Consider the following 115,634-nt stretch of genomic DNA (forward strand, 5'->3'; position numbering starts at 1 on the left):
TCTGTGTACATGAGCTGCAAATCTATGTGTCGTGATTCCTCCACCCTGGCAGCAGGGCCAGCTGACATGTTGTATCTGGAGGTGAAGGTTGGCCATTTTGGACACATGTTGTGCTACAACAGCCAGTCCCTGCCTGTTTCAGCACACATAAAACAGATAGATAGCTTGTGCATAGATCAGCTCTTATTTCAGAATATTTAGATGCCTTATGAAGAGTGTTGCCTATGCAGTGCTCTCTCTGCTTTCTCCTTGCATAAAGCCAGTCCTGGGCCACCTCTTTGTTCTACTTCCTCCTTTTTCTGCTTCCCACAAACTCCTGCCTGTCTTCCATTTTCAGTCTTCCATACATATGCTGTCTATTTACGACTCTCTGGGCCAGGAGGAGTACGTAGAGGCCATAGTTTTAGTTTTAGTGCCCAGTGAGGACCAGCATTATGTCCATTTCAAATATTCCCTTTAAGCCTGGAGTACAGTGTGTTGCATTATAGAAGTGGTGCGCACGCATCACTTCATGCAGAATACCTGTGAATGACTGACAAATGGTTGGAGCACATGGATCCACATGCAGAAAGGATTTGTACCCTGCTCCTGGGAAGCCAACTGCTCTGTAGAAGCACACAGATGTTTTAAAAATATTGTGATCTTCTGAAATGCATTTTGATAGGATTGAAGCAAAAGTTTTATTGTTTACAGTTGCATGTTAAAATTTTATTGCATGAAATACAGTATTAACTAAAATGCATAACAGGTATATCAGTACTTTGAATAGTATTGAATCCAAAAGGCTGAACTACAATAAAACACTGCTAGTATACGACAATAGTATTTTACTGACACCAAAACTATATATATACCTCAGAACTTGTTAGGAGAAAATGTCATATTTTGGGGGAGGAGGGATTTGTACACATTTGGAATGGAATCAGGTATTTAAACCACACAATTTCCAACTTTAGAGCCAACTTGTTCCAGGTTCTAAAGAACTCAAGCCAGCTGCATGCAATTATCTTTACTGTGGTGACAGGTGCTCCTTTGTGGAAATCCTGTACTTAGCTCTCAGATATTCTACTTTTGTCTCTTGAGTTTCTTTCATAATTATGGTTATTATTGTTGGTTTTAAATACAAGCCAAGCTGTAACATTTTGGTGTTTCCCTGGCTTACTACAACAAGGATGTGTGCCATCTCACAGAATCACAGAATCATTAAGGTTGGAAAAGACGTTCAAGATCATGAAGTCCAACCATTAACCCAACACCACCATGTCCACTAAACCATGTCTCAAAGTGCCACATCCACACTTTTTTGAACAATTCCAGTGATGGTGACTCCACCACCTCACTGGACAGCTTGTTCCAATGTTTGACCACTCAGTAAAGAAACTTTTCCTAATATAAAGTCTAAACCTCCCCTGGTCAACTTGAGGCCATTTCCTCTCGTCCTATTGCTGGTTACTTAGGAGAAGAGACCAACAAACACCCTCGTCACCACAACCCCCTTTCAGGTAGTTGTAGAGAGCAATAAGGTCTCCCCTCAGCCTCCTCTTCTCCAGACTGAACAACCCCAGTTCCCTCAGCCACTCCCCATAAGACTTGTGCTCCAGACCCCTCACCAGCTTCGTTGCCCTTCTCTGGACATGCTTGAGCACCTCAACGTCCTTCTCTCGGAAGGATTCTTGCAATCTCTTCTGCCCCAGCAGTGCGGTTTGGGCCTGCTCCCGCTTCCTTTTTCCATGTGTGTGGGACTTGGCATTCTGCTATTAGGGAAGATGGACTAATGCTACAACTACCTAAGCATATAAAGTTACCTTATACATTGCAAGTGCAGTCAGATATTGATTTAATCCTATTTTGTGTTCCCTGTCTTTCTGATGTGTATCAAGCTGGAGCTATGCTGTTGATAATGCCAGCTATGGCTATTTAAAATGATGGACCAGAACTCAAAATGGTATAAGATTTTAAAGTAAATTTAACTTCAATTTATGTTTCATTTTCATTCTGTTGCTTACAGTATTATGTTGTAAGAAATTTTTTAGAATTATCATTAAACACAAAATACAGTAGAGCATCAATTCCTTTTGTTGTTTTTGCAAACGTTAAACTTCTCACTTGTTTTCAAAAGCTGAGCTATCTTAGGAAACAAGATAATACAATGCAGGACAAAAAATGGACCAGTTGACAATACTGCCTCACTAACATTCCAGTACTATCTATGCTCAGTGATACCTTTTCTAAGATTTCTGAAGTGGTAGTTACCCATCAGTTTCAAATGCTTGTAAACAAATACCAATAAACACTAAGAAGGGAGAGAGAAAATTCACAAGTCTGCCCTCTGACCTGCTTCCAGAGTGTGGTGGAAACTATGAAGGGCTTCTAAGATGAGCATGGTCTTCTATTAGATAGTGGACCCAGAGGGTCTGAGACTGTTGGAAGAGTGACAGACTACTGCCTTTCAGAGAAAGTCTTCCTCAGTCTCACATGGTCTGCAAGGGTGTGTATTGTAGTCAGGTTGAGGACACTTTCCAGTTTGGTGTCCTCTAAGGCTTGCTCCTGCCATGTGTTGTCTGTTCAGACCATTTGTCTTGCTGACTGTGTCCTAGAAGCCTCTGTGTCCTGAAGCTTCTTCTCTGACCTTGGCATAGTTAATCTCACTGCTCCCCCTGGTTTTAGCATTTAGGCAAACCAAGCACAGAAAAAAAAGGTCTTAGCAAGTCAGACATTTGTCCCTTTAAATGTTTGAGTTCTATACCCCTCTACCATTATTCTTTCATCCTTCCCACTGGGGACTCGCTCACTTATTTGAAAATCCTGTGCAGTTAAAGTTGCATCCAACTAGCAAATAATTATTGCCACCAGAACTGCCAAGAGCAGACAACTTCTCCTATTTCTACTTTCAGCACAATTTCTACTTTCAGCCCAATTTCTACTTTCAGCCCTAAACAACACAGTCAGTTTTCCTTCCTGCAGCTAGTGAGGCATTCATATTCTTCCTCCCAGTCTCTCTGCATCTGGAGTTCCTCCCAGACGTCTTTCACATCCTTCATTTTTTAACCGAAGTGCCACAATAGGCCTTTTGATTTTCTCTTTAAGCCACTGCTGGTTTTTTTCCGAAGTCCCTGTGTTGCCCCCTTTTGCCTCCTCCTCCTGCTTCGCCAGCCAGGAAACCACTTATAAAAGACTAAGCAGAACGCAGCCTCCTGTGTGTCAGCCAGGCTTGCTGCTTCTGCCACTGCAAATGTCTGGAGGGGAATCATGATATCACACTCCTCTACTCCCCCCATGCCTTCTTGTTCAGTAAAAAGATCTGCATCCCAGAGCTCAGTTGCATCTGCCTTACTCTCCTTTTTGCTTGCCCTGAAGTTCTGGCTCATTCTCTCTAAAGGAGTGGGGAGTGTTTGAGGTCTTAGAGAGAGTGATGCTGTGCACCGTTCAGTTTGCGTAAGTGCTTATCTACTCAGTCCTGAAAGGGTGCTAGAAGGTAGCAGTGATGCTGCAAATGGTCCAATGAGGCAGAGGAAAGATGCTGAGATGGAACGTACTGGGTGCAAGTGGTTGGAGACTTGCAAGACACGGGCCTTCTGCAGAGACCCCTAAGAACAGAGGCTTGCGCTGGTGAATAATGAACACAGGAAGGTCACAGAATCACAGAATCACAGAATCACAGAATCACAGAATCACAGAACGGTTGCGGTTGGAAGGGACCTCTGGTCCAACCCCCCTGCCAAGGCAGGATCACCTAGGGCAGGTTGCACAAGAATATGTCCAGTCAGGTTTTGAAGTTCTCCAGAGAAGGAAACTCTACAGCCTCTCTGGGCAGCCTGTTCCAGCGCTCCATCACCCTCACAGTAAAGAAGTTTTTCCTCACATTGAGGTGGAACTTCCTGTGCTGCAGTTTATGCCCATTGCCCCTCGTCCTACCACTGGGCACTACTGAATAGAGACTGGCTCCATCCTCCTGACAGCCACCCTTCAGGTATTTATAGACGTCGATAAGGTCCCCTCTCAGCCTTCTCTTCTCCAGACTAAACAGCCCCAGGTCTCTCAGCCTTTCCTCATACAAGAGATGTTCCAGTCCCTTAGTCATTCAGGGCCATAAGGGCCAAGCCTAGTCCCTGGTTTCTAACAGATGTCACTAGATGGGTTGCTGAGCCATCACAGAGGGGAGGACAAACCAATCCCAGAGAGGGACCCAACCATCCCAAAGGTGGGAGGACAAACAAAACCAACCCCAGAAAGTGGGCCCAGAGGGGAACTGATGAAGTAGCAGAGTCAAAGATTATCATGTCACAGAGTCTGGAGTCAGCCAGGGTCCAAGATCTCATAGAAGGTACATGCAGAGATTTCAAACTGTTTAGGAAATGGAAAAGTACATGCAGCATGGAAAATTCCCAGAGACAAATGCTCCATTTTGGAGAAAAAATAAGTCATTTTTATATCATAGAGACATAAGAGGGCATAGGACTCTACCACCTCAAGCAGTCAATATGAAAAAAAGCTTGTTTTTTACTGAAAAGATGTAGGCAGGCTAAGATCAAAAGAAAACTGCCATGATGCAGATGAGAAAGAGAATTTACAGCAGCACATTGTTGTAGCTATACAAAGCATCTTAGGAATCTTTAAAAAAAATCCTGTGAAATGGAAAAAAGAATAAATAAGGAGGGATTAAAAAAAAAGGAACTTCATGGACTTGTAGGATTAACACCAAAAATGATTTAGGCATAAAATAAGTTAAAATTATCAATAGACAAAAAAAGCCACAAGAAAAAATTCTAATTATCTTACAAACGAGCAATTAAACACAGTAGAGGGAAGGGAAATCACTGTGATAGAAAAGCCAAAGCACTGAATATGTTTTACATCACTGAAAAGTGTTGATAATAATGGCATGGTTAACAGAATAAAAGAGTGGGTAAAGGCACAAACGAAAAGACAAAACCAAAAACATTTAAAAGTTACAAATACTCACAAAAATACAGCTGCATGAAGTTTGTCACTACAATGTGGAAAATTCAGCCAGGAACTTGGGAGGGTAGGGGAGCAGCAAACATAGCATTCCCATCTGGCTATCATAGGATTTTAGGTTAGTCAGCCAAATTTTGGCTCCAGAAACACCAATTAGTCAATACATAAAGCATTCAATATGAAAAATAGTCTGTGTGAATTGAACAAGACCAAGTCACAAACAAAGCTAAACAGTCAGCCCCGTTAAATAATCATGAACCTTAGCTACTGATATACATCAAGTTTGGAAATGCCCTGGAAATATTCCACACTGACGCTCAAATGTTTTGCTAGTACATACTTGCACTAATCTTAACAAGAACAGGAAAACTCTAGCAATTTGTTCAAATATAAAAAAAAGTTATTCATTTTCCCCCACGTTATTTTAACCTTGCAAGGGAACCCTGCTGTAGAGAAGCTAACATAGAACGCAGTTATAAAAGCTTTTGACTAGTCAGAACCTGATCAGACGCCCTGGCCAAGAAATACTACTTTCAGATTTTTCACAGAACGTCTTGCCTGGCCAAAGTCCCTACCTCTCTCTCCCTTTCGTTCTTTGATAGCTGCATCTGCTTTAGCATCTGAGATCGCTGTTCCATCATAAGTGTCTTCTCATATGTGAATACAGAAATATCATTTTCAAACTGCAAAAGAGATTAGCATTAGAAATATCAGAAGAAAAGCACTACTCAGAAGAACAATGTTTAGACGTTCATTCTGTCCATTGCACTGTTAATAGAATCAATTTAGCTTTACCTAAGTAATTTTCTGTGAGGAATTCCTTCTTATAGCATTTTGTGTTTAACAATACTCCTTATTCATGAAATAAATATAAAGCACTACTCAGAGACTTGTACTGATGGAGCATAAATAACAAAAGTACTGCCAGAACAGAGTCATCAAATGTTCTTATCAAATGATCAGGATGTAAAAACTACAAAGTATACCCCATAAGACAAATATGTTGAGCTGATAGCTTAAAAAGTGTAGTTTAGAATTTAAAATGAAGCTTTGAAATGTTATTTCAGCAGTTACAAGTGTAACTGCTTTTTACATCCTTGGAGATTTCAAGGTGAAGAAAGGTTCAACTGGAATCCATTATTGTCTCAAAAGAGCTGCTGTGAGAATAATGCCTTACAACATAGTGGTAGATGGTAGTGTTTTACTTCAAAATGCTTTAAAATATTTAGGCAAAAGACTAAATTAACTATATCATAGATTTCCTAGTTTAACACGCTTGACCTAACACCTATTACTATGCCTTCTCATTTCCTGCATAGCTTTGTGAGTTGTCATTATCTTAAAAAGCCCATGACAAGTTAATGAACTAATGAAATTGTAGTAACTGATAACAACAGTTACTAGGGCTCAAAGTTTGACCGGTCACCAGTGGTGTTCCTCAGAGCTCAATTCTAGGGCCAGCTCTGTTCAATCTTTTTATCAATGATCTGGATGCAGGTGTTGAGTGCACCATTAGGAAGTTTGCTGATGATACTAAACTGGGAGGTGTTGCTGACTCTCTTGAGGGACAAGAGGCCTTGCAGAGGGATCTAGATGAATTGGAGCATTGGGCAATCACCAATGGCATGAAACTGAATAAGAACAGATGCTGGCTTCTGCACCTGGGGCAGAGCAATGCTGGACACAAGTCCCAACTGGGAGAGGAGTGGCTGGAGAGCAGCCCTGCAGGAGGGGTCTGGGGGTGCTGGCTGACAGCAGGCTCAACAAGAGTCAGCAGTGTGCCCCGGCAGCCAAGAGGGCAAACCGCATCCTGGGGTGCATCAAACACAGCATAACCAGCTGGTCCAAAGAGGTGATTGTCCCACTGCATTTAGTATTGGTGTGGCCTCACCTGGGTATTGTGTGCAGCTCTGGGCCTCACCATTTAAGAAGGATGTTAAGGCACTTGATTTTGTCCCAAGAACCGCAACAACGCTGGGAAAGGGGCTGAAAGGCATGTCCTCTGAGGATTGTCTAGTTTGGCAAAAAGGACACCTCCCTGCTTTCTCCAGCTTCCTGAGGAGGGGAAGTGGAGAGGGAGGTGCTGATCTCTTCTCCCTGGTACCCAGTGCCAGGACATGTGGGAATGGCTCAAAGCTGCATCCATCAGAGGAAATTTGACATGAGGAAACATTTCTTTACAGAGAGGGTGCTCAAACCCTGGAACAGTCTTCCTAGAGAGGTGGTTGATACCTCATGCCTGTCAGTGTTGAGAAGGCATTTGGACTTCTGGTCAGCCCTGAAGTGGTCAGGCAGTTGGACTAGATGATCATTATAGGTCCTTTCTAATGGAACTATTCTGGTTTATTGTAGTCTGGTTTATTGCATTCTGTTCTTACATATGACTGAGACAAAAAAGTATGCATTTGCACTACAAATACCTTACCCATGCAGTGCATCTGTACGTTAATTAAGCTTTGCAGTAAGGCTCTTAACAAAACTGCATAAATAACCCAGGGGCTTGTTACCTTGTGCAGCTGTTGTGGTTTAACCCAGCAGGCAGCTAAAACAACTACACAGCCATTGGCTCACCCCACACACCCTGCTCCCAGCAGGATGGGGGAGAGAATCATAAAAATAAGGTATAACTCGTGGGTTGAGCTAAAGACAGTTTAATAGCACAGGGGGGAAAAAAATGATAAAAGAATATACAAAACAAGTGAGGCACAGCACAATTGCTCACCACCCGCTGACCGATGCTCGCTCAGTTCCCAAGCTGTGGCGGCTCCCCGGCCAACTCCCCCAGTTTATATACTGACTGTGACGTCGTATGGTATGGAATGTCCCTTTGGCCAGTTTGGGTCAGCTGTCCTGGCCGTGCCCCCTCCCAGCCTCCTGTGCACCCCTCGCCTGCTCGCTGTCAGGCCAGAGCTGGGAAGCTGAACAGTCCTGGACTGCTTAGCAACAGCTGAAAACATCAGTGTGTTATCAACATTATTTCCATTCCAAATCCAAACCACTGCACTGTACCAGCTATCGGGAAGATAAATAACTCTATCCCACATGAAACCAGGATAGCAGCAGTGGCAGAAAATATGTTCTACCCTTGTTGTATTTCTTAAAGAAAAGACAGCAAGAGAAAACATACCATGAAGCACTGAATCCTTAAGGTTTACAATGACTACATGAGAATCCTCAATTCATATATTGAGCTGCTATGCCAGTTTGCAAAAGAGAAAAAAGAAAACTTTCAAACCTGAGAAGAACAAAGCTCTGTCCTGATCCAATGTTGCGGGAGGTTTCAATACGATCCCATACTGAAGAGCAAGAGTAAGACACAGATGAGGACAAATGCCATATACCCAAGACAGCTTTTATTATCAAAAGTGAAAAATTAGTATTTTTTTAATGTCTCAATAATAATAATTTTAATTTTTTAATGTCTCGATCTTTGAGACAAACATTTTACGGTTCAGTCTCTCACACCACCTCGTGGCTCAAAGGTTGCTTCAGGACCCATGGTGATTTTGAGAAAAGATAGTTACATAGAAAAGGCCAGAAAAGAGCATTTCATAAAATCCGTACGACTGACACACAGTGTGAATTTGTTTAATGCCGTCAGGTGGAACGGTGGTTACAAATTGCATATTGGTTACAACACATTGAATTCATTGAATGAAACACAGAACAATACAGGGTAAAAATAACAACATGGCAAAACCACATAACAAATAAAATAAGACTCGCTTTACCCACAGGCTGCCTGGGAGCCGAGAAAACAAGTCAATGTCCCAGCCTTTCCGTGTCTGGACAGGAACATGGGCCAGTTTTTGCATTCCTGTGGTAATGTGTTTTACAATTTTACCACTGTCATCAATTTTTAAGCAACAGTTGGAATCATTCAGTTTACCACAAACACCCCCTTCTCTGGCTAGCAGGTAATCGAGAACCATGCGGTGGTGGAATATCGCTGTTCGCATTTGTGTGGCCTGGGCTGCTAATAGATCCAGGGCACGGGCCGTCTCGTTAGTACTAATCTCCAGAACGGCTTGCAACCGAATAATGCGACTCAAATTATAGATAGGTTCTCAAGCACCGCTAACCCACTCGTTGGGGTTCCATGTGGCAGGTCCATAACGTTGTATGATACGTTGAGGGGTCCACTCTTCTTTACCCCAGGTAAAGACTTTCACCCACTACAGAGGTATCAATGGACTGCCGATATCGACTGAGATCATCATATAACTTAACACCCAATCCGTCACCTTCATCCTCTGGGACCATAAAGAACAATGGGCAAATTAGCCCCACATAACACACCTCAGTCCAATTTTTTGGCAATTGCTTGTATGCGTAATGTCCACAGATCCAATAATGACCTTTTAATGCCCCGGCGCCATTTTCAAATGGTCCCCCGGGAAAAGATAACACTTGATAATATGTAGAGTTGTTTATTCCCAGAGGGCTAAACAGATCACTTGTTCTGTTATGCCTGTCTTTATAAAACACGCACCTGTGTCATTTTCCCAGGTACAATCATATTTAGAATTTAGGGGCCCGCTGTTGCCAGTGGCGTTACAACCAGCCATGTTAGGTGACTAAAAAGACTTAAACAATAATTCTGCTCCTGTGGCACTGGACCACCCCCATGTGCTGTGTTTTTTTTTCACCACCACCTGTAGGACAATGGAAGCAACAATAATTTCCACACCCATAAGTACATTCACACTGGCTCTCACCCATAAATTGACCTCTTTTGAGTGTACAGTTTAGGCAATACTGGCCCTTGCTCAGATAATGAATCGGCCAGGTCATTATATCATCTTCTTCCCAAAAGGTGTCATTAGTGACTTCACTATAATTACTCACCAGCCCTTCAGGAGACAGGGGGATGGAAGTCCATGGCCAACTATCTAAACCCAAGGGTCTAAACCCAACTATCTAAACCACATACCCAACAACCAGTAAGGTTGAAAGCATCGGCCCCTTGTTGGCCTAAACCAATAAATTTATTTTGCCACGATGAGTCAGAGAAGGGGGAGCAAGAGCTTCCCCAGATACTAAAAATAGTGATAATGGTCAACCAAAACATTGTTTACAATGGTATATCAGACACCCTATGAATATTAGCAAAGCAATCACCGACAAAACCATGCAGGATTTCTTCTGGCTGGCTTCAGAGTCTCCACCTGAAAAAGAAAAGAAAAAAGCAAACTCTGTTTGTTTTAAGGAACCAGAAGCAGGTTATTATTAGAAGGATGGAATAATCCATCTTGTGTTCTTTTGTTTTAATAGCTGAAATTTGAGCCCCAGTTTCTACCAAAAATGTGACCGGGACTTGTTTCGGCCCTACAACGCCTGTAATTAGCAAATCACCCCGGCCGTTTTCGGTGAGCTGCCTGATACATATCCAACCTTCACACACACTCCCCCCACCCCCACTCACCATTGGAGGGTGAAGAATCTAGTTCCCTGTCGAATTTTGGAAGGCATTTGTCTCTGATAAGTCCATTAAGGGGGTGCACTAGGAGTGGATTTTTTAAAGCCCGTCTCCGTATCTGCCGGTTTATCAGGCCATCCTGACACCAGTTTTTCTAACTTGTCTGTTGACAATCCATCCATCAAATCACGTGGAATTCCTTTTTGCCATCCCTTTGCCCACAGGCTATTGCGCTTATTTGGGATGTCCCTCCTTCCGGGTGGATTAGTGAGGGGTGTTCTTCCACCACCCCCAGGGTGTGGAACCATTTTCACTTCAGCTCTCCTCAGGCCCCCAGAGTCTGTTTTAGTGGATGGAAGGTTAACGGGGACCACCTCCCCCACATCCAGTTTTTCCTATCCAGGGGCCAGCAGCGCCGATTGGGCGTAAGTCCTTCTAAAGCAGCCGCAACCCTTTCACCCTGAGGCAGAGCTTGTATTTTCCCCTGTAATTGTATACCGATCAGCTCTAAGGGATTGGGGAGTCCTCTCATGAGGGGAGTCGCTCGTTTGGGGTCTACCGGCATCGTCATCGGGGACTCCTGCCTAGGCTCCAATTTTCGATCATACATCATCTGCAAACAAGCCGCCTTCTGCACACTTTCCACCAATTGATCGACAGTTCCCGTAATTGCGAGGGGATCCCCCCTCTCCAAGGAGTTCAAACCCCCCGCCCAATAGACTGCCCGCTGGGTTAAGGACCAAGGGGCACGGTGATTCCCAGTAGTTAAAAATACTCCTGGTCCCCAATACCCCTCCGCCTCCTTTTCACTCAGCAAAATCTGATCCCCCCCAGACAGCGATACTCTCCACACATACTCCATCTCTGACTCCCCAGGGGTTCGACCAAAATCCTTTTTTAATTTCGCCAACTCGGTGGCGGTATAGGGGACCTCCTTGGTTGTGACTTGGGGGGACTGATCCTGATCATCATTGTAAATATACTCGGTCTTAACCAAGGGTCGCAGCAAGGATGGTTCTAATTTCTCTACTCCTCCTCTCGCTGCCTGCCAGTCGTCAAAAGGGTAACCAGGTCCTGACCTTGGGGATATTTTCTCGTGGGCAGTGCCCGCAAGGAGTTGCTCCTTAAGAGCAGTCTGCAGATGTTTCATCTGGTCTCTCTCTCCTTCAAGCTGTTCCTTTAAATCCACCACTTGCCCCTGAAGGGACCGAATGAGGTTTTGGAGCAGTTCAACAATTTGGGATTCCTCAGCGTGGCAGCGTTCCCTCGCCTCTACAGCAGCGGCCAAACTGGCACTGAGAACAGCACAAATAATCAATTTTTCCCTTCCCGATCTCACTCGCGCATCCTTTCACAAAGCGCTCATTCAAGCAACCACACTCTGCAAATTACACCAATTTCCCCGAGTCCAGTCCATCCCGGGTACAGAGGGTCATGCATTATATTTTTCTAAAAATTCAAACAAAACTTCTCTCCCCAAAGTGGCAGTTTTAATGTCACTCATCCTGTTTAAAGTGGGGAAGTGGTCGTCTCAGGAAGGCAGCACATAAGCTTCAGACACAGACCTGCCCCCCCACTTTCCTGAGAGGTCTCACGTATTTGGGAAATATTGCTGCACTCTCGTCTCAAGGGATCCTGTCCGTGACGCCAATTTAAACGTCCCAACCCAATGTTGGGGGAGGTTTCGATACGATCCCAAGAGCGAGAGTAAGACACAGACGAGGTCAAACGCCGCATACCCAAGACAGCTTCTATTATCAAAAGTAAAAATTTAGTAGCAATATGACAGAATGGAATAAAAAGACAGAAATCAAGCAAGCATTCGGGATAGTTACAAGGATAGTCACCACCATAGATCCACGGCATCCGGGGTACAATCACCACCATGGATCCACAGCATCCAGGGTACAAGTCTCTTGGTGTTTCGGTTGTGGGCGACAGCACAAAGGGCTTGTCTTGGCAGTCCTTTTCATTCTCAGTCAAGGGCTGCAATTTAGCACATCTTCGCATTCCTGCATATGCACATACACTTCCCGGGGCTCCAGCCCCGCTCCTCACCGACTAGCCATGCCTTGTAGCCGTTATCTTGGCAGGGTGCTTTTCGTCAGCCGGAGGTCTCTGTGGCCTTGTAGCCTTATCAGCCAAAGGAATTTTCACTTAGACAAACAATCTTTGAGACAAACGTTTTACGGTTCAGTCTCTCACAAGCTCATAGACTACTTTTTTTTTCCCCTCAATGATATTGCTATAGCATGCAAGGAAGAATGTGTCAGACTACAAAATTCACAACATCAATACTTGATTCTCTTCTAAAATAAAATCTGCAACAGTGACATGCGGAAAGACAATTTTTTTGTTTTGTTACAGAATGTACAGCAGGTTCTTTAGTTTTGAAATAGAAACAACAGCCTTCAAAGTCAACACAACTTGGACAAAAAAAAAAATCAATTGGCATATAGGGAAGTATCATTTTTAAAATAGGTGAAAGTAAAAGTGGTTGGTAACCATGTATTGAATGTGCAAGCTGAGAGGAGGGTGTTTCTTGGTGCAGGAGTTATGCATGAGAAGTAATTTACAGTTTGTGCAAAAAGGGAATGTTAACAAGGGTAAAAGGGAGCATACTGTGTCATGCCACCAATATTATACTGGTGTCTATAATTTTTGATGTCTGGTACAGCGATGATTTTTTAGCTCCCCCCTTTATCTTTGAAAGAGGTTTTTTAGGACTTTCTAGAGAATTAGGAGACAGACGAGATAGAAAAAAAGTGCACTGAAAAATGTAATAGGTGGATGTTTTTATCCATTGATTATACAAATTATGTTGAATGGTGGTTGTGTTTCAGCTACAAGTGTGATGCACTGGTGTAAGTACATAAAGTAAAATCAGAGGTGCAGGATTCAAGGCTATCCATATTGATCGGTAAGTTACTGCTGAGAGGGAAGGGGAGGTGGATTTGTGGGTGGCCAGCAGCAAGGTTCACATTTCCTTATAGTCTAGATTCATCTTCAGTATATTAGAATTGTAGAATGGTTGCGGGTGGAAAGGACCTCCAATCTCAGCCAAAAAGGAGTGTTTTGATGCACTAGGCAGAATCTGTTTCTTATGGTTAGATAATGTTTGGAGTTTGAGGACTGCAAATAATTCAGCATAGGCTATAATTTCTTACCAACTTCCTACAAAAATGGTCACCTTTCTGTACAAATAGGGTTCTGATATGCACAGTCAGTGAGTGTTGTTTTGTTTCATCCTGAAGTAATTGTATTTTGATTGGTATTTTAAAAACGCAGCTCACACACTTTGTTGAAAACATTTGGTACATAATAGCTTTCCTTAGCTTACTGAGATGGATGTTAGAAATCTTTTCACAAAGCAAGTTTCCTGATGCCTAATGGCCTGTCTGTAGAGTGTTTTAGGTATGAGGGGAGAATCGCTTTTAGAGAAGTAGGTGTATTGTCCATGAATTTTTCCATTAAATATAAGGGTTTGGTGGTACTTGGGGTTTGTTTGATACTGGCCCTAGACTCTGGGAAAATACTGCTTTAGGAATAGAAACTGAAGCACTTAGACAAGAGACATTTATTGAATTAATGCAGAAAATCCAGAAGGGAATGGATGTCTTGAATTTCATCTCTTACCTCTTCTTCCAACTCACAAAAACATGTTTTTCAATAACAGTTACTCCAGACTATGGGCAGAGATATGCCAACTTTTCAGAATATAGTTTAAGTTCCTTGAAGAGGAAATTAAATATGCATTTTTTTTTAAAATCCCACAAGCCTATGCTATACCCATGACACAAATGACATCTCTATTATAAAACTGACCTTATTTATTGACTTCATCCTGAAATGCAATAAGCTAAACCAGACTCCCTGTTCAAAATTCAGGTGCTTAAGGAATACTGAGGGAACTGATCCTCCTCTTGTAGCAGGGGTGTATGGGTTAGTTTCTAATATTTTTACCACACAGTTCAGTACTTTCCATCTTTGTAAGAACATTAACTTACCAGAAAACTTTCAAACTCTTCTTTAGATTATTCATTATCATGTCAAATTGAAGTTTCATATCACTGCCGTCTTTGGTGGAATACAATTTTCATTAAGTTAAACTTCATTATTACCTTCAGCTTTACAGTTTAAAATGTAACAAAAAGTAGGACTACCTCACAATATAATGTACACTATATAGAATGCTCCAAAAATTCTTTAGATCATAATCTCATGCAGCTTAACAGGACTTTTGCTATTTCCCTGCTGTCTCCATTAGATGATACAGACTGGAGAAGGTCAAAATTATTGACAATGTATTTGGCTAGAGCAATACTTCTCAAGTGGGTGCTTGTGAGAGAAACAAAAGTAGGTTGATTAACTTTTACATAAATTGACAGGGAACCGCCAAAAATAAACTCCCATAGACCTCAGAGCAAAAAAAAAATGCCTCATAGTCAAATTTAGCCCCAAGAATGAAGCAGTTCTCCAAACACACTCATCTTGTGATTGTTAGAGTGTATTTGTCAATGGTCATGTGCTGCTTTAGCATCATGTAGCACAGGTATTTTTAGCACTTTACTGTCTGAGATCAGTTTTTACAGAATTACTACTTTTTCATCCATTTTCAGTGCCCAGTGTAGTACTAAAATGTTCAAGGCAAGGAAACTTGCTATTTCTCAAAAGTTTCTGTTCATTCCTTATGAAATCTTTCTAACATTTAGTAATCTTTGTATTTGAATGGAGCAGTAGCCACAGCAGGAACACTGACAGATACAGCACTCACTATTTTCCAGCATTTTTATCCACAGGTCAAGCCTTCTCTGAGCAGCTGACATGATAGCTATGACTCCCAAGTACAGGTATCTTACAACCGTTGATGTTACAATTTATATCAGAAAATTCTGCTACGACAGAAAACCTAGGGAAGATCAGCAAGCTTTTGGAATTGCACTTTTCCATTCTACATTTGTACTGCTTAAAGATTACCCAAAGTGAATGTTTACATTCAGAATAGGTTATAACTTCATGAAAATTTTTCCTTTTCCTGTTTGAGTAGTGGTTGACAACACCAGTGTTTTAAGTTAATACTTGATTCCTGTGCTGATGTGAAAACTGAGCATTCTGTACTTCAGAAGCACCATGCCCAGGTAAAAACAAAAATATATTACTAAAGTAGTTACACGTCAGCTACACATTTCTGTTTTGTTTTGGGTTCTTTTTGAGGGGGGGAAATTTTGCAACGCTAATGTTTTTGAGGTCCACATCTCTATCTATAATTCTAGAGACACCTAACCAGCCTATTTAGCTCCTCTCTCTTTTCAACACACAGTGCAAACTGTTGGTACCTGATGTAATGCTGTTCCCGTGCATGGTCATGAAAATCGAAGGGACAGCACCACACTGCTATTCACTTCCGTAGCTGTTGATTTGGCCTTCCTTCACGAACCATTTCACACAGTATTCCATTCACCATCAAATGTGTCACAGAGGAAGTGGTCAAGTGGTATGAGCAGCCATAAGACAGACCGCATTAGAAAGCGAAAATTACTGAAGAGAAGAAATTGCCTGCCGGCCCGGGAACTACGCCTGTGAACCAGAAGCATCTTTGAAAAGTGCAGCTGGAATCTTTGAAGTACAGCCGCATACCTAGAAACCAAAGACAGCCCAAGATCGATGTGTGCAACAAACATGAACTGTATAAGCAACCTACCTTCTGAAAAGGTAAAAAACAGTCTGGAAAAAGGAGAAAACATCCTGAGAAAGAAAGAATCAGAATAACTGCTGTTCTAACTGCAAGAACAGGAAAACAGTGTTTAAAACATAAAAATTAGGCTGAAAGAAGAGAAAACACCATCATGAATTCTCCCTGAACTTTGTTACTCATCCCCAGGAATGAGAGGGTCCTAAAAGAAACCATTTTTTTCCATTTTTTTAAATAGGCATGCAAATGTTCCACAAAGTCAATTTCTTATTTCAGTTAACTTCCAGAAAGGCCCTTCTTCAAGGGCCATTTTATAGCCACCATGCAAATAAAAATACATTGTCCCAATTTTACTTTATAAAAAAAAATTACCTTCTGAACCTTTGCGTGACAGAAATAACACAATTGAACTAGATATAACAATAAATTTACTACATTGGTCAGTTCTGAAATACTATCAGTACCTCCACGTAAGGTCAGTTTCAAAACACATGGCTATCACTTACTGTCGATTTGAATAAGCTAAAAACCATTTTAGAAAATTCTCAAACAATTCTAAATAACTATAATACATTACTTCCAGCAAAAACAGTTGACAAGTTCAAATTAAATTGGGCTCATCCATTTTACTCTCCATTTCCACTGTGGCCTGTCTCTTAGGCAAGAACACAGGACAGCAGAAGACAATACAGAAAACAATCTTTCAATGGCTATGACTGGGAGCTGAAAAAGCTACAGAAGCATTTCCACGTTAAAATTTATACGCCTGATTTGCCCACGCTTTCCTCAAGATGGGAGTCATCTCAGAACTGGACAGTTTTGTGAGTACTTTTGGCCACATACGATGCCCCAGATTTCTTTTCACCCCGTTTCCCATTAGAGCTAGCTTTCACTGTATTGACAGAGTGTCAGCAGACCCAGCTTTGCTTTGGTGCCTTTAAGTTTGCTTCTTTAGCACCATACAAGCATCGAGTCCACATGAATCCTGTTTTAAACCAAAGAAAAGCTTTCTACCTGTTCTGAGGAGATCAACCTACAGGTAGCTTGTCTAAAAGAAAAACAGCTGCTCTTTCATGCTTGACATGGCCAATCTAAGGCTCTACTTTCACTCAAAAAACATAGTCCCATCCCAATTCTGGGCACACATTCCAACACCTGCTTTGGCTAGAAGTGGTTATGTAGCCACACAGCAAGTTACTTGGCTCACTGATCTCTCAGGGAAAAAACAGAAAAAAGAATTGTTAGCAAATGGTTACAAACTCTGCTGCTGCTGCCATGTCACAACCCTGCACCACTGCTATCCCAGTCTGAGCAACAGAGATGTTGAATGTATTATAAAAAGAATAGTTCATATATGTTTAAATAAAACCATTCTTTTTAGAGTAAAACAATCTTCACTACCCAACAAACACTTTAGGTCTTAAACAACATTTACAAAATTAAACTGTGTCCAAAAAGGGGCAGAATTCTGACAGAAGCAAAAAGTTGCAATTGAGCATCTAAACTAAGTTGTTCAAGAATTTCAAATTAAAAACACTTAAGAACTTGTTCATTTCAGAAAAGCAGATTTTATTTTAAACAGCAGCACATACATACAACTTTTTTGAAATATACATATTTGAAAACAAGAGACTTCACTTCATTAACCAACTTGCTGTGGTTTATCAATTGTTACAACTATATTTGCATCCAGCTGCATCATAGCCTTCCTCTGAGTTGGATGCTCTCAGATTTCAATGGTATAATTGTGCAATATACTATAACTGCTAGTAGCTCATGTAAAAACCCACACAACTTGTCAGTTTACTATTACTGTCACCTGGAGGCTTCAGCTACCTGACTAAGTATTTAAATAGAGAAATGTTATTTAAAACATATGTGGCAAATCATGAACTTCAGGGAAACACTTTATGCACATAATATACAAATTTGAGTAGTTGTATACATTTCTGAAAGAAGTTTCCTGAACCAGGACTAATCCTAACAGAAGCAACATAGCAGCATTTTGGTAAGGATGGAAACCAACATTTTCCAAAACCTTTCCCTTTTATTTAGATGCAGAACAAAGATTAAAATCATCAAAAAAGTTGGTTACATTTCTGTATGTTTAAAAATACCATTGCATTACCATTTCTTTTCTTGTGTTTTACCACAGTTTAACAAGTATCAGAATATGCTACATATAAATAGCCTAACCCATCTACCACTTATTAATTCACTACAGAAATATTTTCTACAGAAATCTATCTTCGTAAAATATAATTTAAATATAACTTTTTAATAGAAAAAACAGAACGCATCATCAGAAGATTCAGCTTGCAAGTAATCTTCGATATACTAGAACTCTTAATGAAGCTGCTCAAATTATGGCAAATAACTTTTTCTCTTTTTTTTTGGGGGGGGTGGGGGGTGGGATGGGGGGGGGGGGCAGTGTGTAGGGTGGGTGTGTTTTGAACAAAATATGCAAACAGGTTAAGAATAAATGGTGATCACTTCACGTCCACTGCCTCGGACCAGGAGAACTCTATCCAGACCTTCTGTCAGAACTTCCAAAAACTCCATGTCTGAAATATCATTAAGTCAAGGAATTTATTCAGAAAAGAAACAAAATAGCCACTAATCTCTCAAAAAGTCTGACATATAATGCAAAAACCAAGTGCAACAATTTCATCAAGTTCTCCTGTGTCACCCTTTACTGTCCCATTATGTAATCGACCTACCTGCTCAAGTGAAAGCAAGGCCTAATTTGGGGAAAATTTCTAGTTCTGCCCTACTATAAAAATAAAGATTTTAAAATAAGTTCAGAATTGGGGAATGCTTTACATAAATTCAATTAAAAAAACACACTATCAACATTTCTTTAAAACTCTGTGGAATCAAAAGTCGTCGTCTTAAAGGTACACACTTTTGCTTACCACAGTTACTAATGGTTTTCCCAAAAGTAGACAACGGCACAACCACAAAAATCAAAATCCCAATTTCAAGAAATATGGAAGCAATGTAGTAGAGGATACAGTTTTCATCCCCTTTTCTGTTTTTAGGAGGTCCAGGCATATTCAGGAGAACTAGCTGCGCATGCTGTGATTTATTAAGCACTACTCCATTGAGCTTCACAGCGGTGTGCATTCTTCTCACATTTGACTGATTCCTAGCGTGCAAAGAAACATTTTAAATTATTGTCACAATACTTAAGTATTTGATTTATATGTTATGTATCTGAATTTATAAATTTAATCTATATGCACATAGAATAAGCTATTTTCATGGACACCAGTATTTGTACACACTCAAACTAAATTTGAGAAAATGCAATACCTAGGTTTAAAAGATTTTTTTTTCCTTTGAAAAGAACATTTAACTCTGAAATTCAAGCAATTCTAAACAGATTGCCAAGATGCATAAGTCTTCCAATTTTCAATTATCTTTTACAAAGATGAAGCAAAAACTTAATTTCAATAGAAAACACTGAGAATCCAGTTTATGGAATTATATAAAAAGTAACTGTGTTTGTACAAAAAATTCCAAACAAAGGAATTACAGAAATGCAATGGAAAGATTACAGTATTCATGCTGTACGGTACAAGATTTCCCTCATGTTCCTTCAGAAACATTACAAGATTATTATAAGCCTGGTGAAGAAAATTTAGAAACAGCATAGAATTTATGAAGATACAGTTTTTTCACATCATAGGAGTAAAGCAGTAAGCAATGAACTGAAATTGAGCTTCTCCCTTTACATTGTCAATATTAACAAATGTTTTACTTGTTGCCTCCACAAATACAACTGTTGTAAAATTGTGCGAAGGAAGAAGAAACTGCGAGGACTTCAGAGATTTCCTTATTTTACGATCTGCCTTGGATGATTTAGTTGCACTTCAGAACAAAAGAACAGTTTCCTTATAGTTTCTGAGATGCTACCATCCGTGTAAAATTAGCCAAGACTGGAAATGAGTCATAGCTATAGCACAACAGAAATATCCAGACTCTACCTAAGCCCATTTATCCAAAAGATCTGCTGCACAAGAGTAAATTCTTTACAAGTGAAGTGAGTCACTTCAAAGGGAACCTCAGAAACACAGGGTGACAGCACATCTCAAGAACAGAGATTCTGATATACTGATGCAAGACATTTGTATTACTCTACCCTGTGCAATTTTCTTAGCACTAATGGTCTCATGGTAGAAGCACAACTGTACGTGGGCTGACATACTGTCCTGTGGCAGAGAGAGGACTGGCAGGTTAGTAGCAGCAGGACATAAGACATCCTCTGAAGAGCCTGATCAAGTCTGGCATCTTTTGAATTCCACTAACAGCAATCAAAATCAGAGCACAAACCTCAGCACTGCTTCAGCTCAAGTAAAAAATAGAAATTAATGAGATCTCTTTTCCCAAGAGAAAAACATTTAGGAGACCAAAATTTACAAGAGGAAACACACAACTTTGTTCTACTACCAGAAGCCATCTCAGGGGACTACAGCAACACTTAATTCTAGAATATTCTAGCAACATGAGGCCACCTTCAGATTATTTAAGTGTGCAGTTGAGAACAGCAGCCGAATACTGGTTCATTCAAACACAGGGGACCAAGAAAGATGAAAAATGCTGGGAGCGTACATACTTGTGTTCTACTAAGTCCTGTTTTTGGTGTTTGGGGTTTTTTTGTTTGTGGGTTTGTTTTTTTTTTTTTACTATGAAGGAAAAAGCCCTTAACAGGGTACTATTAGAAGTAGCATTTCTCATGTTGTATTTTCATCCTTCATTTTGCAGAGGCAATTAGGAAGAAAAATTTGGCCTGCAGTTTAGTGGCCAATGGAGACCAGCTCCATCAATTTCAATTGATTTTCTTCCCCCCCGCCCCTGCATTTTCCCCCAAGACAATGACATTTCCAAAACTGAGTTTTTCAGTCTTTCCTGGGGGATTTTCTGTCAGAGTGGACATCTGCCCTAAGAACCAACTGTACAAAACCATATATGGAACAACAGAATATTTGAAGCTCAGTTTTCCAGAAGCAGAACAGCAGCTTGAAAAGACCAAAGACCAACTATGAAAAGAGAGGCAAAGTATATAACTGAAGAGGTGTATGAATATTGAAGTAGAAACATTGTTAAAGTAAAGATAAAATGCAGGGGAAATATGGAAGGTGTAAATTTGAGATGGAGTGGGCAAGAATTCAGCACTGAAATAAAGGCTCAAACTGACTACAGGTACGTTGTGTACAATCTGATCTGAGGCTGACTTCATTTAGACTTCAAGAACTAGTAGAACTGAAATCATACATAGAACACAAAGTAAGCTTTCATAAGTTTTCGTAAGAAGCTCTATTTGTTAAATGGACAAAATGAAGACAATACTGGGCTCTGAAAAAAATGCAGACTCAGAAGTCCGTTCTACCCAACAACAGAGATGTAGTGTCCCATTTTTATATGCTGTCATACCCAATGTATATCTGAACTTATGTTATTTCTACACAAGCACGGGTTGATAGAAGGGAGGCAAGAATTGGCATTTGATGAAACATGAAAGTTCCCTTTGTGATCAAATTCATCCTTATTGTTCAAGTAGTTATAGCACAGTAAGGGCTATTTTTCCAGAACAAAAATATATTCACTCTTTAATGTAGTTAATTAGAAAAATAAGTATTACACTAATGCAGAAGAGTACCGTCAAGTTTTACATACTTACAGAAACTAAACCACATGTTCTGTGATTATCAACTTCCCATTCACGGTAAATATTTAGAAGAAAATGTTAACAAGTCATGATGAAGAATATTTTTCAGTGATAACTGCTATATCACAGTATATAAAACAAGGCACAAAAGAATACACACACTGGAAATCATGATTTAGGAAACATGCATACAATGTACACGACCACAAGAACCAGGGAACACAACCTACGTTGCTTAAGTGAAATGAAATTCAGACTTACAGATTTCCCCATTCTCTACATGGAAGGGAAGCAAAAGCACAGAAAAAAAATATTTATGCCATCAGGTACATTTTTAATTCAACAATATTAGTATATTGTACAAGCACACCAAGTTTGAACTGTAATTTCCACCCCAACCGCATATAGTAATTTTAAAATAGTATCTGAAGTCTGTATCTTACACAATTCTAAAGCAATAGGAAATATTTCTAAGATATTAATAAAAAACATCCCTAAGAATTAGGGTATAATGCAGCCCAGAGCAAAAAACAGTGCTTTAGAGCATGAGCCAGATGATGCTTGGAATTTGCAGATGGCAAACTGTGTTGTAAACTGCTCAGGGCAAATCCACAAAACAACTCAGGCTTTTAAGGTGCTGATTCTAAGTGTACCTTTTAACTCTACTGTTCACAAGTCCTAGAGTTAAGATATGTTTCCTTTACATATTGAAGTTCCCCTTGACATCCATGGTTTCGCTCTGGGCATGTGCAGAAAAATAGCCTAGGCCATGCTTATAAATGCATTTTTCCAGAACTCGGAAAAGATGCATGTGTACGCTTGAATCACAACATGAGGAAGCGAACAAGCTGATGTCTTTTTGTCATTCTTGTGAATGACTCTTTACAGTCATTGTTCCCTCCAAGTCCGTACTAGTTTCACAAGGATGGCATTTAAGTGAAGTGTGTGGAAAGATCATGTTTGTACTCAACTTCAAATAATAAACCAGAATCTCTTAAAACATGAAACCCAGAACAACAATAACCCCAAAAAACACACACTAAAATACACACAATCAAATACAAAACTCCAAACACCACATGTATACTTACGGCTTCATGTTGAAAATATCTTTAAAGCCAGACACATTCGAATCTTTGGTTTTATGCTTTTCAGCTACAAACTTCTCTTTAGTCCAGGTCATCTGCACTTTTTCTGGCACAGCAGCAGCCACACTTGCTTTTACTGCTGGAGCTGAGTGAGAGGCAGTGTTTCTGTCATGGATCAGCTGAGCCTGGGACACAAAACAAACATCCCAAGATTCAGCCAAAAAGAACATTTGCAGATTACACATTATTAAAATTTTGAAAAATAATTTCACAGCAGTGGAACAAAAGAAGATGTGGAACAAAAGAAGATGTGGAACAATGCACCTTACTTTGTGAACAAATACCAGACTCTCTTTACTTCGGCATGAAGATAAACTGCTTGTAAAAATGTAGTTAGTTATTTATATTTGCAGGATTACATGTGGGCTGGGATGTTATTTTTGTAATGCACTAAACTGAGGCTGAATGCAGCCTGAGGGTACTTTACTAACACCAAGGTGTTCTGCCAGTGAAAAAACTTGAAAGCCAGTGCCCCCATTCTTCACCAGCGACATTATTTCAGCTACAGGCATGTGAAATGGACAGACGGTACCTGAGAAAACAATAAATACCAGCATGACCATCGTTGAATTGAAGGCTAGCTACGTTCCATTAATTATTTATGCATGCAAGTGCATATTACATAACAAAAGCCAATCATGGAGGGGCCTTCTCTTCCTTTATAAAAGCAGAAACTCAAATCACAACTTTAAGAACACAATATTGTTGTTCCCGCATGTATATACACATTTCCGTGTTCTCCGTTTCCCATTCCCCTTGCTCCTCTTGAGGAAAGTGGGAAGACTTATTTAACACATGTTATTTACTTACTTACCCTCATAATACTTTGTCCATAGGCTTCTGTATTTTTATCAAAAGCAACACAAATACAGTACCTTGGACTCTTAAAATCATAAGTGAATTGGTATAGGGGGAGGATTGTTTTTGTGCTTTTGAGTGTTCTGTTTGGGGGGGCGGGGTTTGCGGTGGTGGTAGGGGTTGATGGGTTGGGTTTTTTCTCTTCAGAGACTTGTTAAATCATGAGTTGAAGCTCCTGTTCTATTTGGGAACCTTAATTATTCACATGTTAGTGATGGTCATGTCCCTCCATATATGTGATGATTCAGTAGAATCAATTTCATTCAGGTCACAATCAAAATCATTAATAAAATCCAAGTAGATGAGAAAAAAAACTTTCTATCTCTGAACAGTAATTGCCCTACTGGTTCACAAACTGTAATTGCAGCTGTTTTTAAATCCTTAAGAGCTTCTGTATTTTTCCTAAATTATTTCCCCAGTCCATATCCTTGAGGATTCCCAAATCCTAGAGTTCAATTCTGAGGTTCACGTAAATATCTACATGTTTGACAGTCTTCATATCTCCCCAGAAGATTAAATCATGAGTCAAGACTACGAATCAGAAGTTACTGTGAATACAGTTCTACCATGGGAGTGGAAAAAGCTAACAAATACATGCAGATACTATACATGCTATATAGCAGTATCTAGTGAACTAAAATTTCAAACTAAAAACTGTAAGATGAGTTCGGTACAACTATGCTTCAATGGAAGAAAGTTCACCATTTTTAGAAAGACCATGAGGCCAAGAGAAATTTTGGACCTATAGCACACATTCATAAAAATGCACAGACAACAAAACCACGTTTTTGTTAGTGCTATTTTGATACTAAATTAGTTACATTCCATGTAACAAGTTCTTCTCATACTTCATGAAGAAAGGGAAACACAAAGGTATACATCATTTCCACAAACTAGGCTACATACCTTTAGATATCAGCAACACTTCAAGTGCACACTAAAACCATTCATTACATGAGTCCACTTCCTTTAAAACTCACCATGCAGAAAGTAGTAATGACATTTATGGGTTAATATTGCCTTGTCAATCAATATAGAAATCTCCTTAAAAAGCCCTAGTATATCTATATAGGCTCCGAGAAGCTTCAGTGCTTCAATATAGGAAGTATAAAGGAAGGCATATAAAGTATATTGTATAAAGTATAAATTTCATGCTTCGTGAAAGCATGAAATATGCTTATTAATGAAACACCCACTGTTAAGACTTTAAGAGACAGAAGGCAGAGAAATATCTTTGCTTCTGGCTCTGAAAAACAGGCACTCTCAGAAACGTAACTGTTTCTCTCGTGGGAAATAAGTGTGAGAAAAATAGGATGTAGTTCATCTCACAGAAGCACCACCTAGAGAAAAAATATAGGGTAAATTAATGAATTTAGAAAAACAGTAGAACTAAAATTTATGAAGAACCGTTCCATGACAATGAATGATCAAGTTGTTCATTTGTAGTTCAGTTTGCAATAGTGGCACTTCAAGTGTTGCAATGGGAAAATATATCTAGCCAGTACTATGTCCAGCTACCTCCTCCTCTTGATAATCATTAGTCAGCAGTGCCTGTACATCTTGGCCAAGGGATTGTGGACTGGAGTAGCTTTTTCTTCTGATTGAGCCTCGAGACTCATCAGTGATGCTCTGAATCTGGGACAAAAAAGTTACCAATGACAAAAAAAAACCCAGTCTATAGAAAAAAGCAGATTGTCATTATTCAAAATAAAAATTGTCTTTATTTTTAAACAGATGAGATTCAGTATTGTAGCTTGTTATAAACTTGTTTTCACAAACACGCCATTTGTTTATGTATAGTATGGGGCTCTTTTTGAAATGTTTAGCAGTTAGTTATGAACTCTCTTTACAGAGATTTGTGAAAACATGAAGTGAATTGAATCCTTTAGTCTATAAGGGAACCTAAAACGTTCACTTGTTTGTGAGGGTCACATCCCTTCATATATGTGATGATTTAGGTGAATTTATTTTATTCAGTTGCAATCAAAGTATGAAAAAAGTTAAGCAGATGAGAAAGCTGCTTTGACTCTCAACACTGATTTATTTCCCAGTGATTCAGGAACTATAATTGTGCTCCTCGTGTATATGCACCCACACTTCTGCCAATCTCCCCTAGCAGCAGCAATCTGCACAACAGCACTTGCACTGTGCAACCCAACACAAAGTAGTGGTGGGACGGATGACACCTTCTCACAGCTCCAACATCACCACTGCCTGGCCCAACAGTCATTCAACCACCAGGAAGGGCGGCAAGGAAGTGAACAAGGCTCCACATCTTTATAGTGCTACTGTCAAAGTCAAATAAATAAATGTTTGGCAGTTGCGCCTAAGTCCGCAGATCCTACACTTTACAGGCACGTGTTGTAGTTACAAGCAAATTAACCAAGTTTCTCAAAAAAGGAAACAAAAATTCAGTCAGTCCCCACGCCCCAGTTCCACAAGAAAACCCAGGGGCAAGATCAAAGTTTCATTTAAAAAAAAAGTGACAGAAGAGGGGAGGGTGAGGGTGATTCCCCAGGGATAAGAGCAGGCCTATGAGGGAAACAGCAGAAGAATGTTATACAAAACCGAATTCTCTTCTCCACAAAGATTTGAATCTCATTTGAAGAGGTACAAACACAAAAGTGAGGTTAAAATATTAATCTTGGTGATAACAGGAAACAAAACTATAAGCACCATCCAGAGCTGGAATATCAGGGTTATATTTCAATGTCTGGAGACAAATAATGAAAACAAAAGCAATGCTAATTTGAACTAGTGATACTAATGACAGAAATGTTTTGGAGGTTATCAGAAAACTGAAGGGGATGGCACAGCTCATTTAAGAGAGGAGTGATAAGAAGAGATGATCAGGTTCAGAAAGGGCCTGGCACACTACTCAATTTGTAGCTCCAGAAGCGAAGGCATAACTGAACAGCATTTTCTAATGAAAATAAAAAAGAACAAGGTAGATTAAGATACCCTAATGAGAAACAACAGATGGATATGGCTTTTATTCTTGGACAAGTCAGGAAATAACTACTAGATGTTCTTGGAATTATCAGGATTTTACTGATAAATCCAATGGTATTTTGAACATCTCCGATTTTACACTGTCTGATATGACAGAACAAACTGGACCTATAATGGTGATGATTACATTCAGATAAAAGTGAGTAAAAAAAATTAAATGTGGGGGTAAGAGAAAATTGAAACTTCCAGGAAAACAACACTTTGAAGTAGTGCAGATTCCAACCAACTCACAGAGCTTAGAAGAAATTATTTGTCTCCACTACAACTTATATGCTATAGACTGCAGGGCTTACATCCTTGGACTACTTGTAAAGCATTCAAGAGGAAGTTAAATCCTTAAAAGCCTACTCTAGATTGATTAATCACTCAAACTCCCATGGAAAAATATTAGTGTTCAATAAAGAAATAAGAAAAATGTAAACACACTAAGTAGGCAACACAGGAGAGTGTGGTTTTTTTTCCTGAAAAGATGTTAGGCAGGCTCAGATCAAAAGAAAACTGCCATGATGCAGATGAGAAGAAAGAGAATTTACAGCAGCACATTGTTGTAGCTATACAAGGCATCTTTAGGAATCTTAAAAAAAATCCTGCGAAATAAGCATTCAAAATAATGCAGAAACTGAAAAACAGTCTGTGTGAATTTAACAAGACCAAGTCACAAACAAAGCTAATCAGTCAGCCCCATTAAATAATCATGAACCTTAGCTACTGATATACATCAAGTTTGGAAATGCCCTGGAAATATTCCACACTGACGCTCAAATGTTTTGCTAGTACATACTTGCACTAATCTTAACAAGAACAGGAAAACTCTAGCCATTTGTTCAAATATAAAAAACAGTTATTCATTTTCCCCCACATTATTTTAACCTTGCAAGCGGAGCCCGCTGTAGAGAAGCTAACATAGAACGCAGTTATAAAAGCTTTGGACTAATCAGAACCTGATCAGACGCCCTGGCCAAGAAATACTACTTTCAGATTTTTCACAGAACGTCTTGCCAGGCCAAAGTCCCTACCTCTCTCTCCCTTTCGTTCTTTGATAGCTGCATCTGCTTTAGCATCTGAGATCGCTGTTCCATCATAAGTGTCTTCTCATATGTGAATGCAGAAATATCATTTTCAAACTGCAAAAGAGATTAGCATTAGAAATGCATTAGAAATATCAGAAAAAAAGCACTACTCAGAAGAACAATGTTAGACATTCATTCAGTCCTGGATGTATTTATGGCACTAGAGTAATCCCAAGCACGTAATTGCTCAAACATTTCTGTCCTCATTCTTAAAACTTCATCTTCAAACAGGAATCTCGCACATTCAGCTGTATCAATCGGTATTATACCAATACCAATGTGATCTTTTCCTCCATTCGAGGTACTTGGGACAGACTCCCCATTGTCCTGTTCCAACTACACTGCAGAAATGAGGAAGGATTGAAAGCGCTTCTTTAAACCAGGTCTGCATTGCTGCCTCCTGAGCATGTGTGCACGCTTGTTTCCTTAAAAACTGTCTAGAGCCCCAAAATAATACATTGTTCTTTCTCCAGTGAAAAATGTTCACAAATAGGAGCATTTATGAAGAAACCCCAGCATATAGTCTCACATCAGCTCAAAGCCAAAATACAATGTAAAAATCTACAGCAGTCATCTGCGTTGTCACTAACTCCTAAGGTGTCTCATCTTTTGGAATATTCTCAGGGTTAAATATGACCCACATGAAAGAAGAAAAAACTGTGTTTCCTATACTATCTTCTGCTCAAAATCCAACCAAGGCTGAGCTTTTTTCACAGCACACTGTTCATCTTCTTTCACCTGCACATGCCACTGCATTTTAGTCTTTCATTTCAGTACTCTAAAACAAAATAAATAAAAGGATTTATCTTACTTCCTAGTTCAAAATACAGGCCAAATTTTTAAAAGTAATTTTTTCCCCATAAGTAATTTAAACAATTCTTAAAATTTGCTTTATGGTTGATTAGAATGATAAATCTTTTTGATAGGTTTTGTTCATTCCAGGAACTGGTGGTAGTAGAAGTTTGAACCAGTTGACTCATCTTTTTCATCCCACTTCAGAATGAGTTTAAAAGGTTTTTGGTTTGGGGTTTTTTTTTGTGTGTCTTACTTTGGACGGTATGCTAGTCACCTTTGAGTGCTGGAAATTAAGTTTTTCCTTAGGTGCCAAAAAAGCAGGTCCAGACAGACTACAGCTTTAGTCCTTTCTCTTTAGCAGGTTACGGCCATTATTTAAAAAGGGGAAAAAAGTGACAAAATGAATTTTGTCACTATTTGACTTGTGAATCTGTAGCTATATTGTCTTGCTGTTCAATGGCAAAGAGGTTGGCAATGCTAAAAACAACTGACACACTCTCACGGGGGACTAGGGATTCCTTATTCCAGAGATACTCATACAGCAGCTAGAGACACAGACATGTTCATCCTCTCTCATGCTGGACCCCATGATTAAACACATTCAGCCTCCCATTTCACTGCCTGCTAACAGCTCAAGCTTTTTCCTTCCTGAAGGAGCTATTTCTACAGACTAGTCCTCATAAATAAAGTAGGTGCATATCAAAATGGCTCAACTTGACAAAAATATCAAACTCGCTACCACATACACTAGCATTGTGACATGGTAAGATAATGTTGCTTTAAAAAAATTTCTAGTTCTCAGTGGGACTGCAATCTTTCCCTTTTTATATTTGGGCTAACAGTTTCAAAAATGCTAAATCCATTTGCACAAGTTAGTCTCAATTGCACCGAAAAAAAAATATGCAGTAACATACCATTTCAACAACTTCCACTTCAGCATTCAGTCTAAGATGATATAAGAACATCTGAAGATCCTTCTTCATTTGAATGCTATTATCATCCATTTGAGCAACAGTGAAGATACGCATTTTACATTTTCTCCAAACCTATCCAAAAAATACATTATAAGAATTTGTGATTGCTATCACCATGCATAACTATCAAGGTGAAAGAGGATTTCATTAGAAACCCTTAGAACCACTCATTGCTAGAAAATGAAGTCCCAGCCATTTTCTGTTGTCCTTGCCTTGTGCTGTCGAAGGAGAAAAGGCAGTAACATCAGCATACCACCATCGTGAACAATCCACCACACATCTATGTTTCCTTCAGTAAAACGTTCTTGGTTTGTTGGAAACAAGTCAATGTTTTTAGCTACCAACAGTGCTTGTTGAGCTGCTGTTGTTTCTCGTACAGTGTCTGCAAGGGAAAACAAGACACATGATCAAGAACAACTAGTTTTCATTCACAGCTTTTGGTTTTGTTTTAAACTCAAAAGCTTAAGTCCTCCCAAATTCTGCTGAGGCAAAAGAGGAACATACCAACAAAGTTTTTCCATGAGAAACGGTTTTCTGTCTGCTTCCATGACTGTGGCCATGCCATCAGGACTGTGTTGTGCTTCATCCCTCCTAGACCAGCTGACTGAATCAAATAGGATATTCCATCTCTGAAATTAGGAGACACCACAATCTGGCAAAATCCTTTAGTCTTTTCCACTCCCATTAGGGCCTTAACGTTCTGCAAAAGGAAGATTACACATGGGGAAATAAGAGTCATCAACACCAGTAATAAACACCATAAGGAGTAACAGCACTACTTAAGGGCAAAACATTAGCTACACTGTACAACCAACAACAAGAGACCACTAATTCCAAAAGAGTGAACATGGTTCTATGACAACTAAAACCCAAAACACCCACCATTTCCAAAGAAGAATGAACATGGTATGAGTAAAGCCTCATTGACGAAGATAAATAAAGTAACACTGTTTCAGGTAAAATCAAAACTGGTGACTGACAAAACACTGTATCTTTGGAATGACAAGTCCTTTCTTTTGGAATTGGAAGGGTTTAAAAAAACATGATGCCAAGGACTTTAGAAGAAGTGGCCACCAAAGATCTTTAAATAACTTTGACATTAAGAGGCTGATTATTTATTGGCTCTTAACATTGAAAAATAGATGTGCAGGAGACAACTGGAATCACTGGCTGCATAATGAGAAGATACACTGACTAGATTAAATCTCCCACAACCCTTGAATTTCAGCATGGCTCCCCTTCATTTAACACACCGACAAACATACAGACACAAAACCAAGTAATTTAAAAGTAGCACTGAAAATGGTATCAGGTTTGACTAGGGAACATCAGCTTTGGCATTTACTATGTTTTGATGGCACAACTTCAAAAATCGCATCATCATCAATGACTTGCGTGGGTGACCAGCATGGTTTCAGAAAGAAGAACCAGGACAATGTTTGGAATTTTGGAAACACCAAAATACCTATCAAAAAACTATCCATAACAGACGTGATCATAGAATGCCTGGCATTGGCTCAGTGTGACTTCACATCAGAAATTCTGTTTAGTAGAGAAAAAAGTCTTCAGAGAATTTGGTAGCAAAGCTAAAGAGTCTGTGCAAACAATATCTGTGGGGGCATACCAGTTTAAATAGATGCTTTTTTCTTTTTAAAAGACAGGGAGAAATCTTGATTGCCTACAAATCTTCTGTAAAGATTTTCTAGTTGAAATTTTCCAAAACCAGTAAGGCCTCCAGACATTCAAACTTTTACAATTCTTCTTCATTTCCATTTTAAAAGCAATAGTTTCCTCAACCTTAACACCAGGTCTGACTTCCTAGAGAACCTGGGGATTAGGTCTCCCTTAAATTCATTCCTGTTACATCTCTCAAAATGTAGTTGACTTCAAGCTAAGCCAACTATAGGTAACATTTTAAATCCTTATGGGTAAAGAGTTTCTGTGTAAAGTTTTTGTTTGTTTTATTTCAGAGGCCTGACTGTACTCTTGGTCTTGTTTTCTACTCATACATGTCGATAACAACAGCTTAACAACAATTACTTTCAGAATATATCATTGCTAGACTTTACCCACCACGTTTTCAGGCTAATTGCTCTCTTGGGGCCTTTTCATGTGATATCAGCTAGGCCATCTGGCTTCATACTTTGTTATTTTAAAAACCACTAGGGACAAGTCTGAATACCATGATGGAGAAAAAAAGAAAGCTGGGAGAAAAACAGCAGTTAGCTTTCTTCGATCCATTTCAGTATCTCAAACACACACCTGTTTTACAGATACCAGGTCTGAATAAATTACAGGCATTTTTTACACAGCTTTGAAGACCACTTGGATAAAATAGTAGACATTTCAACTGATACTCTTTTCAACAACACTGAAAATATTGATCATTTTTGGAAGATATAATGGCAATCAAAGCCTACTTTTGGAGTAGGCTTTGTAGCAGTTTTCTAAAGGCAACAGTTTTTTCAATAGTATTCAATAAAATATACAAAACACAGTATTTTCTAAAGATGTTTCCCCATTCTATAGAGTTAGGAGTAGGAGAGTTTGCATAGGTAAGCAAATATAATTCTCTATATGGAGTTGCCCCAATACAGCATTAAACAGAGTACACAAGTTGTTTAAGACCGAACAAAAAGGGAAACTTGCTTTGCATTGAAAGTCCAAGCTGTATGAACAATGGATCTTCAGAGACTCAGTCTATTAACTTCCTCTTTCTGTCAGGGGACAATTTAAAATTAAATTTGGGTATTTTCAAGGGCTTCCCACAAAAATGTCTATGTATTTCAAATCAGGTAGCACAGTCAGATACCAACAAGTTGTCAGGAAAAAAAGAGAAACATTCAAATTAAATTTACTTGTGTACAGTTAGATGTCATCTTAAATTACATGACAACTTACTATTTTTTCCTACCCCATCCTACCTTCTCTGGAGAGATAGGGTAGATAAGAAATTAAAAAAAAAAAAAAAAGAGAAAGAAAGTAAAGCATCTCAAGAAGGATGCTGTTTACAATTAGGCAACAGAGTAGGATTCCAGCAAAGACTGCTTCTAATCCTGGCTCTGCTATGTCCTTCTAGGACAACGGTGAAAATAATATCAAGTGTACATCCAGAGATTGAAATTATGACAAACACATCTGCATTTGTTAGATTTTTTTTGTTGTTGTTAAAACTGTTTTCTTTATAAGGTAATTTGCTAAAAAAAAAAAAAAATCTATCACTTGGCTTTTTCAGGAATGTGGTTTGACTGTGAGCCCAGGGCTATCAATATTAAAGAAAACAAAAATCGAAGAAGTAGCTGCATTGTCTCATCCTACTGGGAAATTTTGTAAAACATTTTGCTACACACACAAACCTATATAATCGTTGATTGTGCTGACAGTAAAAAAAAAAATGTGACGTTTTATTCAATACTTTACAGTCTGTTCTAATCAGATCAATTCAGATGTCAGATTCAACATTTAAATATTAATGGAAATTACAAGTGTTTGTAAGCTTTTACATACCTCTTCAGCTTTCTGAGTTTCTGTACATTTATCCAAGTAGATTCCCTGAAGCACAGATCCCACGATAGTCAGCCCTTTACCAGCCTTCAACTGAGAGGTGAAAGAAAGTAACCTAGGGTGCTTTACCAGCTGCTCACGATCCAAGTTTAACAAGACCAAAAGCTGAGGTCTGCCGAAAAAAAAAAAATGTTAAACACACACATATACATAGAGAAAAGCAAGAAAGAATTGGAAAATTAAAAGTAACAATTACTAAAATGCAGATTCAGTGCTTAATTCAATGGAAAACATTCAACTATCAAGCAAGGAAGGCATAATTTGTAATAGCAACAACACTTCAGGTACAGAATAGCTATATGAGCCATCATATGAGCCAGTGACTTTGCACTTGTCCTTCTGGATTTTCATGATGTTCTTGTCAACTCATTCCTCTGCCTCCACAGGTACTTCCAAAAGGAGTCATATCCTTACTGATAGCACTCCCAGTTCAGTTTCAACTGCATACTTGATGAGGATGCATTCTGTTTCCTTTAATCAATACCCAATCTGCTTACTTTTCCCAAACCAACATTTTGGCTTGGGAAAATTTATAATTTTCCCATCGTTACTACAAATTCAAAAGAACAACTAAGAGTTGGAGGGTACTTCCTGCTCCAAAACTATCACAGTTCAAGACAAGAAGGTTCAGCTCTAGCAATTACATTGAAACAATAGAAGGATAACGCATCTGGAACCGATATCAGACATTTAACAGGAATACTCTTATTCAACACTACATTACATTGGTGCCTCCAAGATGCGAAGTCCAGACACAGATAAAGGCAGTGGCTCATGTATTCCACAGTAACTGCTTATGTGCCTTAGTCCCATGACAAATGGTAAAATAATGCCATTACACTGAAGGGCAATAGCACATTGCATGTGCATGCACCCAGGGATACTATCACTAAGCAGTGACTATAATTAAAGTATCACTGATCAGAGTTCTTCTGATTTGCGTTACGCTTATCAGAAGTGACAATATGTAAACGTCCTTTTGTTTTTAAACTGTAAGTGTTGGCTTTGAGAAAATTGACAGTTTAACAAATAAAAAGAATAGATTGCAAAAATAGCAGTGGACATCTTTCCTGCTTTCAGCTGGGATAGAGTTAATTTTCTTCACAGAAGCTAGCATGAGACTATGTTTTGGATTTGGGATGAGAAAGTGTTGATAACGTGCTGATGTTTTGAGCTGTTGCTAAGTACTCAAGGACTGTCCGGCTTCTCACGCTGCCCTGCCAGCGAGCAGGCTGGGGGTGCACGGGGAGCTGGGAGGGGACACAGCCAGCACAGCTGACCCAGGCTGGCCAAAGAGATATTCCATACCATATAACGTCATGCTCAGTATATAATGCTAGGGGGAAAAAGGAGGACGGGGTGAGAGGACTTTTGAAGTTATGGTGTCTCTCTTCCCAGGTAACCATTATGCGTGATGGAGCCCTGCTTTCCCGGAGATGGCTGAACACCTGCCTGCCAAGGGGAAGCAGTGAATGAATTCCTTGTTTTGCTTTACCTATTAAACTGTGTTTATCTCAACCCATGAGTTTTTTCCACTTCTATCCTTCCAATTCTCTCCCCTGCCCCACCATGGCGGGGCGAGCAAGTGGTGCTTAGCTGCTGGATGAGGTTAAACCACAACATCTAACCCCAATACATACAAATGGACAGCAAACATGAGATTTTGTTTTAATGATTTCTAAGCAATTTAAAAAGTTCTGCTATTAAATGAAACTTTATAAAAAAAAGACTGCCACAAAAAATTATTTAAACAAACAATGGATGCTCTGTATATTTATACAGTGTATTTCAGAGAGAACATATATAGAAGCGAAGGAAAAAAACAACCAAAAGGCTTATGGAATTGCAGCATTTCTTCTATAGAGATAGAGGGATTCAATGATAACTGGTCCTTTAAGTTTGAAAAACTGTAAATAATCAAACATTAAAATTCTTCTGCACTTTGGAAAATTATGTCAACACCATATTTGTTGGATTTCAGTTCAAGGTAGTTTGCCTTAATTCCCCACAAAGCTGATTACGTGCTGACCATAAGTTGCATTCTATTGCAGTAAAATATTACTATTGTAATGACATTGCCATCCCCAAGTTAAATCTTTATTTTAATGGTGAATTTCACATTGGCCACTACCTTTACCAGCAGTACTCCCAATAGAGTTACATATTTCAAGAATTATGTGACCTTGGAAGGCGTAGAACTTACCTCCAGTTCTTGGTGTGAGGAGGACCATCTTCAACACGAAGCAAAGCATAGCGAGCTGCATTCAGAGACAGTCCTCGGATTCCATCACCCCATTCTTTTTCCGCTCTTAAGGGTGCAGAAGAGATTCAATTAACAGGGTCCCATTCATTTATACAAACTAAGTACATTTTCTCACAAGGGGTAATGGGCATAAAATAGAATACTTTTTTGCATGAATGCATTAAAAAAGCCTCATCTTGCAGATCTGTGAAGACTAACCAAGATGAAGCAGTCTCAGATCCCTTTCAGAGAACTATTTATTATGTATTTATTAATATTAATTATGGTCTGTTTTACTCATACTTCAAAAGCTTTTCTGTAATCATGAGAGCTACTTAAGTTGCTTTTAAGCACTAGAAGAAGTAAGTGAGGGCTACTTAAAAGGAACTGTTTTCAAGCAGCAGAGTGAATAAGTGAAATGATTTTGTATGGATTAGTGTTGTATCTTCCCCCGACACCACCACTACAGCTTTCTCCACTTCCTTTCCTTCCCAGCTTCTCTCCCAGATGAGCCTAAAGCTTCATCCACCCCTCCTGAACACTTCCAATTTCCCTACATTTTCCACTCCTCTTTCTCCCAACACAAAAACCATATTAGATGCCAGGTAGCCAACCAAATAAGAACGAACTGTTAGGCTAACACATTTTCCTTTGTGGCGATTCTACTATGGCAAAGCGTCCATCTCCCCTGCCCACCCCCCCTCTTAGTTCCATTTACGAATGCTCACTGGACTTTGTTACCTCTAACCTTCTTTCGAAATTTAGATGAAGCAAGCCAAACTGAATTCAAAAACTATTAGAAAAACATGGCAATTAAAATGTACTCCCATGGACAGCACAATCATGTAAGTTGCTTTTACTTCGTTGTCCTAAAAACTGCTGCCTGGAGAAAACCTCAGTCTTTTTTAATTTTTGGTTATTTCAGACACAGTTTCTCCCCACTACCAAATCAGCCCCTGAATTTGTAAAGGCAGGGAGAAAAGAAGTTAAGTTTCTGCAAAGAAGTCTTTCTACAGGGCAGATGTGCTGGCTATGTGACATTTGTAGAGTCTGTATACAAATTTGGATGTACATATAATATTCTGTATGTGCATACCTACACGCACACACAAGCAGAACTGTTATCATCTGATCTGACTTTCTGGCTAAAATAGGAAAATTAATTTCCTTCTAATTAACCCAGTAAATGGATCTGTTACAACCCAGGAAAGCATCTAATCTGGAAAGGGAGATAGAAGATGGAGAACCCACAAGGTGGAGCAGTTTATACCAGCTGATCCACTTAAGACCTGTGCTTAATCACTAATCAAAACAACTCGCCTCACTTCAATTTCCGGCTCCAAGATATTATTATCTTTTTTGATTAGGATCTTTCAGCACTGGGTATCTTTCCTTAGAAAAAGAAAGCTCACACATTACTGATCATAATCACTTCCAGTGTTTGGATATGTTCTTTAGTTTGGGTTGATTTTTTTTGTTTGTTTAGGGTTTTTTTGGTTTGGGGTTTTTTTTGGGGGGGGGTGGTGTTTGCTTGGTTTTGGTGGGTTTTTCTGTTGCTTGTTTATGAACTCAGCATGCTCCTTAAGTCTCCTACTTGCACAGCTTTTCTTACAGGTGTGGCTCTGTATGTGTCCCTCCTTCAAATATATACAATGCAAAGTATGCTGCAATTTAAAGATCATCTAAGCCTTCAGAAAATAGATAATTTTCAGTGGGTGCCCTGGATTGTGATTAATTCTAAAAAATGCTAAACTCCACACAAAACAGTAGAGTTTTTAGGCTTTACTGTAAGTTAATAACGTGGTAACTATTTTGTAATAGCTGCTGCTTGATATTAAAATGTGAGGTTCCTGAAGTACTGAAACTTTATACCATAATTCTGCTCACATATAAAGTTTCCCAGCCTTATTAATTCTTAAAGTGATTAGTTCTGGCTGTCAAGAAGTTTGGAACAGGACTTCCAGAGCAATTAGAACCTGAAAACTTACACTCCTTAATAGAAATGGGATCTTACCTTGTTTCAAGGAACACTTAATTCTATTACTTCAGTTGTAGCTGTTTTACAGAAAAGTGCTTTTTGCTGAATGTTAAAGTTATTAAATAGAGAATAAATAAGATATATGGTCTTACCCTCTATATTCTATGTATTTGTATATACATCCTGCGATTAGCATGGCAACCAAAGCATAGTACCAAGAGCAAATGAACATCAAGGCAAGACATAAACTCATCCCCAGGAATGAGAGGGTCCTAAAAGAAACCATTTTTTTCCATTTTTTTAAATAGGCATGCAAATGTTCCACAAAGTCAATTTCTTATTTCAGTTAACTTCCAGAAAGGCCCTTCTTCAAGGGCCATTTTATAGCTACCATGCAAATAAAAATACATTGTCCCAATTTTACTTTATAAAAAAAAATTACCTTCTGAACCTTTGTGTGACAGAAATAACACAATTGAACTAGATATAACAATAAATTTACTACATTGGTCAGTTCTGAAATACTATCAGTACCTCCACGTAAGGTCAGTTTCAAAACACATGGCTATCACTTATTGTCGATTTGAATAAGCTAAAAACCATTTTAGAAAATTCTCAAACAATTCTAAATAACTATAATACATTACTTCCAGCAAAAACAGTTGACAAGTTCAAATTAAATTGGGCTCATCCATTTTACTCTCCATTTCCACTGTGGCCTGTCTCTTAGGCAAGAACACAGGACAGCAGAAGACAATACAGAAAACAATCTTTCAATGGCTATGACTGGGAGCTGAAAAAGCTACAGAAGCATTTCCACGTTAAAATTTATACGCCTGATTTGCCCACGCTTTCCTCAAGATGGGAGTCATCTCAGAACTGGACAGTTTTGTGAGTACTTTTGGCCACATACGATGCCCCAGATTTCTTTTCACCCCGTTTCCCATTAGAGCTAGCTTTCACTGTATTGACAGAGTGTCAGCAGACCCAGCTTTGCTTTGGTGCCTTTAAGTTTGCTTCTTTAGCACCATACAAGCATCAAGTCCACATGAATCCTGTTTTAAACCAAAGAAAAGCTTTCTACCTGTTCTGAGGAGATCAACCTACAGGTAGCTTGTCTAAAAGAAAAACAGCTGCTCTTTCATGCTTGACATGGCCAATCTAAGGCTCTACTTTCACTCAAAAAACATAGTCCCATCCCAATTCTGGGCACACATTCCAACACCTGCTTTGGCTAGAAGTGGTTATGTAGCCACACAGCGAGTTACTTGGCTCACTGATCTCTCAGGGAAAAAACAGAAAAAAGAATTGTTAGCAAATGGTTACAAACTCTGCTGCTGCTGCCATGTCACAACCCTTTGCTTTTTCTCCCTCACCATGGTCCACCGTGTACCTCTTGCAACCTTCCATCTTACCTACCTGCCTTAGCTTTTAAGCTGCTTTGTACCCTCTACTACACTTCCACAATCAGATTATTCAAGGGAGGTAAGAAAAAAACCAAAAAACAAACCAAAAAGACAGCAATCCCCCATTTTCCTTCTTGATGTTGCAAATAGGTGTTTGCGGCAATAGACTGGAAGACAGGCACTGATGTATTTGGAGGTTTAGGTGACAAACTAGTAAGTGCCTACTGAATATATTCAAAACATTTTTTCATTCAGCGTTAAAACTGTGACATTTCATTTTCACTCAATTCTTTACAAGCCAAAATAATAAGCAACTCCTACATCGTAGAATCAGGCCAGCTTATCTCCTAAAGGCTCTAGTCTTCAAGGCATTTCAGCACTACAATATTTAATTAACAGTAATTCTGTTGAAAAAAATATATGTATTTTTAGCATTCGGTAAAAAAATCAAAAGGTTTCCCAATCTTAGTTTGAAATGTTTGAACTCTTAAGCTCTTATTCCATTGGGGCACAAATGATGCTACTGGGGGGGAAGTGGACAGTATCAAAAGGGATTACAGAGCTTGGGGCAGGGGTGGTGAGGGCAGTAGTCAAGGGCATGGGGGTGCCCAGCTGTTGTTCTCAATCCTGCTGGTGAGGGAAAAGGCAATTGTAAAGCACCTAAAAGCAAGCAGTATAATTACTTTTACTTTCTTTGTCAAGTATCCAATGGTCTACTTCAGTTATCAAATGCAGTGTCCAAAGCATGACATATAAGAACCGCGATCATATTGGTAAAAAACCCACTGATGCATATTAAAAGAGGTTTTTTTCCATAGAAGTTTTGGGTTTGTATTTTTTTTTTTTTGCATAACTAAAATGAAAATCATATCAACCTTCTTGAACATTTTTACCAGTTCGCCTTATCTATATGTAAAGACAGATTATATTTTTTAATCTTAATTCTTACATATTCAGAAGATCTCTTGGAAATAAGCACTATTAAATGTCATCCCATATCCCTTCACAAGCCCTCTACCATTAGCCACATTTTTTTGTGATCACAGCTATTACTAGCTCTATTCCAAACATATTAAAACAAATGTTGCTGTTATTCAGTGCATGAATAATCTTATAACTCATTTAAATCAGAAAGGAGATTTTGTTTCATTATTGCAAATCAACAAGAAAAGTCAACAATTTAGGGCTGCATAATTATTAGGTTTAACTCTTCTGAATGAAGGAATATACCCTACCAATGGTAATACTTGAAACGAGGTCTCCAGTTGGGAGTCCGTAAAAGTGTTTGAACTGCACAAGCCAGGTTTACAAACATATAGCACATAAGGAAAAACCTGTTGAGAAAAAAAAAATCATTTTCCAATAGGAAATTAACTAGATAGACTTGCATTAAAAGGCTGAACACAATCCAAAAAAAGCATAGGAACTTGTACACTGTGTTCACAGTGGCAAATAGAACATAAACCAGATTAAATTAACACTCGTAGTATATTAGACCTCAAAACATGGTATTAGCATAATATAGAGCCTCAAACAAAGATTTCAGAGAAAACATAGCAAACAACTGGCAATCATAGTGTACTGGTTTTGGCCAGGATAGAGTTAATTTTCTTCATAGTAGCTCATATGGTGTTATGTTCTGGATTTGTAACCAGTGTTGATAACACAGGGATGTTTTAGCTGTCGCTGAGCAGTGCTTACACAGCATCAAGGCCTTTTCTGTTTTTCAGCTGACCAAAGGGATATTCAATACTGTATGACATTATACTCAGCAGTAAGAGCTCAGTTCACACCCTAAAACATTAAATTGTTTTGTCTGTCTATTAGATGCACTTGAGCTAAAATAGCAGGAGTTTTTAAAAACCTGGATTTAAAAATAAAACTTGAACGTATTTTTACTAGCATTTAAGAACTCTGTTACCGAAAATGTTTTTCATGCCTAGAAATTAGTTCCAGCCAAAACATTTTGTTGTTTCATATTATCTCTGGGATCAAATAGGAATATAACTTGCTAGAAGACAAATTCTAGTATGTATTATTTAAAAAAGAAAAATCATTACCTAGTTAATTTAAAAAGAAAATACTATTTAACTTAAGAACACAGGACACCACATTTTGTTCATACTTACATTGAAAGAATAGGTGCTACACTGTCCAATGAGGCTATCAAAATTCCTATCTCACAAATACCAGCAGTGAGGAGCAGAGCCCAAGTTGGTTCTCCGTTTGCTTTTCCATGACCAAATACCTAGTTTAATTCAAGTAAACAGTAAGATTAGGGACAGCTGTTCATTATACAGTTACAAAATGCAGTGTAGATTGCAAACTAACTTTAACTGGAACCATAAAATGTAATTTCTTACAAAGGAAAATGAAGCAACCTATACCACAAAAAGCCACAAACCAAATTGCAAAAACACGCATTTCCAATATGAAAAACGTTTACCAAAATAAGCAGTAACTACAAAACATTGAAGTACTATTGCAGTTGAAACGCATCAGAGATTTATGCTGAGTCTATAAAAAGCTAATATAATTGAGGGCAGTATTTTTTTAACACACAGAATAGGCATCAACTTAGTACTTACAAACATAAATATTGATCTTTAAACAGGATTTAGGTAAGCCTATGATCATGAACACAGCCCTACCAAAAATCATTTTGCATGTGAATTTCCTTTGGGGAGAATTCTATCCAGCTATACTGGTGATAATGGCAAAATGCCTCACCTGAAGTTCCAGACATATTTATTCTCCTCCATATAATTCTAAAGACTCACTCATATTTTCCTTAATGGCTTCCTTTCCAAATGTCTAGGTTCTTCACCTCACCCATTCTCCATGCTGTCTTCCTCCCTTCACTTCCTGTCATTCATCAATCTTCTTTCCATTAGAATGTCATTTTTTCTGCTCACATTTCAAGGCTTTTGTTTTTTTCTTAAATATATCATACTCTTGCCCCTATAATAATCTCCTTGCATTCATTTCCTTGCTTGTCCATGCAGCAGCTATATCACTCCAAAAATGCAAGCACTTTTCAAGTCTGAAATCCCTCTTCAAACATCCTGCCTCTCCTAGATTCCCTTTCCCTCACTTCCCAAACCACATAAAGCTTTTTCCTTCCGATTCTTCACTCCTTTCAAATCTAACCCTAGTAAGTCAGAATCATGCTGTCACTCTCTCACCAAGTACCAAATTTTCGCTTCAGACAAAAGTGAAATTTTTCAATTTGTCTCTCTCAATACAACCCAGCATTTATAATCTATTCGATTACAACACCTTCCCACTCAAGTCAAACTCTGTCATGATTCTGTCCCCCCTACCCCAGCATGCTTAGTATATTCACTTCCAGTTACAAATACAGGTCTTGCAAATCATGGAACATGCCACAGCTCTCAACTGTGAAATAAAGCACAAGTATGTCTGATATTCTTGCATGTCCTCATCATCTTCCTCCACCTCTGGTACAAAAAGACGCTCCTGAGCCAAGGGAATGGTGATATAGCTTTCTCAATGAACAAGTTGCCAATACTGCAGGTGCAAAGCAGCTCAAGCCAGCAGAATCAGAGACAGAGCAGCTGAATTTCCTGCTGGCAGTAGCACTGCTACAAGTGCTGCTGGACAAACATTCAGGCAGCAGGGGCTGCCGTCTTTTTAACTTGGTTACTTCTTGATTCATTACCTCTTCTGGCTCCTACTCCCAGCAGCAAATACCAGTATACATTTCCAGTGAGGATTCTCCCCTCCAGCCCAAGAGAAGGAAAGGACCTAATAGAAAATATTAAGGATACAGCCCTACTGAGACGAGGCACTAACAGACAGACCAGGGAAGCAGCAGCAGTGGAACAGAACCAACTGATTAAAGACTGAGAAAAGAGTTGGCAACAGCAGTATGATCTGCCTTTGAAAAAAAACACCAAACCCAAACCAAACAAAAAACCCACAGCACACAAAAGACAACCCACCCCCCCAAAGCCACTAGCATTACCTCTTCCATTTTGCTTTGCTTCTCAGCTTTTCCAACCATCTCCTCTAACCTACTCCCTGTGCACTCCTTCCCCCTCTTCACACAAGTCCTTCCCTCTCATTTTCCCATTCACACACATTCTGCATGTCTCCCTCCTCAGATGTCCCCCACCCTCTGCCAACCCCACTCAAATTCTCCTGCTAACCCATCATTCATAACAGTCCTAAGCACATCCTAGCTGAAGAATTTTTTCCTCAAGTCACACATCAATGTGTTGACTCATCGTACCGTTCCCCTGAACTCATGAACCAAAGCAAGCTGCTGCTGCTATTCTATACCTAGTCCTCACTGAACATAGATTATAGATGTCTCCGAATAGACTATTAAGTTATTCACCAAGAGGAATAATCCATGTTTAAAATAACATACTAAACCAACCTCAGACATGAGACAGTAACCTAGAGCACACATCTGATCAGGACTCCAGAGGTAAGTGTGGGTAAAGTAAGGAATACTCAAACACAAGTTTGATCACATACTTGGGTATCAAAATAATGATATGTAAACCTCCCAAAGAGACATATAAAAACAAACAAGTGCTCCAAATCATCCTCAGGTCTCTCTCCATACAGAGTAGCCTATTCTCCTAAATTCAGCACTAGCTACCTTCAGTGTCTATGTTATCTGCAATTTCTTTCTGTGTGCCAAATTTGACACCTGTCCCCTAACTCTGCTCCCAAAGTATTCACAGTCACTCAGACATAATCCTGTTTTTTATACTTGAACCTGTTCTTGGTAGGTTATCATTTGTGCTGTGCAACTATTGGCTATTCTTGGCAATTTGAGGTAAGCTTTCAAACTCCAAACTTCACCACAGAAATTACAGGTTTGCTCTCTAGACATTATCTCTTGGAATTTTATTTATTCATTTTTAACTCAAGTCTAGTTGTCTAGTTTTTGCAGATGCATCCCAGCAATTGTGATAATTATCTTCCAGCACAATTTCTCTTATGTTCTTCTGTTTGCCAGCTCCTTTACTCAATTCCTTTGAGAAAAATCCAATTTCTTTCTAAAACATGCACAAGGATATCAGAACAATCTTCATGTTCAAAATCACAAGACATAATTCTATTGTTACATATTTGTTGACTTCATTTAGCTTACAAAAATGAAGAAAAATTAGAATTGTATCTCTACGATATGAGAAGTATCATGCAGTTCCACAGTAAGATTAAGTCAACTCTGTTCAATAATAGAACTTGTAAACATAGTCTGGAGTCAAGAAGTTCAGTTGTTAGTTGCTTCTTAGTTCATTTACTACCATTTACAGAAGACTTATATTCTCAGTTTTAAACTATTAACTTCAATTATTTTTGTTCTTACATATAAAACTGCATTGCACAGAAATATCCATGTTCAAACTTTATCCTACAATGGCTCGATTTATTATTGTACACAATTAGAACTGAGCTCCAAATCTTTTCCTCACAGTTCTATAACAAGAGCAGAAATAATGCCTCGTTTTTCCCATATAAGCCATATTTGAAGAAAAAAAAATGCTCACTTGAATAAACGGTACAATGCCATCTCTTGCAATGGCCTGCAACAGACGAGGTGCACCAGTGAGACTCTGGAGACCAGCACCACATGTGGAAAAGAATGAACCAATCACAATAACCCATGGAGAAGGCCAGGCCAGTGTACCAACCACTAGATTTCTATTAACTGCATCTCCAAACCTTAGGGAAGGGGAAAAAAAAAGAAAAAAACAGTAATAATTAAAATAACAGTTCCTACAGCTTCAACACCCACATTTCAATCTTTTTGCACAACAGCACTTTTCAACAATAAACACCAAGTCCCAGTATGCACTATAGGATTTCCCAACCAACCAATTTCTCTTTATTCTGCTGTTTTAAAGAAAACAGGTAATTGATTCATGCTGCCTCAAAGCAAAGATGTAACAATTATCAGGTATTTTGGAAAACTTTACAGAATTAACAGCAAAAGCAGAAGTATTTACACATGCATCCTTTAGATCCTTATGACTGCTAGGAGATAGACTGCAGAATTCCATTCTACAAGTAATACAGGTACACCCTGAGGCACAGGGGGATGACATGGCTAACAGCCCAGCTGAAAAGACTTTACACAAATGCATATGGCATGGGCAACAATCGGGAGGAGTTGGAAGACACCACACTGCTAGAAAGCTACAACCTGGTTGCTGTTACTGAAACTTGTTCAGACAAATGCCGTGATTGGAGTGAGACTATTTAAGCCTACAGGCTGTTCAGAAGGGACTAGGGAGGAAGGAGAGGCAGAGGTGTTGCCCTCTACGTCACCAAGAAATGCATAGAGTGCAAAGAGCTGTCTCTGAGGAATAGCCATGAGCAGGTCAAAAGCTTATGGGTAAGAATCAGGGACAGAGGCAACAAAGGGAACATTGTGGTTAGTGTCTACTACAGGCTGCCCAACCAAGGTGAATCTATTGACGAAGCCTTCTCACTCCAGCTACAGGAGGCATTGAGCTCGCAGGCTCTCGTCCTGCTGGGGGACTTCACCCACACTGACATCTGCAAGAAAAGTAGTGCAGTGAGCTGTAGGCAATCCACAAGACTCCTGGAGTGCATGGAGGATAAACTTCCTATACCAGGTAATAGGCAGCCCTACCAGAAGGGATGTCGTACTGGACCTGTTGGTCACCAAGCTAATCAGAGATGTCAAGATTGGGGGCAGCCTGGGCTGCAGTGATCATGCTCTGGTGGAGTTCACAGTCCTGAGGAATAGAGGAAAGAAGAAGGGTAAAGTCAGGACCCTGAATTTTAGGAAAGCAAACTCAGCTCTTCAAGCAGTTAGTCAATACAACCCCCTGGGAAACTGCCCTCAGGGACAAGGGAGCAGAACAGAGCTGGCAGAACTTTAAGGATGCTTTGCATAGAACACAAGAGCTCTCAATCCCCAGGTGTAAGAAATCAGGACAGGAAGGCAAGAGACCAGCATGGCTGAGGGGAGACCTGCTTGTCAAACTAAAGGGCAAGAAGGAGATGCACAGGCAGTGGAAGCAGGGACAGGTATGCTGAGGTGAGTACAGGGACACTGCCTGGTTGTGTTGGGATGAGGTCAGGAGGGCCAAGGCATGGCTGGAGCTGAAGTTGGAAAGGGATGCAAAGAATAACAAGAAGGGCTTCTATAGCTATGTCTGCTAGAAAAGGAAAGTCAAAGAAAGCATACGCTTGCTGATGAGCAAGACTGGCAGACTGGTAACAATAGACAAGGATAATGCTGAGGTACTCAATGACATCTTTGCCTCAGCCTTCACTAGCAGTGTCTCTTTCCACACCTCTTGAGGGGATGAACTACAAGACAGGGACTGGAGGAGCAAAGTGCCTCCCATGTAAGAGGACGACCTCCCACCTGAATAACCTGAACATAGACAAGTCTATGGGACCTGATGAGATGCATCCCAGAGTCCTGAAGGAATTGGCTGATGTAGTTGCCAAGCCACTCTCCACAAGATTGGAAAAGTCATGGCAGTCAGGTGAAGTCCCCAGGGACTGGAAAAAGAGAATCATTGCACCCATTTTTAAAAAAGGTAGCAAAGAGAACTGGGAACTACCAACCTGTCAGCCTCACCTCTGTGCCTGGGAAGATCATGGAACAGACCCTCCTAGAAGCTACGCTACGGTACATGGAAGACAGGGAGGTGATTCAAAACAGCCAGCATGGCTTCACCAAGGGCAAGTCTTGTCTAACCTACATAGGTGCCTTCTGTGATGGAATGACTACATAACAGGACAAGGGAAGAGCATCAGATGTCATCTATTTGGACTTCTGTCAGGCCTTTCACATAGTCCCCCATAACATCCTTCTCTAAATTGGAGAGGTATGGATTTGATGGGTAGACTGTCGGGTGGATATGAAATTGTCCGGATGCTCACATCCAGAGGGTGGTGGTCAGTGGCTCAATGTCCAGATGGAGATCAGTGATGAGTGGTGTCCCTCAGGGGTCTCCATATACTGGGACCAGTACTGTTTAGTATCTTCAATGACATAGTGGGATCAAGTGCACCTTCAGCAAGTTTGCAGATGACACCAAGTTGAGTGGTGCTGTTGACATGCTTGAGGGACGGGATGCCATCCAGAGGGACCTGGACAAACTTGAGAACTGGGCCCAAGCAAACCTCATGAGGTTCAACAAGGCCAAGTATAGGGTCCTGCACCTGGGTCGGGGCAACCCCTGGTATCAATATAGGCTGTGGGATGAAGGGCTTGAAAGCAGCCCTGCCAAGAAGGACTTGGGCGTACTGGTGGATGAAAAGCTGGACATGAGCTGGCAGCGTGTGCTCGCAGCCCAGGCGGCCAAACATATCCTGGGCTGCATCCAAAGCAGCGTGGCCAGCAGGTCGAGGGAGGTGATTCTGCCCCTCTACTCCACCCTGGTGAGACCCCTCCTGGAGTCCTGCATCCAGTTCTGGGGCCCTCAGCACTGGTAAGACTTGTTGGAGAGGGTCCAGAGGAAGGCCACAAAAATGATCAGAGGGATGGAACACCTTTCCTACGAGGACAGGCTTGGGGTTGTTCAGCCTGCAGAAGGCTCCAGGGAGACCCAGTTGCAGCCTTCCAGTACTTAAAGGGAACCTGTAAGAAAGATGGGGACAGACTTTTTAGCAGGGCCTGTTGTGATAGGACAAGGGGTAATGGTTTTAAACTAAAAGAGGGCAGATTTAGACTAGATATAAGGAATATTCTTTTTTTTTTTTTAATGAGGGTGGTGAAACAGTGGAATATGTTGCCCAGAGAGGTGGTAGATGCCCCATGCCTGGAAACACTCAAGGTGAGGTTGGAGGGGGCTCTGAGAAACCTGATCTAGTTGAAGATGTCCCTGTTCATTGCAGGGTGGTTGGACTAGATGACCTTTAAAGGTCCCTTCCAACCAGAACTATTCTATCATAAGCAGAAGATTCAGAAAACAAAGTATTAGCCTTTGCTTTTAATAGTGTGACATCAACATATAGACAAGTAAATAGAGAAACCACTAGACACAACCACCTCAAGTTACCCACATGCCTTCTGTCATGCTACTTGATCCATTTTTTAAATAACCATAGCAAACAAGCAGGCGGAAGTCACAAAGAGATGCTTTCACTACAGTCTTGAGTGTCCCATCCAATGCCACTGCTTTTTTTTTTGATAATTAACTTTATGTTCATTTATGAACATCTTGGGTAAACTACAAAAAGGTTCTTTAACCCCTGCCTCCCCAAAGTGATGTTTTTCTTTTAAAAGCAAGTAAATTCATCTTAGTTTTGCTATTAAGCAGCCAAAATAAATTTTAAGACTATCTACATTGTGGTAGCATAATTTTTTTTAAAGGTTTTTAGGTTTTTCAAAAGAAACACTAGAGAAAAGACAAGGCTAGAGACTAAAAAAAAAAATTGCTTCATCTCTTTTGAGAGCTGCTCTCAAACAGGGTAAAGAAACATAGTAATCAAGTTAATATAATAAGCCAGTGTTCAAATTCTTGCACAATGCCCAAGCTTATATGCATGGCTCCATATTATTTTCAGCAGATGGAAAAAGGGAAACCACACTCTTTAAAGTTATAGGAGAAAACCATATTATGCTTCTATGACAACATTTATACAGGCGCACATTCATTTTACATTCAAATTCCAATGCCTGTGTTTTAATTAAATACGGGATAGGAACAACTTGAAAAGATGAAAGACAAACACTGAAAGATGTAGAATCTACTTTTCCCCATTGCAGGTATGATAATCCATAATGGAAAGAAAGCACAAAACAAAGTCTTTAAACAAGACCAAAATCTGTAGAGTTTACTGTTATGCTGGATTTCAGCCAAACAAGAACTGGCAGCAGTATAAGTGAAAGAATATGGATTCAATGCTCTTGCTACGATGCATCCTGCTCTAGTGACAGATCACCTGCACTCACAGCTTGCAAAATCCCCGCCCCCAGTAAATTTCAGCTATGTTACTTTCAAAAATCTGCATTAACTTACAATTCAGAATTAATTTACTATTTCTTAAGCATCAGCTTGATTTGGTGTGCATATTTACTTTGAAGAAGAAGAAATCTGAGATTTTCACTGAGGCAGCAATACCATTTTAAAGTAAAAATGATCCCCTGCTGCTTCTTGTATTAGCTTTGATTAGAATCCAGCTTTTAACTCATAGTTTTCCTTCTAGACTGAAAGACTGTGTTCTGAAGTAAGTTGTCTCAGCATCACCTCCATCACCTTCCAAACAATGCCACTGCTTCATCACCAAAACCAGACTTGGGCCTTAGTAGAAAAGAGAACCAGACACCATCAAGGAAACAAATGTGAAACCTGCCAATAGATTCATCTTAGTCAACTCAACCTCTCCTATAGGAGAAATTTATCAAAATCTGGAGATTCTGCTCACGCTTATCTCCATTATGTTTAGTTCCTTCATACTTCATATTGTGCTTCAAATATCCCCAGGCAATTACATGGGTGAAATCTGACACGACTCCTGATCTACAACTGACATTTTAAAACAAAAGATAGTCATACATCCAGTGGAAATTATAGGCCTGATGGTGCATTGCAGTCTCTCATGAATTCTCTTTGTCATGTAACTACAAAAATCTTTTTCTGTCTTTGTTCCTCAGGACCATATTGCTTATTCCAATTATATATATATAATTATTATTAATATTATTACTATATATTATATTACTATACCACTCCCATTACCCTCACCCATCAGCTCTGCAAATACTACGACTTTCTTCCTCAAGAACATTTTATTAGGAATAGTTCCACTGCAAACATTTATCTTTGATTCTACTTCTACTTCTTGAAGGGATACAGACTAATACCCTGACCAGTTTTTGCAGCCATCTCAGTTCAACAGATAAGACTTTTCCTCCAGTTCTAATCTAGGCAGAAGAAAAACATATCACAGATCTTTCCCAGAATAGCCATTAATAAGTCCTATTAAATTAACCCATGATCATACATACTCCCTGTAAAAATTAGAAGTTGAACATGACTTACTTATCTCTTAATATCACACCTTCTATACAGGCACCAAACAACACTATACAGGAGAGATCTATTACTGAGACTGAAGGAAGATTGCACTATAAATAGTGATATACATAGAGAGAAAAACACCATATTTCACTTAGGGATGAAATGAAAAGTGTCCATGATAATGAAGTGGGGTTTTTTTGTTATTGTTTTATTTGTTCTGTTGGGGGCTTTGGGGGGTTTTGTTTGTTTTTGTTTTTTTAATTATTCCCTGGTACAACTTTCTAGTTCATGTTCTCTATGACTGCATTTGATGCACAGTTGATTTGTGAGGTACTGAAAGTAGCCAGGTCATTCATCATGCAAAGAACAGGTTACTTTCTCATACAAATAAGCATTTGTGTCTTAACGAGTATCGAAGGACTAACAATTCCTATTGCTGGTAGTTTGCTTTCAGATTTTCACTGGTTATATCAAGTATAAGAAAGCAATCTGCCAACTGAAGCATGATGCTGAAAACCTCTACATCATTTAACTAAAAACATTAAGTATATCTTGGAATTTGAAGCACTAGTAGAATATAGTGTATATATATAAATATTAATGTACACAAAGTTTAAGATATTTTAGATAATATTTATATTTTAGACTAATAGAAAATAGTTCTTTTCAGGTTAGGTTTCATTCATTTTAAACTCAGGTAACTCTAACGACTTCTTCATTAAAAAACTATACTGTTATACCTAAATAATGCGCACTAGGAAAAAAAAGTCACAGCATAAAGGATACAAATAAAAGACGTAGTTGAAATAGCCAAAATCGTTCCAGTAGGAATAGATTTCTGAGCATCCTTAAGATCTCCAGATCTGTTTGAACCTGCCATAATACCTTAAAAAAAGATCATATTTATATGTCAAAACCAATTAATACTAATTCCATGTAAATAACTAAGAGAATAGGAACATTTAACTTGAAGGCTGATTTAACACATCATTACCAATGGAGCAGGCTACAGACATGTCTTCTAATCCTGCACAAATCCTCAATCTATACCTTAATTTTACTCAGAAATTTGTGTTACCAACCATTGTTGACTGAACAAATTCCAGAAAGCTCAGGAAAGAGATTTTTTTTTTTAAATTGCTTTTTCAAATATAGCTTCAAAATTGTTTTTAAAATGGGGAAATACACAGGAGTAGCAAAAAGTTGGGGGTGGATGTTATAAACTAACAAGGATTTAGCAATTTTAGCCAGCGTGACCAAATCCACTCACTTTCTGCTAAACAGACCATACCTAATAAGATACACAAGCAAATCAATAAACAAAATAATAAAAATACAGAAACAAAAAAGAAAGGAGCAGGCAGAGAGTACAAGGAGAATGGTTAGGAAATCACACATACACATCCTTGTTTGTATCCAAGAGAACAAAAATATTTTCTAGCACATAACTGTGACAGGAGAGGGGGGAGGAAAAAAAAAAAACATACAATAACTAATTCTGCCACCTCTCCCAGAATTGCCCTGACCACTGTTGGAAACAAAAACATGGAAGTTAATGTCAAGACATTCCAGTGCAAAAGCATTGTGAAACTCCATGCAATGAAACCCTAACAACAGACTCAGATATGATGAGATGGTGATAAAAGAGCCTGAAGTAGAGAAATGGGAACGGTGGGGGACAAGAATATGAACGGACACCACCGCCTGGTATTCTACTGGCAAACACTGCTGCCACTTCATACCAGAGTTCTGCTTTGTTACTTGATAGTACAATTGCTTGAGCTGGGACCTTTGGAAAAAAATGTCTCAGGTTATTTCAGTCAAATGTGACCTGAGGAAAGTTGTATGCAACTAATCTAACCTTTAAACTTGACTAAAGTAGTCTCTACTAGTCAGTTAAAAAAAAAAAAAAAGACATTTAAACAAATCACAAGTGGTTCACAGCTTGAATACTGGAAACAATCATCTTAATACTCAACTGTTCTCTCATGCATTTGAAGATTAAAATATTATAAAGGTATGCATCTTATTTTAAATAAGCATTTAGTAACACATGGAGCTTTTGTTTTCTTTCCAGACATAGAAAATAGCACTTAAACTGACTCCTTGCTTAAGTCCCTTAACCCCCTAAAATAACCAGCCACCAGCTATGTCTCTCTAGCTAGAAAATTTTAGGTACATAGAATTTGGATACACATATCAGCAATATCATGTGTCATCAATAAACATTCACACACACGAAAAAATAATTTTTCAGCTATAGGTACATATCCTCACTCAAGACAAAAAAAAAAAGTTGTATCTACCTGTCACAGATGGGAAATAAATCCCTACAAGCATTGTGAAGTAAGTCATGATGTCTGTAAAAACGTAAGGAAGTCCACCCACTTTTGTCTCTTCTGATCCAGCAACTGATGGCTGATCTTTTTTCTCAACTATTGATCCTTTTTCTGAATAGGTACTCCACAGATTATCTACAAGGGGGAAGAAACAATATCCAATGTGATCTCTCTATTTCAGGCTATTAAGTAATGAGAAGGCAATAATCTTATGATTCAGATAGCTCTTGTTACACAAAAATAGTGACGTTTGCCAACATTTCCTTTTAAAGCCAAGAATGCAGCAGCAATACGATCAATACCAATTGTAACTGGTGGACATTCCTATTATATGCCAGTAGAAATGCAGTAGTGTATGGGATGCGTCATACAAGATTTTTTTATCTATTAAAGAAAGATTTAGTTACAGAATTAAATTATAATATATTTGTAGAATGTCCAGTTACATTGCAGACAACATATGAACATATTATCAGGATGTACTGTGAAAAAATAAGGAAAATACTATCTCTTGGTTCAGGCAATCTTAGCTTATATTCATATTTCTTGTTCTTACATTTTGAAAAGCAGGTCAAAAAAAGAAATGATACTTAGCAAATAACTTGAGTTATTTGAGACCTGATGTACAGGATAACCCTGGAAAACAGTTCAGGGCTCAGCTGTTTGTGGTGAAGTTACTCCACATGGTGACAAAAGCAGAGTAATCAGACTCCAGAAGAGAACTGATAAAGCAAAAAAAAAAAACCAAAAAAAAACCACACCACACAAACAAGCAAAAACCAGCAGAATGTGGCTCAAATTCCTCAACAAACTAAGGATGCTTGTTCAACGAAGATTGACAGGTCAAAGAACCCATAGCTTTTGAGAGCTTACATTTGTGGAAACACTAGTTGTGCCCCTTCACAAGGCAACAAGAACATCCAACATTGATTCTTATTTTAAAGCGAGACAAGTTGTCCCATCACATGCAAAGAAACTAAGTAGATCCCACTCTCCCACCCTGTCAAAGAGCCAAAGGATTTTACACCACAGAAAAACAATTCCCATGGACTGCCAGGATGATGGATCTGATAGTCAATTTTCAACCATTCAGTACAACTTAAGGGAATTAAGTACAGTATTCTAAGCCTTCACAATAACAAAATGTTACCTTGAGTACAATAGATTGACTCTGAATCTCCGTAAGTGGCCAAAGATAAGGTACTCCTATCCAGATTTGAAACAGAAATCCTACAATTGGTAAGCATATAAGGAAGCATGCATAAGAAACACAAGAGAGCAGAACAAAGATTAAAAAGGAAAGTAAGTATTAATTGCTACAGAATGCTATGTGTTAGTTCATTCAAATGAAGAGGAATAATAAACTGACCTAGAGATAAGACCAAAGCCATAAAAAGAAGAGTTAAGGAAACAAGAGAACTGTAAGTTTCAGGAATTTTAGCAAAGATTTGAGGAATGACAAGATGTCATTCAAACAAGACAAGATGTCCAAATTAGCACCCACCTACGGAGCATAAAAAGAAAGTCCAAAAATCAGTTTGTCATTGCCAACCAGAAACACTAAATACTTAATGAGGACTCAACAGCCTGTGTTCTTTATGTATGCAGTATGACACAGAAGTGGCAATGCGTACCACTAATTATGGAAGTGTGCATGCCAGCATGAGTGGGTAAAGTCATCTTAGAGATTTTTGTAAAATAGAAATCACTTTCCCCTTTCATAAAATGTAACAAAGCTCTGTGCGGCACTAATTTCCTATGCTCATTTTCCCAAAAGTGATAATCCAAGTGGACTTTAAGAGTTAAGAAAAATCCTTCTTGAGAAATCTTTGCCAGTCAAATTCAAGCTTACATGAGGTATCAGAATGTGTGCTCACATTCACAAGCAGGACAGGCAAATCTGCTTAATTTAGTCTTAGCACTATGTGATACTAGGATAGTGAAATGCGCTTTTACACAGTAGTGCTAGTTCAAAGAAATGTTAATCACTGAATAGAACCAGAGCACATTTTTCCAAGAGTAGAAAAATTAGTACTCGGCCTGAAACCTCCAAGAATACTGAAAGATCTGAGGTGCTAACTATGAGTTTACGTTAAATCACATTGCTACCCAAGGATTGAAACGTGACAAATAAGGCCAACTTTAAGAGAGTTTCAGAGAGATCAGGAAACTAAAGGCTCACAAGTAGCATCTGTACATGAACAGCTGATAGCAACAACAGCAATGGATAGAAGCAATAAACACATGGGTGTTGTCATAACTCAAAGATAAAACCAGGATCTATTCACAGTTTTTTCTCGGGTTTTGAAGAATTGGGGAAGCGTCAGCATAGCTGCTGTAAAAAGAAAGTTGTCAGAAGTATTCCAGTTCCTCAACGGAAACAAATGAAGGCGATCCACTTAATTCAGTGCACCTTTATTTCCCACATTTTTGAAAGATTCCTTACCCAAGGAAACTATAGTAGCCATGCAGTAAGTGGAAAACTCCTCACATGGATAAAAAAAATGTTTCAAAGGTAGAAAACAACAGATAAGAGTAAATGTAAATACAGTTTTATAACGCAGGAAAGCCATGAGTAAGCTTCCACAAGGATCAATAGCAGGATGTAACCAGTGCTTTCCAGTACACTCAGTCTGGAAAAAGGAGCTAGCAGCAAGATGAGAAAGCTTACTGATAATACTCAGCTACTCGAAGTTGCAGAAGCAAAGCCAACTGCAAAGAACTAGAGAAAAACCATCTAACTCAGTGACTGAACAGAATGCAACTGTTGAAATTCACTGTAGGTACGCATCAAGCAATGAACACTGGAAGGCCTATACATCACACTGAGCTTTCAGCAGGCTCTCAATGGTTGTTAGAGAGATCTTAGTATTTTGTGACAGTAGAAAGGTGAAATGCACTTTTATACGCTAGCACTAGTTCAAAGAAAATGTTTATCAGTGAACAGAAGCCAAGCACATTTTTCCAAAAGAAGAAAAATTAGTACTCAACCTAAAACCTCCAAAAGAAAAACAGTTTAATGCTCACACTGTAGCAAAAAATTAGAACATACAGTGGTCTTCCGAGCTGGAATAGGAAATGTAAAAATATTCAAGAAAAATTGTAGATATACATGTGCTAAATTATAAAATGCACAGAACAAACCTTAAGTAACATTTCTTCTAACAAACATTTCAATCAAAAAATAATTTCGTTTTTCATTGAGGAAATTGAGTCTTTTTTTTAAACATACAAATTTATATTCAGAGAAGGCTATGCTACACTTAATATCTTTTTATGTATTCCTACACTTTAATATTGTAAACTGAATTACTATGTAATCAGTATCAGTATAATCAGTAGTGATTGCCTAGTGTCCCTATGTAGAGTTGCATGTTTATATAAATCAAACCTTTTAAGGGAAAGCGGGGAGAGATATCAGGACATCCATTTCATCCCCAGAAACATTCGTTCTTTGTATACAATACAATCCATTACAAGTTCACAATGAATCTTATGACCCAGCGCAATTGGAATCCCAAGCTGCCACAACCATACAGGAATGTAACCAGAAAAAAAAAAAAAAAATCTATAAACTTTGTAGAACATCTCCTGTACGAATGCGAGACGGGAAGCTAGAAAGACTGCTTTTCTCCAAACCCATCACTAACATGCTGTTATCACATCGGACAAGCCACAGGACTTCATTCCTCAATGCACCACCTATAAATTGGAAACAAGTTCTCCCTCAGGAGAGTTTGAGAACGTATTAATGAACAGCTTACTGAAATAAGTGTATTTGGCATACAAAACAGCTAAACACTTTAAAAAAAATTAGCTGTGATAAACACTTTGCTACTTTTTTTTCCCCCGATAGAACAATGGCTTTTGAAAGAGTGCCTATAAAACTCCAATGGCCCCTAAATTAAAGCATTTGATACTATTATTTTAAAAAACAGATGGAAACTTTATAGGAGGAAACATGCTCCAGGTGGCAATCTTTCAAGCAAACAGATTAGAGCTGAAGAAATAGTGACAGGCTAAACCACTACATTACCGAAAAGCTACAGGCCAAATTACAAGTGTTCAAAAAATTCTTAAATAACCGTGCTTTCCAACTTACCAGCTAGAACTCCACTCATTATTCCTGGAATCCCTTGAATTTCTGTTACATTATTGAGACTAAAGTAGTTATCACATGTAGCATTAAGCAAAGGACTATCACAGAACAGGTTCCACAAAGCTGTAGTCTTTGTTTCATTATTGCTTTCAGTAAATTTGGCACAGACATCAAAGTTGCGTTTTGACAATGTACGGTTTCCAAGGAGACAGATACTATAAACAAAAATAAAAACAGTGATCCTTAATATAGTGTTGTGCATTAAACAATCTTTTGTCCATTAGAGTTCTTCAGAAACCTCTTATTGATAATACCTATCTTATGGTCTACACTATACCTATTCAAACAGTTTATATTCTCTGCATACAAAACTATCCTCAATAATCTTTAAAACACTGATCAAACATTTCTACTTTGAGGTATTAATAGCCATTTTGCCTTCTGATTTATTCTTTGGAAAATACAATCAACTCAAGCAGCTTGGCCACTAAATAACAGAGATGATGATTCTTTCAGTCCTACAAGAATAAAAAGAAATGAAGTAATACTTAATATAATGATGAGCCTGACCAAGAAAACACAAAAGTAACATAAGCAAGTATGTCATGCCCTTTTCTAGCAAATAAATATTTGAGATGTCCATCAGCTTTACCATAATATAAAACCACACATGAGTTTTTCATTTTGAGGCAGACTGGCCAAAATGTGAACAATTATGTTTATTGGAGGTAACTTTCCCTCCCCCAAACAACAGTATATCCCAGTAGCAGCCAAAGATAAGGTTTCTAGGAACTCTGTAATAAGTCTTACCTATGCTACGTATCCTGATAAACCCTCTTTTACATATATAGGTAACTAAGAGATTTAAGTATTTCCCTACTAGAACTTACAGTTCCTAAGAAATTCAGGTTTTCTTCAGAAAAAAATCAGTTCTGAACACAATTTTCAATTCAATTTTCAATTTCAATAGAAGACTATCATTTTACAGTACTGTCCACAAATACTGCTTTAATGCTCAACTCTTACTGCAACCAGGAACACTTCAAAGTACTATGCAATCTGTAAAAATCATACAGCAAAGGATAACTTCAGTCCTGCATAACAGATGGCACTTCATAATAAAAGTTACCAGGCTATTCTGCTAATGTGTTAAGCAGTATAATTTTGTCTTCTCTCCAAACAGAAAAAGATGCACAAAAATGCAGCTCACATACTGATAACCGGACAAAAGAAATAATTCTTAGTGAGCTAAGAGAGGTACAAGCTAAAGGTATCGAGAAGCAATGCGCTGTGTGTGACAACAATAAAATTTGATTTTATTAACAAAGTAGAAAGCCTTCAAACAAGTGAATTTAACACTGCAATGTCTCAGTTTCAAAAGTTTCCTCATGACAAAGAAAGCTTGAAAGTATGTTTCTTTCGTAACTACAGTCCATAGCTACAACTTTTTCTTGAAGTTTTTACTTTATTCTATAGGGTTTTAGTTTAATTCTTTAGATAAAGCAGCTATATTTACTGACAGCAAAACCCACCTTCCTGTTCTTTACATGTGCATAGAATAACGGCCAGTAACTTTAAGTACCAAAGAACATATTTCAGAGTATCTTGTCTTACGAAGAATGAGAGAAAGATTCAGATAGGTAATTCAGAATAACAAACGAGCACATAATTGCCTAAAACACAAAGCCCGGCATTGAAGCCAACGTGCTTGTATTTTGAAGTTTAGCTTAAAACATGAAACAGTTACAGTAGCTATGCCTTCCCACCCAATAACCCATGCTACTTAAAGATACTGCACTTACGGAAAGTCAGGCGGGTCAAAAGCAGTCTTAATAACTCCAGCATATATGGCAATGATGGAAAGAATCACACAGGCAAGAAAGACCAGTGCAAGTTTGTTGACATACTTTACTCCCACAAAAACTACTATGGCCATCAGAATGATAATACACGTTCCATAAACTCTCATGTTGTTCAGCATAGCCTCTGTTTCTTCACCAACCTTTTGTGCTTTAAATATAGCAGCACTCGGAGAAATGTAGGTCTGCAAGAGATATGGAAAACCATCATACATTTAATAACAAATACTTTATTAAGAAATCCTTTACTTGAACTGCAAAAAATCTAGACTTCTATTACAATATCAGCTTTATTCTTTCACAAACCAGTTCAACAAGATGACATAGGCATTTAAAAAGCACAGAGGTAAAAGGAAGGGGGAGGCAGGGATGAAGAAAAATGAGTTTTGAGAATGAGGTACTACTATTGATCCAGCTTCTCTCCCCTTTAAGAGTTTCCACTCCTCAAATTCATGTCTGCCAGACAGGAAAAACTACTAAGGACCTATGGCGGGGAGGACTATTGACAAAAATTAAAAGAAAAAAATAAAACCAAAGCTAGCTCAAACCAGATCTAGACTTAGATTAATTTGAAGCCTTTGCTGACTAATAATTCCATTGATTGAAACAAAATAGGAAGAGTCAAAACAAAGCATAGTAAAAACCTAAAAATGTTTTCAGTACTATAGACTCTGCATTGTATTTCATAAAACTCAACCAAAGATACCTTAAACATTGTACCTTGAAAGATTTTTCATGGTGAGTCTACCTTAATTTTTAATTTGAAGTTACAACAGCACAAGATTAGTGTGACAAAGCTTAGTCCTATGCTAAAAATGAAATTACAGTAGTTGAAAATGTCTAACAAGACTTTCTTACAGATCTCCATTTCACATAATTTTGTTCTGGTTTCTACCTGAAAAGAAGTTGGAAGCACATCTAATAACACTGGTACTGATAAATGCAAATGAAAAAAAACCCTCTGACTTATAGTTCCGAGACATTTGCATACTACACTACATGATAAAGATGTCTTTATTCCTTCTTCTAACACCTTTCCAAAAAAAAAAAAAAATCATCTCTGCTCAGCTACTAGGAGAGCACTGAGGCTTGAGGCAACTCCACTCCTTCAAAACAGCTGCTAAACTGACTATCCTTAAATAATCTAACTTCTAAAGGTAGGAAGAAACTTTGAGCAGGAGGCTATCCTGATATGTTCAGAACCAAAATAAAAAAAATAGACATAGGCAATTCTTTACTAGAATTTTCTTTAAGTTAAATTTAAATTATTTAAATTTAATTTAAATTAAATTTAAATATACTAAATTAGTATTTACTAGAATGCTAGAAGAGATTAAAATTGTCACACATCACCATGAAAGAAAACAAAAAAGCAAAATGAAAAAATGATTACAGATAGAATATTTATACATAGTTACTAGAAAATCCTACATTGTGATGTTGCAGAAATATCAGGCTCTGTACAGAGGTACTCTAAAGGGTTTTCTCGTGTGCTTCGTTGCCCTGCTGTTCACAGCCTTTGCTAGGGAAAGCCACAGGCAGATGACTGACTTCTGCCCCTCCAAATAATCCATGTCCCAGTGGAGAAAAAAAAAAAAAAGAAAAGATACTTGTGCCTTGTGGGCATGACAGGGGTGAGGAGTCTGTCCTGAGGTCTTCTGCCAGATATGTCATCCTGAGAGGCTTTATTACTCTGAATTCCATAGCTGAACCCCATACATGTTTATTAGCAAGACATAAAACCAGGATGACTTAAGTAGGGAGAACAGTGCATCAAATCCAACCCACAGCGTGATATGATGCTAGTGTTGTTTATATAGGTCAGATCTCACAGCTATCAGCAGTGAGTGAGGACTATCCCTAATTTCAAATCCAGGCTTTTTTTAGTTTATGACATGGGTCATAGTAACAAGAAGGAGGAATTCTGAAGTACCTGTGCGTACCTGCAGAGTCTCTGATACAATGACCAATAACTCTGGCCCCTCCTGGACGAGGCAAAGCCACAGTAGCCAGGCCATTGCTATACAGGCAGTCTTCCACAGTATTTCTACAGGAATATGAAATTTCAAAGACAGTAGTTTCAAAAGAAGAAAGTGGGACAGATTCTTAACTCCTGCCGCATAGGAGATACACTCTTCATGTTCTCCATAACCTTTCATTGGGCAGCAGCTTTCCCCAGTGCACATGGCAGTGCCAAGCATTGTAGAAGCTGGAAAGTTTCTGTGAGTTATCCTTGGAATGCCTGTCTGATGCCAAGCCCACAAACTTCCATTTGGAAAGTGAGGAGTCCTCCTAGACCTTAAGAAAACATGACTTAAAAAGGACTTATGCCATACCTACCTAGAGTAAGCAGCTCTTCAACAGAAATACAGTCACCTAGGTGTGTTGACTGCTTATTATAAAGTAGTGGCCAGATATTTTAAATCTGATGGTCACGATCTCAAAACTAGAACCATAAAATGGAAATTAATTCCGGTAGACACAAAGTAAGTGGAAGCTCCCGTAAAGAGCTCACTAAAGGGTTCAGGGCTCAAAGGCATACAGCCCGGGAAAAATAAAATGAGATATGTATTGAGAGGTTACAGCAAGACGACAAAAAGAGAAAAAAAGGTGTTGAAAAGACAAAGGATAGGTAATACAATGAAATCGACATCCTTGTGAAAACTTGGAGTCACAAGGAAAGGAACCAAAACCTTCTTGTGTTAGAGGAAAGAAGAAAATTAGTATGACTTCATTCAGACTTGAAGAAAAGGGAGACTGCAAAACAAAAAAGATAAACTGACTGTCAAGATGGAATATTTAGCTTTTCAATTCCAAGTCTAAGGTGACCTAAAGGAAGTGCTACATGCATCTGTGCATTTTTGTTTGGAAAAGGAGAAGAGGACATACAACACAAAAGCAGCATAATATATGGATCAAATTTTTGTAAGGTTGCTGTGGTGCACCATGAACATGTGCAGACTTTTAAAGAAGAAATTAATTCCTTCACATTTGTAAACAAATTATGTTTTTAAAACTAAAACAACTCACTTAGCATCATTAAATCCAAATGACATTTCAGAGACCCTGAAAATAAGCACTGCAGATTAAATCATAGTTGACAATCTAATGTGACATTTCACTAAGGACTGCACTATTTCCTGTGATATTTTTAGTCATCTTTTACACAAAAATTGTAGTTCTAAGTTGGTAGAAAATCACTGAATTAAATCTTAACATGTCTCCAAAGTCTACCCATTGATCTGATGTTCTTTTCTGCAAAATCCACTGAAATATTTCCTATTTATATTTCATCACCAGCTTGGTGCTATACCTTTAGTTTTGGAATTCCAGGTATGTCTTACTAAAATTAATATAGTCTTCCTGGCACCTCTGTAGGTAGCAGGCCTGTAGTAGCACAGGCACAATATATGGGACATTTAGTATTCAGAACATGGTATGAAAAGGTGACAGATATATTGCACCTGGTAAAAATCAGTGTCAGTTACCCAATTCTGTTTGGTTCCTACTTTAAGTAGAGTAAGCTTACATCAAACAGCTTTAATTTATTTTTGTATTGCTGATCAGAATTTTAACTGTTTCATAGTCACAAGTAGAACAAGATTAAATATTGACATACTGGAAATATGGTATCAAAATATTAAAAAAAAAAATCACTAAATTAGAATGCATTTTAGGCCAAGTGCATTCCTCAGCAGTCTCCCAAAACAGCTCAAATACATTCAATCTTAAGAAAAACTAGTACTTACCAATAAAATTTCAATGGTACCAAGAATATACATTGCTCCTGCAAAAGTTGTTCCCAAGTAGAAACAAAGTCCCACTGCTCCACCAAACTCTGGTCCTAAAGATCTTGAAATCATGTAGTAAGAGCCTCCAGCTGTGAATTTAATGAAAAAAGAAGACTCCAGGCCTTTAGATTAAGGACAGCAGTAGAGAACAAAAATCTGAATCAATCAATCAACGTAATCAAGATAACTACTGCATGCACCTCCACTGACACATTCATACCAAAACTGTATTCCATGTCTATACTAACTAGGCAGTTAGAATGTACAAAGTGAATATGCCCATGTGCATTTTCTGTGGGACAGAAAACAAATACCAAGGAAAAACAGGAAAAAATCCACAAGCTAAACAATCTAAAAGTAAATTAAGGAAAGGATATATAGGTATGAATAGATGTGAATCAATCTTTATTTTCTAACCTCAAGCTGTTCACAAACAAATAAACGTCCAGAATAATTTCTTTACGAGATGGGGACAAAACAGAATTTGTCTCACTAGTATGCATTCTTCTTTTTTTCTGTAGATGAAACCATGACCACTTGCACTACAGGCATTTTTTCATTGCCATTTAAAAGCATTAGGTAGGGATTGCTTTTTCTTGTCTGCTCATACACTACTCACTTTGCCTCTGAACTTTTCAATTCTTCTCACTCATATTTCCCATATACAGGCATCATCTTTCTTTAGTCATAAGCTACCCCCCTCCCATTTCCACTATACCAATTCCCTTTCAATAAGGTTCTAAGTTTCAAGCTCTTTATCTCTTTATCTAGACTTCCCTCCAACCCCCTCAAGGTTTGCTCCTCTCTGGTTCCCTCTCCATCTTCTCTTAAATTCATGATGTTTGTCCCACTCATGACAACTGAGGAAGAAAGAGGAGACAGAGAAAGGATGTGATTTATTTTAAATAAACATATACCAGCCTTGTATAAAATTAGTCTGCAAATAAAGAAATACAATTCTACTCAAAGGGCAGAATCTTAAGCTGCTTTTCAATACGAACAAATGAGAAACTAACAAAAAATTTATGATGTATCACTAATCCTTTTACTCAATATAATGCCATTACATATAACAGCAAGAGACAAGATCCTGCTACTCAGAAGGTCTCTTTCAATCCTAGGTTCCTATCTGTGCTTCCTGCCTCCTCCATACATTCCAGCAGAAGCAGCATTTCTCTAAGAAACTGGCACCAACAAAAAAAAAAAAGTTAAAATGAAGGCCTGTCCAGTGTAAGAAATGACAACTTCAAAGATTTCTGTGACACTCAGATGTTAAGCAAAACCTTTACAATGAACTTTAAAAATATGAGGGGGCAAAGAGCAGAACATTTTAGTTATCTGAACAACAATTAGAATAATTACATTTCACTATAAAGTATTTGAAACAAAATTTTCTATTGTATTTATATTTCATATATGGTACTGTAGCCATGAAATACAATTATTCCACACCCTGCACAAATGTGGTGTTTACTTTTACACAACAACTTATTCATCAGTTCTGGAACCTCTTACTAAGCTGAAGAAGCGCTGCAAGTGAGGAATTATTTTAACTTCATTAGGCAAACTCTTCAGAGTTCATAATAATGTCTGAACACCAGTATTATCCTTTTCAGTTTCTCAACACATTAATTGATAAGAGCTTCAAAAATAAATCAGCTTCATAACTGAAGAGGAACAAGTTCATCTATTTATTCTGAAAATTTAAGGAGATGAGCATAACCTAAAGTCCTTATATAGAAAAAGACTTCTGACAGTAAACTGGTGGTTATTCTTCCAGAAAAGAACATAACTAGCTCCAGTATTTAGAAATGGAGTCTAGCCAACTTCAGGTAACAAACAAACAAAAATACATTAAAAAAGCAGTCTTATTTGTAAAGAAACCTGCTTTGCATGAAGACAAGTCTTCATTAGTTCAAGTTGTAACATCTTATCTTTCATTCAAACAGAATCAAATGATTGATGACAAAAATGTGCTACCGTTCATAAATCCCCAAAGGTCCAGTTAAAAGATTGCATCTTACCTTAAAAAGTCATTTATAAATCAGTTAAAAGCAAATATGCACATGACAAAAGCATTACTTCTGATATCTGAGACTACAGTAATTTCTTATCCCAGCTTTAAACTTCCATCATTTGACCAGTCACCATTTAAGATAAAATTCTTCATTACCTGGAACTACACCATTTGTGGCTATTGCACTCATTGAAATTGCAGTTAGCATAGTCTGTGGAAAGACAAAATAGAGGAAATTCAAAATGCTGAAAGTTTTTTGAAAGGTGGGGCAAGACAGAGTGATCAAATGAAACCAGGAATTTGTAATATATTTTTTTTTGAAGTAAGATGTTAGAGCAACAAAAAATTATGGTATCTTTGGTTAGAGATATCCATGTAAATTAAGTACTAAATTTTTCAGTAGAAGATTCAGTTAATTTAGATGTTTGAGACCATCTTTAAAAAGAACTGGAAGAATACAGACCACTGAATAATCTTAAGATGTTCGTTATTCCAATTAACTAGTAGTGACAAACTGATCAAGTGTCATTGTTATGACAATATCATGTACTAGTGGTCTCACATTCCAAAATATTAATTTATGGACATAATGCTATGGAAGGATTTGTAGCTTATCTTTCAGTTTGTTCTGAAGTTGTGAGAAGCAGAACAGTTCAGATCTCAAAGTCAGTCATGAAATACTTGATAAAAACTAGTTTAATAAAATCCATATAATACTTCAAACAAAAGCTTACTGTGATCAACTTAAAAGAAACTCCATGCAGGCTAGAATGACATGTGACACTCACTGCATAAATATATTCCATGTCTCTCAACTGCGCTGATGTATAACCATTATGGAGGAATCCTTCCCTGCTACCATTATATTAGAAAGCAGCAATATTCTTGTAACAGAGAATTTAGCCAATAGTAAAGAAAAACGTTAACTTACACAAGCACAACACATGAACACAATGATGAAAGACTCCAGAACTCCAGCTGTTCCCACAATCCATGTTAAACGTAGGAAAAGGATGACTCCCAAGATGTTTTGCAAGCAGGGCAGGTACACACCAATAAAAGTGCCCATACGTGGAACCTGGAAACGAAGTCAGAACATTAATTCCTCTGCACTAAATCTAAGTCCGTAAGCACTTTCTTCCACAAACGCTCATCACAAATGCTCCATGAACAAATGCGAAGTGAAACTGAATGGCAGCTTCAGAAGGTCCAGCTTTGCCAATATTCATAGGCTATTATTTATGCAGAAAGATTCCTGAAAAGACAGAAAACTACTTGTGATAGCAAACCTATTGTTCCATAGGAATTAGGATGAAACCTTGAGAGAGGTAGGATGCCCCTGTATCTACAAAGGTTTAAAAACTTTCTTCTGAAATACCAGTTACAGACTACTGTTGAAAAGAAGTTACTTTCATAATCAAAATACCAAATATATTCTGCAAAAAAGTTGATCACCAATTGCCCTGCAGCTGGCACACAAAGTTATATTCAACAGTAAGTGCTTTCAATTTTTAAAAACAGACAGACAAGGTATTATGACAAGGCCAGAAGAAATGCAGAGCTGACAACAATTTGGTATTGCAAAAGTTGTAAAACCTGTCACAACAGAGTATATTTGTACTTTTTTTTTTTTTTGCTTGTGATCTTCATGGGTCAAAACACACACAAAACCATTCAGGCTTCATCATTAAAGTTCCAGCGTTCTACACTTAGGAAGAAATCAGGCCTTAAAATACTCAGCTTAGAAGCAATAGTTATACACAGTAGGTTTCCAGATAAACAATCTCTTCTTAAAATCACAATTCGGGCTATGAAAAAAGGCAATCAATTTAATTAAACAAGCAAGCATTGGTGCTTTATAAGTTAAAAAAAATAAGAAAACACTAAGTTTCGAAGTACTTACAAGGAATCATGGAATGCCACTTAGACTATAGTGTTTACTTTTAGCATCTTGGGCAATATCCACATGCAACATCAACTCTATGCCATTAAAGATGCTACTCTGCCAGGCTACTACTTAACCATTTCTGAAACCTTCATTTCAGACATGGAACTGAAAGAGACACATGCATAGGAATCGTGTTTTCAGGCCACAAGGTGGTGCTCAAAGGAGATTAAGTGCAAGTGAGGTCATGGTGCTCCTTTGGCTAGTCAGTGCCAGAGGGACTAACACTGTGCTGCATTAACAAAAACCTCTTCACAGCAGGTGGATGGAGGATAGGCATCACACTAAGGAAAGTGCAAGTTGACCAGTGTTGGTTTTCTCAAGCTGTATCTTCAGATGAGAAGAAACAAATACAGAACAAGCACAATAAGACAAACACAAAGAAACCCCCCACATAAACAAATGCAGGATAAGGAAAAAGCTAAAACAAACAGCTGGACTTTATTCCTCACTCTTGCAATTGTCCTGGTACCAACTTCCTATACTAGTCAAGTTCTAATGCAAACAGTTCTACTGCAAACAGTCAATTACCGTACCGTAAGTCTCTTTTCCAGTCAAAGGAGCTCCAGTTCTAATTTTACTTTCAAGCACCTTTTCATACGTGTTTCTTCTTCTATGCGCTCATTTCCTTTTATTTATTCTTATGTGCTTCTCCTCCTTTCTCCATAGCTCAACATACAAACTCAGCAGCAGCATCCTTTCTCCTACACAAGGGCAAGTGACTCCCATTATCTACCCTAAATTTCTTAGTTTCAGCCTCCACGCTCAACCAGTTTCAGCTCACCATCCCTCCTTGCCTGGGAGTTTTTATACTGTCAGGTCACATGTTTTTGATCCAAGCTTTCTTCTTCTGAAAGAGCTCCCTGCTCACAGAGGGATCAATCCAACAATGACTGCAGACTCTGACTGTTGCAATACGTTCCACTTCTACAGAGGCCTAGACAGACACGTTGGGTATCCAGTAGACAACCCTTGAATAATTCCATTCCTGTCTTGCAAGTGTGTTTAGGGATATGCCAAACAGAGCCTTTGTCTTTCCTTTCTACGCACCCTTGATAAATATAATATTTTTTATGAATGCAACAAAATGTTTCCTTGGAATGTGTGCATTAAGTTTTAAAAATACTTCAATACACAGAAACAAGAGAGCTACTCAGAAAAACTGCTACCATGTTAACAGGAGCAAATATGCTTATGGATTTAAAAGACTGACCTGTTTAATCTAAAGTTTTCCTTAAATTTCAACTTAAGGTAAAAACCCAGCCAATTAAATTGTATTAATATACCAGCTAAAAAAAATAACCTCTTTGTGGCTAGCTTTGTCTCAATAACTTATTAGAAGTTTAAATACCTTGACTTCCTTTCGTTTGCTGTCTTCATCTGCTTCATGTTCCACCACACCCTGAGTCAGATTAGTGTAGTTCGCTAGTTTATTAAGAAGAGATGACACCATGGGATTACTATCCATTTCTTCCTGTGGGGATTTTAAGAATACTGCATTTATTACATAGATTTTTTTTAAAGTCATGATTTTACGATACTACTTCAAACACATACTCAACAGATCAGCCCCGATTCACGCAAATCCAAAAATTATCATGACAAAATACCAGTCAGCTTTCAACCAACAAGAGCTCTAAATCTTTCTATAAGTTTAATACTATATGGCTATCTTGCAATATTTCTTTCACTTTTTTACACTATGTTACAATATGCAGCTTGTACAGCTGGAGTATAAGGGAAAGCTAGAGAAGGGCCATTATTAATTATAAAAATCTATTCCTATCACAGTACGGTTTTTAGGGGATTGTACTGGCAAGGTGAAGTCATTGGGGTGTTTTTCCAGCATCCTGCTTGTGTCTAGAGAGTGACAAAGGCCTCAAATGATTCTCTCAAGCACGAAGATACTTGAGGATCACTCTCAAGCCTGCTGTTGCAGGCTTACATATTTTATCTTAAACTACACATAGTACTTCTGAAGTATTCATTTGTTGAAAATACATGCACATATATATATAATATGTAATTGTACATAGGTAATATTACTTGTAAAAATACTTTATTTGGGTCATGCAGAAAGAAGGAACTGAAAGTTCATGTCCTCTGTAAAAAGATATTTGAAAGGAAAAAGAGAAGAGCATAAGAGGACAACAAGAGAATAGCGTAAGGACAACAAGAGAAGAGTGGGTAGAATGCAACAGCAAGATAGCTAAGCAATGTTGGAAGAACCTTGTTTATTGTTAACAGCAAACATCAAAGCAAGACCAGCTGATACCGCTAGAACAGAAGAACCTAGGTTAAACTTTACTAAGAGTACTATTTCATTGCAAAAGTGGCACTTAAATGTACCACATCAATATACTCCCCCCCGCCCCCAATTACTGCAATCATTCAGTGCATTAAACAGCTATTAAACTTGCATTATAAAGTAGATGTTTATATTATAAAGTAGAAAAGAGCTATGGTATGGTCTACACTGTAACTGGACAATATAACTAAGTCATGGCCTATCACAGTTTGTTTTATCGTTTTGCTGCTTTAAAAGAAGTCTGTCTCTCCCCTGTTCAACATAATATATTTGCTAATCCTTTTAAGACAGGACACTGTTTTGTTAAAACCACTAATAAAGCTTTCAGCAGCTTTGTCTAACAACAATTTCTAGATCCTAGTCCAAAAATTTTAAATGCAAGAAGGCTTATTTCATGTGTTCACATCAATGCATACCAAAATTTACTGTTCTTGCCTATACAGAGAAACCAAAATATAGAAGGGAAAAAATTTTTCACTTTTTTTTACTACATCATTCAAATCCACTGAAATAGAACATTAGCAGGAACGAAACTACTGAGAAGTTATTAAAACTTATTTTTCCCCCCCGCTAAATTTCAAGAGAGAAAGAAAACAGGGGTTTGGTTTTGTGTTACTACCAGAGCCTCAATAGAAGGTGAAATGTTTTAGGGGTATTTAACTTACCTCAAAGAGAGCCATATTCTTTCCTTCATACATGTTTCCTCTGTCCATCTCTGCACTGTTAATAAATGGACTACTTTCCCTGGCGATCCCATCCCCTGGTGGAAAAGTGCAACAATTAGAAACAAAAGGGCAAAAAAGACAAGGTATACCATAAAAGGAATAGTCAGAAGATGCTGGGTTAAGAAGTCATTCTAGATAACACTGGAGGCTGCCCAACACTGTGTCTTTGTCCCAGACAAGTGGGCTAAACATCCACATTTAAGGAAATTAAGTTTACTTTAACAGCCTAATCTTTGTATAGTGTTCTGCATCTTAACTATCACTTACTATTCTTCAATACATATACTGATCTCTCCCTTCTCCCCCACCCCATCTTCCTAGTTTACTTAAAAGGACTTAATAACAGAACTTCACATAAACCTTCTGGGCAAGAACAAAAATAACCCCAACCTACCTTTCCACTACTTTACTGACTGCCTCAAAAAAAACTCCAGTAGTTGAGGCAGGACTTTATGAAAAAACAATGTAAAAGTTATTATTTTACAAAAGTTGTGGGGTCTCTTCCATGACATGCTATATTTATTCTATTCCTTATTGAAATAACAATCTCATAAAGCTGTAGCTCCCCGACATGCTCTGGCACACCTCTCAGAAAACATAACATCACTTTCACTGCCTTCCAGCCCACGCAATACAAAAGCTACCACATGCCGATACTGTCACAACATTGGCATTTCCAAGTAGTCCTCGCCTATGCCACTTTGCCTGTCTGCACTTTTGCCCTCATATTCACAAGTTACAGAAATAGCACCCACACAGTCTCTCCACTACAGAATTAAGGAACAGCTAGAGAACAAGCTAACTCTTTCCCCGGTGTCCTCCACTCTGCCACCTCCAGGACACTTCTTCCCACATGAAGTCCCAGAACAAAGCCCTTGCAACCATGGACACCAGTCTCAGCACAAAGTAGCATTTCGTTCTAATCAAGACAGAAATAGATCTCAGTCCCTCAAGCAGATGAGCGACTACATCCCTGAAGGATTTCCCACCTCTCTCTATAGCTCCCTTGTCCAATAGGCTCTCCATAGTACCACTATACCTACTGGTACCATGACATAGAAGCCACACACTATCATAAGAGCCTCAAAAGATAGCTATTGTCCATTAGGGCTCTAGAATTAATTCCACAATCCAGAGAAGCACTGTTGATGAATTCACCCACAACTACTGTTGTTATCCAATGTATCTCCTTCTATCCATATTCTCCAGCTTTAATTTTTCTGTTCCTCTACTGTTTATAATTGGTCCCCCATTGCTTCAAGTCCTATAGCCCAGCTAGGTCCCCTTCCTGCAACAATGCTTAATGCAAGGCCAGCAGAAGGAACACTGTGAACACAAAAGAATCTCGAGGTGCTGGTCCACGAGGGAGATGTTTCACACAGCATGGAACATGCTGGTTTGGCACAAGATTTTCCAAGAAATTAGCGTTTATCCTTTAATCGGCTCCATCATACTTAAAGGTTCAGTTAGCTCTTCCATGGGCAACAAAAAGCAATTCTGTCCCCAAGCAAATACATGCTGCTTCCTCTCATCATCTTGTTAAAGCATACAAGCACTAGAACTTCTTAGTTAAGATGTTGCACTTTCTTCACAAGATTTTTGAAACATTGTTTTCCTTTTAGCTCCGCTCCTTGAAATGACCATGTTATTTTTGCTAATGTTTTTACAAAACATTCATTACAAGGCACATTCCCAAGTTAAAATAAAAATAAGGCTGCTTGACATTTGTCTTGCTAAGACCACACTTCCACTGACTTTCTCACCTATTGACAGCTGGTAGCTGTTCTTAGCTTAATATTAGCACTCTCTTCAGGGGACCGTCAACACCTTCGGAGAGGATTACTCTTCAAGAAGTGAACTGGGGAATTTCAAGTATTGTTCTGTGTTCATACAGAGCATAATGCCACTGGAGTTACTACTTCAGTGGGTATCATTAGACTAATCAAAACAGTAGCCAAACAAATAGTGTCTATCAGTATTCACAATTCTGGGGTTAAAGAATACAGTTTTGCCTTACCAGTTCTGGAGGTAAAAGTCAGCATCTCACTGTACATTAAGTATCTTAAATTGTAGGCAGGAGAATAGTGAAGTCTTCCTTTATAGACTTGTATTTCTAAACAAACAGTTACTTGGCTTTGCTCCAACTGGAAAAGCTCAGAGCACAATGTCTCTCACAAAAAAAGTCTTGTCAAATGCACCTAACAGACTTGAAATGGAAGACCACAGAACTTAGGTTTCCTATTCTTCAAATCCTTTTCCAGTGTTTCTAAACAATATTCTACCTATTTTAAAGCCCTCTAATGCTAGTCTTCAAAATAGTCTGTCACTACCAGACTTTATAGAAGTCTCCCGTTTCTTTAGTACAGTTGTCTCTTTTCATATTTTGTGAATGTTTGGTACAGCATTTTTTTAGTATTTAACACTATCAGCATTATCTATTCCAACTCTATTTGAAAGAAGATCAATGCTGAAAAAGTGACCACAAAAATATACTCACAAGTACTCTCATCTGCAGTTTGTTGACTAATCCTACAATTATGAACACTTTTGAACAAGCACCTTTGAGTTTTCAGCACTGCTGCCAACAAAATCATATAGCCTATCAGTTAAAAACCACCACCTTCGGGAGTATGCTTATTTAGTATGTGTAGAAATACAGTGAGCCTTACAAACATGTAACTCAACTTGAGATGTAGTTGCCATCACAGAAACATGGTGGGATGCTTCTCATGATTGGAGTGCTGCAATGGATGGCTGTAAGCTCTTCCAAAGGGATAGGCATGGAAGGAGAGGCGGTGGGGTGGCTCTGTATGTTAGGGAGTGTTTTGATTGTATAGAAATCAATGATTGTGAAGACCAAGTTGAGCGCTTATGGGTAAGGATGAGGGGGAAGGCCAACGAGGCAGATATCCTGCTGGGAGTCTGTTATAGACCACCCAAACAGGATGAAGAAGCAGATGAAACATCCTATGCAACTGGCAGAAGTCTTGCATTTGCTGGCTCTTGTTCTTGTAGGTGACCTCAATCTACAGGACATCTGCTGGAAGTCTAACACAGCAGAGAGGAAACAATCTGGGAGGTTCCTGGAGTGTGTGGAGGATAACTTCCTGACACAGCTGGTGAGCAAGCCCAGCAGGGGAAGTGCCTTGCTTGACCTGCGGTTTACAGAGAAGGACTGGTGGGAGATGTGATAGTCGGAGGCCGTCTTGGGCTTAGCGACCATGACATGACAGAATTCTTGATTCTGAGAGAAGTAAGGAGGGGGGGTCAGCAAAACTGCTACCATGGACTTCTGGAAGGTGGACTTCAGCCTGTTCAGGTCAGTGGTTGAGAGAATCCCTTGGGAGACCATCCTGAAGGGCAAAGGGGACCAGGAAGGCTGGACAGTCTTTAAGAAAGAAATCTTAAAGGCGCAGGAGCAGGCAGTCTCCATGTGCCGTAAGACAAGCTGACAGGGACGACAACAGGCCTGGCTGAACAGGGAGCTTTTGCTAGGACTCAGGGAAAAGAGGAGAGTTGATCACCTTTAGAAGAAGGGAAAGGCAACTCACGAACAGTACAAGGGTCTTGTTAGGTCAAGCAGAGCCAAAATTAGAAAGGCAAAAGCCCAGCTAGAACTCAATCTGGCCACAGTCGTAAAGGATAAGAGAGGCAAGGAGAATCTCCATCCCTTACTGGATATAGTGGGGAACACTGTCACCAAGGATAAGAACAAGGCTGAGGTACTTACTGCCTTCTTCGCCTCAGTCTTTAATAGCCAGACCAGGTATCCACAGGCTATTGAGCTCCTTGAGCTGGAAGGCAGGGATGGAGAGCAGAATAAACGCCTCATAATCCAGCATGAAACAGTTAAGGACCTGCTAAGCCACCTGGACACCCACAAGTCTATGGAGCCTGATGGGATCCACCCAAGAGTACTGAGGGAGCTGGTGGAGGAGCTTGCCAAGCCACTCTCCATCATTTATCAGCAGTTCTGGTTAACAGGGGAGGTCCCAGATGACTGGAGGCTTGCCAGTGTGATGCCCATCTACAAGAAGGGCCAGAAGGAGGATCCCGGGAACTACAAGCCTGTCAGCCTGACCTCCGTACCAGGGAAGATCATGGAGCGGTTCATCTTGAGGGTGCTCACAGGGCATGTGCAGGACAATCAAGGGATCAGGCCCAGCCAGCATGGGTTCATGAAAGGCAGGTCCTGCTTGACCAACCTGATCTCCTTCTATGACCAGGTGACCCGCCTAGTGGACGAGGGAAAGGCTGTGGATGGTGTCTACCTGGACTTTAGTAAAGCCTTTGACAGCGTCTCCCACAGCATTCTCCTGGAGAAACTGACGGCTCGTGGCTTAGACAGGTGTACTCTTCACTGGGTAGAGAACTGGCTCGATGGCTGAGCCCAGAGTTGTGGTGAATGCCATTAAATCCGGCTGGCAGCTGGTCACAAGCGGTGTTCCCCAGGGCTCATTTCTGGGGCCTGTCTTGTTCAATATCTTTATCGATGACCTGGATGAAGGGATCCAGTGCTCCCTCAGTAAGTTTGCAGACAACACCAAGTTGGGTGGGAGGGTTGATCTGCTGGAGGGTAGGAGGGCTCTGCAGAGGGACCTGGATAGGCTGGATCGATGGACAGAGGTCAACTGCATGAGGCTTAATAAGGCCAAGTGCCGGGTCCTGCACTTCGGCCACCACAACCCCATGCAACGCTACAGGCTTGGGAAGGAGTGGCTGGAGAGCTGCCCGGCAGAAAAGGACCTGGGGGTGCTGGTTGACAGCTGGCTGAACATGAGCCAGCAGTGTGCCCAGGTGGCCAAGAAGGCCAATAGCTTCCTGGCCTGTATCAGAAATAGTGTGGCCAGCAGGAGTAGGGAAGTGATGGTGCCCCTGTACTCGGCGCTGGTGAGGCCACACCTTGAATCCTGTGTCCAGTTTTGGGCCCCTCACTACAAGAAGGATGCTGAGGTGCTGGAGCGTGTCCAAAGAAGGGCAATGAAGCTGGAGAGGGGTCTGGAGCACAAGTCTTATGAGGAGCGGGTGAGGGAACTGGGGTTGTTCAGTCTGGAGAAGAGGAGGCTGAGGGGAGACCTTATTGCGCTCTACAACTACCTGAAAGGGGGTTGTGGTGACGTGGGTGTTGGTCTCTTCTCCCAAGGGAGAAATGGCCTCAAGTTGCGCGAGGGGAGGTTTAGATTGGATATTAGGAAAAATTTCTTCACCAAGAGAGCGGTCAAGCATTGGAACAGGCTGCCCAGGGAGGTGGTGGAGTCACCATCTCTGGAAGTGTTCAAAAAACGTGTGGATGTGGCGCTTCAGGACATGGTTTAGGGGACATGGTGGTGTTGGGTTAATGGTTGGACTTGATGATCTCGAAGGTCCCTTCCAACCTTAATGATTCTGTGAGAGGTATTACACCATCCAGTAGAAAGAACTACTTTTAGGATCTCAACAAACAGTCAACAACTATGGTGAGGTTAATGAAATGAGCTACTATCCCAATCTTTAGCTCATCCCTTCTTCAAAAGAAAGGATTACTTTGGAAACCAGAACTAAGAAAAGACAGACAGAATTTACACTTTTCACAAATGCTGTAGGCATCACCTCTGGTGCATCAAGTGGAATAGAGCAAATAGAAAAGAAACTAATTTCAGTTGCTTCCACTGAGGTAACATGGAATATATAGAAACAGGTACCTCATTCCACTAGTAAGTCTCAAGCCATTTACTTTAGCTTTATGTTTTAAACCTATTCCCTTGAATTCTATGGGGGAAGCTTAAAATAATCAAATCATAGAATCATTTTGGTTGGAAAAGATCCTTAAGATCAGAGTCCAACTGTTAACCTAACACTACCAAGTCCACCACTAAACCATGTCACTAAGTGCCACATCTACAGATCTTTTAAATGCCTCCAGGGATGGTGACTCAACCACTTCCCTGGGCAGCCTGTTGCAATTCTCGACAAGCAAATCACCTTTCTCTCAAGCTTCTTTGAAATTGTGTCAACTCAAATGTTTATCAGGAGAGTTAAACATACAATAAAAATTATAGCTTCCAATGTAGTTTTAGACATTACCCTAAGCCGCACATGTCTTCTGGAATCCAATTAAAGCTTCTGCAAGTAAAGCACTCAAAAGATATATACACTGTTGCTTGATTTCTGAAAGTAATTCAAGTTATGAGGGCTTATAGGCAAAAACCTTAAATCTGGACTAGATTATTTATCTATCTGAGCCAGTGTTTCATCTTGGACCACTAGTGGTATTAAAAGATCTATAAGAAAGGCAAAAATAAAACAACAAAAAAAAACTTCTGTGGGCTTGATTATGGTATACATCGTAATGTTTCCTCTGTCTTATAACACACACAAAACACCCACCTGTTGATGTGGCACACCGTTCCACCCAACATACGGTGATCAAAGTCCTAGCCCTAGAAATAAATCTGTTCCCCCCACAAATACATTCTTAAAAAATTAGTATTACTATTTTTAGTCTGTTATAGAATGTTCATATAGCACAGTTCTGTGCTTACTGGTGGACTAATAGGTAGACTAAAACCATAACTAAAGTACCTTTCCTAGAAGTCCGTCTAGTGTTTTCTGTGTTGATGGGACATGCAAAAATGCCTACTCTTGGTTTCTACAGATACTGAAGCACTGTGATGGGTGTAGCTATATTTACATGGAAATTATCTGCAAAAAATTACATTTTCTCTTCTACATGAGATATACAGCTGCAAGCAGAGAAAGTAGAAGACATGTCTCAAGTTTGGGAGGTAATATTCAGAGCGTTCATGCAGATGACCACAATATGCACTCCCATACACCCCAGCCCTCCAGTCGCCAATGCAGCGTAACCCACACAAGTCATCACAAACAATCCCAGAGTTGTGCTAGCCTCAATTTTAGAACTGCCAATGCCATCAGATGATTTCTCATTAACATTCCCATACACCAAACAAAACTGACGTCAGAAATATATCTGCATATCGCAATTCAGAGTGTTGGTCAGAGGCAAAAGATGGCGCTTTGTTCAAATTCATATCTCTCAGAAGTTTCAGAGCAGCGATCCTCACAAACATTGACAGGTAGAATACTCTAAGATATGTTACCAGTTAAAAATTTCTAAGCTGATCCAAACTGGTCTATTTTATACACTGTAAGACAGAATCCAACAGTATACCTTAAACAGACAAAAGCCACCTTTGCCAAAGAGTTAGCCCTCTCATTCTCCTCTCACTTACTACTCACCCATTTGTGTTCCGGTATCACACTGTTCCTCATGTAAACAGAACTATTTATTACAATGCAACAGTGGTGTGTGCTTAATGCTGAGTTGGGAGACTGGTTTTGCTTTTGTTTTTATTCTTGCTGATACTTTTAATCCAGGTAAGTTTGTGTGTTCACTACACAACTGCTTGTGCTGTCACTAGAGACACCAGTGTAGGACTGAGCAATCAGTGTAAGCAAAATCACTTCCTCAGCATTAATGCCAATATTACTAAATCATAGAACTACAGTGGTTGGTTTCCCCCCTTCCCCCACCCCAAATCAAGAGGTAGAGTATGAAAAAAAGTGTTACAGGGATCTTCTCTTAAGGAAAGTGGATGAGCAATGCTTGGGGTAGAAGGAAATGATCATTTAAGTGGTCTTAAAATTTCACTAGGATACCTGTTCAAGAGATTAAAGATAAAAATATTAGACCATCTAATCTGATTTCTTGTCTTTCCCCAGGTTGCAGAACTTCATTTCTGCATTAGGCTCTATAACTTTGAAAAAAACACTGGTCAAATCTCAGTATCTATCTTGATGTTTTCAAAACTGAAATATAAAGATAAGTTGATAAGATTTTTCTAGAAATTAAAAAAAAAACTTTAAGAAAAATCCTAAACAAATTGTTCCTTATTTCTATTTAAGTTTGGCTGTTTTCAAACTTCTACCTGTAACATCCTAGTACACCTTCCAAATTTAACCACTCACACAGTATTTTCTATCAGTGAAGGTAACTACACTTTTCAAATCATCTCAAGCTTCCTTTTAAAAAACGGAAACAGTTAAAGTTCATAAAACATTTTCCTAACTTTAATCACTTTTGAGGCAACATTTTCTCCAGTTTAAGTTATAAAAAAAAATTTCAAGCTTCAAAAAATGAAATACAGCCTTCTAATAGCAGTCTCAATCATGCTATTTACAGAAGTATAATCATCACCTCTACTCCAAGGATCAGGCTAGCCCTCTTTAACCACAGCATTAAGCCAAGCTCATGCTATTCTATTCCTGCCTGACCCCTAAATCCTTTCAAGATTCACTGCTTCCTTGCTGTCCCACACTATGTCTGTCATTATTGTTCACATTCAAGAAGTGTTCCTACTTGCCTTTGTATTCAAATACATTTTGTCCAAAAAAGCAAGCATCTATGTCTCCTGTCATGGTGTAAGAGTTTAACATCTACCTGAAAAATAAAAGCAGATTCTTTTTATATGGCAAAAGAATACAGGTAGTGTTCAAAGAAGTGAGAATGATCTAAAACCTTTGAACCACATGGCCTCAAATAAATTAGCTTGGCTATGGTAACATATTATAGCTGCTCTCTAGATAAGTAGAAGTATAAAACTAAAAAGTCTGTTTCCCACTAGAAATTTCTAACTTTATATGCTGCTGTCTACAGCAGAATGCAGTTGAAGAATAATACTTCCCAGAAGTCCTAACCTTTCATAGTTTTCAAAGGGCAACTCTTAATCATAGTCCATGTACCTTGAAGTAGGTTCTGGTCAGCCAGATAACAGGTGAAAAATAACAGTTTTTAATGAAAACTATGATAACATTTTCATTAAGTTAGCATTCGGTCACAGTAAAAACAAACCGCTACGAACTGAGAACATGAAGATCCTGTTTGCACAAGGGTAAACAAGCATTCACTGTTAATTTTTAAGGTAAAAATACATAACATTTACAAGTCACTAACACTGATGTATAGAAGTATCATGTCCAAACAAGCTGCCTGTGGTGAAAACTGTAATTCTATCTTCTCTATCATGCATATTTACTTCCTGTGTGTCCACATTTTTTATTGCAAGGCAACTAAAGAGAACCCAGACAACCTTAAAAATTTCTTACCACTCCTAATAGAAAAAAAAAAATATAGAAGTATTCTTTAGAGCTCTAACATAAGCTCAAGTTTTCAAAAACCACTACCTTGCTTTAATTAAATGCCTAAAAAAAGGCATCAATAACCTTGTTTGAACACTTCTTGCCTCTTAATTTTTGCATAAGACAGGTTTAAGAATTCAGTGCAACCTACTTCAAAGTTGCAGGTTATTTTTTTTAGTACATAAATGTCTAAATATATTTACTATCTCACCAATTTCTTGCATTATTTTTATCAATGACTAGCACAATTTATAGCACAATTTATATAAGTTATATTGAAAAGCAGAACAATGTGTACTTAAGCCCCGTGTAAACCTCTTTACATAATGAAGGATTCTAATACTACATCCATCAGTTACCTTATCAACATCACTAAATTTTAGTTTTTCTTTACTCAGGCTACTATTATAATCAAGCAGAGTCTACTTCCAATGAAAACACACTGCAAAAGCTCTTTATAAGTTCTTCGTAATATAGCTGGAAGTATAGAACCTGCTATTTCAGTAAAAGAGTCATTAGAACCTTGGTATTGTTTTTTGAAAGAGACTCACTTGGATTTGGCCCACTTTCTTCATAGTCTTGGTCACTCATGATTAAGAAAAATCAAGTCATTCCTCTCTGCTGATTCTTCACGTATCAAGAATTGAAAGAGGAAACTGACAGTTGCTTCATCCCAGCTTTGTGTAAGACCTCAAATCCTGTTTCTTACTAGTATTGGATTAATCCTGAAACAAGTCATTAAGGCTTCAGGCAGAGTGAAGCATGCACATGACACAGCCCAACTACATGACAGTCACAGAACCCTCTTTAGAGAATTAAGCTGGAGGATTTCCGTCAGCAATAAACACCACGCTTAGTGAAATGGGCAGGATCAAGTAACTAAAACATCCCACATCTTCACCTAATTTTTGAAGTTTTCTTTCCATCAAATAAATTCATTTTAGAATACTTCCACTGAACAGATCAGTATGCATTAGCAACAAGTAGTATTAGCCTATTCCAAAGATCTGTCTGCTATTAAAGAAGCCAATTTTATGCATCAAGTACATATTAGCAGGTCTTTAGCAACTACATTTATGGCTAACTTGCTTAACATTGCTTTTAAGTAGAAAGAACTTGTATTAACTGTACTTAAGATACAGAAAATAAAAAAAAACTTTAAAATATAGTTCTAGTAACTTCACAAGCACTCTTTAAAAAAGAGAAGTGTTTTGAAATTATAAAGGAGTTCTCTTTAAGACTGGCTGCATAATTTGTTAATTCTCTTTCAGATTAGATTAATGTATAAACTAGAAAACAGCAATATAGCTATTTCACACATTCTATATCAGTCTTAAACAACATCATACAAACTGTTTCAATTCTATTAAGTGGATGTTATTGCTTAGAACAGACCAGTTCCTGTGGTCAAATCTTTGAATCACATCCAAAAATCTACTTTTCTGTGTGATCCTAATACCTATGCCACAAGCATGGTCAACTGTGGAAAGGCTGAAAGGGTTGAAGGCCCCTTCCAAGCCCATTTCGCAAAGTTCCTCCTTCCTAGAACCACCTCTGGTGCTTACCAGACTTGCAAAAGACCCAACTCTTGTACCTTCCCATTTTCCTTTTTTTGCCCAGGGACTACTTCTTGTTCCTCGCTAGCACAATAAAGCAGCTTGTACAAGTCCTCAGCAGATGTTCCACAAAGCCAGATGTTCTACTAGCCTTTGCCAGTAAAAGGCTAGAGACAGGATCGGTCACTAGTCAATGGCAGCAAGCTACTAGGTTGTTTATGTCCCAGTAAGCTACTATTGGGACAGATCTACAGGTAACAAAGTGAAGTTCTGACATATTTTCAATGATGTTCTAAACTTTTGTTTCTGAAGCTAGAAGAAAAATACGCAAGCTTCCCATTTTTCAAGATTGGGATTAATCTGCTAAAGTTTTTATTCTTTTCAAAAAGTAAGCTTATAGGAAGATGCTTTTAATCTTCTGAAGTTTCAAGCTTGTGTGCCCCTTGTCAGAAGGCACAAAACAGAACAAGTTTTTAATTTCTGGAAAAAAAAAATTTCTCTCTTTCTGGAAGATAGGCATGAGTTTAAAAAAAACAAAACAATTTTTGCAAAGCAGTTACCACTCAATCTCACCTCCCAAAGGCTCCCAGAATGATTTCCTAACCAGGTTGAATGCTGCTTATTTTTGGTTGCTATGAGTTAGCTAACACATACAGCTAATTAAGGTATCTAATTAAGAATGCTAGCTGTTGAAATCAGGAAGCAGATAATAAATGCTGTCCAACTGACACAGACATTATTAAGCCATGCTTTCCTATAGCTGTGATTCAAGAGCAAAGTTACTCAGGGACCATCTTTAAGTTTCTATACAGCTAACTGCTCATGAATCCATTTGTGAAGATTACCATCAGACCTTTAAAAATAAGTAGGTAACACTTTTGATGCCCTAAAACTTACAGATGGCAATTTTGAGGGTTGAGAAGCTGCCAAAGAAACAGTTGTACCTCTTGTAAAGCAGGGTCAGAGCAGCATAGCAAAAACCTAGTGTTGCACACAACCTAGTACATCAGAGAGACCGCAGTTTTCATAGACTTCATGTGGGGCACTGACCTTGGCTAGCCGCCAGGTGCCCACCAAGTGACTCTATCACTCCCCCTCCTCAACAGCACAGAGGGAGAAAATAAGATTAAAAAGCTTGTGGGTCGAGAAAAGAACCGGGAGATCACTCCGCAATTACCATCATGGGCAAAACAGACTTGACTTGGGGAAGTTAATTTAATTTATTGTCAATTAATAAGACAGTAGGATAATGAGAAACAAGAACAAAGCTAGAAACACCTTCCATCCCCCTCCCTTCTTCCCAGGATCAACTTCACTCCCAACTTCACCTCCTCCCTGTGAGCAGCACAGGGGGTTGGGTAATGGGGGTTGCGGTCAGTTCGTCACATGTTGTCTCTGCCGCTCCTTCCTCCTCACACTCTTCCCCTGCTCCAGTGTGGGGTCCCACCCACAGGAGACAGTCCTTCATGACCTTCTCCAATATAAGGTCCTTCAAGTACTGCTCCAGCATGAGTTCCTTCCATGGGGTACAGTCCTTCTGGAACAGACTGCTCCAGCACGAGTCTCCTTGTGGGGTCACAGGTACTGCCAGAAAACCTGCTCCAGCATGAATTCCTCTCCACAGGCAACAGGTTCCTGCCAGGAGCCTGCTCCAGCATGGGGTCCTCCACAAGCTGCAGAGTAGGCATCTGCTCCACAGGCTGCAGGGGGACCCCTTGCATCCTATGGTCTTCACCACCAGCTGCAGTGGAATCTCTGCTGCAGTGCCTGGAGCACCTCCTCTGTTTCCTTCTTCACTGACCTTGATGTCTGCAAAGTTGTTTCTTTCACATATTCCCACTCCTCTCTCATAGCTGCTGTTGCACAGATTTTTTTTTTTTTTTTTTTTTTACCCTTTCTTACCAACATCACCAATGGGGTCAGCATTGGCCAGTAGCAGGTCAGTCTCAGAGCTGGCCCATCTTGTAGCCAGCTGGAATTGGCTCTCTGACACAGGGGCAGTTTCTCACATCTCACAGAAGCCATCCCTGCAAGCCCCCTTGCTACCAAAACCTTGCTACAAAAACCCAATGCACTTCACCATGCGTTTTTCTTTCAGCAAGGAAGGCAAAAAATGTTCATAACCACCGCCAAGAGTGATGACACCTTTTCCACTGAATTTGTCTTTCTTGTCAGCACTGTGTCAAAGGTGGAAAGAGCCAAGGAAAACATATTCCAAACCTGAACTACCCTCATTTTCTTGGGGTAGGGGAAGGCAAATAGACACCTGATAGAATAAGCTACACTATCAACAGAATTAAAATTCTGCTAGCTACCATCTGGATAGTTCACAAAATCATGGCATACAAATAATTGCAGTTATACAAATTATAGTGTGTACCAGAAACGCTCCTTATTCAACTGGTACATCAAATCAAGTAGGAAAAGAAATACTATCTTATAATGCAAAAAAAACCCCACATAAGCCACAAAAGGTTTGTGTGAAAAAAAATAATTGGTAGTTCAATTAATTTAAACCAAGCAACACATTTTCTTAAGGGGGGCAACCCTCCACCTTTAATATCTCTATTCAGATTCAGAAAGTAAGTCCTCTGTGATAACATTATATAGTTCATTAGTCTAGGGAGCAAATAAAAAGTGTTAATTGTTTTATTCCCCATGCTTTAATATCTATTTTTATGTAAAACAACAGCATAGGTCAAAGATGCAGGAAAAATTAATCAGGTCAGTGCTGCCAAAAGGGGTGGGAGTGGAACAACTGTTGCTCTGCAATGAGTTGATTCAAGGAAATAAAGCCTCTTAAAACAACTTTTTAAAAACAATTGTTTTTGTCATAGCTAGTTTCCTGCCTGTTTGACTCCCTAAAACAGTTCACAAGTGGCAGCACTGGAGAGAATAGAAATACTTTTTTTCCCCAGCAGCAGCTAATACGATCTGCTATGCAGTAACAAACTATATCCCTTACCAAAGGCAGCCTTTACAACGCTTACCCTTGAAATTATAAGATAACTGCTATTGTGTTAAAAGCTCAAGATGACAACACTTTACAAGCAAAGTCCCATTATGAAAAACAGTAAAGAACACCAGAAGACCTTTACTCACCATATTCTGATGGCTGCAAAAGTATTATCACCAAAAGAAAAGTCAGCGATAAGAGATAAAAAAAAATCTCAATAATAATATTTTCATTACAGGATCAGAAAAGTTAAAGTGATGAGGGTTGATGTCACTATATTTCATGTTACTTTCTCCTGGAATATTCTACTTAAAGTTGTTTTATGACTAGAATTATTTACTTTTAGCTCTTAGACAATAAGTACAGTAAGAGAATGTTAGCATTTCATTCACATGAAATTAACACAGTGGAGTAAAAATAATGATTTGCTGTCCTTTTCAAGCATTAGGATCCTCTCCTTCAGAAAAAAGGTCAAAACTGTAATGGTCTAAAAGAAACGGTTACAAAACGCTAAGTGACCACTTACTCCACAGCAAAGTTACTTCGTTGATTATCCTTAACTCTGCCTCCTTTATTTGTCCCCATTTCCCTTGGGGCTATCAACAGCTAACAGACACACTTACAGTCACAATGATACACGTAGCTGTATTAAACAGCGAGAGGATCAATTATAGCACCTTGGCAGAGCTAGGCATACATCATGAGTTGACCCGGACAGCCAATGCCCCTCAGAGCAAAGAAAATCCCTGCGTACAACTCCCATGCCTGTCATCAAATGTCAGATACACATTTATCTGCAACAGAAGTAATACTTTCCATTCCAACATTGTATTATAAAATGGGGGGGGGGGGGGGGGGGGAAGGAGAGGGTGGGCAACCAATATGGCTCCTGTAAAGGGAGATGCTGTCTCACATGTCTAAAGGAGTTCTTTAAAAGAATCAACAAGTAATAATGGAAACCTAATTTATACAGTCTGCCAAGATCTCCAAAAGACTTCTGACAAAGTCCTTCTCTGAACATACCTAAGGAAATAAAGCAGCCATAGAATAAAAGAGAAGATATTGGATAAGCCATAGGTAAATAACTGAGTAAGAAAATAAAAGACAAATATGGTCTACCCTCAGAGATGGAGACAGCCACTGAAGTTCTTCCGGGACACATGCTGTTCCACACATTAATAAAAAACAGCAACAAAACCAAAAAACCCATGATGTGACCAGAGATGTTGTAGTTCAAAAATATTTCAAGTTATTTAGGATAGTCAAAGCACAGGCCAACTATGGAGAGCTGTAGATCTCCAAGGCTAAATGAATGTTAAACCAACAGGCACAATTCGATGTAGAAATTTAAGAGTAGATATATACACACACAAAGGAAAAAATCGTAAACCAGCTGGGCTCCAACTGATTGCTATCTCTCATGAATGAGGTACTTTCATGATATTGTTTCATGAAAACACCAGTTCAATAATTGCTTTTCAAACCACAGCCTAAACATCAGGAATGAAAAAGGGAAAAAAATGTCCATGTTAGGTATGAAAAAAAGATTACTGTTTGTTCACAACTTCATTATCATGCGCAATTCTAGAACTTCCCCCGTTTCAAAAGGAACAGAAGTGGAAAAAGTTCAGAGAAAGACAGGAAGTAGAACAATAAGGAGGAAATAACTTCCATGTGAAGAATGACTAAATAAGAGCCTTCAGTTTGGAAAAACAGTGACAGGGTTAAGATGGGACAAGTTTTATAAAAATCTTGAGTGATCCCGAGAGGAACTTGACAAGTATTATCATGATTTGATCCCTTTAATCTGATGACTGGCTCAGAAAACAAGAGTAATTTGCCTTTGAACAGCGGATCTTACTGCCACAGTTTCTGAGGTGCCAAAAACATACATTAAATCCAGACTGCATAGAAGAATGGAAGAGAAACTCACTGAGTGTATTTAGAATACAAAAAAGTATTAGAACGTAATCTAAAACACTAAACTCACCAAAAAATGAGAAACTAATCCAGTTTCATAGAAGGCTAACGTTTTCCTGGACCACAGGTTTTCAGAGCCTGGAAGAGCATGTGGAAAACAGCACCATATTTGCCAACCCATGCTCCCATGCACAACCCTAGACCTGAACCTTCAGCCAGCACTGGAAACGCTGCACGCACTACTGGCTAAGCACATGAACGGGGCAGAGAGGGATAGCTAACCTGTGGAGATTAAAAAAAGTGAAGACATCAGCTTGCACTTTTTCAGGGTACAGAAAACTGGACAAACTGCAATGGGATGAAGGGAAACACATAATACAGTATCTTTCTGTACAGTAAGTTCTGAACTACAGACTGGGTCTGTGTTTGAGCAGAAGCTGACTGAAAATATACTAGACCTCTCAGTGAGATTAACCCATCTTCCTTCCATTGCATATATATACACACACCTGCCTCAACTATTTCCTGGTTTTCCAGGAATTAGCATTCTACAGAAATTCACAGCATTTGTGCTTCATTAGTTACGTGATGACTTCTCAGTAAATGACCAGGTTTGCCATTGATATTCCTTGTATTTGAGGATCTTCAATTTAAAAAGATTTTTTAGGAGTTAGTTCTCATATTGTTTTTTAAATAAGACACTGCTGTGGCTAGGTAAACAATACTATGGGATGCTAAAAACACTAGTTATGCTTTGAAACACCTGACATGCAAAGCTGCTAATGACATAGAAATTTGATCAATTTTACAAAGTTTTGACAGGTCTAACAGACAGTCACTACCAGTATGTGTGAACAAAACAAACAAAAAAACCCCAACACAAACCAAAGCCCCAATTTCTCAGAAAACTTCATCCACTACTGCCTTCTGTTTCGTTCTCTTCTTCACGCAGTTACTATTTCCTGACTACCCTTCCCGTGTAGTGCATTATAAACACATTAAAAGACACGGGTACATATGCTTTCTGCTACTTTGTGCATATTTGAGGCAGCAGGCTCAGACCCTCAACTACATTGTTCAATCTAAGCATTAATTTCCACTCTGCCTCCCTACTCCTCCCAAGTTCTACTTTGGCCAGAGCTATAATCCAGCCAAACAGCCACTCCCCAAAGTCTTCCCCTCCTTCACACATGCGGGGGTGTCACATAACCAGAAAATACGAGGCTATAGAATTTCAGATGATTATGAAGAGTGAAGAGCAGAGAGCAAGAACATCCCAGCTTATTCCATTATCACATAGATGAGTATCAGATAAGGATGTGTGAAAAGGAATAAATGCACAGACTAATTGGTAAGTGCCTTGCTAATAAGATACCAGGACTACTTTACTGGTGCTCTAACAGCTAAACAGCGTACAGCCTCCTTCCCTCCAAAAAACAGTGTTGTGGGTTTGGTGGGGCTTTTTTGCTGCTTTTGTTTGATTGGGGTTTTTTTTTGTTTGGGAGGGGTGGGGGGGTGATGGTGTTTGTCTTTTTTTTTTTTTTTTTTAAACACTGTACTAATGAAGTCAAGGAAATTCCAGAACACCTAGTTGTTTTTTAAGACAGACAATTCAATCAAAGCTGATAAAATTCTAGATTACTGAACAATTGGAACAAAATTATATGCTCAGCTATATAAGCAAAGAGTGAGCCAAAGACGAAGTTCCCATTCTCCCTTTTTTACTTCCATCTCTGCTCTCAGCTTTAGCCCCCTCCCACCTTGACACAACTCTAGCCATTCTCAGACTTCTTGCAGCACTCACTCACCTCAACTCCAAAACAGGGGAAGCATGTTTTCCCCTCTGCAGGACTTCAGTTTTCTGCCAGTTTAGCACACTGAACCAGCCCAGTGAAGCATCTGATGAGCACCAAGGTCAAGTGCAGGAAAAAGGAAGAGAACACAGGGATGTGGAGGAGGGCAGAGAAGGAAATGTGTTGCTCCCTAGCCTTTTTCTCAAGGCTGGAGTGGGGAGAAAGGCAAGCACTCCTTCCCTGAGCAGCAGGCGTTTAGATGGATGTAAGTACAACAGCTTTTAGCTGTACTAATATTTTAGAATTCTTGAAAGTTTTCAGAAGAATGAGTCAAGGAGAATTATTTTATTACACAGCATTAACTTAACCATTTTACGCATTACAGATTTGCATACCACAAACATCCATCTAATACCTGAGGCAATGTTATGTCATTCACTTCCCAAACCTCTGTATCCAAGTACAACATTTAATCTGTGAATGGAGTTAGAGCCCTCTGACTGTATCTTGCTTACAAGTCAATGCCTTCTCTTTTCAGTGTTTGCCTCTCTACTCCCTATTTTACAGGCACATTAACAGGAAAAGTCATACATAAATTCGCACACTCAAGTGATACAGATCCAGAACAGTAGATAATTTAAACATATTTTGCAAATGTAACTGCTAGACCACACAAATTCTACTTAATTACATTTTTTTTTTTTTAAATCGCAACCCTAAAGGTTAGAAACAGGCCACTGCAAGAGTGCCAGTGCCACTCTTCCCCTCGTCCTTCCAAGATTTCCAAGTGTTCCAAGCCTTCCAGATCCTTCACATATATGCATGGTCTAACAACTCCTAACTATGCCCGTATGTATGTTCAGTAGTTTGAGATGCCACCTGACCAAACACCAGAGTCCATGCTTTTCTGACTAGCTCTTCTACCATTAGGTAAGCTGCCCAAACAGATTAATGCTGTACTGCTGCCATCCATCCAGTACAGAAAACAAGCTGTTGTCATAGTTTATACTATTGTGGTTTTTCCCATTCCATTTGGTTTGGAAAAAAAGTGGCAGTCATTGCAACACTTGCTCATCGCTTGAATATACCAAAGGAAATGCAACTACATATAGTATGTATTTTCTATGGGTAGGTAGGGGGCTGAGGGGAGAAAGCAACCCAACTTTGACAGCTTGGTGTTTTACTGGATCACCTCCCTAAAGAATCTTTATGCAAAAGGAAATTAAAATAATGTAAATATACCAAGTTTGTCAAATATCTGTTTTCATCTCTACATTCATGTCCCACATCACATGGCAGTAGGCTTATTCATCTGTGATCTACACCACAAAAAAAGGAGAAACCACTATTAGGAGGAACTGTCTGTTACAAAAGTCCATCTCTTCACCTGTGAGCATCTAACATCTTTAACAAAAGAAAACAAAAAAAAAGTATGTAACAGCGTCCAAAATAACGTGCGGGACCCAGCTAGCTCTCATAGCGCCAACAGCGACCCAAGCACCATACTTGGTGCTGCCGCCGCGGCACGCTTCAGAAAGAGGAAGCGTTAAGGGCTTCCGAGCCAGAGGCAGCATGAGCCACTGCTCCCCGGCCGCGCCCCACCACCCCAGCCACAAAAGCGCTCGCTCCCCCACCGCCGCTTGCGGACGAGCGGTCGTCCCGCTGCGGCGGGGGCTGCCGCGACCAGACCCTCACTCGCGGTGCCCGAGCTCCGCCTCGGGCGTGACCGCGCTCCGCGGGGCGCGGCCTAGCAGGAGGCTCCTGGCGCCGCGCCGCCAGCCCGCGACCGCCCGCGTAACCCGCGACACCGCCGCCGGTGCAAAAGCACATGGCCGGCCAAACACCGAGGCCGGCCAGGTGAGGCTGTGCTCTTCTCCGCAGCCCGGATCTCCCCTCCTACCTCCCCCTCCCGCGAGCCCCGGCAGGGTTTCCCTTCCGAGCAGAGCCGTTACACCTCTGCCTGCTGGGCCGCCAGCGGCGGGGCTACGCCCGCTGCCCCTCGCCAGCGGGAGGCAGACTGACCACCCCACGCCACCCCGGGCGGGCGCCGCGCCCGCCGGCCCCCGGGCTGCCCCGTTCCGCCGGCCGGCGCCGCCCGGGAGCACTTCCTCCTTTCGGCCAGCGGCGCCGGCTCACAGAAACAAAGAAAAAACGAGCGCGCAGCCACCCCAGGCGCCGGACTTTCGCCCGCTCCCGGGGAGTGCCGCTCCACCTGGGCAGGTAGCGCCGGCACCGCCCGCTGCGGAGCGGCGACGCGCCTCCCCGCACGCTCGGGGGGCGCGTCCCACGCGGCAGCCTCGCTCCCCCGCGCACAGAACGCCGGCCGCAGGCGCTACCCCCCGGCACCTCCCCGCTTCCCCCCGTCTCTCACCGGAGCCCCGGTCTCTCTCGTCGTCATTGTCGTCCTCCTCCTCCTGCCGCTGCCCATGCCGCTCTCCCGGCCCCCGCTCCTCGCCTTGCGCCTCCACCGGCACCACCGTGAAGCTGGTCGGCATGGCGCCGGCGGCCCCGGGACCCGCTGGCGCCTCCTCCCCGGGCAGCGGGCAGGGTGAACCCGGCGCTGCCGCCTCCCTCACGTGAGAGCCATTTCCTCACGCAGCAGGGGGCGGTGGCCGGCACCGCGCCCCCGCCCCGCCCCGCCCCCGCCCCTCCCCGCCTGGCTGCCGGCGCTGCGGCCGCGGCTCCCGAGTGAGCGGCCGGGGCACGGGGGCGCGGCGGCCGCCTCCCCGCGGGCGAGGAGGAGGAAGGCGAAGGGGGTGCTATGACTAGCTCTGATTTGCATACACGCAACTTCCCAGCTCGGAACAGAGGCAGGTGGGAGGGAGGTGTTGCTCCCCGCGGAGCGGAGCGCCGGCGCGTTGGCGGGGGGCAGAGTCTGCCGTGAGGCGGGCGAGTGCCGCTGGTGTGTGAGCGCCGCCCCCGGGCCGTTCCGCTGGGCTTCAGCCATGGCTGTTGGGCACAAAAAGCTGCCTCTCTTCCTCAAACCGTGCGGCTACCCTTGCAGCGCCAGTGCGTCCACCGCGCCGCGGCTCCCCGCACCCCAGCGGGCAGAAGCCGCCTTCCAAAGGAAACCAGAGCCAGACGGCAGGGCCCTGATCCTCCAGGTCTCTAGAGGGGTGGCAGCATCCAGAAGGCCCAAGCGGGAAGTTTGCAGGTCACCTTTTGGACAAGTGGAGGAGAAAGTCTGCTGTGTGCCTCGGGACTATGAAGATGGTTCCCAGAAACCTGCTCTCCTACACAGCAGTCAGGGGTTGCAGGGGACAGCTGAAGGCCCCGTGATTCAGGTTGGAGTCATCATGTAAGCTCTGACCTGAAGTGAAGCAGATTCAATGAATCAGTGGATGGGCAGTGTATCAAAGTAAATATTAATGATGTAGTACTAGTGATGAGCTGTAGCTATTGGTTACCTTAAACTTCCCAGGGGAGGTTGTACTCCAAAAGTAGAGAAAACAGACTTGGAAGCCAAGGGCGTTTTTCTTGTCTCCTGCTATTTTACCTTCCCAGCAAAGTGCTAGAATAGAGCAGAAAGACTCTATTCATGTCGGTCTGTATCTATGCCTTTTGGAAGGCAATCTGGTAGATTTGTGAGTCCCATACCTCAGTGGGATGGAAGATGTCTACTTAACAATGCAGTCTCTCCCACAGCATAGAGGCCTTCAAAGAAGGGGGTAGGGAAAGTGATTCTGGCCATCAAAGATGGCAGATGTGGAGGTGGTAGGGCAGCAAGAAAAGGGGCGGGGGAGGCATGGTGACATTTTGATACGCGGTATGGGCTTCCAGTTCCACCCTCATCCAAACTATGGTGTAACTACAGTAATGAGAACGGTTGCTGCATGAAAAAGGAGTTTCTGTGTTGAGGAAACAACTCCTTCATCCTCCTTTTGAGCCTTTTTCAAAGCTCAAGGAAGTGACCGGAATGGTGTCTTTGCTAGTGATAGTGGATTTCCAATATGTTAATGAAGTTACCTGCAGAGGCAAAGGTATTTTGGGGCACTTCTAATGTTAAAGTTCATTTTGACATGGTACAGAAAATTATTATCAAAATTAATGGTACTAAGGAACTAGATACAGTGATAAGTTAGAATAGTAAATGTAATTTTAAAACATACACAATATATAACAATTCCCTTTTCATAAAAAGGACTGAACAGCATGCAATGCGTAAGGCATGGATTACATATGAGCATTGAGAAGAAAATCTTAAGTAGCTGGTAATTTTTTAAATGTCATCCATCTGGTGCCTTGAGAAGTCTAGTGAAAGAAACCCGTGTATGATAAAGATGAAAACGGTATCATACGGTATCATACACTATCATACTGCATGCACAAAAGGTTGAGTGGGGAGAAATTAAGGCTGCAGCCTGCAATTTTACTTCAACCTAATACAACTCTTTTGTCTAAAACAGCTAAGAGCCAAAGAAAGAGAAGCTTTGGACCAAACAACTTTCGAATAAACAGGAACAGCACTTCCTCTTCCAACTCTCTTCTGTTTCGTCTGTCGTAACCATGGAGAGCCATCTGATGAAAAATAGGTGCAGCTCCATGGAGCAAGGATGGTAAGTTCATAGAGTGTTGTGGGTTGAGCCCCGTTACAGGGACCTCCTGCAATCTGAGAACTATGATTTGTGAGGCTCTTAAAAGGTTTTGCACAATGAGGACCTGGGACTGTGAAAAGTAACTCACTTCTTAAGTTGTCATTTCCCTTCAAATAGCGTGAGGTAAGTAGTGTTGTGATACATGCCAGGTTTAACAACAGACTACTATGATGGTGCCCTTCTAGGAATAAGAAACAAAAAAAGAGTGAAAGTAGAATAAGGTTAAGCCATTACAGAGATCTGTGTCTGTAAAGTACATGAGTGTTTTGCTAAAAAAAAAAGAAAAAGGAAAAAGCTTTCCGCTTGTGACGTTCACTGAAAACACAGAGCTCTTGATCGTCACCATCTTTCTGTTTGGCAAGATAGGAATGCAGCAGGCACACCACCTATTCAACCAGATGCATCCAGGTGGACCTTTAGAAGGCATTCCTTGTTAACAAAAATGGATTTGGCAGGTGAATATGCTACTGAGTGCCCAACAACTAACTCCCCCAACAAAAAAAAAAAAAGAACACATGAAGAGATGTGAAAGTATAATGAAGCTAGTTTACATATGGAGAATAGAAAAAGGATTAAATTAACGCTAATGATGAATATGTTATGATTTAAAACAAGACCTATGCCTAAGGAAATTAATGATGTCACTAAGGCAGCGATACCTTAAAAACTTTTGTCTTTGATGTTATTGAGATATTAGAAATATATCACTAGACATAAAAAAAAAATACAGTTATAAGTAAAATCAGAAATAGCAAAGAAGGAAAGAAAAATGCTTAATACATACAGATCATAGTTTATGTGACTGACAATAAAAATCTTACTAGAATTACACAATTTCAAGTCATTGGGAATAATGCAGTTTATGTACATGAAAATTAAAATAAGCTAGCCAGTGACTTCTTGGACTCAGGAATGTTACATTTTTAGAAATCTTGAAAAATTGGGAAAATTCCAGAAGAGTGAATGATTATCCTTATCAATATTGAGTCACCAATATGTAAAAAGAGGGAAAAGAGTGACTCAGGAAAGTTGAGCTGACAGGCTCAATGATAATTTTGTTTTGAGGAAAGATGATTGTGATAATGTAAGTTTTGGGGGACAAGATAACATGAACAGTTAAAGTTGTTCTAGTGCTACAAACCACATGAAAGTAGCCAAGGCATTTGATTTGGTACCAGCTGAAATTTCGTTGGAAATTTCTGTGGCATTAACACTGTATACCTTCCATATATTTCAAAACCACTTCCTGACAGACCTCAATGTGTTAGCAGAGGCAGAAAGATAATGAAACCTAAGACAGGGAGCAGGGAAGATTAGGATTTGCTCTGACACTTTTTTCATCAACCATTTAGATTTTCTAGTAAAGTCTGTGGGTGACAATGATTGCAATAACAAGTAATGGGGGGAATTTCTGTAATCTGAATCAAACAGATAAAGGCATTATAATGCAGCCGTAAATACAGCCGAGGATCAGGACTGCAGGAAGTGAACATTTATCTTGGGAAGTGATAACTCCAAAAGAGATACAGTGTAACCCAAGTTGAGTGTGACACCTTCCCAGTTTGACCTTTGCCAGACCTTCCTGACTCCTCAAATATTTCTGTCTCATACTGTGACCAAAATGCAAGCCAGCTACACTGTGCTTTTTTTATTTCCTGGGTACAAACAAGTGTTTCCTGGAGTCCCGTGTACCACGCCAAGTGGTACTGTGCTAAGACTTGGGTTTGTTGACTACTTGTCTCTCCTCAATGAGGAGAGAGGGGCATCACAATCTGCCATCACCTGATGCCTTACAGTCTGTTATCACTGTCATCTGGAACACAGTGCAGGTTAGCACATCACAATGGACTCTAATTTTGTGAGAGCCAGAGAATTTCCATTGCCCAAGTGCTCATGACTAGGGCATTTCTGCAGAGACGCTGCAGTAGCTTTTCATCTCTATGGTGGTCATTAAGACACACCTGAAGCAAAGTGTCAGCTGGTGTGTCTTATCTTGCATTCAGAGCACATGGAGATGGAAGCCTATGAAAATCTGATTAAATTAGCTATTGCCAACATAGTCAATGCAACTAGTGAACTGGTGCTTTTTAGTCGGGCTGAACAAGACCACAGTGGTGTAATTGCCCTGTTTGGTGGATATGGAATACCCATCAGCAGCTCCAGAAATGCTGTGTGACCTCTCTGTTATAAAAGAAGTTGGCTACAGTCTTCCAGGGTCAGAGCATGCTGATAGAAGAGCATGTACTGGCATGAAGGTGGAATGCTACTGAAATACGTCATCTGGCGGCACAGTTGATTCCTCATTCTTTCTAAATAACCAAAATCATTGATAGAGAACATTCTGGAGGACCCTTTCCAGGAATTATTTAGGATGCTGTATCCACCACAGTATGAAACATTTTAGGATACCATCACAAAAAGATGGGTATGTATAATTATTGAACAGTATTTGCAAAACTAGTGGCAAGTATTTTTACTTTAAAAAGGCTCAGAACACAACTGTATTCAACAACTATTCCTCCTTTCAAGGAGGTATATGAACCTTGCCTGACCGAAGGCTGGGGAAATTAGAGATATCACTTATGGTTACAATGCCAGCATGCTTACTGAGTAATGATATGCCACAGCATGTGCTCATATCACAGCACAGGTTTCTAATAAGACTGAGATTTGCTTTGTAATCCTTTAATAAGTCTCTTTGCATTAAATGTACATACATATCTTGATCCTGAGTTGTTAGTACAGCAATGCTTTTGGCTCATGGGCAGGCTTTGCATGACATGATTTTATGTTTCATTAAATGCCTGTGGCTTCTGTAATAAGAGCAAACCTCAAGACTTTTATTGGTTTGATAAAGCTTTCCATGGCTGAGCTTTGTAGAAATCCTCACACTGACTCGGGCCACTTTATCCTGTCATTAGTTTACATGGTGATAGTTTATGGTGCTTTTTAGTCCATGAGGCTGGGTAGACTCCCAAAGTGCTATGACAGCAGCATTTCTTAAATTTGTGGCTTCAGTTTACTGTATAAAAACCTGCATATGCCTATTTTGTTGAAAAGATCAGATGGATAAGCAGCAAAGCGGAAGGGTTTGGCTTTACCTGGCTTAGACAAGGACCTCTCTGACCCTGAAGCCTGGAATAGGGATTCTGTCTTTCTAGACAGTAACTGAGACTGGTCAACAAAGGAAGTTTCCAAAGTACAAGACATAGCAGGAGAAGCTACTAGCTACTATCCCCCCAAAAGATAAGGGGATCTGATTGTCCCAAGGACCAGTACTAATAGTCAATGATTAGAAGTTATGGAAGAAATAGACGGAAAGAGACCACATGATGTGTTTTAACTCCCGGAATGTCATCTAAAGTTGCTGAATTGTCCAGCAGGATTGTTGAAAAGGCCACACTAGGCAAATTTCTTTTGAGACTTCAGATTAATTTGTTCCAACCAGCCGAGCTGGAATTCCTCTATTTGGAGAGTGATCTTATTCTAGCTTAGTATCCACATTTATGAAGAAACCTAGCAAAGAAGGTGTCATGCTTTAACCCCAGCCAGCAACTAAGCACCACACAGCTGCTCACTCATTCCTCCCTGTGGGATGGGGGAGAGAATCATAAGGGTAAAAGTGAAAGAACTCGTGGGTTGAGATAAAGACAGTTTAACAGATAAAGCAAAAGCCGCATATGCAAGCAAAGCAAAACAAGGAATTCATTCATTGCTTCCCATCGGCAGGCAGGTGTTCAGCCATCTCCAGGAAAGCAGGGCTCCATCACATGTAATGGTTACTTGGGAAGACAAGACACCATCGCTCTGAATGTCCTCCCCTTCGTTCTTCTCCCCCCAGCTTTATATGCTAAGCACAATGCCAGATGGTATGGGATATCCCCTTGGTCAGTTGGGGTCAGCTGTCCCGGCTGTGTGTCCTCCCAACTCCTTGAGTAGCTCCAGCCTACTCACTGGTGGGGTGGTGTGAGAAGCAGAAAAGACCTTGACTCTGTGTAAGCACTGCTCAGCAATAACAAAAACATCCCTGTGTTATCAACAGTATTTTCATCCTAAATCCAAAACATAGCCTCATACTAGCTTCTATGATGAAAATTTACTCCATTCCAGCCAAAACCAGCACATTCTCCACCCCTTATTCCATACCATTTACATCATGCTCAGGTCCCACACTATCCAATACATTCTCATTAACCACCCCCCCCCCTTCCTGTCCTTTGATGTAATACACAGATATCATTCCCTTAGTCTGGAAATGGACCACCACGGTAAAATGTCTTTAAAATGTCCACAAAATGTCCATTGAGTTCATTTAGTCCTTGATTTTGGGCTCCATTTGTTATGGTGGTCACTTAGAACAGGAGAGGTGTTGTGTTGCATGGAGTTACTGAGCATCAAAACCAGTTCAGCTCGGGTCACTGCTGCACTTGCACTGCTTCTTGTCAGGCTTCTCCTTCATTGGTTCAGGTTGTTCCTGCTATAGTAATTCCTATAACATGCAACTCAAATCATGGGTTACAACAATTTAAAGATATTCCATTGCAATCTCCACCCCTGGCCCCTTTGGACCAGACCATTGGGTTTAACATTGCAATTAACACCTCCCCTTGCCCCTGCTCCAGCTTGGACTGCCGTCTCTTAAGGTTGTACCTGCTCCAAGTGGAGCCTTATCCATGAGCCATAGTTTCTTCAGGGGTATACCTGCTGCAGCATGGACTTATCCATAGCCACAGTCACTTTGAGGTGCACCTGTTCCAGCGTGGCCTTACCCACAGCCACAGTCCCTTCAGAAGTAAACCTGCTCCAACATGGCCTTACCCATGGCTGCAGTCCCTCCAGGGGTATACCTCCTCTGTTGTGGGCTTATCCACGGCCATACGCTTTGAGGTGCTGCAGCATGACCTCATGCACAGCCACTGATTCTTCAAGGTGTAGCTGTTGCAGCGTGGATTTATCCACAGCCACAGATGCTTTGAGACGTAATTTCTCCAGCATGAACTTAGCCTTGGGCCACAACCCCTTCAGAGGTATACCTTCTGTGGCACAGACATAACCACACCCCAGACACTTCGAGATGTACCTGTTGTGGACTTATCCACAGCCACAGAGACTTTGGGGTGTTCTGCTCCCCCATGGACTCGTCCACAGGTCACAGTCCCTTCAACTCGAGTTCACAGTGGAGTTCCAGCCTGTCCAGTACAGCAGCACAGAAATAGCAGTGATGCCCCGGCCATCTGCCAGCCCAGGCGCATCACCGTTGCTGTTATCAAAATGTTCCCAGGCACAGCAGGGTCAGATGATAAGCAGTGCAGCAGTACAAAGCAGTGAAAGCAAAAACCAGCCACTAACAACGAGCACTATACTAATATACAGTAAGGCAAGCAAGCCCCACAGCAAGCACAGCAGCCTGCCTATTAATAGCTAAACAGCAATAACAGCTATAAACTCAATCTAGCACATTCCAGTCAAATCTGTTGTTATCTCAAACCCTTCAAGCCCCACACTGGGTGCCAAAAAGGACTGTTGTGGTTTAACTCCAACTGGCAGCTAAGCACCATGCAGCCGCTCGCTCACTCTCCCTGGGTGGGACCGGGGAGAGAATTGGAAGGGTAAAAGTGAGAAAACTCATGGGTTGAAATAAAGACAGGTTACTAAGTAAAGCACAAGCCATAACTCCAAATGTCACCCCCTTCCTTCTTCACCCCGCAGCTTTATATGCTAAGCATGATGTCATATGGTATGGGATATCACTTTGGTCATTTGGGGTCAGCTTCCCCAGCTGTGTCTCCTCTCAACCTTTTCTGCACCTCCAGCCTACTCTTTGTTGGTGTGGGGTGAGAAGCAGAAAAGGCCTTAACTCTGTATAAGCACTGACCATCCTTCTGTTTATGCTGTAAAAGTTCAAAACTTAAAAAAGGTGAAACACTTGAAAGTTCAAAATCAAGCATTGTTTCCTTGGAAGAGGCCATCTTCTTGGCTGCAAACCAGGTGACATTTCATGAAGAGTTACAAGGCTTTGCTCATCCCACAGCCCTTTCGTACAGTTTCCTGAACTTCCATTTAGAAAACAGTTCAAGTTGTAATGTCCTAAATGATGGCGCAACTCCAATCAGGACTTGCCTTTGCGTTACAGCATAGGCATTTATTCCTGTAAGGCAAAACCAGCTGATGTTGAGAGCCTATCTCTAAAGAAGAGCTGTGAGAACAGGTTGTTGTAGAGATGTAGACAGCTTTTCTAAAAGCAACAACTAGCATTTCTTAGTCAGTTAGCTTGCAGCACACAGTCTTCAGATAAGTGTGATCAAAGTCCATATAGCAGGCACAACCTAGCCTGTTTTCCTGGAATCCACCACAGCTGTGTTTGTCACTGAGTTACATTAAATTTGGGGAAAAAAAAAAAATCTCTTCTAAAACCTGGCTCTTGTTTCCATGCTCTTTTGTCACCAAAAGATGTCATTTCATTTGCCTCCCTGCTTCAAACTTGGGTGAAAAATTCCATTTGGTTCTTGGTTGCAAAGGTGCTGTTTAATCATGTTTTACTTCCTCAGGCTATTCTGATAGCCACTGTCCAACTGTACTCCACTGGATGATAGTATACTACAAGATGGGAACACTGGGTCACAACAGAAAAAAGAAATGGTCCACATATTCTCAGCTATTGTGAAAATTATGATTTTTAGAAAACACAAATCTAATACAGATACTAGTTTTTACATTTATTTAGTTGAACACAATTATACAAAAGGAAGAAAGTTATGTTAATTAGTATTTCAGCATGACAAGATGTATCATAATTTCAGCCAATACTCAAATTTGAAGCTGTAATTGTAGCCATTGCAATAGGTTATAGAAAGGCCTCATTTAGATTCGCAGTTTTCTATCAGTTTGCAAGCTCATGAAGTTGGCTAGCTTTCCTGTTACATAAAAGATACTTGCTCTCTTTACTGAGAAATAATCGGGCAGTTTGTTACTACATTCATAGAACTTCTGTTTCCATCTTTGTTTTACAACACTCCAATAATGTAAAGGAAGATAGCACCTGAAGAAAAACACTAGGAAACTCTGCCTCTAGTTGGAATACAAAAAGGTGAACCTAGCAGAATCTCCTTATAAGCAAATCGAGATGTATATTTACATTTATGTTTGTGTGTGTTTTCAACTTGACTTTATCACAGATGTTAGCAGAGAAGCATAGGAAAATTAAAAGGAAGAAATATAAACTATAACTAACATCTGGGGGCTTTAATGTCAGCATTTTGGAAACAAATTTTTTTTTACTCCTCTAGTCCTTATCATCTACAGAAGATATAGAATGGATAGATTTACAGTGTCACTCCTAACCACGCCTGTGAAGTCTCTATATAGGTGAAAAATTCTCAGTTGCTAGTGATGGAGAAGTTGCAAGATAAAGTAATGTTCAACTAAGATGAATCCTTGATATCATTTTAAAAAAAAAAGTAAATCGGTATAATTTATGGAGGGAGAAGGAAAATTGCCACCAGCTGATTTTGACAAGTGCTCCAATCTTTTAAAGAGCCAGTTATAAAAAATAATGAACTACATTAAGGCCATGTTCTTTGGCATTTAATACAACACCTGGGAGGAAATCAGATGCCTATGTCCAAAATGGCAATAGAGAAGACATCCCTGCTAACACTGTAAGTGCCTTGCTTGATTCAATCAATATCTGATTTCAATTTGCAAAAATTCCTCAGTGCTGGTATTTGAGCACCTTCACACATGAAGAATCAACCTGTTTGCATAGGTTCACTGCAATTCAGGCAAAGCAGAGAAACACCTAATTTTGCTCACATCCTCTGAGGGGCCCCATCCAGCAGATATATTGAAGAATATGACAATCAAAAGTTAGTTAATTCAAAACAGAAGGAAAAGTGCCTACTTCTAGCATAATAACCTCTTAATTAGAGTACTCCTCCAGGTGGATTCTAAACATTTCTTGCCTGAGGGGATTCAACTGTGCTATTCCCTAATCCCAAAATAATATCCTTAATGAGTATGCAAGAAGCTACTCCCAACCTTTTCTCACGAAACCATAGTACTGCCCAGCAGAGAACTCACCCTTCCCAGGGAGTGCGTATCAGGGAACCAGACAGTGCTGCTGCTCAGTGCTGAGGGGTTCTCACTGGGCAGAAGGGACCCCCAGCATTGAGCTGAGCATAGTTCCCCTTCAGAAGAAAAGCAATGTGATGGGATTATGCAGGGGTTTTTTTTCTGCCAAGTACTCTACGTCAGCAGAATAATAAAACACGGTTAAAGCAAAGTAGTAGTAAAGCAAAGGTAATGTTAACTTCTATTGTACTATCTTAATGTTTTTACCTGCCATTCATTTGACGAGGTATTGCTCTTTAAAGAATTCTTTACGTTTTTCTAATATGTTTCTGTGTTCTCCTCACTTATCTGGCATTATGAAACTCGTTTCACAATTCATTTAAACCTTGGTAATGATTAACCTGCAATGCTAATGTTGTAAGTCAGTATCACCGTGTCTGCTAGCAGATGCCGTCGAGAGGGCGGAGAGGCTATTCATTTTGGCAGAGGATGAGTTCATGAGGCACAATTGCTTCAAATGCTTCCACCATGAGTAAAGTTCTCCCTCCCCCAGTGCAGTGGTTTAGCAGTGGCAAAGAGGAACAGGTGAATGCAAAAGGTATGCTGGTGTACTAAGCAAACACGTTGGTGTTCCTGCCTTCAGCCTGCAGAGAGGTTTGCACTGCAGTTTTTTTGGTCAGTAAAAGTAGTTTCTTTCACCACTTCTGTAGCTAAGAAAGCTAGCTCCAGCTGGCACATACTGTGCCGACTAGAAAAATCAACTAGAATCAACTAGAAAAATCTACTATGCGTATTCTAAGGGTGCATCTCCGCAGTTTGGGCATCTTTCCCACACCGCAGTCTCTCAGCTCAAGGTATATGTGAAACACTACGTCAAGTGGTCAAGGAACAAAATCACCCTGCTGCTATAATGAATTGAACTGCTGTCTTTTGAAAGAGCAAGCCCTTTGTGCATGGATCAATATTTAATGCAGACGCCAAAGAAAAATGACTTCCCATTAGAAATTTTTACATTGTCTCAAAAACACTCTATCTGTAGCTGTTTGCAAGCATGTCAAAGTGTCATGCCAAAGAAGCTAAAAGATGCAAAACCACAGCTTCCTGCCTGCCTTTCTTTTCTGAAATTAAACAAAACCAAACCAATGAGTTACCTTTGCACATTAATGGTTGTAGGAGCTTGTGTCCAAATGTCCCAACCCAGTGAGCCATGCAAGCTGAGCATGAGTCAACAACTGTTAACTTCACAGAGTTGTAGCAAAGAGATTAAAAAATTTCAAGATGCACTGCATGCATTACCTTCTCTTAAGAAGAAAAGCTACCTAGAGAATAAATAGAAGTACAAACAATAGTATGAAGAGTGCAATGAGACAGGCTGAGGGGATACTGTGTTTTTTCTGTGACATGTTGTTAAAGAAAGCACAGAGAGGGAAAGGATGGGAAAGTTAATTCTGCAAGTGATACTGAACAATGGAACAAGGATGAACACAAATTAGAGCTTGTAGAGCTCTAAGACAGCAGTGTTGTTATATGCACTATAATACAGGCTTGCCCTTTTTCATAGGGGGGAGATGGCTCTTATCCTGTTTTATCACCAGAAAAGATGGGGCCTGTTGCAATTAATATCCCTTTAGTGTTTTCTATATAGCATGGCAAACCACAGGAGCTAGGTCTCTTGATGTCCCCACACTACACAATACTGACAAGGAAAGGCAAAAGTAGAAGGGAGAGAGCAGATGTAAAGGCTGAAGGCAACAGATAATATACCAAGCTTTCTAGTTCCTTTCTGTTTTTCTGTTTCGTTAAAAAGCAAATTCTGTTGTACCTAGTTAATGTGGACTAGCGGTTGCATTGGTACTGAATCAGAAGGAAGTAGTTTGCAAAGGACCTCTGGAGGTCATTTAGTCCAGCCTCTTAGACTGAGGGCAAACTCAAGTTACTCAGGGCCTCATCCAGACAAGCATCAAGGAACAGTCAGGACTGTCTGCTCCCTTTGGGAGAGAAGCCAAGCACGGTTACAAGGCTAGCCGGGCAGGAACTTCACCAGCCAGGGACTGGTTCTACAGTACCCAAGTGAGGCAAGCAGACCAGGCCCTGGATCAACAAAGCCTATGATGAAGCACAGCTGCGATGGAACTGGAGGCAAGTACATCTATGGCATAGATCAGACAGGGACAGAAGGCCCAGGCCTGAACTTAAAATGAGTCCCTCAGCCAAGGGGCAGAGGGTGTGCAGGTGTCTCAGGTGAGGCTGGTCAGTGCAATTAAGGCCTATTAGTGCACTCAGGGTCCTGACAGCAAGTTTTAGATATTACTAAGGATGGAAGCAATAGCCTTCTGTTCTGGTTTTGGCTGGGATGGAGTTAATTTTCTTCACAGTAGCTAGTATGGGGCTATGTTTAGGATTTGGGATGAAAACAGTGTTGATAACACAGGGATGTTTTCGTTATTGCTGAGCAGTGCTTACTCAGAGTCAAGGCCTTCTCTGCTCCTCTCACCACCCCACCAGTGAGTAGGCTGGGGGTGTACAAGGAGTTGGGAGGACGCACAGCCGGGACAGCTGACCCCAGCTGACCAAAGGGATATCCCATACCATATGGCGTTGTGCTCAGCGTGATGGAGCCCTGCTTTCCTGGAGATGGCTGAACAGCTGCCTGCCGATGGGAATTGGGGAATGAATTCCTTGTTTTTCTTTGCTTGTGTGCACGGCTTTTGCTTTACCTACTAAACTGTCTTTATCACAACCCATGAGTTTTTTCACTTTTACCCTTTGGATTCTCTTCCCCCATCCCACCAGGGAGGAGCGAGTGAACAGCTGTGTGGTGCTTAGTTGCTGGCTGGGGTTAAACCACGACACTGCCATGTTGATACATACATCTGAGCTGCCAAGGTACATTATCATTCATTTCAGCAATGACACATTGGGGGCACCTTATTAAATGTTTCAACAGAGTAAATCAATGAATGTTAATAGAAGGAGTAGGACTATAGAGGAAGAGTGAAGAAAAGAAAGAATAAAATTAGTACACTTTTGTTTAAAATATCACTTAAGAGTTGTACAGAATATGAAACAGGAAATAAATCAACCAAAGCTGATATAACTAAAATCAGCTGTAATATAATGACCAAAATTATAAGAAAGTCACAGAATTACATAATCATTAAGGTTGGAAAAGACCTTTAAGATCATCAAGTCCAACCATTAACCCAACACCACCATGCCCACTAAAACATGTCCTGAAGTGCCACGTCCACACGTTTTTTGAACACTTCCAGAGATGGTGAAGCCACCATCTCCCTGGGCAGCCTGCTCCAATGCTTGACCACTCTCTGGTGCAACTTGAGGCCATTTCCTCTCGTCCTATTGCTAGTTACTTGGGAGAAGAGACCGACACCCACCTCACCACAACCCCCTTTCAGGTAGTTGTAGAGAGCGATAAGGTTTCCCCTCAGCCTCCTCTTCTCCAGGCTAAACAACCCCAGTTCCCTCAGCTGCTCCTCGTAAGTCATATATGCTGCCCACCAACTTGCTTCTAGAAACAGGATTCAATTAAGGCCAGTGCGCAAAATGGACAATGCTAGCAAAGGACTTAAGCAGTAACAAGAAAATAGTCTACTGGGAGTAAAAGGAAGCCCAACCAACAGTCAGTACAGAAAATTAAGTTTTCAATACTTGTGTACGTCATCTTACATTTGAAATGAAAGGGTCTGCTAATGCCTAGCAAAATGAAACGCCTATGGCAACTTTGGCCAAAATTAGGAAAGAACAGGCTACAAAATACTTGTATTAAATGAATGTTTTTGAATCCATGGCACCTAATGAAATTATCCTTGTAGTATTAAATATATAAAATAATCTTAAAGCTATTAGTGGACACCCATTTTCTTTGCATCTGTTAAGACTGGGACCATACAACAGTCACCACCTGGACAGCCTTGCTTTGTCTCTCCCATCCCTGAGTATCTTTCTTCATACAGTCCAACATCTTTCTTTCTTTCTAGTAAAGGCAGGTGTTATTATCAAGCCGCCATGTCTTACGCAATTCTACTGTCCTTATATTTTGAGAAAACTGATGAAAACTGTCATTCTGTCACCAAGGCAAAGGGGTTTCTTTTGGAATTCATTCACTACTTCACATCAGCAGGCAGGTGCTCAGCCATCTCCAGGAAAGCTGGGCTCCATCACACTAACAGTTACTTGGGAAAGCAAATGCCGTAACTCCCAATGTTCCCCCCTTCCGTCTTCTCCCCCAGCTTTATATGCTGAGCACAACACCATATGGTATGGGATATCCCTTTGGTCAGTTGGGGTCAGCTGTCCCAGCTGTGTCCCCTGCCAGCTTCTTGTGCACCCTCAGCCTACTTGCTGTGGGGTGGGGTGAGAAGCAGAGAAGGCCTTGACTCTGCTCAGCAATACCTAAATATCCCTGTGTTATCAACACTGTCTTCATCAGAAAATGTGACCATTGGAAGTGTGATCTGCTTCCTCTTACACAGTAAAGCAAACATTTGTTTCCCTGGATTCTAAAAAAAATGTAAGTCACTAAAAAGTAAAGGCATTCATACGGGCAGAATGAATAACGAGTGAAATTTGTCAGGTGAGCAGAGCAATTTAAAGGAAGAGGTACATGAAGTTGTGGTGTGCCTTGAAAATAAGGTTTTTATGTAGCAATAATGGCATGTGGCAGAAGAAAAAGTAGTATTTGAATCGTAATTCAAAATGCAGGAATTGATTCCTGCATATTTAAACAAGCACAGAAAAGACAGAAGTGTTTGTTCCAGGAAATGAAGAAAAAGCCACTCCCTTTAAAATGGAGGCTGCCAACAGCAAAAAGACAACTGCCATAGATACTGAAAGATCAGTTTTGTACAGTCTGTTTACCAGTTCCTCTTTCAAACTAAGAGGTTTGTCACACGTGGGGAGGTTTGCTAGCACAAGGTATGTAAGAAAATCCAAAATGCTATTTGTGACATTCTGTTAAGAAGCTTTCAAGCTGCTGCAGTGGTAGGACTTTCAACCAGAGATCAGTTCTATAATAAAATATACATAGTGCAGCACTGCATTAAAACTTCTTGCAGTTCTGTTGATTATTTCCAATAAAATGATGGTTTCTGTGTTGAAATAAAATGTTGTTGGGGTTTTTTTTGAGTGAGCTGGGGAATCATATAAAAAAGTGAGAATGAAGCTTTCTGGCTCAAAGCAAGTAAAAAATAATAGCATGAGTGTATGAAGTCAGAAGGGCTGAAGCTTCAAAGTTACAACTAATAAAGTAGTAAAAAGGAATTCTACCAGAAATAAGGAATATTTCATTCCATTAGTTAATGGGGAAGTAAAGAGAGACAATGCAGGGAAGATTGCACTATGCTATGTTGCTCTATTTTTTTCAAAAAGATGAAACAGACAGCAAGTATAAGCTCCGGAATACAAAAAAATAGTCTAAAGGATTTTTAGGTTGAAGGGAGGAGTTCAGGTCAGGAAAGAACACTGAAATTCACTGTAGGTTATTTAATAATCCCCTTGAAGCATATTATGAAGATTGTCTGTAAGAATACGGAGGGGATATGGGTTATGAATGTCCATAGGATATTCCTATAAGCTGTTTAGAGCTTGTATTGAATTATAAACATATGCATCACTTTCATTAGGATACACGTTGAAGCTGTAGCTCACATTAGTATTTGCCTAACTTGATGTAGGTGAATAATCCCACAAATTTCAGCGTGCCTTGTTCAGACTTTCCAGGAGCTCTTCCTAAATTCCACAGGACAGACACACTTTGAAGTAGATGCTTTAGTTTGTTTTCCAGTGAGTGAAGGTATTTATGGTACCAGAAATTGTTCATGTGCGGTATCACCGTCAGTCAAAGCTAGCCATGAATTTGTTGCAACTTGTCAACAAAGCTCTAAACTTTTTGAATGAATGACAGGAACCTGTTAACTGGTACCTGCTAAGTGAAGCCACAGAACACTAATGTCTCCATCTTTAGTTTCTGCTGTATAAAATTTGGGACTGTCCTGAGTCTACCTAAGGGTTAAAAAAAGGAAAAAAAACCCCAACACCCAAAGAACCTTCATATTAGGCTTTTGAAAGAACAAAGTTGATTACTTCTGCTTAATGTTTAGTTTGGACATCCATAAACTAGGTTTGCAGTTCATAGATTAGATTTCACCTAAAAACAACCAAAAGCATTCTCGCTGTCAGCCCTAATACTTCTACTCCCTTGTTAAGCAAATGAGGGCAGTTGACCTGTCCTCACAATTAGGCAAGAGAAAAATGGAATGTGGAATGGAAAAATGGAATAAACTGCCCGTGAGAAAGATTACATAGGAAGAGACTGGGAGGAACCAATTGTCATAATTGTATACCATGTGTTTGGGCTTGAATGGACAGAAATGGGTGATTTCCTGTCTAGTTGAGAATGGGAAACCTGGAAAACCCAGGGAATAGATGCAGCCTTGATCTGAGTGAGTGCAGGGGACAGAGGGGGAAGAGTTGCAGCTGTGACTATCAGATGGTCCGTCCGCAGTTCAGTGCAGGGTTGCACCCATGCCCTTCCTCTGGTATTCCTGAAACATGTAGATTCCACCACTTTTTTTGCAAAACTAAAAGCTCTTTTTCAGCTCTCCTCAGTGTCATTTGACCCTTAGTCACAGTTCAAGCTCTGGAACTTGTTTCTTTATATGACTACGTCATTAGTGTAGTCCCTAACTCAGGGTTCTTTCACCCATTGTGAAAAACGCCAATCAGCACACTGAGTTGAGATATTTGTCTTTATTGCCAGTCTGCAGAGTGGGGTGCTAGGCAATAAATCACAAATCCAGCACACCATTAGCTCAAACAGCAGCAGTTTACATAGAATACAAATAATAAAGAAACGATGTATCATGAGTTACAGGATTTTACATCTCCTAAGTCTTTGTACACATGCTCCATCAATTACCTAATTCATTATACTATTACCTAATTCATTATACTAAGGTGGTCCTACATTTACATTTTGAATCTCCTCCTAGGGTTGCAGTTTTTAGTATTAAAATCACCATAGGTTATGTAGCAGATGGCTTGTATTGTTGGTCTTTGTCCAAATCTGTCTCTGGTTTATGTAAAGAAGCTATAATGAGGCATTATCTACAAGGGTTGACAGAATTTTACTGTCTTTAGATACTGCTCTTAATTACTGTGCTTTGTTTCTGGTTATTTTAACTTCTGAGGTCATTCTGCCCTTTAGTCTTATGGGTCTTTCATTCTTGTTATCCTGGTTTCAGATCAGTTCATTATATACTTACTCAGCCTAAAAATTTTCACGTGTAGGTTTTGTTGGTTGGTTGGTTGGTTTGTTGTTGGTTTTTTTTTAACTCTATCCTTCCAACATCTACAGGGCTGAATTTTGATCAAAACCAAACAGTAGAGGTGGTCCTAGAGTATAGGTGCAACCAGAGGGGGTCACTGCCCACATCCACCTCTGTGACCTGCTGCTGCTTCTTTCTGCTAGATGCCTATCTATTTCTAGATCAATCCACAGCATGCCATTGTTCCGTAACAACTCAACACAGACAAACCCATCTCTTCGTGTAGTCTGCCAGGCCAGCCCCGTACCATCTTTGCTGTTTCTGTTTAACTTTACCACAGCCAAAACCGCACTCCTTTACCAGGTGATGCTGGGCTAATTTCATGTCAGCTTCACCAAATGTATTCTTGGCTGTAACTGAAAAATCATTATCTTTGTCCATCTTGTTTTGTTTTGTCTCCTCTGGCTGGGCTTTATCTACATGTCTGGCTCATGTCTGACCTCACTCTAGCCACTGGAGCAAGTTAGTACACTTCCATCCTCTTCCTTCCTAAACCACTGAAATGTGTACACCTTTCCTTGCCGATTGCTACGTGACACTGTTGCAAGACCACTGCATTATAGACTGTCCACAGATTTTACACTGTTCAGTTGCTGTAATATTAGCAGTAATAAGAGCAATCTAAGAGGGTAGTCCCCCTAACCTTAAAAGCATAGGGGAACACCAACAAGTTAGAACATGCAGGAGGACTATGCCCCAGTCTTAGAAGGCCACCAAGAAATCCCCAAGCAATCCCTGCCCTGTGCAAAGAGGTTCATCTTGCGAGCCTGACCAAGAGACCCGTGCACCCTGACCCAAGCTGCCAAGATGACCATGACAGTTCCTGGGGCAGCATTTGGGCTTTGCACTGTGCTGCAAGATACAGGCAACATTGCACACTAACATGGAAAAACAGAACAAAACCGGCAACTTCAGGGGAATGCGCAGGTGGGGACTGTAAGTGTGGGCAATCTGGTGCTGGCTAAGAAGTCTGCAAGCTGCTTAGCAGACTAGAAGGTGGGCTGGGGAGCAGGGGGGCAGCAGCCTGCTGTGATTCTGCTGCTAAGTCCATGGCAAAAATGTCATTTAGGACATATATCCCTGTATTCTGCATGCACTCCATGTCATCAGAAACATAGCCCTTCCCTACCTCTAGATTTTTGAACACAGGCATGAAGCACACATGCTTGTTAAGGTTACAGATCTATCCACAGCACATTCTACTCTTCCAGCCTTCACATCTGTGATGCTTTCCACGCAGGCTGTGTATTTCTCACAAAAAAAATCATAGCCAAATAAACAACTTGGTTTTTAATAGTCAGGTCCTTGTGCTTCTGCAAACATTCCCAGACCCACACATGTCTGCAGCTGGGGCACCTTACTCTTGCATCTGTCTTAACTGCTCAGTCATGCGACAAGCAGAGCTGGCAATACGAGATTACACCACCTGTGACAAAGATAGCACCAAAGTTTCCTGCCCTAAATAACTTTCTGACATCCTTAACACTGTGATAAGTTTGATAGTGTGAAAGGAGGAAAGAGATCTTGGGATAGCTATGGTGATCATTTGACTTAAAAATACCCCAATTTTTTTTTCCCTCAGATAGGAAGGTGACATATATATATAACATGCAGCAGGTCTTCAGGCAAGGTGATCGGACTCAGTATGACCTTCCTGTGCAGACCACCCCAGTTTGTGTGGCAGCTCTTTTGCACCAATTAACAATTGCACATCTGTCAGATCCCTCACCACTTGTAAGTCCTGTAAGACTCTCAGCAAAACAGAGGTTATTGTTACCATTATTTATATCAATTAAATAGTACCACTTTTTGTCAATTATTTTAGACTGTAGGATTCTGTGTCCTATGCTCCCAACTGCTTTTATAGTAATGATAGCCAAGAGAAAAGACTGATCAAAAACAGAGCTCTCATTTACTCTGTAGGAGAGTGCTGATGCAGTCTAAAGTTCTCCCTGCTTTCATATTGCTTAAATTAATAGTAGAATATAAAGGGTTGTGCATGCTGACAGCTTCAAGATGGAGCTCAGTGTAATCACCAGGTTCAAACAGTTGGCACTGTACAAACATTTTGTACAGTTCTTGTAGTGATACCTGGCCTAAATTAACAAATCTGTATTCTTCTACGTATTGCCTAGCTCCAAACCAGTGGTTGGGCCATTACCATTGCTACATGTCCTCCATGGATGCCTCCTGCTCTACCTCCTCCGTTACATTTGGGTGTAAAGGTGTTGAGAAATTCTTTTACCAAACAGTGATTAACTTTGAATTTAACAAGACTAATGAGTGATTAATGTGTACAGATATCTTAACCTTGAGAATAGAAACATCCTAGCAGGAATGCTCAAACGAGGATGATAAGACAGAATCACTTGGCTGGACAACAGAAGGGGCAAACAGCCAAGGAGAAGAAATTACCCTCATGAGGCCCATGACCATAAAAGGGAAAAAGGAACATGGGGCTAACTCCCCAACCAACCACCGACGACCACCTGAGACCCACGCGCATGCGTAGTGTAGCTTTGCAATGCCAGTGTCCTGTAAATGTAGTAGAGAGGCAGAGAGGGGGAGACTTCTCGGAAAATGTGTGAATATTAATGTCTTTAAGGTATATAAAGGATGAACTTTTGTTTCAGGGCATACACGGTAGGTGGAGTGATCCCCTGTGCATCCAGCGCTGCAATAAAAGAATGCCTGCTTCTCAGTGCTACATTGGTGCTAAGAAGTTTATTCCCTCTGCAGAGGGATCTGGACAGGCTGGATCGATGGGCAGAGGTCAACTGTATAAGGTTTAATAAGGCCAAGTGCTGGGTCCTGCACTTCGGCCAAAACAACCCCATGCAACGCTACAGGCTTGGGGAGGAGTGGCTGGAGAGCTGCCCGGTGGAAAGGGACCTGGGGGTCCTGGTTGACAGCCAGCTGAATATGAGCCAGCAGTGTGCCCAGGTGGCCAAGAAGGCCAACAGAGTCCTGGCCTGTATCAGAAATAGTGTGGCCAGCAGGAGTAGGGAAGTGATCGTGCCCCTGTACTCGGCCCTGCTGAGGCCGCAACTTGAATCCTGTGTCCAGTTTTGGGCCCCTCACTACAAGAAGGATGCTGAGGTGCTGGAGCATGTCCAGAGAAGGGCAATGAAGCTGGTGAGGGGTCTGGAGCACAAGTCTTATGAGGAGTGGCTGAGGGAACTGGGGTTGTTCAGTCTGGAGAAGAGGAGGCTGAGGGGAGACCTTCTCGCTCTCTACAACTACCTGAAAGGGGGTTGTGGCGACGAGGGTGCTGGTCTCTTCTCCCAAGTAACCAGCGATAGGACGAGAGGAAATGGCCTCAAGCTACGCCAAGGGAGGTTTAGATTGGATATTAGGAAAAATTTCTTCACCGAGGGGGTGGTCAAGCATTGGAACAGGCTGCCCAGGGAGGTGGTGGAGTCACCATCTCTGGAAGTGTTCAAAAAACGTGTGGATGTGGTGCTTCAAGACATGGTTTAGGGGACATGGTGGTGCTGGATTAATGGTTGGACTTGATGATCTTGAAGGTCCTTTCCAACCTTAGTGATTCTGTGATTTCGGTGACAGAGGTAACACTACGCTTTTAAATGACCCCTCAGAACTTGGGTGTGCTGCCAGTGGCCCCTTCTGGTCACGATCCTCATTGTGAATTTGTTCACAATGGGCACAGACCCTAGGGTGAGTACAGTATCAAGGGTGTCCTCTCCAGGGGATCCTCTTCTGCTTTAGCAAGGACACATGTCCAATGTCCAGCAGACTCAGAAAAGCAGTTTGCACTTGCAGGACCTGTGGTTGCCATAAACACTCTCTAGTGAAGATGCTCATAGTAATGCAGAAATCGTTTAGCTTTACTAATGAGTAGTCTTTGTTGTAAAGGTGTTACTGTTTTGATGGGCCAAGAATTATCTGCAGTACCAGCACTTTTATGCCGTCCACCTTGCCTGCTACTTCTCTGTACCCAATAACCATGGTCTTCAGCTCTGCAAAACCCTCACTGTTTTCTTGGTACCCTTGGTACCATAGCCATAGCTGTGGTTTCTAAGACCATGTATCTGTAGGTTGCATCCCAAAGCCTGGGTCTTGCTGCTTCCACAGTAATCATGGTCTAGCAGACTGTACTTTAGTACATGGACTTTATTTCATTCTTAGTCTTCTGCTTTTTGTTTGCAACATCAACCTAAGGATTAGGAAACAGACGCTTCCAACCCAACTATTATTAGTCCTACAAGTTGCTGTAAGCTCCCCCACAGCTGTGGGTAAAGGTTGTTCTCCACAAAGCTCCCCACTTCACCTTGAAATTCAGTTCACAGGCCTGGCCCATCTGGTCTTTTACAAGAAGCCCTTTGGGCTTAGACTGCTCGCTAGCATCTCATAAGGACTTCTGTACAACATAACCATTCTTCTGGGGCAGTCTGGCTTTTTCAGCCCTGACCAGGCCCAGACCACTGTAGTAGCATGTACTCCACCTAGCGTTACTACCCTTGGCAGCAAAAACAAGCATTTCGCAGGATTGCTAGTTGAGTGCAACTGTCTCCCTTCTCTCATTCTAGTACTAACAGTGAGGAATTTGTCCTGGGGCGCTCTGTGTATTCAAACAATACAGCTGTCTTCTGCTAGCAGGAATCTGCTGCCCTGTAAATGTCAGAAGTCCAGCCACAATCCTACTATGCTGCGTGACAAATAGAAAGTCATTAGGACAGTGTGTGACACGAACAGTCTTTTGAATTTGTTCATTCTAGCATTGGGCTCATCTGCTTTGAAGACCGCACAAGCTATTGAGCAACCACTGTGCCTGGCCTTAGAACCTGAATCTCAATAGATTAAAATCACATGGGGTTTACCAATAGTAGTCAAAATGTTAAGTTAATACATTTTGTAAGCCATGTTCTACAACCACAGGAATGTATCACTGAAGATGTTGAGCCAAAGAAACACTATCTCACATAGCATAACACAGAATCCGTTCTGTCATCTCTGGAAGAATAGAATAGAATGGAATTTATACCTACAGTTAGAGGACAAGTGGTGATCAACCAGAATTCACTGGTCCCTTTAATACTTATTGGTCTTTAGGATAAACAAAACTTCCCCTCTAAGTGGCAAATTGTCATAGAACAGAGTGATTTTTTTTTTTTCATATCCCTTGATAGGTTGCAACTCCATGCTATTACCTGGCACCCTGTCCACCTTATACTAGAAGGCACATTCTCACTGTGCCACCAGAATGGCCTGCCCACACTTTCCAAATGCCTGGGCCAGCTTCATTTGTTTTCAAAGAGTATAGCTGGTTGCCGTTCAGGTTGCAATACGCTCAGGAATACTGTTGCATGTGTGTGTCCCTTTCCTCATTCTGTCCAGCTCTGCTGCTATCTTTTCCCATCATTGCGAGACTGTTTCCAGCCATGCCTTTTAGCAGAAAATGCCTGGGCAATATTTTCTGCATTCCATGGCACTACCTTCTTCGAGTACCTCATGACCCTAAGGCGTGGTAGAAGACTCTCCACACCTGGTATGCTGGAGTGCCTTTGATCCCTGCCACATGTGCTAGACCCACAGCTTTCTTCCTCCCATATCTCAGCCAAACCTGCTGTTTCCTGGCTGTCTTACGCCCTTAGACCTGTCCTTGGGAAGCCAAGCTCAATGGCCCAAGGCATATGGCTCCAGCCCAGTTTCCAGTGTCATTCACTAACAGTGGTAGATGTAGCCTACCTTCCTATCTTCAGGCATAAAGAAAAGAATCCTCCCTATACCCTTCCAGTGTTCTCCATCTGTTTGGCACCCTTGTGACAAAAGGCTGCCAACTAGAATACAATCATCCAGGAACTCTGGAATGAAAATCCCCCATCATTACCCGCATCCATGCCGTCTCCTCTCTCCCACCTAATCTGCTTTTCCTAAAACTGCTCCTGTCGTGAGGGAGGGGGGCCACACTGCACCTAGAATGGCCAAACCTCCCATCTAGTACCCATTTCTGGGTACTAAACAAGGATTTAGTATATAGAGAGGGGAAAGATCATTACTGACTTGGCTTGGAGGATTAAATTCAAACTGAACAAGCAAACAGGGATCGGTAACTGATTGGAGCCAGTGGGCTATGGAGTAAATCCAAAATTGCACTCTTCAGCTGTGACCTTGGTGGGAAAAAGGGGAAGTCTTAGCTCTAAATGTGCATAATTCTAAAGTAGTTTTTATTGATATTTATTTCCTTCACATTAAGATTTCCAATTTGCAGACCTGAATAATATTTTGAAAAATATTTTACTGAGTGACTGGTTTTAGCTTATATTCACTTAAAGAGTAACACATCTCACACTACTCAACTGATTTTCAGGTATTTTTTGCAAACCCTTTTGCTGCTGAAAACAAACCTTTTCTATAACTTTTTGATATAGCTGGTAAGATATCCATTCCACAGAATCAACTGACTTCGTTTTAGTAAGTTTTTGATGATAGAAGCTGTTTGGCCATTAAAAGTATTTGCATCGTTAAGGAACTAAATATCAGGTAATACTTAAAGAATGCTTTATTAATCTCAGAATAACAAGAGCTCTCTCAAGGGTGGCAAGAAAAACCCAATGCCTTTCTAAATTATTTTAATTTTAGACATTCTTTGATGCAAAAGAAACTTGTTATGAAGCACTGAAATAACTATTTTTTTATTCACTTAAATTGCCTGTTAAAAGTCTGCTGCTTTTAATACTATTATCCCCAAAATTAATACTTGAATTTAACTATAACTGTCTTTGAATCTGCAAACACTGTAGTAACTGAAGGATTACAGCCTTATCATGTGAGCTACAAAATTGCACATAGAGCTTATGAGGTCCTAGACAACCATTAATCCTTTCATTCAATAAATTCCATTCTATCAGAAGATATTTTACCCATAAATGTGTAAAAACAACTGAATGGTAGACATTAGAAAAGTACAAAAGCTGTATCAGAATAAACAACAACATAAAATGAACAATTATCAAATTTGGAACAAAACAACCATCAGAAGCCATAAGAATTGAATTGAATACTTCAGTGTGACTGCAGAATTACCTCCTTTACCAATTAACCAATCATGGTCTTTTTGAAAAAGGCAAAATATAGCGCAGATGTTAGCGCATTAATAGAACTGCTCATGAGTTCTGGAGACTGTATGCAACATTCAGAAAGATTAATAAAACAGATTAGGATGATAATGAGAATCAACAGCCTGTTCAAAAGGAAACTCAGGGAGGTCAAGACAGCCAAGATGGAGAGAATTTGATTAACTGATCTCTATGAACACTTCTGACAGCTAACATCGTGTGTAGAAAAAGAACTGTTAAAACTCAAGGACAAAACTGAGTCAAGAGAAGGGCTTACGTGGACCATGAATTGTAGGATCATATTGGTTGCAAGGGACCTCAAGGACATTATCTAGTCCAATTACCTGCTCCAAGCATGTCCAGTTAGAGAAGACTGCTCAGGACCTTATGTAGCTGAGTTTTTAATGTCTTCAGGGAAGAAGATTCTGTAGCATTTCTAAGCAAAGTCATCCTGTATTTTACCACCCTCATGGTAAAAGTTATTTTGCATGTACCGTCATTCTTCCTCATGTTTCAACTTGTGTCTATTTCCTCTCATCCTTCTACAGTGCACGCTGGCTCTGTCTTCTCTATACCCTCCCATTAGGTAGTTGTGGACAGCAGTAAGATCTCTTCTTAGTCTTCTCTCTTTGAGGCTGAACAAATCCAGTGCCTTCAACATCTCCATCTATGTCATGTACTTCTGCCTCCTGACCAACTTGGTGGTGGTCTGTTTGACTCAGTCCAGTCAGGTCTTTCTTGTACTGGGGAGCCCGCAGCTGGGCCCAGTACTTCAGAAGTCATCTCAAGGGCTGACTAGCAGGGAGCAATCACTTCACTCGACCTGGTGTCTTCGTGCTTACTGATACAGCACTGGCCACGGTTGGCTGCCTTTCCACAAGGGTACACTCCTAACTCGCATCCAACTTGCTGTCCCCCATGTCTTTTCACACAAAGCTGCTATCTAGACAATGGGCTCCAGCCTGAACAGTTACATGGGGTTATTCCATTCCAGGTGCATAGCTTTGTGTACATTTAGGCTGACGACTATTTATCATATTGAGGACTGGAAAAAATGGGGGAACCATGGGATAAAAAATTCATTGATTTCATATCAAATTTCTCAGCTACTTCTTAGTAAATACATTGCTTGTAGTACTTACTAAGTAATGTAATGTCAGCTATCAGGTAAGATGTATCACTCCTTAAATGCCTAATAAAGATACCAGAAATACACTTTAAATAAAAATTCATTAATGAGTCATTTCATTGATATTTCAGTGGCATCAATCCAATACCCATTTAATCACTGCCTACGTCAATAAAATATAATTAGAATTGCATAAGCCTTTGATTGAAGCTGCTAAACTGTCCTTCCTAAACAGTCACACAGACACTTAATTAGAAACTGTGGCACCTATCTATTTGATGCCAACATACTGAATTTAAACACCAACCTAAATCAGTAGTTACTCCAGGAGCTACTGCACTGATTGAAGATTTTAATTAACGCCTCCTGAAACAGCGTTTCTTAATGTCTATGAAGAGGTATCTAGCTTACTGGGTTAGCAGCAAATTCTGAAATTCCTTAAATTGCTTGTTAGAAAAAGGTAAGCCCTCTAGGTGCCTTGAATGGACAAAATGTACCTTCCTGACTGACTGTCTTGTTTGATAGACAACTATCCAACACATCTCACTACTCGGTTTTCAGCACAGCCATTTATGTCCTAGAACTCAGATTTACAAAAACCACCCCCTAGTAAAACATGTAAGCTTACCCTACATAAACAATTTTGAAAGAGACAGCCCTTTGGTTCCTAACTACTATATAAAAAGTGTTCTATTAAGATGAGGTTCTTTACAGTGATCATGATTTTTAGTTGAGTTTCTTACAGCTCCTTACAAATTAAGCCCTCCAGTCCTCTGACTAGAATCAATTTCCTACACTTTAAGGGAATAAATGTGGATGTATCGGCATGACTGGACATTGGCATAAGCACATATTAGATCCAGTAGAAAGCTGAATCTCTTTGCCCTCTACTAGAGGGCAGTTCCTGGACATGATTTCACTGAAAGTAAAGTTGTGAGGGGCAAGCAAAGCAGGTCTCCACACAACAGACATATTTTGCCCCTCCCTCCTCTCACTGAAGAGAGCTCCAGAGCAGACAACAGTAGGTCATACAATGATGGAGCCTAAAGCAACTTGCAGAGGATTTCCTGAAACACCAGAAAGGTCCTCTGCCTTGGTTCAAGCTCTGAAAAGGATTCTTGCAGTGGCAAAAACTATTCTATTTTGAGAGAGGCCTGTATTTTCCATAGAACTGTAAAAGTGGACAC

At 40.1% G+C, this 115,634-nt stretch overlaps 1 protein-coding gene across 2 annotated transcripts; it reads right to left on the minus strand.

Annotated features, from left to right (window-relative positions):
* Positions 1-18,542: 18,542 nt before the first annotated feature.
* On the minus strand, positions 18,543-88,723 carry SLC12A7 (solute carrier family 12 member 7; the record flags this gene model as incomplete). Of its 2 annotated transcripts, XM_081996559.1 has the most annotated exons (26): positions 18,543-18,634; positions 19,085-19,218; positions 22,003-22,017; positions 22,833-23,014; positions 25,266-25,382; positions 27,776-27,883; positions 29,539-29,670; positions 29,811-29,980; positions 30,103-30,298; positions 33,106-33,274; positions 35,366-35,470; positions 37,535-37,654; positions 40,024-40,122; positions 40,918-41,036; positions 44,320-44,494; positions 49,804-49,861; positions 50,569-50,667; positions 52,089-52,256; positions 56,224-56,435; positions 58,023-58,264; positions 61,829-61,959; positions 64,044-64,098; positions 64,819-64,965; positions 67,184-67,306; positions 68,806-68,900; positions 88,600-88,723. In XM_081996559.1, the coding sequence occupies 26 exons, from the start codon at positions 88,721-88,723 to the stop codon at positions 18,543-18,545; spliced, it is 3,387 nt and encodes a 1,128-aa protein (XP_081852685.1). The 2 variants fall into 2 exon arrangements, with proteins under 2 accessions (XP_081852685.1, XP_081852686.1); XM_081996560.1 differs by lacking the exons at positions 22,003-22,017; positions 25,266-25,382.
* Between the last annotated feature and the right edge of the window lie 26,911 nt (positions 88,724-115,634).

Source organism: Phaethon aethereus (genome assembly GCF_964289735.1).
Source record: "Phaethon aethereus genome assembly, chromosome: 2".
Taxonomy (NCBI): domain Eukaryota; kingdom Metazoa; phylum Chordata; class Aves; order Phaethontiformes; family Phaethontidae; genus Phaethon; species Phaethon aethereus.